The 120174-nt window shown below is 35.1% G+C and overlaps 7 protein-coding genes across 7 annotated transcripts; 6 read left to right on the top strand and 1 right to left on the bottom strand.

Moving 5' to 3' along the window:
* Positions 1 to 5563: 5563 nt before the first annotated feature.
* On the top strand, positions 5564 to 7199 carry LOC117982559 (larval cuticle protein LCP-22-like). The gene is made up of 4 exons (XM_034968924.2): positions 5564 to 5657; positions 5774 to 6258; positions 6372 to 6543; positions 6928 to 7199. Exons 1-4 carry the CDS (start codon positions 5646 to 5648, stop codon positions 7039 to 7041), a joined length of 783 nt encoding a protein of 260 aa, XP_034824815.1. The 5' UTR covers positions 5564 to 5645; the 3' UTR covers positions 7042 to 7199.
* A 22136-nt stretch (positions 7200 to 29335) lies between these two features.
* On the top strand, positions 29336 to 40088 carry LOC117982175 (endocuticle structural glycoprotein ABD-4-like). Its single transcript, XM_034968474.2, has 4 exons — positions 29336 to 29481; positions 37311 to 37435; positions 38240 to 38414; positions 39663 to 40088. The coding sequence occupies exons 1-4, from the start codon at positions 29479 to 29481 to the stop codon at positions 39759 to 39761; spliced, it is 402 nt and encodes a 133-aa protein (XP_034824365.1). The 5' UTR covers positions 29336 to 29478; the 3' UTR covers positions 39762 to 40088.
* A 4773-nt stretch (positions 40089 to 44861) lies between these two features.
* LOC117982105 (endocuticle structural glycoprotein SgAbd-1-like) lies at positions 44862 to 48081 on the bottom strand. Its single transcript, XM_034968397.2, has 3 exons — positions 47291 to 48081; positions 46804 to 46906; positions 44862 to 45535 (listed from the first exon to the last, which is right to left on the bottom strand). The coding sequence occupies exons 1-3, from the start codon at positions 47956 to 47958 to the stop codon at positions 45356 to 45358; spliced, it is 951 nt and encodes a 316-aa protein (XP_034824288.1). The 5' UTR covers positions 47959 to 48081; the 3' UTR covers positions 44862 to 45355.
* A 1771-nt stretch (positions 48082 to 49852) lies between these two features.
* Positions 49853 to 53828, top strand: LOC117982104 (uncharacterized). Its single transcript, XM_034968396.2, has 3 exons — positions 49853 to 50031; positions 52175 to 52354; positions 52826 to 53828. The coding sequence occupies exons 1-3, from the start codon at positions 49877 to 49879 to the stop codon at positions 53670 to 53672; spliced, it is 1182 nt and encodes a 393-aa protein (XP_034824287.1). The 5' UTR covers positions 49853 to 49876; the 3' UTR covers positions 53673 to 53828.
* A 5985-nt stretch (positions 53829 to 59813) lies between these two features.
* LOC117982097 (endocuticle structural glycoprotein SgAbd-8-like) lies at positions 59814 to 68574 on the top strand. Its single transcript, XM_034968384.2, has 4 exons — positions 59814 to 59869; positions 64701 to 64936; positions 66792 to 67053; positions 67852 to 68574. The coding sequence occupies exons 1-4, from the start codon at positions 59858 to 59860 to the stop codon at positions 67948 to 67950; spliced, it is 609 nt and encodes a 202-aa protein (XP_034824275.1). The 5' UTR covers positions 59814 to 59857; the 3' UTR covers positions 67951 to 68574.
* Positions 68575 to 74739: 6165 nt separating this feature from the next.
* LOC117982558 (endocuticle structural glycoprotein ABD-4-like) lies at positions 74740 to 84749 on the top strand. Its single transcript, XM_034968922.2, has 4 exons — positions 74740 to 74786; positions 77813 to 77952; positions 78268 to 78439; positions 84142 to 84749. The coding sequence occupies exons 1-4, from the start codon at positions 74784 to 74786 to the stop codon at positions 84265 to 84267; spliced, it is 441 nt and encodes a 146-aa protein (XP_034824813.2). The 5' UTR covers positions 74740 to 74783; the 3' UTR covers positions 84268 to 84749.
* Positions 84750 to 102478: 17729 nt separating this feature from the next.
* LOC117982102 (endocuticle structural glycoprotein SgAbd-2-like) lies at positions 102479 to 107311 on the top strand. The gene is made up of 4 exons (XM_034968389.2): positions 102479 to 102559; positions 103472 to 103614; positions 105742 to 105896; positions 106773 to 107311. Exons 1-4 carry the CDS (start codon positions 102551 to 102553, stop codon positions 106901 to 106903), a joined length of 438 nt encoding a protein of 145 aa, XP_034824280.1. The 5' UTR covers positions 102479 to 102550; the 3' UTR covers positions 106904 to 107311.
* Positions 107312 to 120174: the final 12863 nt, after the last annotated feature.

Below are 120174 nucleotides of genomic sequence, written 5' to 3'. Positions count from 1 at the left end.
CAATAACTGACCTTCAGTTTTAAATCCAAAATGTATTTTCATGTAGGACAACTAAGTTGTCTCATCTAGGATTCTACCACCGGTTCAGAAAGTAGATTTTATTGAGGAGAGCCGACAAGAAACACTGCAGTTAGGAACTCTTTTAAAATCATTAAATGTATATACGAACTTTTCGATTTTTTGGAATAAAAAGTAGCCTACGTTCATCTTCCGAATAAAAGCACACAAATTCCGTCAAAATCAGTTAAACGGGTGGGCTTTTAAAATCCCGCGGGAACTCTTTGATTTTATGGGATGAAAAGTAGCATAGCCCCGAACCAAGTTTCGTCAAAATGGTCAAACAGATGGCCCGTGAAAAGCTAGCAGAAAGATACGCTTTCACATGTTTTAATATTACCTACTATGGATATGGATGAGGTTCTCCTTATTATGGCATAAATAATAATAAACTTATTATAGCTGACCAGCTTCGTTAAGTTATAATTTCTGTAAATTTTATTTTAGTAGCGGTGTGTTGCAGAAAAAACCTACATGAAAAATCTCAAGTTTCTAGACAGTGCAGTGGTTTTAGCTGTACGTTGATATATCAGTCAATCAGTTAATCTTTTTTATAGATTGCGACGTTTTTATTAGACCTACCTATAGATAGATAGATAGATAGATAGAAATACTTTATTGCACACAAAAAATATTACATAACTATTACAAAAAACTAAAACTAAAAAATAATTGTATGCAAAGGCCTACCTATATGTGTAACGTAGCAAAAAGCTTGTCAATTCTATTTTCATAGCTTTCGGTTAGGTAACCCTAAAAAACAAGAAAAAAATGGTTTCCGTGTTAAAATATTATAAGAAGCTATAATGGTGGTTAATATTTTATTATTCATTCATTTTAATACCAAACAAGGATACAATTTGAATGATACAGTTTAAAACGTGTGTTTTGTTTGATATATTGGAGCATATTTTAAATTCCAATGTTATAAATATAAGACTATTCTTTTGATTTATTTTTTTATTAGGGTTGTTAATTTACTGCCACAATTTAAAAATTGTCGAATTTAGTATCTAAAATGTAGCCTTAGATTTTTTTTTTTTTCTAAATACACGAGATTCATCGCAACGCAACGCAACTCAACCCCGATGTGATGCGTAGCGATCTACGCATTGCATCGCACCGTATCGCATCGCCTCGCAACGCAACGCAATGCAATCCATCGCATCACAACGCAACTACGCATCGCATCGCATCACTACGCATCTCATCACGGTGCATCGCATCGCATCCGTACGCAACGCAAGGTGGATAAAAGTAATTAGTTAAAAATCACGCCAGTAATTTATGAAACTGCTACTTAAGAAACAAAAAGTGAAATTTACAAATGTCTGAGTAAAGATAGAACTTTGTTCAAAATGCTATGAAAACATAAATTTTGATACACCTGCTAACCCTATTTCTATTACAAACAATAAAATGACGCATGAAACGAACATTCTTACTCGAATATTTATGCAAAACAATAAAATATTTATAGAATGCCTAATTCTTAATGACCTATTACGAATTAGGTTAAACTAATAATTGATTGAGAAGTTTACGCCATTGAAATTATAATCCATCCTACTAATACTATAAATGCGAAAGTATGTTTGTTTGTTCGTTTGTTGGTTTGTCCTTCAATCACGTCGCAACGGAGTAAAATGGACGTGATTTTTGGTATGGATGTCGTTAAAGCCAGACAAATATGCATAAGGATACTTTTAATCCCAGAAAATCAAAGCAACTCCTTATTTTGTTCTTAGATGGCATTTTCTTCCACAGTTACAAGTTTTCCGCTGCCGCACCAAACCCGTGCTTTCGTGATTCCTTTCGTCAAAGGTTAGGTACCTGGAAGAGATCGCTTTAGCGATAAGGCCGCCTTTGCATGCTACGGCTATGAGATTAAGATCCTTGTATGTTTTTAACATGTTTACTTGTGTTGTTCTTGTGTGCAATAAAATATAAATAAAAAATCAAATAAGTTTTTATTGTAAAAAAAATGTTTTTGTTTTTTAGTAGAAATGAAGTATTGAGAAACCGAAATCTTTTACTTATAAAAGAAACCAAATCTTTTATATCTAGTGTTAAAAATAACATTTAAAGAGTCAATTCTTTCAATGATTTGAACAATTTTCAGGATATCTCATATATTGAGAAAATACAAATGTACACAGTTATTGTTACCTATAAAATACAGATTATTCTGTATTAAAAAGTTTCTCTTGGAGTCAAAATGGCATGCTGAAAAAATTAAATTACCTATAAATCCCGCAATTTGCTAATGTGCGTGGCCGCTATTTTAGTGACGTCAGCACTAGACTGAAGATTTTTTACACATTTATTGCCTGTTATCTCCCAAAGCCACCATGAGCCAAAGTTCATAGTCACTGATCAACAATGAGGGACGATGGGACAATGAGCAGAGAAACTTTAATCTTTTATAAAATAACGAAGGTATGGTAGGCACGTGCTGGCTCTTAAGTCCGTTACTTTTTTCCTAAATAAACTATAGAATAGAATAAATCTTTATTGCGTTAACTGTGTATATGTTCAGGTGTTATACTAAGTTTTAATAGTCCTAACAGATTGCGACTTTGTGGCGTGCAATACTACAAAAAAGATGACATTTTTAAAATATTTTAAACGTTATATTGTGATGTGATAATAATTTATAAAGCCAAATTGTTTTAATTAAATAATTCTAATAATTAAATCTATATACCTACATTATACACAAACCAACGTTCCTCCCATGCAATATGCCCTTTTATAAAATATCGAAGGTCTTGCTTGCGCGGGCTCTTAGCCCATTATGCACTTTCTGCATTCTTTAATTTGGCTATCTTTTTTATCCATATTATATTCAGGAATGTTGTTTTCTTTGTTTCAAATAAATATTATAAAAGCAAAAAATTAAAATGTTGACAGGTTATTGGTATTTTACTGGCAATACAAATTCACCTCATACTTTTATACGCTTAGTCATCATTTCGGAATAAATTACCGGGAATCGAACTAAATTATGTTACAAAATAAATTAATACAATGTATTTTGTAACATGTACGTTTTTGCGTTGAACTTTCTTTGAAAAGTTAATTTTACTTTAGATTTAATAAAAAATCGCACATCGGCATTTAACTCCCTAAATAACTCAATTGAGAAAAAATTACATATCTGTGTGTGAAATAAGGCGTTTTGAAAATCAAGCTCTTGGAATATAATAATATACATACCTACTCAGAAAATGAGGGATACTCTCTATACTACAGAATTACAGTACGACACTGAATTTTATAAATAAATGGATTGACACGCAAGGATTCTTCATGACCATATTTGACTAGAAAATATTTTTACAGGGAACTGTCACTTCTGTCTTGTTTTTGAAAATAATATCAAAGGTAGTCAAAAGTAAGAAGCAAGTGAACATTATTTGCATGCAACATGGGGCAAACAAAGTTACGTCTGTGGAAAATTGAACTCCGAACTCATGGGACGTGACGTCAGTTCGGGGCGAACCACTCGTAGATCTAACATTATACAACAGCTAATTACGTCCGTTTATAGAATAATACCTATTTTAAAGCTTAATGCTGACCTTCGCCACTATTGAAGGACAAACAACTAAGCTTTTAGTTAATGATAAGATGTAAACGGAACTAAATAGTTACTTATTAACATATTTCAATGCATAAATTTAATTAATACATTTTAAAAACTAGAGACAGCCCGTTGCTTCGGTCGGCGAAAATGTAAATCCTGTTTATTTCCTATCTCGTGGGAGTTTCAGATAACTCCGCCTTTGTTTAGATTGCGAAGGGACTTTCTGTGCGAAATTTCAGTTTCCTAGGTCCAAGGGTATTAGGCTGGGCGAAGATGAGTCGGTCAGTTAGGTAGGACATTTCTATTTGCGATCTTTTTCAGGCAACCTTAGAGGAATATAATAAAACTTAAAGAAAGCGGAATGTAAGCAGAGATAGCTTGCATTCCGGAGATTGACTTACCCCTACTATTGAGTCTCCCCGGGATTTTTTAAAACCTAAAACCACGCGGACGATATAGCGGGCATCGTCTAGTAATAATAACATAATTAATATGTTTAATTATTATGTACGCAATGTCACGGAAAATAGCTAGTAAATATCTTTAAATAATATCCACTACTAATTTGCGAATAAATTTTAAAAGCCTTTGTATAGTGTTTTATTGTGTACATTTTGTATAAGATTTACAGCTCACACCCAGATCCGTCTGTTTTGTTTCGAGATATTATTGACTTTTATAGTATACCTACAGCCTTTTTAAATTGTCAATATCCTCTTTCTTTCAAATACTTCTTTTTAGTTTAGAAATCTATATTTATATTTTTTATAGTCTGTAGGAAAACGAGGAGAGCTTCTAGTTTCGTCTATTCATTCTGTCTGTCTGTTCGTTTTACAAACATTTGAAAACTAAGTATTAGTTTTAAAGTAAATTTTTTGTATAGTTATAGTTTGTTACCGCTACAGAATAGACATACCTACTACATATAAGACACAATGTCTTTTTTGGCATACTCCTTCGAGTGGGACCTTATATTAAAAAGTAACAAGTGTAGGGTTCCGTAGTCAAAAGTTTGCTGGGTCAGCTAGTATAACAATAAATCAATCTAAACTAAATGAAACGAATAGGATTACGATCAATCACTAAATATACTATACAATAGATACAATACAATTATAACATACATTAATATGCAACTCATAATATCTACGTACAATAATTAACCTCGAAAAACATTTATAGCTCCTTAACCTGTGAACCCTACTTACCCATGATAGTTTTCCTTTAATATTAATTATATATACTACTGCTGTGAATTTTTTCACCTTCCTGTATACTACCATTTGGCTGATACAGGGGGGGGGGGGGGGGGGGGGGGGGGGGGCACTTGACTCTTATAAAAATTAGCACTTTAAAACATCATATTTTACAAACGGATCTAAGGGTTCCTTGTTTACTACAGAACCCAAACCCACAAAATACGACTATTTATTAACAGAATAATGTGTTTAAAAAATAGATTTAGTGATATTAAGTTAGTAAGCAAGTGGTTAATAAATCAATTTTCAATGAACAAAGTACAAAAATAGAAACAAGCAACACACAAAATCAAACAATGCACTACAAACAATAGTATTAAGCTATTATACTTTGAATTATTATAGAAATCTCGTTTGAGTTTTATTATTCCAATAAAAATAAATTAGTCTACTAATTAACTTATAATGTTTCATGTCCTCACTTAAATAATAAATGAACTAAGATATGAATATGATAGAAGGAAATGATATTACTTCAAGTAATTGTGGTAAAATTATTGTTTAAACAAAAGCTATGAACACTTTGACTCCAAAATGACCTTATGATTTAATGCCTAATATGGATAGACCAAGTGTTATTTTATTAAAAACAATTCTTCACTCTCATAGCAAATTATTTAAATGTTATTGCAATTCGTTGTCCAAAGTGGGTGGTTCTATCGTTGATATAAAAGCGTGCGCGGATTTTTTATCCGCATTCAAACTAGTTCAACGAAGCTAGGCAATCTTAAAAAATTAAAATGAGATTCGCCGTAAGTAGTTTGAAATAAAATCGATTACTTGATTAAAATAAAATCGTGGATACTGATATTAAATGCGATGTGTTAAAATTTTTGGTGATACTAATATGGGTATTTTGTGAATTCAGGTGGTCGTATTGGCATGCGTGGTGGCGGTCGCCCACGCTCAACTCATCCCTAACACGGGAAGATACAACCCTGACAGCGGACGGTACCAGGCCAACAGATACAACCCCAACCAGTACAACAAATACAACAAAAACCAGTACAATCGCTACAATACTAACCAGTACAACCCTTTTAACAACCAGTACAACCGCAACCAGCAGAACCAGTACACCCCCTTCAAGCCTTTCGTCACTTCCACTCCTTTCCCCCGCCCCTCAGTCACAGTGACCCCAGCCCCATCAGTAGCTCCTAAACTAACCCCTGCACCAGTCATCACCCCCGTGGTCACTCCTACTCCTTTCGTCCCCGTCGCGCCTGTCGCCCCCATTGCCCCCGTTCCTTTCGTCCCTGGCGTTACCGCCGCCAGGGTGGCTGCTGACGCCCGTTCCGCTGAGACTGTGAAATACGGAAATGAAATCAACCCAGATGGTTCCTACAGTTACTTGTGAGTATAGTATAAACATAATAAACTTTTGTTATAAGAATAAATTCTTTAAACTCTATTAAATTATTATATATTCTCTAAATTCTCTTCTAACTATGTGTCTTAATTTATAGCTACGAAACCAACAACGGTATTGCCGCTCAGGCCGAGGGTGTACCCCGTAACTTCGGTGGCAACCCACCGGTAATTCCTGACGTCGCTCAAGGTTCCTTCTCCTGGTACGCCCCCGAGGGTCAGGTCATTGCTATCAACTGGGTTGCTGACGAGAACGGTTACCGGGCTACTGTAAGTTTTCTATAAGATTAATCGATATCAGTAAAAGCAATATGACCAATAAATTAAAAATAATAACAACAAGTACACTTTTCATTTATCTGTTATACTAAACTTGTTCATATAATTGACTCTTTTACTGTAAATTTCTATACTATATATATTTAAAATTAGGACAGATAATATAGATTACTTATTCAGAATCAGTGTAATAAACACATTCAGGATCATCAAAGACATCTTATGCAACCGAAACATTGTAAGCACAGAACATAATTATTGCTGTAAGTGTAATACTTAGGCATTTTGCCAAAACAGCAAATAGGGCTGAAAATGTTTATAAACGGTAAATTGCATCTAGATAACTTTGCTAATTCATTATTTTTTGCATTCCAGGGTGACGCTATTCCCCAACCACCACCAGTGCCCGACCAGATCGCTCGCGCCCTCGCCTACGTCGCCAGATCCGCTCCAGTCCCTGCCGTCCTCAACGCCAACTATAATAATTAATTTTATTTATTATTTAACGAATAAAACCACCACGACCTTAAATTCCAAACTACTTAGAAATAATTTAATAAATGTACAAAATACATAAAATAATGTGATAATTATTGTTATTATAATTTGAAATACGAATTGATGCATTTTGAGTGTGAATTATGAAAATTTTAATAAAAGGAAATAGTTGAAAATTTTACTAAATATATCATTCTTCCTAAAAACGAATTCCTACTTTTTCGAATTCCTAATCAAATCATACTAAAAGAATAAATAATAATTAAAAACAATTACTGTTGTAACAACAAAGGTTACAATATTTTGAACTTTGGTATGGTTTTTATTAAAATAGACATTTAAAGTGTGTTTTAATGCAAACATTAGTATATTAGGTGGTTTTTGATCCAGTTAGGCAAGAATCACAAGATGCGATGTGGCTTGAAAATCGATACTAGAGGAAGATCAATAAAATCAGGTTTAAAAGGTGATCTAATATTATAATATAATTTTAGATCACCTTTTAAACCTGATGAAAATTAGTTCAAAGTTTATTTCATTAATATTAATTAGGAAGAATAAATAATAATTAATGGGACGACTATCTGTCAAATTAAAAATACATATAAGTTAAAGTTCATACATGATCGTTAAAAATTTGTATTTTGGATTATGGACCTTGCAGTATTACTAGGAATGGTTAATTAGTCGTCAGGAAAGAGTGAAAAATTTAATTTTTACTTTCACCTCGTATTAATAATAATTACTAAATGATAGCATTTGTCCGGGTAGGTTTCGATTTTACAAAAATCCTGTGGGAACTCTTTAAACTATGTCTATTTCTCGTATGCAAGCTGCTATGTCCCTTAAGATCGGTACAAGGCAATAAAAAAACATAAACGGAGAAATTCACACTATTTATTATTTTTCATTGATCTGTATTCCAGAGTATTCAAGCAATACCGTTGAAAAGAAAAATCTCATTTCAGGGTTGTATTTGATAAGATAAGACTCGTTTTTACATCTCAGAGCTGCACACCTAAAAATTTTGTCCACGCATTTACCTACTCGTCTTATCTCTATGAATATGAACATGAGAAAATGGGCAAACAAAAATTTCTCGTGGGTCACATGTTAGGCCCTCTGGCCGTGTTTGGAACCCTCGTAGCTTTAGTTTTAAGTTTATGTTACTAATTATCGCCATTAGGTACATCAATTATCTTACAAATCAAATAATTGCCAATCAAAAAGTGTTCAATGGTACCTATTTTGATCAAATGATTTGGCTTTGACCTTGAAATGAAAATCTTCCAAAATCCGAACTAAAAGTTTGCTAAATAGTTATGACTATTTAGCAAACTGTTTCTGAACTGTTTCATAACTATTTCTGAAACTCAGTTCTTTCTGGGTGCTGTCGCGGATTGCCTTCAATTTCCCCACCACTTTTTCATTCTTAAATAAAAAGTCAGATAAATAAATAATTACCGGTTTCTGTCAATAATAAAGCTGCTGATGCTGGAAAAATCTCTCCAATAATGATGAATGGTCCTTTGTGCACGTCTTTTTTAAAATTGGTAGTTATATAATTAACTAGCTTATTGCCGAAACTTCGTCCGCGTGAACTACTCAAATTTCAAACCCCAATTTTACCCTATTAGGGATTGCATTTTCGAAAATTATTTCTTAGCGGATCAAGCGGGTATCTACGTCGTAATAGCTATCTGCATGCCAAATGCGATCCTTCCAGTAGTTTGAGCTGTGCGTTGATAAATCAGTCAGTCAGTCACCTTAGAAAATATAACATAGATTAAATAAATAATTATTTATTTAATCTTATTACAATAGTCTTTCGGTAGTCGTATGACTCCACTCTCTGCACCATTTCTTTTGTTTCTGTCCTGGTTTTTTCCCATACTTAGATGTAGCCGCCGTCCACTATACGTGAAACCACTGGTGCAGCTCCCAACCGGATCACTCCAGCCAGCCGAGCTCAGTCCAGAATCTAAGCAGGCCAAATAGATCAGCGAGGAAGTGTTGCTGGGGAGCCAATGAAGGCTTCTCGTTGGGCAGATACATCACTGTTTTATGTTACATATATACATACATGTTGCTGGGTACTGAAAAAATAAGAATCATGATTTTATATTGAACAGGGAACGGATATTTTCTAACTAGTGCCAGCTTATTTAAATCTTATAATAGTAGGTACGAGTTTTAATCGAAACAATCGACATTTGACCTCAGACCAGTGTAGCAAGTTTAAGAACAGCTTTTTTTAAGCCGTCTAGGTTCATTTACCTTACCCGAATTAAGTACCTGTGAATTCATATTAATTTTTATCACGATTAGGTGTTGAACACCGGGAGTATATAGTATAGTATACCGGGGTAAGTATCCGTGATTGAACCAGCATTGCGTTATACGTGATACAATATTGGTGTATTGTTATTATTGAAAGTACAACAATAACATCATTCTAGTCGATTTTTCGAGATAAAAAGTAGCCTGTGTTAATCCAGAGAATAGCCTATCTCCATTCGAAATTTCAGCCAAATCCGTCCAGTAGTTTTTGCGTGAAAGAGTAACAAACACACATATGTTTGTGTGTCATCATCATCATCATCATCAACCGATAGACGTCCATTGCTGGATATAGGTCTCTTGTAGGGACTTCCACATGTCACGGTCTTGCGCAGCCTGAATCCAGCGGCTCCCTGTGACTTGTCTGGTGTCGTCCGTTCACCTAGTGGGGGTTTTCCAACACTGCGTCTTCCGGTGCGATGTTGCCATTCCAGCACCTTGGGACCCCAACGTCTATCGGTTTTACGAACTATGTGCCGTGCCCATTGCCACTTCAGCTTCGCAGCCCGTTGAGCTATATCGGTTACTCTAGTTCTCCTACGGATCTCCTCATTTCTGATTTGATCACGTAGAGAAACTCCAAGCATAATATAGCTCTCTCCATCGTCCGCTGAGTGACTCTGAGCTTTCTTATGAGGCCCATAGTTAGCGACCATGTCTCGGATCTATAATGTCATCACTGGCAACACGCACTGTTCGAAGGCTTTGGTCTTCAAGCACTGATGAATTTTGAACAAAAAGACATCTCAAAGCTTCCTGAACGCTGCCCAACTGTTTGTGTGTTTTCACACACATAAACTTTCGCCTTTATAATATTATAGTGTGATGAGCAGCTTTGTTAGTCAACTAGTTTATGCCCGCGACTTCGTCCGCGTGGACTACACAAATTTCAAACCCCTATTTTACTCCCTTAGGGGTTGCATTATCAAAAATCCTTTTTTAGCGGATGTCTACGTCATAATACCTAGCTATCTGCATGCCAAATTTCAGCCCGATCAGTCCAGTACTTTGAGCTGTACGTTGATAGATCAGTCAGTCAGTCTCGTTTTCGTTTTATATACCTACTCATAGTGTAGAGATTTTATACAACGGGATATTTTTACTAAGTATTTCTACTTATCCGATGGTCTTAAAATTTCCTTAATAAATCTGATATCACAGTAATAATATGGCTACCTTGACCTGCCGCTGAGTACCTACATGCCTACAGGACATTGTGCAGACTACTCAACTCCTCGATGACTTACAACAGACGTTATGTGTTTGCGTTCAATCTGTTAGTTTCAATAAATAATTAAAGTGATAAAGCTGTGATAGCCAAGCGGTTAGGACGTCAGCCTTGTAATCGGAGGTCGGGGATCGATCCCAGGCACGCAACTCTAACTTTTCGGAGTTATGTGCGTTTTAAATAATTAAATATCACTTGCTTTAACGGTGAAGGAAAAGATCGCGAGGAGACCTGCCTGCCTGAGAGTTCTCCAAAATGTTCTCAAAGGTGTGTGAAGTCTACCAATCCGCAAGTGCCAGCGTGGTAGACTATAGCCAAAACCGTTCTCACTCTAAGAGGAGACCCGTGATCTGCAGTGAGCCGGCGATAGGTTGATCATGATCATGATGATGATGTGATGATGAAACAGGAAATTAGCCTTATCAATTCGTGGACTAACCGAATTGGGACTCGTTAATTTGATCCCGATGGGTGGTCAAGCGAGTCGCAGGGAGCCGCATGGATTCGAGCGGATTATGGCACTGGAAGTCCCTACAAGAGACTTCTATCCAGCAGTCGTCTATCAGTTGATATGGTGATGATGATCGGTAAACAGATACCAGATCAAGGTCTGACGATGAAACACGAAGTTTGTCGCTGAATATAATAGGTATATGTACCCATGGCCATCAATTCTATACAAGGCGTTGTCCCTGTTGATTTTATTGAAGTTATTTTACTTGTTTTGTATTATGTCGGTTTTTTAACTGGTTTATGGTAATAATATTCATGAATCCAGATACTGCAGATGGTGTAGATATTTCTATTTAAAGTAACTAAGAGATATCAATATATAGATACTATGAAACTACTTATTTAATTATTACATAAAAACAGCATGACCAGGTCAATGACTCTATTAAAAAAGTTCGAACTTCATACTCTGTTGGGGTTCAAATTGTAAAAGATATGCGTAAATAAAATACTTAAGTACCTATATGATTTTACTGTAATCATACAGTAAAATCCCCGCCCGCGACTTTGTCCGTGTAAGTTTCGGGTTCTTCCGTGGGAACTCTTTGATTTTCAGGAGAAAAAGTAACCAATATCCGTCTCTGGGATGCAAGATAGCTTTGTCTCAAATAGATGATGCCGTCGACTTCATCAGCGTGGATGTAGGTTTTTGAAAATCCCATTAAAGCTCTCTGATATTCACAACAAAACGTAGCCTATACCTATCCTTACCCGAGATATGCGCGTACCTAAGCTATCTCTCTACCAAATTTCGTAAAAACGGGTTAGTGTATGGGCCGTGAAAAACTAGCAGATAGACAGTCATACTTTCGCATATGTATATAATATTAGTATGGGTTATGTTATTCAGATATCTTGAGATCTATTTTATTCCATAAGCGACAAATATCACAAAAAAAAAATAGAATTAATTTTAAAACCATCAAAGAGTAGGTGTATAATACAGCTATAGTAGCTGTTAATTAAATTGATTTTATGGCCATATAAAGGTGCGTCACAGTTAGAGGCCTAATTAGCACCTAGTAATAGACACAAGCCTAAACGTTTAAAAATAAATTTTATATTTACCTACCTACTTAGTTCCAGTATGCCGCATAGTTAAAAATACCGTGGGAAATCTTTGAATTCTGTAGTAAAAAGTTTGTCTATATCCATTTCCAGCTTTTTCTTTTATCAATATCGGTTCAGCGGTGAAAGTCGTGAAAAGTTTAAAAACAAAAATTCGCTAGGTCTCTGAGTCTACTTCAGCGAAATCGCACTTGTCCGTCCGTCCGCCCGTCTGTCACAGCCTTATAACTTCTGAATTACTGAACGTAATTATTTATTTAAACAAGATGTAAACTGATGTACTTCAGCCGAATATTGCATAAAAAATATAAAAGGCTTTATTTCCGGAGGTTCCATATAAAATGGGGGGCTTTAAAGTGGAGATTGAATTCGACGCTATGAGTCAAAATGGGCTACATAATATTAGAAACTGAAACTACTTACTAATTTCAGTTGTATCCTTAACAACAAATACTAAAATTAGATTTACATTAGATTAGACGGAATTATTTCATTTTTAATGGGTTCCAGTATTTATAACATAACTTCATAATGATATTAATAGATGGCGCTGTAACATTATGAAACTATCGGGAATTATGAGATACCGCGAGGTATAAGTTAGGGGCGAACCACAAGTGATATAAGAAAGTATCTATGGAGAATGAATTTTGATGCTACATAAGAGACGAAATCTTCAATGATGCTATAATCGGTTAAACTTCATTCTGTACTCTTGTATTACTGTTGTAGGTACCTATAGTCCGCGACCGCCCACCCACGCAGCCCTCGCTCTAACCCATGCCAACCGGTGCGGGCGAGCGCGGGTGACGTGCGGGTATACGGGGTGTCCCCCCGCCTCATCCCCCGATCGCTATCTCGACCTATCGCGTACTATTTCTACAGATACACACCTGTAATCTTGTATTGGGGCTGTATATCTGTATTCTGTACTACTGTATTACGCCTTTTAAAAGTGAAGCACATCGATGTGGTAGGTACTGCGTATGTAATTCTAACCTCCCTGGCGCAGATGTGAGTACTGCACTGTGTTCTTATAAGCGGGAAGTCTTGGATTCGATTCCTGGCAGGCGCATTTTGAGAATTTATTATTTCTTAATTAACTTTGGTCTGGTCTAGTGGGAGGCTTCAGCCGTGTCTAGTTACCACCCTACCAGCGAAACCGTGATGCCAAGCGATTCAGCCTTCCGCTACGATGCCCCGTAGAAACCGATAAACAGTATGGCTTTAATAAAACTGCTAAATAAGTTACTACCCGTGCGCGATAACTTGAGACTCGCCTGGAATGCAACCCTCCGCCCGCTTGCCCTGTAACTTCCCCTCAAGCTCCCGTGTTGTACTGTAGACAACGCCATTTTTTTAGCATCTTAGTCTCGTACTTGCTTACGTCACGCAACGACGACGCGCTTCGATTTTTGTCTACAGTACAACCACGCGTCTGTGGCGTCACCGCCCCCCAGGTCTCAACTTATTGCGCACGAGTAGTATATATCTTCCAAACTAATCCGCTTCCATCTTAGACACTACACATCTTATGATACACATCACTCACCACTTGAGATCGCAGTCAAAGGCTTACCTACTTGTAACGGAATAAAAAAGAATAATTACCACTACCAAAAATATTTTGTCGCTTGGTTCATATTTTAATGTTTTAATTTTTTAATGAAAATCTATAAAAATATAAAAATAATGTAAAAATAAGCAAAAAATAAAGAAATCTTAATTATTAATGAGTTCAATAATATAGCGATAGTCCTCATATTTGAAACGCATTGCTTACTTCTGTACTTATCCCTAACGTAAAATACTTACCCTAGATTTGTAAAGTCAGGAAATGAAAAGAATAATATCGTAAAGTATTATATTTTTTAGGCATTATTATAAAGGTGTATCTCGCAATAATATGAAATGAGAAGCATAAATAATAAGTGGCTAGAGTTTGACTTTGATAAATTAATAACTGCTGATTTGTATCTTCGCACATTTACTCATATTGTTATCTTAAAATATGGCCTATTCATTAATCACTTGCTTATCGTAAAAGCATCAAAAATTATACCTAATCATTTTGTAGTTGAAAAAGATTTAGGTTATTTTTCATAACTTTTCAGTTCTAATTCGGCGCCTCTTTATGCTCTGCGCCCCTGGGCGGGTTGCCCAACTGCAATTGTACCCTAATGCCTTAATTTACCTAGTGCAGAGTATTATAAAGTTACCATAAAAATCTTACATCAAAGTATAAAGTCTTTTTTTAAAATATTTTCTTCGGAATAGTATTTTAGAAGTCACGTCATGCATTGCCGGACACTTATGTGTATTGGCAACTCCCTGCTAGACACAATTAAGTTTTTAAAGTTTAAGGTGTCAATATAATATGTAAGGTAGCAATAATTTATGTTGAATTTTGACATAGTTGCCAACATCGTAAACCATGGTTAAAGTACCTAAGTGTATAGTATGCAACAGTTCTAGATGGCAATCGGGGTGGGGACGCCGCGCACACCCGCTCAGCTCCCGCACAAACCCGGTGTAGAATAGCGCGGGTGACGTGTGGGTGTGCGGGACGTTCCCCCGCCTCATACCCCGATTGCCATCTTGACTTGTCGCGTACTATAGTTTGTCTGCGAAATCTGCTTTTGGTAGATTGATCCGCAACCCACACCACAGCCCCATGGTATGGTAGCCTTCCATCCGGTTTAAAGGAAGATGGTTCGGATTTGAAAAAAAACACCTCTGCTCATCGATATAAATAGTAATATAATAAGTCTATGCCCCTGCTGCTTTTTTTTAGAGAAAGGAAAAACATTTATTTACAGACAGGATCTGAAGGAGGAACCTGTCACAATCGCATTTATTAAACACTAGCTTATGCTCGCGACTTCGTCCGCGTGGACTACAAAATTTCAAAACCCTATTTCACCCCCTTAGGAGTTGAATTTTCAAAAATCCTTTCTTAGCGGATGCCTACGTCATAATAGCTATCTGCATGCCAAATTTTAGCCCGATCCGTCCAGTAGTTTGAGCTGTGCGTTGATAGATCAGTCAGTCAGTCAGTCATTCAGTCAGTCAGTCAGTCAGTCACCTTTTCCTTTTATATATATAGATGTCTCTCGTAAAACAGTTATGGGGTCATACTCAGAAGAGGGCTGCCACCCGCATCCTTATGGTGTCCTTGAATTTTGTAGGTGTCCACAGTGGTTCAAGGCAGAAGGCATCTGAACCCACGCACGCGGCTAGCCTGTGCTCATCAACATTCGAAGATTACGCAATCATACAGAAATTTAATATAACTGGTTTTTAAGAAGATTTATCTCTGCAGCGACCTTATAAATCGTACAAAATCAAAATTAATAATGAACCTCGTCGCTATAGTTCGGATGAGAGATGACATTGAATAGTTGATACGATTATGCTTTTAGAATGATCTGTATTTCCATACTCGATAGAATTGTGTATAATTTTTGTTATTTTTTAAATTTAGAATCTAATCTACAGAATGCATACAGAATCATAAAAATCGTTACCATGGGTTTCGCTCGGCTATGTCAAAATTATTTGTGATAAAATAGGTATATAATTATTTAATTGGTTGTGACATGGTTGTGACCCATGAATCTCCGACAATAGAAGCTACTGTTCATGTAGGTCTTGTGCCACTTAACGTCAACCGGTAATTCGTAACGTACTTGCAGAAAACTTAAATTCTACCTAACTAGGTACCTGGAAAAGCATGGTGAAAATGTATAAATATCTATCTAGTTAGTGTGACAAAAAAGACTTTTGCTGGTGTGTTTTAAGCCAAAAATAGATAATATTTGTAGGTAAGTAAAAAGTCGATTTTTGATAACAATAATTCGAAGGTAAGGTTCAAAGCAAGTGATGTAGTAGTTAATGCAAATAGGTATTACTTATTCGACAGGCGTTAAATAAGTGTAGCTTTTTATTAATGTTTATTAATATCAATTTCATTGTCTTTTATCTTATTCAAAATATTTATTCATATCTTTATATGATAATTTGAGTTTGTCCTTGATATAATTAATATATATTCCTTAATATCCCTACACCGTTCTAATTAACTAGAACTAAGTAGGTGGGTATTGCCTTATAGTTTTCCTTTGAAATTGAAATTATACATTAATTTTATGTAATTACTAGCTGCCCCGGCGAACTTGAACTTGAACGCCTAAAAGTCGATTCAAGTTTTTTAAATTTTCTTTCCGTAAGAACCATCCTCATACTTCAAGGAATATTAAGTATAAAAAAGAATTAGCGAAATCGGTTCAGCTGTTCTTGAGATTTGTGATCAAAGGGATTTGCGAAACACATTTAGCGATGTATTTTTATATATATATAGAGATTATTTTAATGATTTATTGAACAAGACTAACTAATTTCAACTTAAGTACTGTTAAATTAAATCAACCAATAATAACTTCCGCGTATCGGCATAATATTATATTAAAACCGGTCAAGTGCGAGTCAGGCATCGCACCGAGGGTTCCGTACTACAGTCGTATTTTATCATCATTTTGCACGATAAATCAAAATCTATTATGCATGAAAAAAAATCTGTTTTAGAATGAAGGTACAGGTAAAGCCCTTTCATATGATACCCCACTTGATATAGTAATCTTACTTTATAAGTTGAAAATACTAATTATTTGTTTTTGTCGTTACTTTTTTTTGTGATGTGATACAAATTAATCGTTTTCAGATTTTCCCCCTAATGTCTTCTATAAGACCTACCTCCCTGCCAAATTTTATGATTCTAGGTCAACGGCAAATACCCTGTAGGTTTCTTGACAGACAGACAGACAGATAGACAGACAGACAACAAAGTGATCCTATAAGGGTTCCGTTTATTCTTTTGAGGTACGGAACCTTAATAATAAATTCTGCTAATACGGGTAATATTACCTAATTTGTGACTGGTCAATATCTATCAACAGGTACCTATCTGCCTATAATATTATGGAACTTGTGATTGTAAATTGATCGTCCTCCAATTTATTGATCGATATCATCTCTGCAATTACCTTGCCGGTTTGATGGTTATAAATCTATAACTAGTCTTATGATACAGATTTTTCTAAAAAGAACGCTAAAATAATATTAAAATACCGTTATTTAAATTGCATTTATTTGGGTCTGTAAAGTGATAGCGCTACACTAAGCATACATTTTTATAAAAAAAAAGTATATTAAAAAAGTTGCAAGGGTATAGTTAAAGACCTGGAGAGTGACATATTCTACTTTTTATCCCGGAAAATCAAAGAATTCCCACAGGACTTTAAAAACATAAATCCACGCAGACGAAGTCGCGGGCATCAGTTAGTAATTAATAAGGCAGCATTTTTCGAATTCACCTGGGATGTAGTGGATTTTTATTTTCACCGAGGAAAGTCATGGGCGGTCGTTAATACTTATTTACTAGCTACCGTCAAAAGTATTTACGTACTTATTTGGCAACCCATGGTTTACTATTGTAATAAGAAAATTATTTTTCACATTTTTTTTTTAGTTAAAAACATTTTTTTTTAAATTTATTTATTTGTTTTAATTGTACAGGTTTCATACATTTCTATCTCGCCAAACTGGTGGGCCAGTTTGTTGGCTTTAAAAACACCATGTCGGTTTTGAAGGCACTCCTAGATTGCGACTGAAGTAGCACTAACTAGTATCTATTTATTATTATAAGCTTACTAGAAGGACATAATAATTTTATTACCGGCAACAATAAACACAAATCAATGTACTTATTTTTTTATTTTTTTGTAAAATAATACTGCTGCTTTAAATTTTAAAAGATTTTATTTAATTTTCCTTTCCACAAGTAACATAAGTCAATATTTTTTTTGGATTTATGACAACTTTTTGCGATGCTATGCCAGCATTCACACCAAAAAGAAGATAAGTAATAATTAGTTGCAGCACGTCGTTGAATGCTATGTGCAAATTCCTTTCTATAAGAAGGTGTAAATCATTTCATCTTAATTAATAAATTCCGTTTGTCTTTTCAATGAAGTTAATAGAATTCTTACTTCCATAAAGGTAAAACAAAGGTGTAATTGCTGCGGCGGATGCGATCTTCATCACGAGCAGAATCTATCGTGATGCTATGCGGTCGTCTTTCGCGACCTTAGCATTTTAGATGCGTTGCCGCTACATTTATTACATTGTACACTCACTTATATATTCTCCTGGTACTTTATCTGGAGAAGTCAATCGTAAAGATGAGAAAAAAAACCATAACTTATAAATATAGCTCCAAAAATATGATCCTCGAAATATAATTTGCAGGTATTCTCCACATGACATGTGATTCAAAATATCCAGTCACAAATTTTCAACATAATTGTTCTTTTCAAATACCGTGAGATTTGTTGGATTTTCCGGGAAAAAAGGAGCCTATGTCATTTGCCAGGTTTTTAAACAACATTCATGTAAAAATCACATCAACCGTTACTCCGTTGCTGCGTGATTGAAGGATAAATAAAGACACCAACAAATAAACATACCTCGCATTTGTAATATTATGGGCAGGATTGGGATTTTCACTGTTTCTTATAATATTAAGAAAAGTGCCCACTTATTTTAAGTATGAGTGATAACCCACTAGTAAAAAGATTGTGTTTTTTATTTTATTTCATTACAAGTTAGCCCTTGACTGCGATCTCACTTGGGGGTAAGTGATAATGCAGTTTGAGTTGGTAGCGGGCTAACTTGGAATGGGTATGGCAGTTTTGTTAAACCCATACCATAGTTATATAGGTTTTTACAGGGCATCGAACTGAAGCGCTAAATCGCTTGGCAGCACGACTTTGCCGACAGGGTGATACCTATACACAGCTGTATCCTCCTACCAGACCAGACCAGTGAGAATTCTAGAAATTTTAAATTCCGAAAGTGCCCCTGCCGGGAATCGAACCCGGGACCTCCCGCTTATAAGACCACAGCGCTTTACACTTCCTCAAGGAGGTCGTTAAATAAAAAGATTTGTAAAACTAAAAAGTTACTGTTATAATAGTAGGTATTACGACCAATATTAATCATTATAAAAATGTTTAATTAATTATACACTTCATAACCATAAAATGAGAATTTACTGCCCCTATCACTGGAAAATCTTGTTGGTGAGCTTTCATAGCTAAATACGAATATAAATTAATTTAAAAGCTCGTTTATAACATTGTGTGCGAGTTCGTCTTAGTCATACTTAATTTTAAATACTTAGGATGCATTTTATGTAATTTAGCTGGTTGAAATATGTTTATTTGTCACGAGATTTATTTAGTTTGTGTTTATCTTAATAAAATAACTAAAAAAATATTCAAGTTGTACAGATCTTTGGCTTTTTGCTATTACTTTTTGTGCCTTACACTAGTTGCTAAATGAACCCATAATAATTAATTTTTATTTCATCATACTCATGATCAACCCATCGCTGGTTTACTATTAATCACTGGTCTCCTCTCAAAATGAGAAGGGTTTGGCCATAGTCACTCACGATGGCCAAGTGGGGATTGACAGACTTCTCACACCTTTGAGAACATTATGGACAACTCTCAGGCATACAGGTAACCTCACGATGTTTTCTTTCATCGTTAATACTGCAGTTAGTGATAGTTAAAATAGGCATAACTCTGAAAAGTTAGAAGTGGATTCCCGGATCGAACTCCCAACCTCCCGAATAGGAGGCGGATGTATTAAAAACTAGGCTATCATGGCTCACTTTTTATATATGTATAAGGAAATTTTATGTAATATAAGGAATTTCACAATTTTTATAACAATAATAATATTACAATAAAAAGAGAAGCAGTATTCTGAGGAATTCTCAGATGAAGCAAAAAAAAAATATGTCGCAATTTACGAGTATATTATATTAGTGTTATACATTAAATATACGATGTTATAACTCATGAATGACATTCTATAGGTATCCGGGTTACATCAACGTTTAATGGGTTCACGCCAGCTATAAATGGCCCAATGTTAGTCATCGCTTAAATAAATAATTCACATCACAGGATAAGATAGCTATATCCTGATAAACCTGTTCTTAATAAGACGATCCAACGGCTAAAATTTTATTAAAACTCCTTATAAGGTTTGATACTATGCAAAATACAGTCATGCAAGCTTAATTTTAAGCAAACTTATTGCCTTTGATATTATGATATCAGGTGATGATAAGTGATGCATTCAATAATTTATGAAACGCGCTACAGTTATTACAATGGCGGTTGTCTGATCTTGTTGAAATGTTTTTAATAGATTGTAGGTTATAATGCTACTCTTGTCTATACTACCGCGAGAAACATTAGCTAAGTATATAGAGCGTTAAATTGTCTCCATCAAAGCAGAGTGAACTAGAGTGAGGAAAATCTCGGTTTGATCCTAATAATATGTCAAATATTAGGCTAAAGTGACGTAAATTAAAAAAAATAGGGCTACTTTAGGGGTACTTACGTCAAATGTACCTACTTACTGACATTTGACGCCTGCCAGTGACGTCGAAGCCTCAACGTTTTGTTAGAAGGCCCCTAACTGGCCTAAACTGTGACCAAACCAACTGCTTACCTTACCTTACCTTTCCTTACCTCAACTCAACTTTTTCATGAATATGTTATGAGTATTACCCGTGAGTATTACATACTTACAATAATTATTACCTTGATATTATCTGCATCCGATCGCATTAATTAATAAGTAGTATTCTTCATAGACCTATTCATATGAATACCTAATTTTACATAGTATAATTAATTCAATTCAATTATTTATTTTCATAATATACATAACTAGCTTATGCTCGCGACTTCGTCCGCGTGGACTACACAAATTTCAAACCCCTATTTCACCCCCTTAGGGGTTGAATTTTCCAAAATCCTTTCTTAGCGGACGCCTACGTCATAATAGCTATCTGCATGCCAAATTTCAGCCCAATCCGTCCAGTAGTTTGAGCTGTGCGTTGATAGATCATTCAGTCAGTCAGTCAGTCAGTCAGTCAGTCAGTCAGTCAGTCAGTCAGTCAGTCAGTCAGTCAGTCAGTCACCTTTTCCTTTTATATATTTAAGATAAAAGCCGTACAAAAAATACCAATTAAAAAAAATATGTCGATCCGTGTAGAAGTAGGTACCTATACAAATTAACATTATTAATTATTAATCATCGTTAAGCATTTACAATACTAGGTCCATTATTTAAAAACATGCCACATATTTGAATCTTATAAGTGCGACACACACACAGACACACAATTCGACTCCGCAGTTGTAACAACCTCAATAGCTTAACCGGTAAAGGAGTGGACTGAAAACCGAAAGGTCGACGGTTCAAACCCCGCCCGTTGCACTATTGTCGTACCTACTCCTAGCACAAGCTTGACGCTTAGTTGGAGAGGAAAGGGGAATATTAGTCATTTAGGATGGCTAATATTCTTTAAAAAAAAAAAAGAAGTTATAATTAGGAAGTTTGAACATCTTTTACATAAAAATACTTGTGCTGTGAGGGTGGAAACTTGAAATATTGACAATAGGCTCTGTTTATAACATTAGCTCATTTAAGAAAATAAGAAATGTTTTTGGGAATTTTACTCCTGACGGGGTTGAAAGTTTGTATGAAATTCTGTCATGAATCAAGTTATTTAGATCTTAGATGTAAGTAGGTATTTGGGTATTTCGGTTAAAAATAAAGAAATAATTTTCAGAAATTTAATTTTTAAGGGGTTTAAATAGGGGATGAAAGTTTGTATAAAGTCCGTCATTTTTCAAGTTAAGTATATTATCTATAAAATTTGGTATTTGGGTTTTTTAAAAAAAAAAAACGTAAGTACTTATTTCAGAATTTTTGGAATTACTCTGCTCACCCGAGTGAAGTTGGGATGGGTCAGCTTATTTATACATACTTAGATATTTTATGGTACAGGTAAGTATATGATATTTTTTGCTGTCTAAGAGGTACTTTCCCTACAATTAAATGAGCTTGTGCTAGGACTTAGGAGTACCTAGAAGCGGTGGGATGAAACTTCGTGAGGTTTTTAGTCGGTTGGAGTCTGACATAATCAATGTGCTCCCCGCTGCCGGTTGGATCCATGATGAATTTTACTTAGTAAAAAAAAGATTATGTCAAATGTTAAGTTATCCAAAATACTAAAACCAACTTGAGATTGGGCTTCAAAGTATTTTTGATCTTAATTTCGTATTTGATGGTAACACTTGGGAGGGCTTGAAAAATTGGATTAGCTAACCACTACTGAACATGACTATACATAATCATAATCACTTTGATATTTTCCCAATAATACCCGTCAGAAATTTGAGATGTCTAAATTCTTGAGCTTGAAAATAAGCAAATAATCATAGAAGCTACGCAATATCCGATGTCAAAGTGCAGAGTTCATTTAGTATTCTTTAGTTATACCTATGCACCTACTCATTTAATATGCGCAAAATGCATCTACCTGTTTTTCTTGATAACGACTTAAATATTTAATATCGACAATTACTTAAAGGACGATTGGAAGCGTTAAGCGGTTTTATGAGGTACCTATACATATACGAATAACTATGAATATTGGTATGTGAATAGCATGCCAGTATGCCACAATAATGTGACTTTGTAATCGTCAGATGGTAGTCGAAATGTCAGCGTTTTGCTAAATAACTTACGTATATCGAATAGGAAGATTCATTGGTGTTCTTGACGGCGTATCCGTTAAAGCTGGTTTCATTAATAATATCAATTTTATAACATACATCAATTTAATTAGTTCGAACCCGGTTCGAGGTCCGATATTTCGTTTTATTAAAAAAACCGATCAAGTGCGAGTCGGCCTCGCACACGAAGGGTTACGTAGGTACCATCGTTCATGATGATATGAAACTATGTTATGTACTTTTTAAACCTTTTAAATTAGCATGGCGGTCATTTTGAAATTCACCATCTTGCTTTTTATTATTTGTTGTTATAATGGCAGTAAAAATATACCTACTCTCTGTGAAAATTTCAACTCTCTGCCTGTTACGGTTCATAATCTACTGACAGATAGACGGACGGACAGACGGAAGGGCAGCGGGCTTTGTGATAGGGTCCTGTTAGTATCCTCCGGGTACAGAACCCTGAAAAGAACTCGACTTCTGATATTTTGATAAATGTATTGGAATAGATAGATGGATTCTAAAAACTCAACTTTTTAAAGAATGTTTTTAATGCACTAATGATACACCATAAACCACCTCAGTTTAAGCTCGTATTATATGACGTAAACATCCGCTAAGAAAGGATTTTGAAAATTCAGGGGGTTAAATATCCACGCGGACGAAGTCACGGGCTAGTCATCAATATATATATTTTTTTTAATAGATATAGCGAGCAAACGAGCAGGCGGGTCACCTGATGTTAAGTGATTACCGCCGCCCATGAACATTTGCAGCACCAGAGGAGCCGCCGATGCGTTGCCGGCCTTTTAGGAATTTGTTGGTCCGCCCCTTGAATAACCCCATGTTCCAACTCCCATCGGCGGTGTTCCCACTAGATTATATCTAGTGGGAACACCGCCGATGGGAGTTGGTTCCACAGTTTGCACGTGCGTGGAAAGAAGGATCTCGCGTAGCAAACGGTCGAAGTGCACCAGACACCCAGTACCCGTAGTACTATACTTTGACCTTATTTTTATTTTGTACTAATCTTGCTTTATAATAAATTCTAGTCAACATTCTCATAATATAATAATATATAAGCATGCAAATGAATAATATTTAATATCTAGTAATGATAATTTTAATAATTTTAATCCTATTCGTATTGTATCTTTAATATTTACCATTTTATTGTACCTAAAATTGTATTTGCAATACCCTGACAGGGTCTCATGTATTTAGCTTTTAGCTTTAAGCACCCACCATCAATAAATGTAAATGTACATGAAAGCAAATAAATAAATCTGAATCTGAATCTGAATCTACAAGATATTACGTCTCACCAAACCAAACCAAATTCGAGAGTCGAAATACTTCCGCGTTACAGTAAAATGGACCTAAACAGCCTTGAATTGAAGTCAAATATTCAATGCCACTGATTTTGATTTCGCAATGTTTCCGCTTGGAGCGCTGGCTGTAGAAGTGTAGACAAACTTGAGCTTTAAAACAAGGCTTTTAAGATTCAGTTTACTGTAACGCGGAAGTATTTCGACTCTCGAATTTGGTTTGGTTTGGTGAGACGTAAAATCCTGTACTACGGGTACAGATGGTGAGTGAGGGTGAAATTCCTTACGGTGGCGTGCGGTGCGGTTGTAGAAAAAAGAGGGTGGAATGAGGTCAAAAAGCTCTTCAGAGCACTCCCCATTATACAGGCGATAGAACACGCATAGAGAGCTAACGTCTCTGCGGTGCTCCAGGCTTTCCAACGAGCCGGTTAGTTTGGGATCGTCCACAAGTCGAACAGCCCGCCTTTGGATCCGCTCAAATGGAAGGAGTTGGTACTGGGGTGCTCCAGCCCAAAGGTGGGAGTAGTACTCCATGTGAGGGCGGACTTGCGCCTTATAGTGTAGGAGCCTATGCTCGGGCGAGAAGTACCGCTTTGTTCTGTTGAGCACCCAAGCTTTTTGGAGGCTAATTTATTTTTATTTTTATTTTTCATGTACCAAAATTGTAGTTACAAAGTAATAATAAATTAAGTTACATTGGAAATGCTTATCTCTAAACAGAGATTTCTTTCAGCTTCCCATTCAAGATTGTGAGTAAGGCGTATTGATATAACTATAACTATAACTATTAAATTCATGAACTTAATACAATTTAAATAAGAGTAGATACTACGGCGATTTTGTAGTTTTCTTGTCGGTATATAAGTAGTTACATTTTGAACTTACTAAGGTTTACTATGCTATATGAATATAATGATGTATCTACTTCTAGTAGTTTTTTTATGTGTTAGTGAATGGATTATATGCAATGCGCATCCTTCTCATTAACTTGAGGTTGAAGCGACAACTATGATCATGTTTTTTGTTGCAAATACTTGATGCCCTTTGCTTTGATGTTGTATTTTAATGAAGCCTAGGTTGAATAAAATTATAGTCACTGCATGCTAATTTTAAACTAAAACTAAATTTAATTTGGCTTTAAACAACCATATAATTTAATATTTTCTATCTAATTATGGTTTTTTATAATTACATAATTTTTGTTATTATAATATATTACCTAATTTATGAACTTTCGTAGAATCCATCTTTTAAGTACATTTTTAGGTATTTTTACATTATTAATTTTATCCTTTATTATAAAATTAATACTTATATAGAACTGCTTCTGTAGGTAAAGTTATAAATTTGGAAATTTAAATTAATTGATTTCTTTAATTTTCATATTATCACGAAATATGAGGTTAAATAAATATTATTTACAAACATTAACATGTCAATTTCACACCTTGGTCAAGGCCTTGTGATAATAATATATTGATAGTAAGTATTTCAACAAATCAGCGTGCCAATATTATGAAATAGGCAATATCTTAACTTACCATTTTTAATAGACTTTTTGATATACAGTAATATCGCGTAACAATATAATATTACTATGCCTTCAGTGTGTCAGATATTTGTTTCTTTATTGTTGACACAGATGAAAGTAAAACTCCTCTCTCTCTCCGGTCGTTCCTTCATTGCTGAAGATCGTGGTCCTGGCAAACTGCCCTCGAATGGATTTTCTGTTTCCACCGGCTTCTGTTGGTGGCTATTTTCAAAATGTGATAAAATCCACACCTGCTGGACTCCTTTGGCTGGTCGGACCACTTAGTTGGTGAGCGGCCTTTCGCTCTTTTGCCCTCAGTGTTGCCCGTCACTATTAGCTTTTCTAAGCTGTCGTCCCCCCGTATGATGTGGCAGAAATATGAGAGCAATCGTTGGTAACATATTATGCAGGAGAGTCGAGCAGTGATTCCGAGACTTGCGAAAGGATAGACACGTTTGTGCGCTTGGCAGTCCACGGAATCCGAAGCATCCGCCTCCAGCACCACATTTCGAACGCATCTATTCTTTGCCTTTCTCTTGCTTTGATAGTCCATGTCTCTACTCCATACATAAAAATTGGGAAGATTAAGAAAAAGTAAAATTAAAAGTAGGTAGCTAATTTGTCTGGTGGGAGGCTTGGGCCGTTGCTAGTTACCACCCTAAGCCATGCCGTCAAGCGATTTAACGTTCCGGTACGATGCCGTGTAGAAACCAAAGGGGCATGGGTTTAATGAAACTTCCATACCCCTTCCAGGTTAACCCGCTTCCATCTTAGATTGCATCATCACTTACCACCAGGCGAGATTGGAGTCAAGGGCTAACTTGTATCTCAGTGAAAAAAACCGGCCAAGTGCGAGTTAGGGTCGCGCAATGAGGGTTCCGTACTACAGTCGTGTTTTTTCGACATTTTGCACGATAATTAAAAAACTATGATGCATAAAAATAAATAAAAATCTGTTTTAGAATGTACAGGGGAAGACCTTACATATGATACCCCACTTGATATAGTCACTCACTTTTAAAGTTGAAAATACTAATTATTAGTTCATGACCACAATTTAATTTTTTTATGTGATCTAACTCTAAATTCACGGTTTTCAGATTTTTCCCCAAATTTCAGCTGTAAGATCTACCTACCTGCCAAATTTCATGATTCTAGGTCAACGGGAAGTACCCTGTAGGTTTCTTGACAGACAGACGGACAGACGGACAGACAGACAGACAGACAGACAGACAACAAAGTGATCCTATAAGGGTTCCGTTTTTCCTTTTGAGGTACGGAACCCTAAAAAGATATTACGTTGGTGCACAATATTTTCAAAAACATTTTCGCATAGAGTAACACCATTTTAGACATATCTAATAATGGAAATAAAGTTAATTCTAAGCCTTAATAGAAGATTTGTATTTTGTCTTGTTTAGTGTTTAGTAGGTAGGTAGGTACTTAATTTTTAAACTAGATGATCCCCGCGACTTCGTAAAAATCCCGCGAGAACTTTTTGATTTTTGTGTCTTGTCTTCGCTAAGTAATATAAGCTACAAAGTAAAATAAGCTAACTCGCTGTACCAAAATCGGAAAGTTTCATCAAAATCGGTCAAACGGATGGACCGTGAAAAGCTAGCAAGCCGACAGACAGACACTTTCGCATTTATAATATATATTATAGTACCTATGGAAGTATGGATTACGTTTGTCAGCAAGTTTAGATAAAGTAGAATGTTTTATTTTAATTATATTTTAATATTAACAATAGGTATATGTATATTACGCGACAGGTTGAAATGGCAGTCGGGGAGGGAGTGCCCCGCACACCCGCACAGCCCCCACGCTAACCCGGTGCGGGCGAGCGCGGGTGACGTGCGGGTGTGTGGGGCGCCCCCGCCTCATACTCCGATTGCCATCTCAAAAATTACTATTTGACTTTATCAAATACGGCTTTCAATACGGCTTTATCAAAGGGAAGGTACGACGTATGCTTGAAACAATCTCATACGCATGCTTCTTATCTCAAGAGTACGAACGAGTTTAGCCTCTACCGAGGAATTCGCATCAATGTTTAGCACAATTACCTTTTGTGCGCGAAAACAATACTTTAATAGGTTTATTGTTTAAAATTTTGGCCTGTTTAAAGTAACGAGATAACATCTTGGCACGCCGAGCCAACAATAACGGTATAGCGTAAATAGGTTTTTCAGAGATGAAGACACTTATAGGTATGAAAATTGAACAGCAAGCAGAACAATTGAATTTAGTCTGTAGTTGTACAAATCAGTACCCTTATTATAAATGCGAAAGTGTGTTTGTTTGTTGGCTTATCCTTTATAGGTTTGTCCTTCAATCACGTCGCAACGGTGAAACGGATTGACGTGATTGTTTTGTATGGGTATAGATAAAGACCTAGAGAGTGACATAGGCTACTTTTTATCTCGGAAAATCAAAGAGTTCCCACGGGTTTTTTAAACCCTTAACTATTAAAACCTTATTCCACGCGGACGAAGTCGCAGGCTAGTCATATGATAAGTAAAACAAACTTTGGTATTTTAATAAGGCCACGTAAGTTAAGACTTCATTTCTTCATGGAGGAAAAAATCACTACGGACTTTGCCTGCTTGCTGGGCATGTCCGTCTGACTCAAATTAAGGCCGAGTATTCATTGGCAAGGTTCTTTGTAGAAGTCACAATCTTTTTTTTAAAGATTATTAGCCTACTAATTTTATGACTAATATTCCCCCTTTCTCCTCCAATGAAGGGAAAGCTAGTGCTAGGAGTAGGTACAACAATAGTGCAACGGGTGGGGTTTGAAACGCCAACCTTTCAGAATTCGGTCCGCTCCTTAACCGTTGAGCTATTGAGGCTATATATTGTCATGTCAGTGTCAATTTCTGTAAGTTTACAATCTTGTTAGTTTACAATATCTGTAAGTTTACAATGTTGTAATTTTGTAAGTTCATAATTTCTGTAAGTTTACAATCTTGCATGCTGAAGTTGACTTGCTGCGTGTGGTTAGGTACACAGTGAAAAAATCTGACTTCTGCAAACAATTGCGCTAGCTACTTGTCTGTCGACACTTGGGTTATGATAGAATGCATTATTTAAACTTAAGTTCTGGAATAAAACCGCACCTAAATATTATAGGTACTAGTCTTTGCAAGCTATAGCTTGAAATTGTAATAAAAGTTAAAAGCATGAGTAAGCAGCATCTTCATTGCTGTCAAGGATAACTTCGTGTAACGTCGATGTACCTATCTATACCAAATAAGTAAATGTGTAAAACAATAGATAAACAAAAAATGGACGGTTCATTCACTGGACTATTTAGACGAACGATTATTTCATTGCAGTACCAGTCACTGTAAAAATAATAAATCATGGTGGCTTTGGGAGATAACAGGTAATAAAGGTGTAAAAAATCTTACGTGAAAGTATAGACTAATTTTTTTTTTCTTTGGAGTAGTATTAGAAATCCCGTCATGCATACCTATAGTGATTGAAAATGTATCGTTAGATTAATATTTTTTCTTTGTTGAAACACGTTAGCCGTCTAAAACAATGAGTTAAAATGAAGGCGCGTTCAAATGCGGCCCTGCATCTTGCAGTCGTTGCAGGCTCCCCCAGCTTGTATGCAATGGCTAGACAAACCTGCGTCTCTATAAAAGGGACAAGTGATTAGAAGCTAAGTACAATCTGGCGTACGCCGCGCCACCACATGGGATATACTTTGCGCATCCTTACACACGGATAATCACATTGAAAATGGTAAGTAGGCTTACGCCTCTGTATGTTATTTGAGGACTTTTTTTTCGATCTATCTATGTTGAACAGCGTTAATGAAGGGCCTAACCTTTAAAAATATATAGTGACAAAGTTTCTTTTAATTTTTTTTTCAATCTTTAAATTCCTAAAACAAAATTTCACAATTATGACATTAAAAATACCTGAATAAATCCATACTAATATTTTAAATGCGAAAGTGCGTCTGTCTGCCCTATCTGTTACCTTTTTATGGCCCATCCGCTTAGCTGATTTTTGATAAAATTTAGTACAGACATAGCTTAAAAAGTTTTTTTAAATCCTAATACCGGGCGAATGAGATCGCCAGTATCATCCAGCATAGTATATTAAAATATAATATATACCTAAATACGTTTTATAAACACAATTTCCTAATGTAAATAATATTATGTACTATAGATAATGCCCGCGACATTGTCTGTGTGGATTTAGGTTTTTAAAAATCCCGTGGGAACTCTATAATTTTCCGGGATAATTCCGCGTGGATTTAGATTTTTTTTGATTTGCCGGGACAAAAAGTAGCCTATGGTCTTCCCCGGGATGCAAGCTATCTCTATACCAAAATTGGTTAAACGGATGGGCGGTGAAAAGCTAGCAGACAGACAGACAGACAGACACACTTTTGCATTTATAATATTATTATGGATGGAAGTATGGATGTATAGCGTTACACTTAAATAAACTGTATATAGGTTATATAGGTATCTTCTTATATTGTGTGAAATGGTATTTTACATGACCTTTGCTCTCTTGTACTTAGTTTAATAATGTAATCAAAATAAATAGGCTACTTTTGATCCCGGAAAATTAAAGAGTTTCCATGGGATTTTTAAAAACCTAAATCCACGCGGATGAAGTCGCGGGCATCATCTAGTGTAATATAAATCAGTTCCCTGTCTTATTTTCTTCGTGACTGACAAAATTCTATAGAAGTATCTATAGAATTTATTGTGAACGCAGTCTCTAATTGTCACATAAAAATTATAAGATTAATCATGGATCATCAGTAACATATATAACTTTAACCATTACCTTGCTATATTGACCACACCAACCACAATAGATCAACAGTTCAAGAGCGTGCAGAAATAGCATTAGGTCAAATCTCACCCTGTGACTTCTGTGAGTACAGGTTTATTTTGCATACACATGTTCATGTTAATTATTTTGAAAAACAGAAAATCGCAATACAACTATTTTCTCAAGAAAATAAATTACCTTTTTTGTAGCTATTCAAGTTTTTATGATAATAAACTTCCTCAGTTGCACGGAAGTAAATAGAGTAAGTATCCACTAAGAAAGGATTTTTCGAAATTCTACCCCTAAGTGGGTTAAATAGGGAATGAAAGTTTTTATGAAAGTCCGTCATTTTTCAAGTTATTTGCATGAAAATTGGTATTTGGGTTTCCGGTCACTAATGAAGAAATACGTGTTCCAGGATTTTTGGAAATTCATCCCCCACCTCGATTTTCTAAATTCCACCCGAGCGAAGCCGGGGCGGGTCAGCTAGTTTAAGCATAAAGTTTCATGTTGTTACTTTCTCATTCTGAGAGGAGAAGTTCTCAGTAGTAGTCCGGCGACGGGTTGATCATGATTATGAAGATGACTTTCAATGGAGACCTTGTTTTTGTTTTCAATTTTCATAATGATAATATTTCAAACATCAAAATTAATATGTTGTTGGTATTTACTCTAAGGCTTTATATAAATCTGCGCATACGTTTATAATAATATAAATGTAAATGACATTGTCGTTTACATATTTTTCATATTCATACATAATAGGTATTACAGTAAAATAATATGTGTGGTTTACCTTAGGGTTGCTACACATTTTACATTTTATGTGAAGCAATAGGTACAGTCAGAGACTATAATACCTAATGTAATTATTGAGTCGGTACGAACAGCTTGGTCCCTATAATCTGAGGACTGTTATCATATCACGATGAATTAGTATAGTACGCAACAGGTCGAGATGGCAATCTGGGTGGGGACGCCCCACACACCCGCACAGCCCCCGCGCTAACCTGGTGCGGGACAGTGGCCGTGACGTGCGGGTGTGTGGGGCATCCCCCCACCTCATACTCCGATTGCCATCTCAATCTGTTGCGAACTATACTTATATATGTGTTTCTTTCGTAGTAGGTACATAGTTATTTTTTATAGAAAAAGTTCAAATTATCGCTTGTTAATTCTGTTGTACTTCGCTTACATAGATTTAGGGTATCGGAGGAAGCGTTTCTTTGTAGTTACTGAAAAATCCTAACTCGAATATGAGGCAATGTAAACAATTTGTAAAACTATCTTTTACTGGTAGAGGGAAATCTAGATGCGCTGGTGGTTGGTTTCAACTATACCTAACTTTTTAAATAAATAAACGAAAATGCTTGGATTATAGTAGAATTTTTACTTCAACAAAGCATTTTGACAGGAGCTTATGCCAAATTGTAAAATAATGATGCCATATTTAAATAAAAGATTGCCATTAATAAAAATTCAGTTTGCTTTATTTAATTCTAAATTCGAATATATGAATATAGTGTGTAGGCCGCCTTAGAAGATGCACTATTGCAGAGGGCGAGTGTTTTGTCGCGCGTGCCTTACGTAACGTGTTGTGCATTTACTGCATCCACAGCACTAACCTTTGCTAATCGTTTTGTTTGGATATTCTAGCCTTAGCGCAGAGAAATATTATGCTAAGTTCAAACCTTAACCAATACATCACAAGATACAACTATTTGTTGGTATGTTTTGCAAGCAAAGACTAATAGAATTTATTGAATACTAGATGATGCTCGCGACTTTATCCGGGTACCTAGATAAAATCCCTTTTTTTAGTTCCGTGGGCACTCTTTGGTTTTATGGGATAAAAAGCGGATGCAAGGTGTCTAAGTATGAACCAAACGTTAAATTCGTTGACAACAGACAGACATACAGACAGATTTATAATACTTACTAAGTTATATGGATAGAATATGGATTTTACACACAAAATTAAATAACGCGAAAAGAAAACTGAATCAGACATTTAATGAAAAGAAAACGCTCATTTTATATTTAACAACATCATCATCACCATCAAGCTCTAATTCCGTCCCTGTATTTTCTGAAGGCGTGCGAGCGCTTAATTAGTCGTTTATACCTTTTGTTTTAGCATGTTGGACATTGTCTTGTCGAGGCGACTCTCAAATTCTGTGTCATTTTCCCACAACTCATTATTGCGAAACTCAGTTATTTTATTATGCAGACATAGTGCGCGACAGGTCAAGATGGCAATAGTTAGGTATGAGGCGGGGGGATGCCTCGCGCACCCGCACGTCATCCGCGTTCGCCCGCACCGGGTTAGCACGGAGGCTGTGCGGGTGAGCGCGGCGTCTCCACCCCGATTGCCACCTCGACCTGTCTCGAGCTATACATTAGTATACCGAGAAACGAATTTATGATTTTCCAATTATAAAATACTTCGAATTTTATACTTCCTAGATAACATCGTGATCAATCGATATGCTGCACACAATATGTCACCCAAAAAAGACCTAAAGGTTCCTAAGGCCCGGTTTCGACCTAAGCGGAGCGGAGAGGAGATGTGTTCAGTCGACCAATCAGATTCTTAATAGATGATGTGAGAAAATGATTACGTCATCTTTTAAAAATCTGATTGGTCGTCTGAACACATCTCTCCGCTCCGCTTCGGTCGAAACCGGGCCTTATACAGTTTTGCTGTAGGAGTAGGTATGGTACCTATTGCTGTAAAGTATGGTTTTGGATTGCAACCAATTCAGTGGCGCACTGGTGAGCGCTGTGGTCTTATTAGCGGGAAGTCCCGGGTTCGATTCCCGGCAGTAAATTTTCTCTGGTCTGGTCTGGTGGGAGGTGAAGCCTAAAAAAATTTACTGCCGTGGCTAGTTACCACCCTACCGAATATGACGTGCCGCCAAGCGATTTGGCATTCCAGTACGATGCCGTATAAAAACCAAAGGGGTACCTAAGTTAGTAAAAACTGCCATACCTACCCCTTCCAGGTTAGCACGTTTCCATCTTCACTTCATCATCACTTACCACCAGGTGAGAATATTACAGTCAAGGGCTAAGTTTGTATCTTAATGAAATAAAAATAAAATCCCCATACTGTCCCAATTAAAAAACACACGCGTAGGTATTTTGTTATAGGCGATTTATACTTTACCTCAGATTATGCATGTAAAGTAGATATAAAATCACAAGGCGTTAAATATCATGGCTGTCATCTTAGATAAGTAAAACATCTAATTTGTAATTTAATTCGAAGCTTGTATAATTATGTAGAATTATAGATATAAAAAAAAATTACAATTTACATAGGCACGTAAAATTATGGAAAATCGGGCACACATAAGATGATTCGGAAAAAATAAAAGCTTACTTATCTGATATCTATATGGTTAGAGTAACTGAAATTAGAATGAAAGTAGAGACAAGACTCGTAGATAGAGAAGAGATAGTTTGAATAGGAACGCTCACCATAGATACTTTTAAGCACTGAACTGATCAAAGTAGAAACAATAAGAGTCGAAAAGTGAACCTTGGTTATATTGTAAAACATAATACTTTCAATTTTCAATTTCAATCTGAGAAAGGACACGCCATATTTGCTTTGCATGTACAAAAGTATGGTTTAGGTACCGTACTAAATAAGTTGATACATAATCGAATCCTTTCTCAGATTGTACGCATAATGTTTTTTTTTTTTTGAAAAGAATATTAGCCATGTTAAATGACTAATATTCCCCTTTCCTCTCCAACTAGGCGTCAAGCTTAAGCTAGGAGTAGGTACGACAATAGTGCAACGGGCGGGGTTTGAACCGTCGACCTTTCGGTTTTCAGTCCACTCCTTTACCGGTTGAGCTATTGAGGCTCTGAATTTAAATTGTATAAAGTTTTCCAAGTAGCTCCATCTAACGTAAATGAGTTGAACGCTTTTAACAAATCCTAATACCGAGTTGGTACAAGGTAAGCTTCGACGCTGGTGATATTTCGTATGAAAAGTTCGTAAAATATCGTGCAGAGTGGGACACGATCAATCAATAAAACAAGTCCAAATTCAAATAATTTATTTCAAAATGGGTACATAGTCACCAAAAACTAAACTAAATTCACCGATCTAAATGTATATATCGCACAAAAAGGATGGTACGGTTGTGCCTTTGTGCTTTTGTTTGCTCGACTTGGCGGGGGCACTACCGTGCCCCCAGATATGTATTGCTATGCTTTTCATAATGCTCCCTGCAGAAAAAGCTACTAATTTTAGAACTGTCAATTTAGAGATTACTAGCTTATGCCCGCGACTTCATCCGCGTGGACTACATAAATTTTGAACCCCTGTTTTACCCCCTTTGGGGTTGAATTTACAAAAATCCTTTCTTAGCGGATGTTTACATCATAATAGCTATCTGCATGCCAAATTTAATTATTATATATTTAATTTGCCAAAGATTTATTTGTGCCAAAACATTTATCACCGAAAATGAAAGATTTTCCGCGGGATTATCAAAAAATCTAAATACACGCGGACGAAGTCGCGGGCATCATCTAGTTAATATAAATGTAGGTTAACAAAAAATTTAAGTAAGTATAGGACGAACATCATCAAGTAGTTAATATTCAACCTCCAAAGTAGAAGTCATTTTAAATACCGCAGTATGGTAGTTCTTGCATTTCACGAGGGCGAGTCTCTCATGCTTGTGTGTAAGTAATAAGTACATGTGTGCGTTTGCGAGCGCCTGCTCGCGACTGATTTGTCCGACGGTGCTGGCACACTTACACAATGTCCATGTATACGACGTAACCACAAGTAAGATTCACTCGCCTTCGTGAATTGCATGAACTGTATCCGCATAATGGCTTCACAGTTGCTCACAAAAACTTGTATGATTTCAATGTGAACAAAAAGTCTTGTCAGAAATCAATTCTGATTTATATCCATAAATACATGTTTACTAATGAACTCGTTTTATATTATAGTTATCCTGCAATCAAAATAGATTAACGCTTTATATTGAGAACTGTTTTTTTAATCATTAACTTTTTTCCCCCCTGTGAGATTTTGACTATAATTTTCTTGTCTAGCCAAAATTCGATAAATATTATTATGATACTATAGTTTATAGTATCATTGATAAGTGAAGATGGCGTGTATTATTGACATGTGAAGGTTAATCGCTATTAAACAGACATTGTTTTGTTTAAAGGTGACAATAATTAGCGATCAGTGGTTATAAAGACCTTTGTACAACGACTATAAATGTAACATTTTGTGACCAATCATTAATAATTAGGGTACTGATAACAATAACTAGGTACCTATAAATGGAAAACTATGACGATAGCTTGAAGAAAACATATTTTTGAAAAGTATTAGCAGACAAGCTACCTACTTAGTACCTACCTTTAGATATAATTCGAGGCGTTCACTTCCTCGGCGTAATATTAAATTGCTATTAAAAATTATATAGGAATATTGAGGAATATAATATTATGAGAAGTGAAGCAGCAAACATCATAAGATTCTGATTTCTCTAAGAAATATTCATCCCATTTTTTTCATTATGTAGAGTGGTATACATTAATGTTAGAGAAATAAAAAAAATACATTGAACCGCGTTGTTGCACCCGATAATTATTTCGTATTTTTATTTTACTAATTGATTTTGGGTACTCATCATAATATTTATTATTAACAATGACCTTAACATGTTGAGAATAAGTAATTATATTTTTCGGCATTACTGCAGATTTTAATCCTGCCAGCTAATGTGAGCAAATAGTTTGGTCACTGCTGCATAATGTTGATAAATAATTAATTTATTATAAGGCGTTTTGTGTTAGTGTAAATTTGTTTGTTTCTAATCTTTCATTAATTAAAATGATATTTTAACAGCTTATTATAGCAAAATATACTATTTTCATCAGCAACATCATATGGGTACCCACTCTACCCGGAGTTTAGTTTGCAATACTTACCTACCTAGTTATTTTATTTCGTTAGGTACCTACCAGTAGGTATGGCTGAATACTGAAGTTGAATACTGAAGAATGTTTTAGAGTTTACGAACCTCATTTATTTATACTGAGGGCCTGTTTTACAACCGCACGATAATCTTTATCTCACGGATAAGTTTGACATTTTGACAGATTCCCAAATCCTTATACAAAAACTGTCATAACATCTTTATTCGTTAGATAAAGATTATCTGGAGATTGTGAAATGGTCCTTAGTACCTATAACAATTTATTGAAAACTTTCTGTACCTATAGAATAAAAAAAGTTAGGTATTTAGTTTTGTATAGGCTCTTCAAAAGTTTCAGAATTCGGGCATTACTCATTTAATTTACTATAAGTCCATAGATACCTTTACTTTAACTCTGTGCTACACCTCACCTACCATAATATATTATATCTATAGAAAATTATATTTGAATAAAACTTAGTTCTTGCTTAATCTGGCAACGTTTCACGTGGCTCAGTCTGACATTAATTTACTATTATTAGGGAAGTAAATAATTCTTGTTCCCGTCGTAACTTCGAGATGAAATGTATATCTAAAAACATTCTTATGTAAAAATCTAAGATTGTGTAAAATATTCAATTCGTCGACTACTTTTGAGTTTTGCGGACACAAATATACGGAAGCCGAATTTTAAATTCACACATAGAGATTATTTATATAATATCAGTTCTAGATTAAAACAACGTTTAAGATTAAGACAAATACTTACATACTTATGTACCATATAATTCTGAACATTTTCAGAGGATCTTAATTCTCCTTGCGGTGGTAGCGATAGCGGCTTCAGCACCACAAAAGCCTGCAGATCAAGTTATTGCAATCCTCAAACAAGAATTTGATCAGCAAGCCGATGGATCTTATGTCTACAGGTAGGTACTTATACCTAAGTGTGAACTTCATAGGTCCAACACGAAATAATTGATCTAGAAACTGTTTCTTTCATGATAAGAAAGCTTCTTAATCCAAACTAAGTGGCTATAATATATAATGTGAATATTCCACCTGAACGAAGCCGGGCGGATCAGCAGTGTTAAATATTTTAGTAGGCAAACAAACTGTTCATATTATATGTATGAACGAAACGGAAATCAAATATACAATTAATATGATGGTGTTAATGATTTCATTAGGTATTTTTGTCAATCTGTATTTATGTTTGTATGCAATTAGGTATGTTAATTAAAACTGTCAACTATAAATATTTTACGGAAATTGAAAATGTAAGACAAACGTTCATTTGTGTTGTTTCGGATTGACTATGCTGCGTAGGCCCTACTGGCCGCTACAGCGTCGATTATTTGTATACACATTATGATTTATGACTGAATTCAGCTTTTAATGACGGAAGAAAGGCGAAGAAAGTATATTTACTAATATTAAATTTCTTCTAGTGCTTATTTCAGCCATTGTCTCGTCGTATAAACACCTTTTATAAAAAAAATCTTTAAGTTTATTCTTTATTCTAATATGATAAGACATAATACCATAGAAATGTTCATGTTACATAGTGTACCTGTAAAATTCGTACTCGCGTGATTAGTAAGACAGAAAATAGAAAACGCACGAGAGTAGAAAAGATAGCGGTTTGTAACTCATGTGAGATACGTATGTAATGTATCTACTGCTTTTAAAATATTTAATAATATCATTAATAAATAAATCTGTTGTTTTAGCTATGAAACAGAAAATGGCATCAAAGCAGATGAAACCGGCACCCTGAAGAAAGCCAGTAGCCCAGACAGCAATGACGTAATAGTAGCCCAGGGTGCATTCAGTTACACGGCGCCAGATGGTACTGTCATCAGTCTCAACTACGTCGCAGATGATGAAAATGGATTCAGACCTGAGGTAATAATAATATTACCTACAAGTTGATGCTCGAGACTTCATCGTAGTTTTTCGGTATAAAAAGTCCATCTCCAGGTTGCTATTCTAACCAATTTTGTTAGGGTCAGTGGTAAAGGGTGAAAAAAGACACACCTTTTCATTTAGGTATATAGTACTTCATACTGGTATAGAAGTAAGGATCTAGGAATTTTATGTAGGCGAAGCCGATAGGTAATCTTAGCAATACTACATAAATGAAAAAGTATTTGTGTAGATGTGCTAATATTACATGTTATTTATACGTAATTACTTGCATTTAAATATGTTTATTAACGAGTTTTAGCTATGTAATTCACAATTTACTATCGCCAAAATTAAAGGCGGCTAATATACATTGATGATTTAGTATTTGTCAATATTGAATAGGCTGTCAATGTAAATTACGACCTCGAAAGTGAGCTTAACATAATTATATAAAGGTGCAGTTGCACTATAGCTTGTTAAATGTGTTTAAAGTATATCTGTCCTTTTCTTGTTAACCGAAGAATAAACTTGTCAAAATGTATGTATGTATGTTGTATCTTGGTTCTTAATTTTTAGTTTATTTTATTTATACCTAGTTAAGTTACATTTTTTTTTATTTCTATTTTTCCGTAGTCAGGTTTTTAGTAACTTTTTCTGTAATGATATATAATTTTTAATTATTATTAAATAAGTGGGCCTTAATATTGAAAATTCACTTTTATAATGAGGCTCCTCCCTGCTTCTCCTTTTTTTAAATGCCAAGACCGCCTCGGTTGACTAAACTAATATTTTTGGTAACTAAACACCGCTACCTACCTCAAGACTATGAACAATTGAATATTATTCTTTTTGGCTTGGATCTGTTTATCCCGGTTAAATACTTAGTAGATTATTTAATAGACCCGACCAAAAATCAAACCTTTATCTCAAAGTGCCCATTTATGCAATTTTAGTAATGCTATCATCATCATCATCATCAACCCTTCGCCAGAGAACACTACCGAGAACGGCTCTCCTTTCAGAATAAAAAGGGTTTGGTTAGGTTATAGTCCCTACTCTGGCCAAGTGCTGATTCACACACCTTTGAGAATAATATTATGAACAACTCTCAGGCATGCAGGTTTCTTCATAATATTTTCCTTCACCATTAAAGCAAGCAAAATGAACTGATGCAATGTTATGGAAGTCTTTAATAGGTACATTCGGAATACTTAGAAAAGGTATATATATATTGTTTTATTTCAGGGTGCACATTTACCTACACCGCCACCAATACCGCCGGAAATTCAAAAGGCACTTGACTATCTCGCGACTCTGCCTCCTCCACCACCTTCAAGAAGTTAGACAAGAAGCACTCTTCAATATATTATATGACCACCTGTATATGTACGATGACGCACGCTTGTACCACTTTGAAAACACGCTTTTTTGGAGTTTTTAATTGTACATAATATATTGTTTCAAAAGCAGATCTCTGCTTTTTATCTAACAAAAGCTTGTTTACAAAACGGTACTCGATAATTTTATACTCAAAGCATAATAAAAAATGTATAAAAATAAATGCTCAACAATTGAACTGTGATAGTTAAGATTTGCATGGAAAAAAATGATCATGATATTTATTATTTATTTAATAAACGCAAATTCAGTGCCAAAGATGCATTGCAGATACGTTTCTGTTTTATTATTAAACTAGCTTATGCTCGCGACTTCATCCGCGTGGACTACACAAATTTCAAACCCCTATTTTAACCCCTTAGGGATTGAATTTTCAAAAATCCTTTCTTAGCGGATGCCTACGTCATAATAGCTATCTGCATGCAAAATTTCAGCCCGATCCGTTCAGTAGTTTGAGCTGTGCGTTGATAGATCAGTCAGTCAGTCAGTCAGTCAGTCACCTTTTCCTTTTATATTTTTATATATTTAGATATAATATACCAAAAGGTGTGCAGACACCTCGCCCTCTACGAGTGCGAGAGCTTTGACTAACTGGAGTTTTTTAATATCTTTCCCCGTGGTTTACATTTCCTTGTCTTTATGGTCAGGAGTTTTTAATCGATTACAAGTTAGCCCTTAACTGCATTCTCACCTGGTGGTAAGGGGTGTTGAAGTTTGTAATGGAAACGGGCTAAGTTAGAAGAGGTATGGCAGTATGGGTAAACCCGTACCTACTGCCTACCTACTCCTTATCGCTTTCTATACGGCATTATCGTCTAGAATGTTAAATCATTTGGCGGCACGGCTTTGCCGTTAGGCTGATAATAATAAGCCACAGCCCAGACCAAACCAGAAAGAATTAAGAAATTGTACCTAAATTCCGAAATCGCTCCTGTCCTTAAATGAAACCCTGGACCACCTTTAAGACCACCACGCACCACTGAGCCAGGGTGTCGTCAAAATGTTAAAGACCACCTCAGATGACTTGAAAAAAGCCAAAAATCGAAATAGACAATGTATTGGCTCAAAACGGTATACAATTTTAACATAATATCCTATTGCATAGTTCTTGGACTTCTTGAAGTGACGTAAACAATTAATTAGCATTGGAGTTGACAAAACCGCTATAGTACCGCTGTAGAGGTGTTAATTGTTGAGGTCATTTCCTACTAAGTTTTACAAGTAGGAAAACAATGCCTAAACTGACACGAGAATTAAAGATAGATTTATGATCCCATCGATTGTAAAATCAATCATCCTTACCAATAAAACCTATCAGCAGGTATGTCATAGTCTTCAATTAGACCCTGAAACGCTAGATAACCCTAGATCTACGAATAACCACGCTAGATGCTTAGATAAAGAATATTCAACATTTTTTCAATTTTAAAGAATATTAACCACATTTCCCTTTTAATATTTTATGCCAATTTTCGTGATAAATCTCGAATAATCTTAATATGTAGGCATCATAAATTTATGACTTCCAAAAAGAGTAGGTACCTACAATAGTAGGTAGGTACCTACTTTGAATAAATGATTTAATTATTTTTCTTTTTAAATGAATGAATGAATGAATATACTTTTATTGTACACCACAAAATTACGTAGGTGTACTTAAATACCTAGAAGTTTCATAAAAATTTAAACGATAGACAATAATTCCACTAAAAGATATTATTTAACGATATTTTGCCTACGACTTCGTCCACGATAAAATGGTAAATTACTCGGGCATAATGTAGCTGTCTATCAGTGAAAGAGTTTTTGATAACAGATGAGTAGTTTCGGAGATCCTACATACAAATTTACTTTTATTTATTACTTTATAAATTAGTGTAGATACCATAAGATACTGCCTATCTATCGTTTAAATAATATATTTCATGTAATATTTTCGCTAACATTAATAAAGCTACGTTTTAGTGGGTCACTGTAAAATACAATGACGAGACTACATCATTTTCCAAGAAACCAAACACAAGTGCAAGTGGAAAGCAAAAGCGGTCTTCGACACGCAAGCTTTAGAGCGTTATAAGGGCTCGTTTGCAAAGGAGTACGATTTCATCGACATATTTCTAGAAGTGTGAATATACTTAATTGTTCCTAGAAACTAGCGACACGTGCGTAACTCATGCGCCGCAGGGGACGCGACAGCGGAAGCTGCGACCTACGATAATATATCAAGCAAAACGCACGTAAAATACGCTTCCACATGAACATACTCATTATATATTAGCATACGTTTGATTTTACCACGCGATCTGTACCCGTAGTAGTTTTACGTCTCACCAAACGTCGCTAGAATTCGAGAGTCGAAACACAATAACATCAAAGTAAAATGGACCTAAACAGCCTTGAATTGAAGTAAAAAATTCAATGCCACTGATTTTAATTTCGCAATGTTTCCGCTTGGAGCGCTGGCTGTAGATGTGTAGACAAACTTGAGCTTTAAAACAAGGCAGTTAAGATCCAGTTTACTATAACGCGGAAGTATTTCGATTCTCGAATTCTAGCAACGTTTGGTGAGACGTAAAATCTTATACTACGGGTACCGATGCTGGACGCACCGCGCATTAACGATGGGTGATTCTTTCGAATAACAACAGAATTATTCGATTATTTATTGTTATTATTCGATAGCAATCAAATAACAATTTAACAACTGAAACACTATTCGCTACTGATTACTCAATTGTTACTTAGCGCGCGGGACAAAGAAACGAAAATCGAATGTAATAGTGTACTTATTTGGTTTAATTTTTTATTTAGCTATTCTTTCAAGACGGTGCGCTTTACATTCACAGACTTAACAATCGAATAAATCTAACAATTTGAACAATGAATTGTCGATTTTTACTTATGCAATTATTTTTTGTGAAGACGAATAAATCAACAATCGATCGTTCAAATGTTCGATTCATTTGATTATTTTTTTGCAATAATATCATCGCTACCACGCAACGCCTCGCGTCTCCCTGAAAGAGCCCTAAGCATTCCGTGTAACTTGTTTGGAGTGAGCGTCAATACAAGGTCATTGATGAGAACATAAACGGATATCGTCTTTAACAATGTGCTTACATGTTTACATATTGTTACAATTCATTTATTAGAATAGACGATAATGAATAGGTGTGATTGTACAAGAAAAAATAAATACGTATTAACCTACCTACATGCTACTGCAACTTTTAAAAACTTATGTTTTTCAGTTAGGCATATTTTTGATTATCTATTAGCGGTTCTATTGATATAGATACTCAGTGTGATAGGAATCTAAATATAGGAAAAGCTGATCGACTGATCTATCAACGCACATCTCAAACTACTAGGCGGATCAGGCTAAAATTTGACATCATCATCATCATGATCAACCCATCGCCGGCTCACTACAGAGCACGGGTCTCCTCTCAGAGTGAGAAGGGTTTTGGCCATAGTCTACCACGCTGGCCAAGTGCAGATTGGCAGGCCTCACACACCTTTGAGAACATTATGGAGAACTCTCAGGCAAGCAGGTTTCCTCACGATGTTTTCCTTCACCGTTAAAGCAAGTGATATTTTAATTACTTAAAAACGCACATAGCTCCGAAAAGTTAGAGGTGCGTACCCGGTATCGAACCCCCGACCTCCGATTGGAAGGCGGACGTCCTAACCACTAGGCTACCACAGTTATATATAAATTTTACATGCAGATAGCTATTATGACGTAGGCATCCATTAAGAAAGTATTTTCATAAATTCAACCCCTAAGGGGTAAAATAGGGATTCGAACTTTGCGTAGTCCACGCGAACGAAGACCCAGTCATAAGTTAGTTCATTATAATTTGACTAAATTGCTAACGCAGCAAAGTAGTTACCTACCCTGTAACTACAAAGTATTTGCGTCAGGCAAGGCTGCTGAATTCAGGAATGGTTTAAAAGGGTGAATTTAGAGAACTTATTTTACTATAGGTGAATTTATTTTCGGCTACTGTACGGGCGAAATCATGCAGTCAACTTAGCGATCCGTTAAAATTATAAATGATTTGAGTCACTATATTATATGGCTGAACCTATTTTGACGGGACCTTCACAGAAAAGTAGAGGATTAACCAGGAAGTAACATAGGCTACTTTTTAGACCGTCTTTCAAAAAAGGAAGAGCTGTGTTTTCTACCTATGCACACCGAAATCTCCGAGATTACTGAACCGATTTGCGTAGTTTCTTTTTTATTCGATAAAGAAACTTCGCAACATTGTTCAATAAAAAAATTGGATTCCAACTCCTCAATTCTGATGCTGCAGGAGACCTGATCACCTGAACTGATGGAATTTAGAAACTGTCGGGTATAAATTTATATTGGAGGTACCTACCAAGTGAAGACTATCGTTGAACTCGAGGACCCAACTCTTTATCCCTGATGCTGTAAGGAATCGCATATTTAAATCGTGGTGATGCCACGGGATTTTTAAAGAATCATGCCTTTAAATGTTATTATGAAATTTGGTACTGAGATATCTTGCATCTCGGGGATGGGCTAGTTTTTGTCGTGGAAAATCAAAAGTTCCCACGGGATTTTTAAGAACCTAAATTTTTATATAATAAGAAAAAAAAACCACTCCTAAACATGCAGGATAAGCAAGCAATACCGTAGTACTATTATTTATTATTATATTCTGTGGCAATACGCACCACCACCACCACCACGTTACACCACACAGACTCGAGAATGTTTTGGAGGATCTAAATCTTTTAAGAGCACTTACTTGATGCGTTTTTATTACAAGTATGAATAAAAATATAGAGGTAAGTATTGTTTCTTAGTATAGTATGAGGTAAATTATTTAATATTCTAACAAAAATTTAAATGAAATGATTTTGTAAGTTATGCAAACTAAGAAATCGTTATTCTAAATTTAATCCAATGAATAACAATAATAAAATTTGTCATACCTAATAATAAAATTATGGAAAATTTTATTCAACGTGACAATAATAAAATCTTGAACTTGTTTTGTTTATTTTAAACTTTAAAGAATAACATTACTCAACATAACTTTATATATGTATTTTGATAACAGTAGAATTAATAAGTTCTCATCATACAAACGACTACAAAACTAAACTTACCTAACACAATAAAAGAAACAATTATAAATCTAGGAGTGAGGGTTATTGAAAACATATCTATTTTATATTGGCAGTAGAGTTTCTACAAAAATTACTCATGTAGTTAATCGATTATAATATCGATAGCAAAAGTGCTTTTAGTATAAATAGTTCAAATTTCAGTTCTAGATACCTACTATAATAATAATTATTATCTTTATTTATAGCAAGACTATCTGAAACGAATAGCAAAAAGCTATCTTCGATACTAATGAATAATACAACTACTACTTATCACTTATACATAGAAATCTGATAGAAATTAAATCAAAAACTGCGGCTGATATTATCGATAGAGTTTATGAATGACGCTGGGTGAACACTATCGATTTATCGAGAGTTGATTTTTTGTTCTACTCGTATTTTTTGGTAGGCTTTGTAACAGGCTCCGGTGTTGTGGCCGTGGCAAGATATTTGAGGGCTCGAGCTATTGCTGGCGGAATTGGGGGTGGAGTTGGGAGATGGGCGCCGTGAGGCCTATATCCGTGTTCATCTGCAGTGTAAGAAAGATTGACGTCATTTCCCTCGTCATCCTGAAAATACACAAGATTTATTAGTTACTAGTTGCCCCTCCTGTAGTAGGCTTTCCTGTCCAGAGACAGGTTATATCAATTCATAATAGAAACGTGATGAATCATAAAACGTTCCGTTCGATCCTGATCCCCAATCCACGCGGAGGAAGTCACGGGAATAAGTTAGTGCTAGTTACCAATTTTTTATTATGTAGGTAAGTACATATTATGTATTATGTATGCATGTATATTTTTTATTGCACCACAAAACACAAATGGCAGGTTACAAAAAAAGAGATCTTAAAATGTAGGTACAAAAAGGCGGTAATATCTAAAATCTACATATTAAAATTATTCTAGACTACAAAATAATGTTGGGATGGCCTGAGCTCAGTTTTATAGTTCAAGGTGCCACCTTTTAACCTTTATAATGGTAATCTGATAGATGATCATAGCTTCTTATATGTATTTCAATAAGCAAACATTTAATCAAGCATAATAATATATGCAGATTTGTAGCTTTTACATATTTTTATATTAAGTATGACATAAATACTTAGTCCATTAGAAAAAATTGTTGGTGCAAATTTTACTTCGCCGAATCAGTTGTAACTGAGAATCACAGACAGGGTTATTGTTACTTTTATTAATTACTAGATAATGCCCGTGACTTCCTCCGCGTGGATTTAGGGTTTTAAAAATCCCGTGAGAACTGTTTGATTTTCCGTGATAAAAAGTAGCCTATGTCCATCCCCGGGATGCAAGCTATCTCTGTAGCTATTTAGTTAAAATCGGTTGAACGGATGGGCCGTGAAAAGCTAGCAGACAGACAAACAGACACACTTTCGCATTTATAATATTAGTATGGTTAATACACTTTATTTGCACCACCACTAGAAGGAAAATTTCAATACAAGAACAGAAAACACAGACAAAAGTAGGATACAAAATGCAGCCTTATCGCTCATTAGCGATCTCTACCAGACAACCTTAGGATAAGGGTTAGGTTTTTTAAGAAATTATGAAGTCGACGAAGGTAAAGCTTATGTCTCTAAAAGCAATAATTTCTTCCAGCATACCTTTTTCAAACTCTCTTATTTTCTTTGATATACCTATGGTTGAAATAAATAAGTATAAAAGAAAAAACACGGAAAATAATCCAAACGAAAGTGGTGCATGTCCGCAGACGCTACGGCTCAGCGTCACTCCACTTTGCTGTTGTGCCTTACTCCTAAGGATCCCTATTTTAACATTTTGCTACAGAACCTTTAAATTAAATAGGTACTTACTTTATAGAAGACACTACCAACAACTGCTTCTCCAGTTGTGTTGTTGTCAAAGGACTTCAGTTCGCCTTGACTCGACACTTTTGTACCATCTCCACCTTCAAAACTGTAATAAAATAATAATATAATAATTGTAAGTAGGCAAGTTAAGTTAGTAGGTATATTTTTAGTAACGTTTAATTTTTATTTGATGACAAATTCATGCTGATAAGTGGCGATGCATAAGATTGCAGTACGCTAACTCGCGAAGGGTTGAGTCACTGCTGCAATTTGATAAACTTCTGTGCGGCCTAGCCAGACCTTTACCAATTATTAAAACTTTTAAGCCTTATAGGTAAAGGTACTTCGCTAGATTCAACTCCACGAACGTCCACTGAAACCTGTATCACTGTGCCAGGAAGGTTGAATAAAATTTGCACAAATTAATGAACATTTTTTACTTTGATGCTCATTTAAACGTTTTTAGTTAATGGAGAAAAAAACGACTTACCTGTAGTGAAAGTTCCCGCTGTGTGAGAAAACAAAATTTGTCTCTTCTACTATTTTAACCGCAGGATCACGTTGTCCACCCTTTTTGAAAACAGGGTTGTCTTCAGGTGGTCTTTTAGTAAATGTTTTTGGCACAATAGTTCTTGGAGATGGTGATGTACTTGGAATTTTTTCTGTTACTACTTCAGTAACTTCGGGTATAACTTTCTTTTCGACAGGGATCACTTCAGGCTTCTTTTCATTATTTAAAGGCCGTGGATTTTTTGGTTGCTTACGCCTCTTTGGTTTTACAACAGCGCTATTTGATTTATTGTTGTCACGCTGTGAAATAGGTTCTTGATCATATATTACCACAACAGGTATTTTTTCAGGAAGTGAGCTTTTCACATAAGTCCCACTTCTTATGTTATTGCCTCTATCGTTGTTGGGTTGTAATGGGTTATTTGTTACAGGGTTATCAGAATTTTCTGTAGTATCACGTACTTTTCTGACTTCTATTTCTTCCGGATCAGTGTCGTCCAAAGCAAATAGAGGAGGGTGATTATAATTTAGGAAGGATCTGCTCATTTCTGGTGAGTTATTTCCGGTGTCAATCCAGCCATTTTGCTGTTCACTTATCGTCCCTGTAACTGAAAATATCAAAAGTATAAGCTGTCCTATAACTTGCATTTTAAATAGTTACTTATTTGTTTATTTAATACACTACAACATATCAGTAACACGTTTGGAAGCGTAATGAAGGTGAATCAGAATACAATCTTAGATATTTCTTCCTATTAATATTATTTAGACAGTAGAATCACTAGTCAAACAACATAAAGAAGAATAAAAAACTTATATAAACACTTCGTGCTTTATAAAATCTGTTTTAACTATGACATCAACCTCAAAATACAGTTAAAATGCGGAAGTAGTTTAAATTCGATTTTAACATAATATTATTGAATAATTATTACAATGCCTTTATAAGCTCGGCAATTAAGTGTCAGGTTATGAACTTAGGGGGTAAAGTAATATTTTAAATACTAAAAGCTTATACCAAACTTAACTTCCAGCGATACGTAAATCCAATTCGTATACAAGCGATTTGTACGTATTCCAGCAATAATACGTAATAACAGTTAGGAAACCATTAATTATTTTAAACAAAAATCTAATCAAAATCCATATCCATACTAATATAACAACTGCGAGTGCTACCTTTTCAAAGCCTATCAGCTTAACAAATTTTGACCTTTGGTTAGAGGACCTAATAACTTGCATCCTAGAGACAGACATAAGCTACTTTTTATCCCGGAAATCAAAGAATTCTACGGATACCTACATCCACGTGGTCGTAGGGCATCACTAATATTATAAAGAGGTAAAGTTTGAAAGTTTATAAGTTTAGATGAAGGAGGTACCCTAATCCATGAACGAAACTAACTAATCCGATTTCAAAAATTCTTTTACCATTTGAAAGGTATGAACATTATACCAGATGTACATAGGCTAATATTAAGTATATTTACTAATTTTATACCCATACTGATCACATTAATAAATAATGAAGTGTTTATTAAAGTCAGTGGAGATACTTAGTAAAATTAATTATTGAAAGAACTCTTTAGGCAATATAATGTTATGTCTCTCTGCTAATATTATATATAGGTAAAAGTTGTTAGTTTATTATATTTTGCTTGTAAAAAAAAAAAAAATATATATATATATATATATAAAGGGGGTAATCTCCCGAAAGAATCATCTGTTTCTGTAAATACTTTTACTGATACCATGGGGCCGATTCTCTTGTACACGATCCCTAAACTAAACTAAATTAATAGGTCTAAATCTAGTGCTATCCATTTCCGCAAGCAACAACAGGATAGCAATAAATTCAAACGTGCCATTTTAGTTTAGTTGAGAGATGGTGTACAACGGAATTAGCCACATCTCCGACTGCTAAAAATTAGATCAAGCAGACGAAATCGCGGGTAAGTCATTGATAAAGTGTTTTTGACTATACTATTATGTATAAAGCCATACACAGATTCCGTACGTATAAATAAATTTTAAAACTAACTATTCAGTTACGATGCACCTGTGCTTTCTGAACTGCACTATTAAAAACAAATTAGCTTAATTTGGCCGAGCAATAAAAAAAGTTAGACTTGAATCACACGTAGCGTAGGTACACAATTATTACATCACTTTATATCGTTCACTATTTAGATATGATATTCCAAGTACATCATGCCACTTGAAATTTAAAAAAAAATGTTTACCTTATTGCGTTTGTTATGAATGCACCACTGAAAACTCAATGGGCCGCAGTTTTCAGATTGCTGCTGTAGACCTTGCTTGGAGTGTCTAGCAGTTTAGTCGCGTTTGATCGTCACCCTTCGTGTCACATTATTGACACCTCAATGATTGTGCAATTCTCCGAAGAACACCTCAGTCAACAGCTAAGGTTGAAGTATTTAGCGTACGCTAAGGCTCCAACGGAAGGCGGGGGGAGGATAGTGTAAATAGATGAGTCTTACATATAAGTGGTCATGAAGTCTGGAGTGTCATTCATTAGTAATTTTTGGGAGTGAAGAGAATTAAAATGTTTTCGAAAACTATCCTAGTGGTATTGGGTTGCATTATTGCAGGAATACTTGCCGCGCCAGCCGATGTACCTCCGGAAAAGTTGCAACCCACTGTTATCCCGATAGTGGCACAATCTGAGGAGTTAGAACCCAATGGAACTTATAAATTCAGGTAAATTAGATTATAATATTCTTGTGTTAGTAAATCGTCATATAGTGGTTAAGACGTCCGCCTCCTATTCGGGAGGTTGAAGGTTCGATCTTGGACACGAACATTTCAGAGTTTTGTGCGTTTTAAGTAATTAAATATCACTTGCTTTAACGGTAAAGGAAAACATCGTGAGGAAACCTGCAAGCCTGAGAGTCCTTCATAATGTTCTCAAAGGTGTGTGAAACCTGCCAATCTGCGATTGGCTACCGTGGCGGACTATGACCTAAACCCTTATAATTCCAATAGCAGACCTGTTCTCAGTAGTGAGCCGGCGATGAGTTGATGATGATGATAATGACACTTGTTAGTATAGATTGTTTATTCAGATAATAATAGAAAAATTGTAATAATGACCACAGCTACCAAATTACATAGTACGATAAGAACATTAAATTAATTATTTTGGTTAAGTAAGAACATTGTTACTTAATCTAGATCATTGTTCTTTCAATAGAACAACGTAATCTTCATTTTTCCCTTCAATGTAAGAAGAAGGCAACTATTATATGGAATCGGCTATTACGTTTATACCCTACAATATAAATACCCTAACAAAAAAAAAAGTCCTGCCTCACTGACTGACTCGTCAACGCCCAGCCCAAAATCTTGGACCGAAAAAACTGGAATTTTGCACAGAGATTTCCATCATAATGTAGACAAGAATAAGATATTTTTCGAAATCCCCACGTGGTCGCTAGCACAATACAAGATCAATAAGTTTAATTAAAACATGCTAATTTTATTACAACCAATTTCACCTTTGTTTCCGGAAGCAGAGAATGATTAAAATACATTTTATGGTTGACTTAATTTTATAAGTATATTTTTATTTCCATTATTTGCTATGACTTTCTTTTTCGTTAGTTTATGTTTGAATTTTTTTTGTGATTATATTCCAAGCTTTTTCCTTTTTTAATTTAAAATATACTTCTAAAGTTACACAGCATCAAAGATTTGTATGAACATTTTTGAGCTTGAGTAACTTGAAAACTTTTTTACGGAAATCTCACAACTATAGACACAATAGAATAGAATAGAATAGAATGTTTTTTTATTCATGTAAACTTTTTACAAGTGTTTATGAATAGTCAGGTAGTTTTAATTTACCACAACAACACATAAATATTAATTTGGAAAAAGTTTTCATAAAATATATAGATCGTGTCTCAATTTATTTACTTGTTCAACAATTAAAATAAAACTTATATATTTTTTTAAGGAAAGCTTTTTTGTTTAGCATCGAGAATTATTTTTCAGAAATTTCAAAAATACTGTGTTTCGTTCCGAAAGGTTGAAAGTTATCAAAAATCCCATAAATAGTTTTTTTCCTTACGTCAAAATAATATAAGACTTGACCTTCACCACTGCTTTCCAAATTTCTTAATCTTTACAGCGGCAACGTGAGTCAGTCGATATAAGGATATTCCCCTTATGTTATTTAATATGTAATATTAGGTATATTGCACAGACTAGTATTAAAAGCACGTTTTTAGGAATAAAGATATATTTTTATGTTATCAAAGGACACTTATTTTCAATATACATAATTTTAATAACATCTACTTGTAAATCTATATCAATACTTATAATAAATTTATTATATAAAAGGAAAAGCTGATTGACTGACTGATACGGACGGATTGGGTTGAAATTTGTCATGCTATTATGACGTAGGCATCCGTTAAGAAAGCTTGCAAAGCTCTCGTAGCTTTAGTTTTAAGTTTGCGTAATAATTATCACCACTAAATCTTACAAATCTAACACCATACCAGACCATCAATAAGAGTAATTTATTACATATTTTGAATAAATCATTTGACTTGACTTGACTTGAAAGGATTTTTGAAAATTCCACCCCTGGGTGGGTAAAATACTCCTATTTTATATTTGTGTAGTCCACGCGGATGAAGTCGCGAGCATACGCTTGTATATTATAAGTAATTAAGTTTTATCTTCCTTACTTGTATCAAGTTGTTAATCAATTTAATGTATTTGATTTTCCCGGGAAACTTTATTATCTACTTATAAAAAAAATATTTTTCGTTTTTGCAGCTAACAATTTATAAATCAGACGGAAATAAAAAATATTGTTAATATTTTCTAGCTATGAAACTGGCAATGGGATTGTTCGGGAGGAGACAGCGTATGAAAAAATATTACCCAGGGCACGTGACGCAAGCAGTAGTGAAGGGGGTGAAGATGACGACGGTGACAACAATGAGATTCATGTACAGCGCGGATCTTACTCCTACACAGCCCCCGATGGAACTCTAATTAGTGTGAGGTATGTACTTATCTAACAGTTTAATATTGACTTACCTAAGGTAGAATTAGTAGAAAAGTTAGTTGAGTGAGTTTATTTTTAACTGAACTCGAAAGAACATAGAGGTATTTAGTTTGAAGTAAACATATAAAGATCTGTATATCACACAAGCTAATTCCCGGTATGCGTTGCAACTTGCGCCACCTATTTTCCATAGTACTTACTATGTTAAAAACCTTCTCACAAGATCCATAAATAAGAAACTGTACAAAGTTTCAAGTAAATTATATGAACGAATAGCATATAGATGGACAAAAATTCATTTTTTAATTTATTTTTTGACATAAAACGAATATAAATTCGACTAGATGATGCCCGCTACTTTGCAAGCTACTTTTGTGTCCTGTGAGACAGGCAAACCTAGAAGTAGATAGTAGATACTATCACATTTATTATATTAGTATGGATAATAACATAGATTTGTTCTACTAGTTACATTGCGGATGAAAATGGATTCCAGCCAATTGGCGATCACCTTCCAAGATCTCCAGTTCTAGTTCCAGCTTCAAATTCAGTTGAAAAATCAGGTCGAGCCCTAAAAATAGCTGACAGTGCGGAATCTGCATCAGCTCCAGCTGAAGCTAAAGAGATACCTATTGAGTCTACTAAAAAAGAAACGAAACCAGAGGCTACTCCTGTTGCAATATCTGAAAAAGCGAAATCTGTATCAGTCGATGAAGCAAAACCCGAATCTGCACCAGTTCCAGTTGAAGAAGCTAAGACTGAAACTATTCCTGCGTCACCTATTGAAGATAATAAACTAGAGCCCGTTTCTACTCCTGCCATAGAACAAAATGAGATTACCTCTTCACCCGCCGCAGTTAACCAGGAAGGTAAGTCTGATACGGATGTGTCAACCACTGAACAAGCTGTAGAAGTTAAATCAACGGTGACTGAGGCTGGACTGCAAACAACAGAAGCCACATCTACCATTGCAGAAGTTAGTTCAACTGAACTTAGTGAAGCAACGTCAACGACTGTAGAAGTGAGTACTGAAGCAGCTTCAACAGCGGCATCTGCTCAGTCAACAACTGAATCTGAGCAGACGTCCACCGCTTCAGCAGATCAGGCTCCTATTTCTATACCACAATCAACCACTTCTAATGAACAGCTATCTTCTACTTCAGCTCCTGAGTCAGCGAATTCAGGTGAAGTCGTCGGATCGTCAATATCTACGGATGCTGTTAATCAATCTTCTACGGAAGAGGCTAGGCAATCTTCATTAAATGCCCCTGAATCTACTCCGACTGAACAGTCAAGCTCTGCAACCACAGCTTAACACACTGTTTAAAAAACCTACTAGTAAGCAATTTAATCATTGTTTAAATTATGGTTGTTTTATTTTGTGCAAATTATCATTATTATAATACTATGCTGAAAGGTATAGACGTGTACATTTGTGAGCTTTATTAATAAAGATGTGATACTCATGCAATACGGATACAATCTATATACTATGACAAATTGACTAAGTCTTAGGTAAGTTAAATGTATTATTCGTAAATAAAATAAATAATTTATGACGAAATGTTTTATTATTTTAAATTAAAATACGTGACAGCGGAAATTACCTCGTATAGTTTTATTTTTTACCCACGACGCATCGCAAACGGTACAGTACGCGGCAGAAAATAATGTACCTTTAGAATGTGATTTCGGCTTTGTAGATCTGATCCAGCTCTGACCAATTATATTATCAATTAGATAATATGCTTGCGACTTTGTCCACGTGGATAAAGGTTTTTAAAAATCTCATGCGAGCTCTTTTTTCTGGGATAAAAAGTAGACTACGTCCGTCTCCAGGACATATCTCTGTATCAAAAAGATGATGGCCGCGAATTCACCCAAGCGGATATGTGTTTTGAAACCTTTTTAAAAATTCCGTGAACGGGAATGAATTCTCTTTGATCTTCCGGGACAAAAAGTCAAGCCTATGTCCGTCCCTGTGAAAAAAGCTCCACGTGCATAAAGGTTTTAAAAATCTCATGCGAGCTCTTTTTTCTAGGGTAAAAAGTAGACTACGTCCGTCTCCAGGACATATCTCTGTATCAAAAAGATGATGGCCGCGAATTCACCCAAGCGGATATGTGTTTTGAAACCTTTTTAAAAATTCCGGGAACGGGAATGAATTCTCATTGATCTTCCGGGACATAAAGTCAAGCCTATGTCCGTCCCTGTGAAAAAAGCTATCTCATTACCAAATTATGTCAAAATCGGTTTAACAGATGGGCCGTGAAAAAACACATATTCACATTTGGAAGTATGGATTAAGTAAGTATGGATGTGTATACTGAATGGAGCTATTTAGCTTGTTGTCTAACTTTTTAATCATTAACAACTTGCGATGTTTGGGAAACCGGTAAATTTTTGAACAAAAAGAAAATATTAAATTTTCCTGAAAACCTCTTAGCTGATATGAGTTCTATGTGATTTTTGCATTACACAGATATCCCCTCAGGTTCTTATATTTTAAAGTGCTTTTTCTGATCAGAAAACGCTCAATAATAAAATAACTGAATCCACATTACTTTTTACTGATTCCATGATTAATTGGTTATAGACCTAGTAAAAGCTAAAGTCGATGTTTGTAATAAACACACAATGCAATTATTATTTACATTAAAAACATTTTTATTTTATTGGTAGCGCATTAAAACGTACGTATCTGAATATTCAATTGGAATGTGTTTTAGGGCTAAGGATAAGTTGTAGGCGTAGAGAAGGTAATTAATTCATACCTCGAAGATTCTATAGTAAGTAGGTACTTTTATTCGTTATCTTAAAACTTTTATATTAAATCTAGAAAATACCTATAGAAGTTTACATACTCGTAGGTACAGTGGTTTATAATATTTTGCCAAACGGATAAATCACATATGTAGATCGATCGATACAGCATCCTACTGTGCTACTATCGATATTAGTTTTTTTAGAAAGAATATTAGCTAAGTGAATTGCTGACTAATATCTCCCTTTCCCCTCCCATTAAGTGTAACGCTTGTGCTAGGAGTAGGTATGACAACATTGCAACGGGTGGGATTTGAACCGGCGACCTTTCGGTTTTCAGTCCGCTCCATTAACCGTTGAGCTATCGAGACTGCAGCATTTTTGCCTTTTTGTGTATGAATCGATTACTTTTTAGTATATCGTATGATATTATAGTGATATTTAAGGCAGAAAACATAATAAAACAATGATATGTAGGGCACAATTCACGAATTTATTAAATTCACGAATTCATTCGAATTAACAGCAACAAAAAAGTAATCAGTAAAAGTTACAAAAATAAAAAATAATATCCCGTAAAAAATAATATAATATAATATATTATATCTTTAAATAATCAAAAAATAACTCCTTAATTATTAACCGGGGTGGCGACGCTCCGCACAGCCCCCGCGCTAACCCGGTGCGGGATATCGTGGTTGTGCGGAGTGTCCTCCCTCCTCATACCCCGATTGCCAAGTCGACCTGTCGCGTACTATACCTATAGAAGCATGATTGAGTTGTTGCACGATCAAGTGGGCTGCCCCAGTACAGGTATAACTGACATTGAAATAAGTAACTAAGTAACTAACTGAGCCTCTTCTCAGGTTTTTACCATAGTCCTCCACGCAGGCCAAGTGCGGATTGACAGACTTCACACCTTTGAGAACATTATGGAAAACTCTCAGGCATGCATGTTTTCTCACGATATTTTCCTTCACCGTAAAAGCAATTGGTGTAAAATTTCTTAAAATGCATTTACCTAACTCCGAAAGTTAGAGATGCGTGCACGGAATCGAACCCCGGACTCTCCGAATAGAACGCCAATGTCTTAACCACTAGGCTATCACCGCTATATTAAGTTTCAAGTCGTTTACATGTACAGGGAAATCGATAATCTAGCATCACAATACGTAGGTACGAGCGAGCATTTCCTTTAGGTTAATGGGGCGAAACAACGCAGGCTGGCCGTCTCGCCACGCGCTATGTCGGTAACCTTACGGGTGTATTATATAACCGGCCCATCTCTTGCCTCAGCGGTGAACGCACCTATTGAACTATATTCATACGATTCTATTGATATTTAGCTGTTATTTTCAAAATTGATCGTTTGTCATTCGTCTGAGTAGTTACATAAGTCTTTTGAATAGTCTAGTACAGTTCGGATAGCATATAAGTAGTTTTTTTAGGGTAGCTCCCCTACATGTAAAGTAGGGATGATTTTTTTTTCTCGTCTACGCCATAGTGTTGGATATCGTTGAATAGGTCGTTCAAAAATACTGTGGGTGTGGGAAAACACAAAATTTTTCGATTTTTAGATCCGTTTGTTAAATATGATGTTTTTAAGTGCTAATTTTTATTAGAGTCAAGTGCCCCCCCCCCTCTATCAGCCAAATGGTAGTATAGAGGAACGTGAAAAAATTCACAGCAGTAGTATACATAATCAATTTTAAAGGAAAACTATCATGGCTAAGTAGGGTTCACAGGTTAAGGAGTTCTACGGAACCCTACACTGCGCGTGGCCCGCCACGCACTTGGCCGTTTTTTTTTTGTTTAAATTATTAATAATAATTAATAAGTAGTATGTTTTGTGAAAAACTAATCAAGTGCTAAAAATCCATACTAATATTATAAATGCGAAAGTGTGTTGTGTCTGTCTGTCTGTAAAATATCCCGAAAAATCAAAGAGTTCCCACGGGATATTTAAAACCTCAATCCACGTGGACGAAGTCGTGGGCATCATCTAGTCATCTATTAATCCATAAAGAGGCAAAGCTCCCATAAACGGTGACCTAACATTGTCATTGGTATGTGCGTACATCCGTGTGAAGTATGAATGCATCTTTCCTCTTGAATTGCTCATAACACCTTCAAAGTGAATGATTTTACTACTACATTGCTACACAATGTTATGGTTGAAGTTTGTGTATGAGTATATATTTTTGGAAAATTTGATATGTTACGACCCATTAAACTATATACTTTTTGTATTCCATTACAAATACAAATAGCCCTTGACTGCGATCTCACCTACTGGTAAGTAATAATGCAGTCCAAGATGGAAGCGGGCTAACTTGGAAGCGGTATCGCAGTTTTCGCAGTCACTGTACTCGAATGCTAAGTCGCATGGATGGCGGCTCGTCTTTGTCGGTAGGTGATAACTTGCCACGGCCTAAGCCTCCTAACAGCGTTGACCAAACACAATTTGGGAATACTAAATTACCAAATTGCTCCTGCCGGGAAGCGAACACGGGATCTCCCACATATTGTATGACCACGTCGCTCACCACTACGCCAGGGAGGTCCTTAAATTAAAGATTTCTTATTGTAGTGGTATCACAAGTAGTACTTGTAGTTCTTAAATCCATATTAAAACAAGAGAAGAAGAAAAACATTGAAAAAACGTGGTCTATAGTTTATTAAGATGCAAGTTATACTAATTGTCACCTTGACTTTATTGGAGATTATTAAAACCACTTCGTAAAACAAAACGTCGACTAAATATAGCGGGAGCCAGCGCGTGCCAGACCTTCGTTATTTTATAAAAGCTGAAAGTTTCTCTGCGTATTTATTCCCAACACAGGGAGGGACGTTTTATTTATTTATTTTATTAAAAATCACGCCATGTCCTACTAGACACCCTTTGGAAGGGGGTTGCCATGACACTAAGTGTCTGGTAATGCATGATGTAATTTTTAATACTATTCTAGAAAAATATAAAAAAATTAGACGTTATACTTTAACGTAAGATTTTTTACACCTTTATTACCTGTTATCTCCCAAAACCACCATAATCCAAACAAACATCTAAAGAAACGTCCTCCCAGTGTTGCGGACAATGCGCAGATAAACTTTTATAAAATAACGAATGTCTGGTACGCGCTGGCTCTAAGTCCGAAAGAACTGTACGTATGTATTTAAAATAACAAGTTTGGTTCATGTTTTTTTTTTATTAAAGTGCGTTTTAATTGGAATATAACATTATACCATAAGCCACGTTATTACATTATGTACTATCGTTTGTCTGTCACCCCTTCTGATAATTTTATTAACTTCGATCTGAAGCGTTGTTTAATTAGAAGACCATAGTTATGAAGTATACAGAAAACCGTAATGATTTGATGCAACATTTAAACATTTTATCTTCTATCAACAGATGAGGCTATTAACTGGCTCACTTTTTGTGCAAAGGATCAGCCTGGCTGTCCAGTGCAGAGATGCAGCTAGCAGTTGAAAATCTGTTTTAGAATTTACAGGGAAAGCCCTTTAATATGATACTCTACTTGGTATAGTTATTTTACTTTGAAAATTGAAAATAGTAATTATTTGTTCATGAACACATTTTTTGTGATGTAACCATAAATGTTAGATTTTTTCTTATAGTTGTACTATAAAACCTACCTACTTACCTGCCAGATTTCATGATTCTAGGTCAACGAAAAGTAGCCTATAGGTTTTCTTGATAGACAGACAGATAGACAGACAGACAACGAAGTGATTCATAATGGTTCCTTTTTTTTGAGATACGGAACCCTAAAAAGAGAATAGGTATAACTAATAGATGACATCAGCATTACCAATATTCAGTATGGAATAACGCAATGCCTGTCTCTTGCGGCTCTTCTTGCCTGCTGTGGGCCTTTTAGTCATCTCCTCATCATCATCATCATTATCATGATCAACCCATTGCCGGCTCACTACTGAACACGGGTCTCCTCTCAGAATGAGAAAGAAAACACAATAATTACCATACAAATATTGCAAATGTGACAGTGTATCTTACTATCTGTTTCCTTTCAATCTGTTCAGCTGATTTTCATGAAATTTCGTATGCAGAGATAGCTTGCATACCGTTGAAGGACATAAACGCTAGTTTTTATTTATTTTAAAGTGTGCCACGGGATTTTATAAACCTCAATCCACGCCGACAAGCATCATCTAGTACCGACTATAATATTATAGATACTTATAAAGATACCTACATTTTGGTTGGTTAGCTCATAATACTTAATTACTAAATTACTACAATCTTGTCATTCATAAACCATGGATAACTAAGAAATTTCTTTGATAATGAAATATCATCCCCAATATTAAGAGTTAAAAATTTTGATCCAATCACATATCTTAAAAAATAATTAGAATAGGTATACTTAGGTATCCTGTGCACGTTTTATGTTGGTCATCGTTATGTAGGTAGATTAGGGTATTGTTTGAAAATTGAGCGTTATTTTTACCTTTGACCATGTACTACGTAAGTAAAGGAAGAAATTCAATTAAAATCCTAAAATTCCGACCTGATATAGCAGATTCAGCATATGGCGACGACAAATCGGGTATGAAAGTGTGATGGCTCAGGGCAGAGCGCGAGTAAGTGGCAGGGGTGAAGTATATAAGAGAGCGCACTACTACCACTCTGACATAGTTCAGAGGAGACCACGTTCCTCGCTGTCGCACAAAAAAACCACAAAAACAACAATGAAAGTACTGGTAAGTTCAAAGTTCATTAAAGTAACTCATCTTCAATTCATTGATAAGAATCACTCACAGATCGGAGTTTTCTTTCACTCGTCTTGAGACATATTTTTTTTCTTTTAGAAATAGGTCAGTGTGGCTTTTAATGAAATATTGCTTTTATGTTTGTGAATTTCCGCAATCATCTGTTGCGAGATGCGGCACCTAATAGGGTCGGTAGACGAGTCGGTTGTTGAACTTTGACATAATGTTGGAATGCCTGCACCTAATTGTGGCATTCGGTACCTACATTCGTACTTACTTGGATATATTTTTATATTAACATTTTTAATTAGTGTTTTCTTTACTAATTATTATTTGAGTTATTCCTTTTTTTGATTAAATTGTGAACTTTAATTATAACCTTCATTACTACATACCTACATTACTAATTATTAATAACTTATTGAATCATATTAAACCGAAAAACAAATTGAACTATTTTCTAGATCATGTCAGAAACCAACAAGTTCAAACCAGAATTGTTCAAAGTTTCTTTGTAATTAGGAACGCTTATGGGACAAACAAACATAGTACACTATTTTTTATAAGTTTATTTCTGTAATTTGTACTTATTTCAAAATAGTTGTAAAGCCTCCAAGAAATTACGATTAACTTAAGTATTAGATACTTAAATTGCTATTCGAGTTCTTATTTAGGGCTTTAAGTATTTTAATTATAATTATAATTCATACTTATCATAAATTTCATAGATTGAGTTTAACATTAATTAGAGTTTTTTTTAATTAAATATAGTTTCTACCATCTATAGATATCAATTTGTAATGAGTTGTTGGTTCAGTTAATTAATTCGATTCTAATTTAATCTAGATTAGCCTGTAGGTATAGTTTTTTTTCAAAACTGCACAAAGCCCTCCCTCTGATTTTTCTATAACTCCGTTCTAGTTCCTTTTTTTTATTCGATTGCAAGTAAGCCCTTAACTTATCTGGTGGTAAGTGATGATGCAGTCTAAGATGTTTTTCGGGCCACCTATCTGTAAATTTAACAAATAGTAACAAATTCTATACCTATTTGTGTATGACTGAAGCTATTACAAAAGTTTAATGTAATCGATTCGTGTTTATGCAACAACCATGATTAATCTTACTACCATTATAAAACTCCAGTAATGAAACTGAACGTAATAATTACATCGAACAAATCATTACTGTTCATTACAGTGAATTACGCGTGCGAAAAAACACGTAATTAAAATGGGAAGTAACATAAGCCTCTTCATATTATTTTTGTAATTAATCGTTTCTAAGCGCCGGCATTTCTTTTGTTATACTTGTTTACTACTGCATACATAACCTCGTTTATGAGACGTTATGTTATACAAACGTCTTTTTAAGTTGTTTATCGAGTCAAATTGCATAATATTGCTTTCTGGGTTGTAATAATTTTGCTCTATGAGAAATATATTGCCGTTATTAAATGATGAACTATTAAGAGGGGTTTATTCGTAGCTAGTTAGTGTGCTCGAAACAATTGTAGTTGTTCTGTCATTTGATTATTCACCAATCAAACTTAATGAAATTTTGTAGATACCTTCTAGGAACTAATATCTATGTCAATGCTTTTCCAGATTTCCGTTAAAATGGTCAGTATCAAAAACGTTGGGCTCAAGTATTGCCATAAAAAAACTTTAAGCCCGTGTAACTTTAAAACTAGATAAAATTTTTAAAGCTACACATTAGTTCCTAGAAGGTATCAACAAAATTTCACTCCAGTTAGATTGGTTAGCCAGAATTTCGTAAAATAACGGGAATCTGGCAAACCACAGATAAAGATCTATAGTTTCTAAAACGTGTCAACCAAATTTCATGGTTGCTTAATATTCAAATGAGGATGAAACTACGTTTGTATGGAATAAGTGACAGAGAGTCCTCTGTTAATTGTTTTTGAGATATATTTTTTACCGGCTATTCAATATTTGCGGTGATAATATATTCTGACTAAATCTGTGACACTAAATTATTCATATATGCTTACCAATATTTAATATACAAATTGGATTAATGAGGATCATGGCCTTGACATATCGAACCCTTTTTCGTATTCATTCATTATAATGTAGAGACGATAAACATTCTTATAACGGGCTTGAGGAATATATTCGCTCTTTATTTAGTTTAACGTGATCTTACTGTGTAAATAAGATGTAAGATGACTATAATTAGATAATTTGTGATAAAAGGATGTTGACGATTAATACTTCGCAATTTCATAGAGTAGCATTGCCTCTTATCCTTATTTAACCATTTACAAACATTTAACCCTAGTAACATTTAACCTTAGCATTTAGAAGTGCGTGTTATACATTTAAGTTGTTGACTTGCTGGAAAAGATAGATTTCTTACGAAGGCCATATTATTATTTAAACCATTTGTCCAATATAAACATTTCACATACGTAATCCTTGTAAGAGTAGGTTTTTATGTCACAAGGTATTATATGACTAAAAACTTGCATAGTAGACATACTTCCTCTGGAATTTAATTTCAAACTACACATTATCTAATATTTTTTAAAATATTAAATAAACAAAATGTGTTATTCAAATTTAATTTGACGCTTCGTTTCGTTGACGCAAAATTTTGCGCTTCGTATTATAACTGTATCTATACGCATATATGTACCTACTTAGATCGAAACTTTTCTAAATAATTTAAACATACGCTTTTTCAGTTTCAAAATATGTAAGTACTAGCTGATGCCCGCGACTTTATCCGCTTGGATTTAGGTTTATAAAAATCCCGTGGGAACTCTTTCATTTTCCAGGATAAAAAATAGCCTATGTCTTTCTCCAGGTCTGGCAAAAAATTACGTTAATCCTTTGCTCCAATTAACCAATAAACCAACAAACAAACACACTTTCGCATTTATAATAAGGGTAGTGATAGATGCCGAATAATGTGACCGTCAGTAGATATTGCCATACCTAGTGGGTTGTAAAAGAAAGAAAGATCGAATGGAAGACCTTGAAGCACACTGTCATTTTGTTTCTATATTTTGTTCTGTGGGATAGGCTAAGGTTACAACCTAGCCTGTGATTTTACTTGTGCGGGCGCATCACAGTACCTCAAGTTTGCTTTGTACATACTTACCTACTACAAATTAGAATGTTTGAAAACCCTCAATGACATTGATCACATTATTGTTTTTATGTAGGGGTCAAATCATATTATCACTACGTATATTACAAAAATGCGAAAGAGTTTGTTTGCTGGTTTATTGGTTTATTGGTTTATTGGTATATTGGTTAGTAGGTACTTTAATCACATCACAACGGAGCAACGGATCGACGTGTTTTTGCATGGTTATAGTTAAAGACTTTGAGAGTGACACAGGCTACTTTTTACTCCGGAAAATTAAAGAGTTTCCACGGGATTTTTCAAAACGTAAACCCATGTGCACAAAGTCACAGGCATTAGCTAGTCCTAAATAAACATAACGATCTTTACGAGCTTAGACCATACAGGTGATTCGACATGTTTCATGAAATTTTGTTTTGTTAATTTCTTAACCTATCAACAAAAACTATGGCAAATACCTATATTTAATTTTTTTAATAATACTTTGAGGCAACTTCTTGGACGGATTAGCTGCCATTCAATAAAAACTACGCAAATAACCATATTTGATTTTTTAAAATGATAATATCAAGGCAAGTTAGGTCATAATAGTCACGATATTGTTACATTCGGAACGAGCATCATTGTGTAATAGCAAAATACCCGTTACGATGTTCAATGCTAAAGCGTTACAGTAAGTTAAGCGTCTCAATGAAAACAATGCCATAAGTGTGGATGTGTAAACTGTAAAGTCAATACATGTTTTACCGGGACCTGCTTTCGCCCAAAGGCGTGACGAACAAACCGAGTGTCGCAATCCCTCGTACCTATTGTATCTGCTGCTCAGATAAGCTATCTTACGACATCGCGAATATTATTAAGCTCTTCTCCGGCTGACACAATTTCAGCTCATTATTTTTTACAATAACGCAGCAATCATACATCATTTCCATTTGTATTCGATTTAACCTCATCATTAGCTGTTGTATATGGATCTTAAATGAATTGCTAGACTTATGACTTATTAAAGTTTTCTAGAACATATACATACATAAAGGTCAGTTATATTTGCGTCGAAATGGTTTAAAATAAATTAATATTGGAGGTTTCTTCGAATAAATTGACTCGACTAAGGGCCAGTTGCATATTAGGCGGTTAGCTACGTGATGATTACCCTTAAACTTTGACCATCAATAAAAATCAAGTGGGTTGCACAAGCCAGTATTCAAATCTCTATGATTAAGTTCAAGGGATCTCGAGCACTAGTAGTCCAAGTCCAAGACCATTGGGCGCATGCAAGACGTTAGCGCGCTTAGGTTAAAATGACCAAGTGCGCAACATAATTTATAGTTTCATGGAACATCTGGTCTAATACAGACAGTAGTTTTGGACTTGGACTAGTTGTGCACGAGATCCTTAAAAGTACAATTTCGGTCCAATATTAACAGACTAGAACTTGTGCAACTCATTTTGTGCAATTAATAATGATGTGCAAATAATAATGGGAACCACATGTGACGTAACATCAACTGCCTGGTATGCGACTGACCCTAAAAGTAAAATATGATTCCACTCTTTAGTAAACGGTTATTATCAGACGAGTGTGAGTAACCCGCCTACGTGTCGACTTGAAAATCGAAAATTTGCACTGTAGCATCTAGGCCCATACCATCTTCATATATATTATCGTTTAAATATAAATTAAGCAATGATTATTTTGCATTTCCAGGTTGTGCTATCAGCTGCCCTGGCGCTTACAGCGGCCGTTCCGCAAAGAAGGCTATCCTTAAATCCTGAAGGCGGGGACCAGCAGGCCGCCGAACAGAACTACAACAACTACCAACAACAACAACCAGAACAAAATATAAAGGACTTCAGGCCCAGAGTACAAATTGAGACCACTACATACATCCCCATTATTCATTTTGACAAAGAACAAGCCAACGATGGCAGCTACAAAACTTCGTAAGTAACTGCTGTATTTTCTTAATGTTGTTAAATACTGTCAAAAAAAATGCTAGTCAAATACTGTACAGTAACTTCTAATCATTTCAAAGCCTTATTTATAAGTACCGATTAAGTATTAGGTACCTACTTTAAATTAGGTGAATAATTCTCGAGGAATATTTATTTGACCTCATATCCATTGTCTATGTCTATGTGGCAGGCCACTATCAATATGTTACATTCTTCTCAGTGACAAATCTAGTAAAATATCGCTAGATTTAAATTGCTGTTTTGATATGGTAGAATACAAATATTGTATCAAAATTGCACTCAAAATTAAATTACTTTTTGCTGCCATTTTGCTCATACTGATTTTTTTCTCTATTCTTCTTTCGTAGTCACTTACTTTTTAAATGATATGTCAATCTAACAAAAAATATAATTTTATGTTTCGTCATTTTATTTTAAGCGGAAGTTTTAGAGAACCGGTTTTCAGACCAGACAGACAAAAAAATTGCTAACGTTTTATACTTATCTACTTCTCATATTATAACTGTAAATTATATAAAGGTAATTGGTCACATAAAAATATTTTCAAAGTTGTTAAAAATAGGCTTGCACACGAATAGTCTACCTAATTAAAATATTATTTTTTCTAGTATGCACAGACACATTAGAAAAATTTATACTTATCTAAATTTACAAAAAATATACACAAGGGATTATTCATGGACAGGGATCCAAAACAGTTGCGTTGTCTTTCTAAATTGCTAAGCTAAGCTCGTGGGCTAAATAAGCGCCAGCTATTGCGTCACCTGAAGTATGGACTGGACCAACTTCTGGGACACCACATTAATAAAATATTCTATATCCGATGTCTCAAAGTTGCAAATACAAACGCTCTAGTTCATCAATGACTGACTACCAATTTATAGCACTTGAGCGCGTGAGCAAATTCGGCAGCCGCACCTGGCTTTTGTGTCATATGCATCAAGTGAGGTCGTCAACGCAGGTCGTATCCTACACTAGTGTACGCTCCACCAGTCGCTGTACTATGTAGTCATTTTGTTCAGTTTATTGTCGTTGTCCTGGATAAACTAGAAGGTTAGAATTATGCAAGGATAGAGGCAGTGGCCAAAGCGGACTATAATATTGTTGATAGAACCGTGGCGATACGAGTAACTTCCACTTCAAACGTAAAGGCACATGGTGGTTGAAGTGACTATCGCAAAGTTAGTTAGACAGTTAGATATGAGGCAGTAGAGCTTAGTATCCAAAGTACAAGCATATAGTCACACGAAACGTTGTCCGGTTAACTATAGACCCCAAGCTATGTGATGGCAGAGAGTGTAACCGGTGATCCATTTATTTTTGAATACCACCATAATCCGCGCATTATTCGATATCGAGGTACAATAGGCTGAGCCATGACACCCGCATATGAAATTTACTCGCAGTTTATCCAATAGAGTCTGACATTCTGACAAAGATAACTCTCACCAGAAGAAGATACCTTCCATTCCAACCTTGCTTCCGCAAGTCTCTCTGCTTGACAGATTAAGGATGTAGTGCAGTAGAATGATAAAGCCAGAAAATAAACGATAGGAAAGCTGGAGCTCTATGCATATGCCTAAGCCCTTCGTATTTAAAAGCCAGGCTAACTTGAGTCCAGGTGCGGTCATCGAACTGAAAAATTTAGAATTTTGCAAAAAATGTCTTTAAAAATATATACCTACATTCTGGAGCATAAGAACATAAACACAAAATATATATGGCCATGTTTGGCTTTTTATCTAAAAGGCGCTGCTTAAATCTATTAAAATTATCTTATCTGATATTAATAAATTACAAATTATATTTTTTTCGATTTCAGATACGAAACTGGCAACAACATCCAAGCTCAAGAGGAAGGTTACTTAAGGAATGTTGGTACTGGTGACGACATTGTTCCAGCTCTGGTCCAGCAAGGATCTTACTCTTACACCGCTCCTGATGGCCAAGTAATCACTGTAGAGTACACTGCCGATGAATTCGGATTCAGTGTCAAGGGTGACCACATTCCCACCCCACCACCAGTATCTCCAGAAATCCAGAAAGGCCTTGATCTCATCTACGCCGGAATTAGAGCTAACGCGGTAAATATCAAATAAAATTTACCAATACCCCATATTCCATCAAATAAGCGTAAAATTTATGCTAAGAATAGATACGACCATAAATAGTGGGAGGCCTCGGGTTTAATTCCCGGTATGGGAAATTTGGAATTTTGTAATTTCTACGTTGTCTCTGGTCTGGTCTGGAGTGAGGCTTCGGTTGTGGTTAGTTACCACCCTACTGGCAAAGCCGTGCTGCCAAGCGATTTACCGTTCTGGTATGATGCCGTGTAGAAACAAAATAACAACAACTGAATTAGTCTTAAATCATTAGGTACGGAAAAAGTCTGCGGGATGAGATTTGAAACTAGGACCCTATGAATAATTTAAATCCAACTTGTAATTCGTGTACAAGGCTTTTAATACTTCAATATTAATTATTTTGCTAATTCACTCTTGGCTAGCGTGGCGGACTATATGGTCAAACCCCTCTAATTCTGAGAAGAGTGCTCAGTAGTTAGCTGGCGACGGGTTGTTGATAATGATGATGATGATTTATTATTCAAAGCATTGATGAAATCATGTAAGCCTTAGAGGTAGGACATATTACCAAGGCGTTTGTCGTCGTCTTAACGACGGCATTTTATGGTGAAATATAAAGGAGCGTAATATTTAAGGACCGCACCATCACACATCACGTAACACGCATTGCCACCACAAATGCTTTGCCACCACAAATTGCGGTCTACAACCACAAATGCTTTATCAACCTAGATTGATAAGGAATGTAGATTATTAATTGCCTATACTATTATTAACTTTTTTTAAATTTAATTCCAGGAACGTAATGCCCTTGAGCTTAAGAACAACCCTGAAGCCGCCAGATTACAAGAAGACAAGGCAGCTCTTGACTACAAAGGCTTTTATCACCAAAAGTAGATCGATCTGAACATTATCTATCAGTGAAATTAAATCAGTGACTTTATATTTTAACAAATCAATAGTACCTAGGATCACAAACTAACGTGTGATTAGCAACCGAGTGCTCTGTGAGCATAAACAAAGTCAGTTTAGAAATAATTAATTAGTACGTAATGAAAACCATCGCGCACCTTAGATTCACTAGGGCCATACAATACGTGCATTTGGAGATGTCGAGACTTCAATCTACTAACTGACAACAGATATTTTACAACAATGTTTTAGCGTGTTTTCTATTTTCGTTGCCATTTGATCTGAGATTTAGAAAATTGATGAGAATTAAGCTGAATAGTGTAGAAGTTTATTGCATATAGGTACATCATGACGTGGTAATATGTTTTAAGTTACAATAACTATAAAATATTTACATTGCAGTACCAGAAGCGGACAAAAAAGATGACTGTTATTAATTTTGTTATTAAATAAATATACTCATTCTCTGTGCTATAAGCTAGTGGACTCGTTGTTGGTTTTTGTTGAATTGTGATAGTGAATAGCAAAAACCAGTAGTTTTACTGTATGTTTGTAACTTTCATACTTTTGTACATATCTTTATGTAACTTATCATTAATTTCTATAAAATAAAATGTTAAAGATTGACTACCCTTATTTTATTAATAGACGAAATACTTAAGAAGTAGCCTTAGAATAGTTACTATGAATATTCACGTAAATTTTCTCTTGTCTCTACAAAACTATAGAATGTTTACAACAAAGGGATTCTATAAAATAATAATGTTCTAGCAAAATAGTACTGGATCTTCGAATATTCATTCGCCTCTTGAAAGCTTTTGATTTCCAAAGTTTCCAAAGTTCTTTACAAACAAAAATCGTAAATGGTTACTAACTAACGGTAAAGGTTAACTTTTCGAATAGGATTTTTGATAAAAATGCTATTTAAATGATTCAGATTTTCAGCATCCTGATTGTGTAAGGCTTACGTACCACTTCATAATCAGTATCATGTTGTCATCTCAAACAAGATTACCTTGTTCACATCTGCTAAATTGGGCAGTTTTTGTTTGTCAAAAACCTTACAGGACCACTTTGATAATTCGACATTGCATTTTCGATCCTAAAATATTGCCTTTTGTACCTAAATTAATTTACATTCTCCGTGCGAGCCCAATTTGGAAATTTCCTGGACTACTCGATAACATGGATGGCCACCCTTAAAAGTACACTAGAACAAATTCTAAATTTAACTTTTGATGAGCACTTCTGGAACCAAGCTACTTTACCGGTCAAGTACGGTGGCATCGGCGTGAGGAAAATTTCCAGTGTAGCTCTTCCGGCTTTTCTGTCCTCTGTACATAATATAAAATAGCTTAGTTCTCAAATTCTCAAATCCAATTCATCATTAACCTATGCCACAGAGGCCCTAGAGAGTTGGAAGGTCAGATGTCCCAATGTCGACATCCCGAAGGAACGTACTACACAAAAACTTTGGGATTTGCCATTGGTTCAGCTGACACATACGAATTTGGTTCAAAATCTTACAAGTGACAGAGATCGTGCCAGGCTTCTAGCATTATCCGAAAAGGAATCTGGGTATTGGCTGCATACCTTGCCATCAAAAAATCTCGGCACACTTTTAGATAACGAAAGTTTCCGTGTGGCTCTAGGTCTCAGATTGGGAACACCACTGTGCCATCAGCACAGATGTCCGTGTGGTAAAGAGGTTGATAAATTAGGAATCCACGGACTCTCTTGCCAAAGGAGCTCTGGTAGGCTGTTTAGGCATGGCTCTCTTAACGATACGATTAAAACAGCTCTTGCCACCATAGATATTCCTGCGCTCATTGAGCCGGCAGGGATTAGTCGGGATGATGGCAAGAGACCTGATGGATTAACGCTGGTTCCCTGGGAACGGGGACGGGCGCTAATGTGGGACGCAACTTGCGTTGACACATTGGCCCCGTGTCAGGAAGACAGCATCAAGACCGGGAGCCGCAGCAGAAACAGCTGAAAACGGCAAGCGGCGCAATTATGCCTCTATTATAGAGAGTTACATTTTTGTGCAGTTTGCCGTGGAGACCCTGCGGCCATGGAGTCTTAGTGCAAAAAAATTTTTACGAGACATTTCACCGCGATTAATAGCCTCATCTGGTAACAGAAGGGCTGGCTCATTTTTTGCGCAACGGATCAGCCTGGCTGTCCAGCGCGGAAATGCAGCCAGTATTCTTGGCACCATTCCACGCGGGCATGATTTATATAGTAATTAGATAAGGCTAGCTTTAAGTTTTATTGTAATATGTTCCATTAAAAAAAATCGTGTACTTACCTAAAAAAAAAATACAATGCGGGTGTAGAGCTCAAAATTTTATGGAATCCAAGATTTCCTCTTGTGGGTATGTAGTGATGTAAACTGTAAATCTCATACCAATTACCCTGAGTAAGCCATAGTGGCAATCATCCAGTTTAAACATAATCCAGTTTATACTAATATTATAAATGCTTTCTGTCTGTCTGTCTGTCTGTCTGCTAGCTTTTCACTGCCGAACAGTTAAACTGATTTTGATGAAATTTGGTACAGTTACTTACATTCGGGGAACATAGGCTACTTTTTATCCCTGAAAATCAAAGAGTTCCCACGGGATTTTTAACAAACCTAATTCAACGCGGGCGAAGTCGCCGGCATCACTTAAAACCTTTACGCATACAATTCGACAAACAGAACGAGATTTCGACTCTTAGGAAAACCTAAGAACTGTAAAAACAGTTACTATCAAATGTTCGTGATAATAACTACGACCAACTATTAATCAACTCAATTAATACTAAGAACTATAAATTTCTCCATCCTGAGTGTAATTTTTAAAAGTTAAAACATAACACCATAGTTATATTTATACACTAATGTTTCTATGAATAATATTATGCTGCCTGTTTAGACTAAATGAGTTTACATCTACGCAAATGCCACGTTAATTTAAAAAGTTACAGATCTCTGAACTGAGGTATGTTCCAAAAATATCAAAACACACCTAATACAGTACTAATTGCTGCCAACCACCATCATGTATGAAGATAATTATGACCATGCACAGGCAGCAAAATATCGGCCAAATAAAGAGGCTAACGCTGAAGTCCTTACTGATCTCATAATCAGAAGGAAGACAAAAATACTGTCTCATTGTCATTGAATTCGTAAGTTTTAAAACTATATACACAATATTATTTTTCTTTGCTTGATAAGAAGTTGAAGCTGTTAAACCATCTTTACCTAATATTAAAATTAAAACATAAGTTGGTTAACTAATAAATCTTTATAATTTATCTCATATCAACTGTATGAATTTTATTAGGGCCATTAAATACCACATGCCTAACAGGATTTCCAGAGGCCTGTTATAGACATTTAAACAAATTATTATAATTTCGTAATATGTTTCTGCCCTTTATGGACTCGACGTCCAAAACACGGTTAGACGTGTGCTATACTTTAAACTTTAATTATGGGTAGGTATGAACTGAGTGTGTAGCTAATTATTCTGTCTTTGGGCGTCAGGTTCACTGTATCCTAACTGATCACTTTGAATTACTATCATACGCTTAAAATATAGTACCTTAATTTTTGCAAAGCCAATGTATTAAAAGTTAAAAAAGGTAAACACCTAAACTGTGTAAGCCCTTTTTCATACATATTATTTTGTAATTTGAGAATTTAACCGAAAACTACTTTTTACCCGACAATATTAAGTTTGTAGGTTACATATTGTTAATTAATACTACCATGAAAATATAAATTAATATTAAGTAAGTAGTAGGTTATGGTTATTTTTTATACTGATCTTGACTTATTTGACTTGTGGTTAGTATTAGATGCAAATAAATAATTAAAAGTAATGTGAATTTAAGTGGATAATACAAAAAATATATAATAAACATAGATTAATTCGCTATGTATGATTATAAAGTCCGCGCATGTGTATATAGCAGTCGAGAATATTGTTGTGGCTTTCTATCAGTGAAATAATTTTTAGAATTGGATTATTGGTTCTAGAGATTACCCGCTCTTTGCAAACGAATATACCTCTTTATTATATTAAGTAGGTACTAGCTGATAACCGAGAATAAGTTTGCGTGGATTTAGGTTTTTAAAAATCCCGTGGGATCTCTTTGATTTTTCAGGGATAAAAAGTAGCCTATTTTACTCTCCTGCTCATACCTGTGCAAAAAATCACGTCGATCCGAAGCTCCGTTGCGACGTGATTGTAGAACAAACCAATAAACCAACAAACAAACACTTTCGCATTTATAATATGGGTAGTGATATAGATGTAAAATTTTTGGTATCAGAGAATATCAACTTGGTATTGGAAAAATATTGTAAATTAAAGAAATTTATTTACAAATATTTTAATGCAAACAATACACCAGAGTGAAAAATATAACCAAAAGAAACTTTATTCACTATAATAACTTTTTATCGAGAGTTAGGTAACCGTGTTGTGTGTGAAAATCCGCAACTCGTTTATTATAATATTTGGTTTTTCTCTAATCTCCATAGACCTTTACAGCAGCCTGTAATAACCACAAGAGAGGATTCAAGTGTTGCAGCTATGTCGCAAGTCGCAAACATAGTTTACACTTAGTCCAAGAGCATGACAATAGAAAGTAAATCTGAATAGACTAACGGCCGAAATTGAAAATCAATCCTATAAGTAATCTGTCGATAATTATTTACGGACTTGGGTAAACATGGCATAACGACTCCTCTATGACAAGATTTTCAAAAATTTCACAAAAGCGAAAAAAGGTGTGTCAGCTAGTTTATTTTTAATGAAAATTAAGATAATATTTTTGACAAATAACTGTTGAAGCAGCGGGCTCAAGTCCAACATAATAATTTAAAATAAAATAAAAATGGCGAGCAAAAGAGCAGGCGGGTCACTTGATGTTAAGTGATTACCACCGCCCATGAACATTTGCAGTACCAGAGGAACCACCAATGAGTTGGCCGGCCTTTCAGAAATTTGTTGGTCCAATATTTTACAAGAAATATCTTTAATCTTTAGATGTTTAATTACTTAAATTAAAACACACATAACTCCGAAAACTTAGAGGTGCGTGCGAAGTCAGTCAGTCTGCATTTGGCCAGCATGACAGACTATGGCCAAACCCCTTCTTATTTTGAGAGGAGACTCTTGCTCTGTAGTGAGCCGGTCATGGGTTGAACATGTTGATCATGATGATGATGATGATGATGATGATCTTTATTTTATATTTGGCAGCCAAATCTTTGTCTCTATCTCTTAGTAGGTACATCTTACATCGATGGTGCCCGTTAGCATATTAAAACAGAATATTTACGAAAGTAAGAAGCACTTGTAACTTAAAGCATTTATTATATCTTACCTTGTAATTAATTGAAGATTGAAATTCAAATTAAGTATACTATTTAAATTACTATTTAAATAATAGGTATATCAACTTGTTGGTATGACTTTTGAATCAGATATTATCAGTGAGTAGTGACGGGTAATATTTCTGGGATCTAGCGAAAATGATCGTTTCGTCCATTTCGTCAGTCAATCGAACGAACGAAGTGCTATTTAGACTAACTCCTATGAAGTAGATGTAGAAAAGAATCTTACTTTTTAAAACTATCTAAATCAATCAATTAGCCTGTTTGCGTTAGCTGCTGAACATAAGCATTCTCGTGAGCATCGTAAGTCCAGTGGGCTGGTATTGGATTAACTAAATTACTCATGATAGACTTGCTGTACCCCTGCAGAGATACCAACTCCTTATACCTAACTCTAGAGTGCACGGTGCAACCTTGCATGATGATTTATACAATGGCTCGCACGGGAAGCACCGTGCCGAGGTCGGGCAATTGTCAATACATTTAAATTAATTGATAATTAATTGTCAAAAGCGCACAGGCATGGCTCAATGAAGCATGGATTACTTCCGACATAATTCTGTGAACTGGGCATGTGCGGTGCAAGATAAATCCACACTTACGCTGTGACTAAATGAATTTATCAAATTAGGCAATTAGGCCGAAAGATTTTACTTAAATTTTTGTGCAACATCAACCACTCACTTGTTATTAATGTTTTACACGAAGGATCTCATTTTCCGTAACTTTTAAATAAATTTTCTCAATAATAATATTTGAAGTCAATAAATAATCATTTCCTTAGGATAGTGTCTCAATAGTTACAAATCATTTACCAAATTTTAGCTTTAGTTTTTTAATGTTATACAGATCTGTAGGAGGAAATCATTGCTACTGTAGAAGCAGCGAGCAAATACAGTAGAGTACCAAATACAGTAGAGTTTCAATAATTGCTGTAAAACATTCAAAAGTCGTATATCAACAACACAGAATAATAACATTATTCAACATCCAACAAAAAAGATAATAAAAATATTAAGTAAATAAAAAGAAGTTTTTCTGAGTAATTATGATATTATTATCTGGTAAAACACTAGAAGTTAGCTCAGATCCCATATTATAGCGTCAAAAAACCGTTAGCATAAAGGTTATGTCGTTCCTATGGAGACTCCTTTGTTTCCAATAAAACTGCAATTATTTATAATGGGCAGCCATTATCAAGTTATTGTTTAAAATGCATTCGTTATGTGTGCGTTCAGTAAATTTATTCATGCATATGTACTTATGTGCGTTCAGAGATGAATCGCCGGGATGCGCTCAGGTCGCGCGAAGTTCATAGGTAAAGATGATGGTATATAAACCTAAGGCTGTGTCACTGTTCACACACTTGTGTTGCTTCTTAGTGCATCAGGACCTGGAACTCCTTGTTCATAAGTTAATCATGGTGAGAGGACATAGAAACATTATATTAACACGAAGTATTTACGTTTCATGGGACACAGCTTTTTTAAATTTCAACTTTTCCTCTTCATCCTCTTTTGTACAATGTGATTCGAAATACCATGTAAATCATATAATTCAATTTTACCTTAACCCTTAAACCTTTATGAAATTATAATAAAAAAGAACTAAGAACCTACCTATGTTTTGAAACTAATAAGTACCTCCGTCAGTAAGGTAAGGTAAAGCTTTTATAGTCTCAGTAAACAAAAGCTTTGTACACGATCGAAAAGGAAGAGAGCAATGGACCAGCAGTATCACCAATACACAATTTCAGTCATATTATATTATTATTTCTTTACTATTGCTTTAAATGACTATACAATGTCAATTATTATTATAGTAAATTTTACTTTCTTTGGCAACCGATTACCTACGTCTGTTGATCTGATTTTTCACAATACAAGATTATTGTGAAGTACGGGTTCTCAACTCCTCAACCATCGGGGTTAGGTGATAGGGATAGTGGCCATTTGAAACACAAAGTGTGTGGATTTGCCACACGTCACGTGTGCAAGCTAATTATTGGTATAGTAATAATAATTAACAAGCTTGTGAATAAACTTCGTGTTCCGACTTTTCAATCTCGATGCATCGGGGTTAATAATATAAACCGAAAAAGAGAAAATCGGATGATTAGAATAAGTAAATATTTATATATATATACATAACAATTATATTTATATATAACAATTAATTGAAAATAAATCTAATTGTCATGAAATATTTTAAGCAGTAATTAAGTGATACCCGCGCTTTCGCCTCCAATAGCTTAGATTTTAAAAAATCCGAAAGAGACTTCAATTTTCCGGATGAGTAAAAAAAAGTAGTCTGTATTATATACAGAATGCAAGCTATCTCTTTACTAAATAGATGATGACCGTGACTTCATCTACGTGGATTTAGGTTTGCCAAAATCCCGTGAGAACATTTTGATTTTCCGGGACAAAATGTAGCCTGTATAATATGTTCATCCCCGGGATGCAAGCGATCGATATACCAAATTTCGTCAAAAAAGTTAAATGGGGGGGGGGGGGGGGGAAAAAGCTGGCAGACAGACAGACCGATAAACGTACACTTTCGCATTTATAATTATTAATATTACTACATTAAGTATGGATTTCTCTACTTGTTTTGTAGCAGTAACTTTATTGAAAGTGAAGAAGAGAGAAGATATATAAGATGGGAATTAAGTCACGAAACCTTTTCTTTCCTCATGTCGGTATTAACACTATTATAATATTCGCGTCACGTTCTGCCAGCGACGAGCTTTTAACTTGACGTTTATTTATAGATACCTTTCATAAAGCTGCGGCGTGAATCCTTTGACTCTTGAACTGTGTTATTATTATTTAATACAAAAGGTGCAAGAAAGTCTTTATGCAAGTTTGTGAATAGGAATTATAATAATCTGTTTATATTCATACTCCATACTAATATTATAAGTGCAAAAGTGTATCTTAATCGATTTTGACGAAATTTGTTGCTTGCATGCGGGAAACGGAATACTATACTACTTTAAAAAAATTCACGTAGATAAAACGAGCGCAACTTAGCATTTACTCAAAGTCTCAGAAATTATAACGTCTACAAAGTTAAAAGTTGGCAGGTTGATTCCCTTTTTACATCCAATTCAGATCCAAAAATCTTTCTTAGCGGATGTCTACGCGCTTCCTCTAGAACGTCCGCTGAGAAAGGATTTGACCAAAAATCACCCCTGTGTAGTGTGTAAGGGTAAATAAGTTAATAAATGTCCCATAATCGATATGGGACATTTATTAACTTTTTGAAACACTTGAAAATATCTTAATCAAACGAGAAAAAAGTTATTCAACCCCAACGTCAACCATCAAAACCATCCCGCAAATAACAGAAATCGGCTATAGTGCATATACTGTGCTTAGTTAGAGCTCATAAGAAAACTATGAAATAACCAGATGCTGGTCAGTACCTAGATATATGAAAACTAATTGAATTGACAAATGAAACCGTTTAGTAACTGAATCGTATACTCGTTTATGATAATATCACAAATTCTTTTTTGTATAGTAAATTGTTTAACAACAATATTGCTCGTAAGATTTGTCAGGTAAAATAACAAATTGGTATGTTATTATAAGCATGTATTGTACTTTTAAATATGCAGATGTACTTGTACCTATGTATGTTTTTGATCAATAAATTATTAAATACCATTATTATTATTATTTATTAAATACCTACTATCCTACATCAATGGGTAAAATATCAATGGGTAAAATTTTCGTGCACTTCATGAGTATCGGTTTTTAATACTTGATTAATTAATTAGTAGTATAAGTTTTATCTATCAGGTAGGTAGGCATGTTAATAACCATTTTTTTAAACTTTACATTCTACAAGATTTTGTGGAATCAACTTCAAGCGTTGTCAAATTGTGTCTCAGCAATTTTATAGGTATTACATTACATTCACGCCTGCTACAAAAGCCCAAGTTTACTCAGTAATTAAATTCTAAAGCCTGTGTAATTTTTGAGTTAACAGCTAAGGTACTGTTGACGAGGACGTAGGACGTAAATTTGTCATTTAGAGCCATCGTCCAGGCAACTTTTTGTAAAGATACTGCAGCAACATACATAACAGCAAAAACTTCAAGTCGCGTCGTTGGCCTCTGTAGGGTATTTTCCTGGTATTTTGAACACGCGGCTGTATCGCTACTATAATTTGCCGTGGGTGATATCCCTTGCTATTTAAGGGCAAACTAGACTTCACGACTTAACTTCTCAAGGCTTAACTTAACAAAGGCAGATTAACTTATATCAAGCGTAACTTACTTTACCAAGAAAACTTGCACTCATGGTTCTAAAATAAAACAGCGCTATCTTGGTCAAGTTACTCGTAATTTAATAGTTAAGTATACCTACTTCATCAAATCACCGTTTAACTATGTTCATAGAATGTATAAATCCCTTTATGTGTTTCTCTTTACAGATCTCCATACTAATTGTAAGTTTAGTGGCGACCACTTGCATTGAATTCACATCCGCACAGGCGCAGAGGCCGGGCGATCCGATTCCTATAATTAAATATGAATCAGAGGGGCCTAATCCAGATGGATCTTACAAATGGTTGTATGTATACCTATTGTACAGTTCGATTTTCAATATACTTACTACTTTAAAGACATTAAGCGGTTATGCTATAAGCCACATTTTTAAAGTATACTCATAACACTTGCATAGGCTATTGAGCATAATCATAATAGTTAAAAAACTATTGCAAAGTATTCTTTTTAAATGGTGTTGCGCTTTACGACAATTCAACCCCTTAAGGGATAAAATAGGGATTTGAAATTTGTGTAGTCTAGGCTGACGAAGTTGCAGACATAAGCTGATTTAGTACTTATATATTTTTGAATAAAAATCATGGTCAATATTTCATTTCAGATATCAAACAGGGAATGAGATCAACGCAGAAGAGTCGGGGTACGTAAAGAACTTTGGCAAGGGCGAAGGACAAGAAGTTCAAGTCGCTGAAGGCAAGTTCAGTTACAAGGCGCCGGATGGTTCGCCTATCGCGCTTCAATATATTGCTGATGAAAACGGATTCCAGCCACAAGTAAGAAAATTATCGTTCTGACATTATAAATAACAAAGAGGAGTTTCTCTCGAGCACTTTCGCATACAAGTATAGTTCGATTCTTCTTTGTTTGTATGGAGTGTGCTCCGAAGACATTCCTGCGTCTAGAAGATAGAAGCGGACTAACGTGGAACCTTATTAAAACCATACTCTTAATTAGTTTTTACGCTATATACCTAGTAGCGGAACGCTTATCACTCGGTCTTTACGGTAGGGTCTATGTAATTAGCCGCATCAGAAGTTTTCCACTATAACAAAATTATGCCAGATAATAATTTCTTAGATTGCACCTGTCGGAAATCGAACCTCTGACCCCCGACTTATTAAGACTACTTGTACAAGTACAAACTCTCATTGATGAAAAACGTGAAGGTCATGAAAACAATGGATAAATATAAGTAATAAAATAAGTACTTACTTATTATTTTTATGATCTTAGAATTATGAGTTGAAACATTATATTATTTTCCTAATCATCTAAAATGTCATCCAGCCCGGCCCTACATCTGCATTATTTCAGACCTTGACACCTTTACCACAGTTCCTTTACGTTGGTATGTAATACAATCCTGAGATATGTCGGTGAGTCTGACATAATAAGGGTGACCACAAACTGTAGATAATCATATAGATTGCTTGATTATTTAATAAGATTTAAACAGTTAGTTGTATAGTTTTTGGTACTTACTTACTGTTGTTACCTACTGTTGTATACGAAAAACATTACGCAGACCAGTGTTTCAACTGATCCAACTTTTACTGATTACTTTGCGCTTTCTGAAAACAACTTGCTTTTATACTAAAGTAATGCCAGTGCAAAACAAATAATATGATATGTATTTATTATTATTCTGTAGTGTAAATGTTAAAATATCCGTGACTTGAAAAATTTAACGTTGCCTCTGAACGTGAACGATAAATTTTTATCAGTTTTGCAAACATAAAATTTTAATATAATAATCCCTATTTGGCTTTTATAGTAAATGCAGTCATTGTCTTTAAATAACTTTGAACAGAACATCATTCCATATCTACAAAAAATATTCATTATTGTAATCAGCATTGACCTACTGAGAATTAAGAAATTGACAGCTGCTTATTTATAACGCATTTAAGTAAGCCACTATAATAAACCATCAGTATTGAATGAACAGTAAAGCATTATGGCTCAAGAGCTCGTAGGGTCTTTATACAAGTGCTTGAAAAATTGTGAAAATTTGTAAAACGGTTCTTTAGCGCTACATGTGGACAAGATCAGGCCGTGGTGATTCCGCAAATCGCAACCGTTATTAGTTATTAGATTTCTAAATTATTATTTATGTATTACTAACATGGTTAAAGTTGAAAATATATCTCAGACTAGAATATAATACCAAATAGCTGGCACTTATAAGCAGCATGTTTAAAGTTTTTTTCGGGAAAATACTAGAGAGTTAGTTTGTAAAATAACAGCACCTGTTTTATATCATGAATAGGCCGAATGCCGATGAAAAATGCCGATTTTTTTTCTTATATACATCAAATACTAAACCAACCACGGATCAGCTAGCAGCTGTAATTTGCTATAATATACAGGCAACTCAGAAGAACCATCATACAGTGGCGTAGCTAGGTAACCAAGGGCCCTGAGGCAAATCAAAAATGGGGCCCCACTGCTATCTAAACTGGTTAGGTTTTATCAAGTAAAAATATTAAATATACAAATACTTACATTCACAGAAAGAATTTAGGGGAATCCTCTAGTAACTTTCAAGCTATAATACTTATTTATTTTGAAAATGGGAGAAATTTTCAAAACTTTAGTTCGATCGAGAATTTCTGGTAAGGATTTGAGGGACCCCCTGAGCTTTAGGGCCCCGGGGCACTGCCCCGCCTAGCCCCTAGGTAGCTACGCCACTGCCACCATACGAACTTTCAGATTTTATCAAACTACTTACTCTTCAAAATTGCCTACAGACTCTCGTTAAATAAACCTGTTACTGGTAGTTCACTCTGCTGGTTATTTATAAACTATGTTCTGAGTGGGTTCGTGCGTTTGACATTAATTTGTCTTTGTTTCGCACATAGTAAATTTATTATATAATCTGGCATTTTGCGTATGTCTGATGACGAATCTATAAATTATTATTATGTTTTTGTCCTCAATCAGACGTATATTTTTGCATTAGTATGACAAGGCTAAACTTTCTTTGCATAAACATGTTTCTCGAATTAACTTCCATTCAGCCATAAAGATTCGATAAAGAAGAATACCTAAATCTTTTTTAAGACTTATTGCGTTATACATTAAAAAAAAGCATATTTGTGTTTATCATAATTAATTTTAGTTTGTCATTATCTCAGACACAAAAGTAAATTTTTCTTGCGATTTTTGACTGCAACTAAGTTTTTCATACTTAATTTAATTCATCATGATCATTATATCACTATTCGGCACGGGTCTCCTATCAGGATAAGTAGGGTTTTGGCCATAAAACGATATTATGGAGAACTCTCAGGCATGTCGGATTTCTCACGATGATTTCCTTCACCGATAATGAAAGTGATATTTATTTTAATTGCTTAAAACGCACATTGCTCCGAACAGCAAGAGATGAGTGACCAAGGTCGAATCCCCGACCTCCTGAATAGAAGACTAATATCTTAACCACTACACTACCACATATTTTAACTAATTAGTGTTTGCGTAATCTTCGGTCAAAGAGTCTTTACATTGTTACATGTATCGAAATAGTCACTTGTCCTGGCACTTAACACATATTAGTCAGAAAGTACGCATATTACGAACCTGAATCATCAAATTGCGTAAGGAGTTTGGAAGAAGTCTGAGAGATGCAGGCACGGGTGTGAGTCGAAGTTGGCCAATGTATGAGCAAATGTCACTTCAAAATATCAAACACCGACCCATGACCTGTTCTTGGGAAATGGGAAGCGTTTTCGAAGTCAGATTAACCTACGATACTGGTCTCAATGTTTAAGATGCGTCGTAATCATCAAGGCCATTACCAATCGAACACCTTTCGTAGTTTACGATGACTACGCAATTTCATCCGGTAATGCCTATAACAGTTACCAAAATTGGATATCGCTCGAATTTAAATATTTATGCAATAAATAGCACGTTAGCTACTGACAATGTCAGCTGGTATTATTATTATTTAAAATTTGGAAATCCAGTTCGAAAATAGTCAGTAACTTAAGCAATCCTTGTTTCATATCAGTAGTTTATATACAAGATTTCGATATAGATATATATATATATATAATAAGAATTCATGATAATTTCTTCAATCTTCCTGTCCCATGATCCACCAAGAAGACTACTTATATCACATTTTGTTTAAATTTCTATGTAAAATATTCCTAAATTTGTGGTGTAACTCATTGAATCTCTTTCATAATATGATATTTAAGTCATTCTGTTGAAATTTAGTAGGTATTTAATTTTACTAAAAAATCTACTAACAGAGGTCCTCTACCAACCTCTTATTTAACTTTTCAGCGTTATGGCTGTTTAAATTAAATATCAATTGCTTCAATGTAAAGGAATACATCATGAGAAAAGCTGAACCCCTGAGAGTTTTCCAAAATGTTCTCAAAGGTGTGTGAAGTTAGCCAATCCGCACTTGGCCAGCGTGGTGAACTATGACCCAAACTCTTCTCATTCTAAGAAGAGACTCGTGCCCAACAATGGGTCAGCGATAGGTTGATGATGATGTAAGCACCTATTTTATAGGTATAAGCTATAAAACACTGTAATTAACAGTCAAAGTTCATTCCTTTTTAACCGACTTCAAAAAAAGGAGGAGGTTCTCAATTCGTCGGAATCTTTTTTTTTTTTCTTTTTAGTGTATGTTCCCCAATTACTCGAAGACGCCTGGACCGATTTTGAAAATTCTTTTTTTGTTTGAAAGGGTATACTTCAAAGTTGGTCCCATTTAAATTTGGTAAAGATCTGATGAACATCTTCGAAGATAGATACTGGAACTCCTCAAGGGATAAGAGTAAATTGCTCGCGATCAGTGTGATAGCTTAGTAAACAGTAGATTTTTAACCAGTCATAGCATAATTCCATGGGACCACTAAAAATTGTGAAATAAATTTTTTTTACAAAAAAAATAAAAACCGACTTCGATACACAAACACTAAAAATTGAAAAATAATTTAATTTATTACCGAATATATTATGTATACAAGAGTTAATATAGTTCCATAATAATATTTTTTGGGGTCGGTGCCAATGAGGTGCCATTGTGGAGTCTCATAAAAATATGAAGTCTAGACGATTCGCGCAGCTAAAGCTAATTGGCACCGGCACCAAAAAATATTATTATGGAACTATATTAACTCTTGTATACATAATATATTCGGTAATAAATTAAATTCTTTTTAAATTTTTAGTGTTTGTGTATCGAAGTCGGTTTTTATTTTTTTTGTAAAAAAAATTTAAGTTACACATATACTTTTTACAATATCGGTGGCTTTAATTAGTCACTACTTTGGTGTATTCCAAAAGGTATATTGTGAATAGATTTATAAGAACTTTAATGATGCCTTGTTAAAGCATTTTGTCCAGAATAGTAAGTCCGTCTTCAGCGCAATACACATTGAGCCCACTGGGCCGCCGACATATGTCGGCAACTTTTTGTCGGCGGTCTAGTTGGCGGCTTCACTTAATAAGTCGGAAAATTTGGTCGGCGGCTTGAGATGAGAAATTTATTTGGCAGTCAGTGATTGCCGCGTGTCGATGCCGGGCAACTAAACGCAGGCGTACCCAAGCCGCCAACATGTCGGCGGGTAACATGTGCGGGCGCATGTTGCCGACATGATTCTTTTCATACAGGCCACCGGGTTGTGTCGCCGGGCTTTGTCGGCGGCCCGGCGGGCTCAATGTGTATTGCGCTTTCCTTTTACATGTAAAAATAAGCTCATTACTATGCACGGAGCGACATCTGAAACATCTTATATGACTATTTTAGAAACAAGAACGATTATTTGCATAATATTACCATATCCTTTGCGAAAATATAACCACATGTAGAACTTATAGTGCCTTAACTGCATTATCTTGAGATTGTATGAAGATATGTGTAATTCTGTCGCATTATTGCACATAATATTTTATGCTAAGTACAGTGTGAGCTACAATAATGTCAATATTAGCAGGAAACAATAACTGCGTAACTATTAATTGTGTTAGGAAAAACTGTCTTACAGACCTGCATTTGAGTTATATTCAAAGTGGTGTTTGGAAAAACCATTTATAGTCATTAAAACACGATATGAAAGAAATGTGTGTCAACCAGTGACCCTAAGGTCTTGGTCATCAAACTAAATAAAATCTCATTCAACGAGCTGTTTCAAAATGAATTATATTAGAATAATAAAATAATTTTGTTATATATCAATATGAATGCACATTTGCTACATTATATTGTTATAGGGAGAGAGCCTGGCCGCCACTTCGTTATTTTATAAAAGCTGAAAGTTGTTCTGCGTATTGTCTCCAACACAGTGAGAAGCGATCAGCGACTATGAAGTTTGGATCTTGGCTTGGATCTTTGAAGTTGAACTTTCAGCTTTTATAAAACAATGAAAGTCTGGCACGCACTGGCTCTTATGTAGTCCATTATGTATGAACTGTAGTGCACTGTTAATGGTAACCATGTTTCTTGTTTCAGGGAACTCATCTGCCAACTCCGCCGCCGATTCCTCCTGCAATCCAAAGAGCGTTGGACTATTTGAAGACTCTCCCTCCCACCGCTGCCACAGCACCAAGCGGATCACGCCAACGGCCATTCTTCTAACCAAAACCAGTCAATCATACGTTCATAAAAATAATCGACTCTACATGTACTACAGAGATGATATTTTAGATGATCTATTATAAGAACTTGGCCTTGACAATAATTGAGATAAGTAGGTACGTGCATGCATAACCAAATATGAAATTGGAGTCAGTTTGAAAAAATATTATAATCGTATAATTTAGAGGTTTTTTTTGTAACGATAAAGTTAATCGCACACATATATTTTACTATTTCCATTATAATGTCATACTTGTATATTTAAATAGCCATAATTGCCAAGAATTTCGACTTGATCACTGTCATATAATTTCTCGTAAATTATGTCACACAACCCTATCTAGATTCTATACTTAATATTTTAAGCTACATCATTTAAAGTTACGAAATTTATATATTATCTCCTATTAAGTCATTATTTACTATCTACAACTACCATTGTTATTATTGCGAGAATACTCGCTAAAATAAGCTCATAATAAAACAGATTTTTAATTAAGTTTCATATATTTTGTATAATAAAGTTTGTGAATTGAATAGTTCGTTGTATTATTTAAAAATATTAGCTTATCAAATAAAATATGTTATTATTATTAAATAACTAGCTTTACCATGTCTTCGTACTCAATTTAGTTTTTCTTTTAATTCCACTAAGAAATGATATACTTAAATCAATTTATTCTTATGTTTTGAGAAAATCTTAAAATCTAAATCTAAGTCGCGGAAAAAAAACACTTTACTATAAATAATATGGTACAGTACCTATGGTAACAAAAGCTAGTATATTATAGTATTATATTCTGTAATAAATTAGTTTTTTATGACCATAAAGATTATTTTCCTAACGAATCCCAACGAATGTTGGGAACGCCAATATTGTTTGTTTGTTTGTTTTTTTTGAATAATATAATTTATATATTATAATGAATAATGAATATTGACCGGACTATAATATAATTTATATCCCGTTGTGTGAAATAAGCTTGATAAACCATCGAAATACCATGATATTCTGATAAAAATGGTAATCAATTTTTTTTGTTATCTATTGTACTTCAATTGATTGCCCTTACGATCATGTTAGTCTAACCAACCTTAACATAAGGTCAGACACAAATGTAAGGTTTAACAGTTTACGGATATATAATAATAATTACAGATATAATATGTATAAATAAGCATAAACTAGTTATTAGACAATAATTGACCCACCGAAATATAATTGACGTTTAAGTGTGATGATGAGTATAGGTAAGAAGCTTGAAAAATCATGATCACGTAAATCAATTAAGTAGCACCTACAAAATATCGATTTACCTAAATCCCCAATTAAAGTTTATTTAATAGAATTGTGTTATTATTATTTTATAGTAAAAAACGAAATACGTATTAATAATATTGAGAAACTACTTATTCTGCAATCCCCAATATTTATCATCATCATCATCATCATCAGCCTGTGGACGTCCACTGTTGGACATAGGCCTTCCCTAAAGAGCGCCACCACACCCGGTCCTCAGCCTTCCTCATCCAGCCACTTCCCGCCAGCCTCTTTATATCGTCGGTCCATCGTGCTGGAGGGCGTCCCACACTACGCTTGCTTAAACGCGGTCTCCACTCAAGGACTTTCCGGCTCCAACGGCCATCGCCTCTACGACAGGCATGACCTGCCCACTGCCAATATTTATATATAATACTATATTATGCACGCGAGTTCATCCGCGTGCATTTAGGTTTTCTTAAAAATGTATGCCTGTTTTAGGAATGCAAGCTATCTTGTAAATATTGTCAAAATCGGCTAAGCAGATGTCTGTCATATAGATAGGTACACTTTCGTATAAATCATGTTAGTGAGTCAAAGTCAATGTCAAAGTCAAATGATTTATTCAAAATAGGTAATAAATTACTCTTATTGATGGTCTGGTATGGTGTATAAATTTACGTTTCAAAAAATATTTTTTTGCAAACGTTACTAAAATCAAAAATATTTATCGGTGTTAAAAAAATCTACTCACATCGCTGTTGTCTAAATTTGAAACATTAAAATATGTTGAATGGAAGATTTGAATTGATAAAAAGCGCAGTGTAGAATGACCTTCATTCTGCTAGACCGAAAGTGCCGGGAGCGGGTGGATGAAAAAGGTGGAATACTGTGATTGGTGGCGCGCTCATGAAAAGGAGTGTCCAGCAGTGGACGCATATCTACAAGCTAATGGATTGCATTCGATTGTTTTCTATAATAATAACAAGCTTATCCCCGCGACTTCATCCGCGTGGACTACACAAAGTTCAAACCCCGATTCCACCCTTTAGGTGTTGAATTTTCAAAAATCGTTTCTTAGTGGATGTCTACCGCATAATAGCTATCTACATGCCCGTCTAGTAGTTTGAACTGTGCGTTGATAGATCAGTCGGTCAGTCAGCTTTTGCTTTTATTAGGTAAATATAGATGATCAATATTTTGATAAGGTCAATACCGATATTATGAGACATGTATAGGTCCACGTGTGTCTGCGTCTAAGAGTAATGATCTCAAATTCTGTCTTGACAATATTTTAATCTATTATTATTATTTATTATATTGTTCTTGTGCACAAACTACATTTATAATATCTTCTTCCAACCTTTAAAATTGTAACCTATAAAACGGAGTTACAAAATATGCAATAGCTATCTATGGCACCTTAGATTCTAATATTGACCTTGTCTTAGATTTAAAAGGTTTAATTTTATATCTAGACAAGCTGACTCACTCCAACTTCACACGGTGGGTTTACCTACATTCTACAGATTAAAATGTGAATATATATAAAAACTAGCTTATGCTCGCGACTTTGTCCGCGTGGACTACACAAATTTCAAACCCCTATTTTACCCCCTTAGGGGTTGAATTTTCAAATATCCTTTCTTAGCGGATGCCTACGTCATAATAGTATGTGCATGCTAAATTTCAGCCTGATCCGTCCAGTACAAAAACATACATACAAAAATTGTTAAAATTATAAATTTTCACAAAAGTGCAAAATCTGACCCATGAGGTCAGCCCATTTGTCAGCAAATATGTCACAGCGAGGGGACTCCTTCAGCAGCGCGTTGAGCGCAGCCAAAGTGCGCGGTATGGGTGACCTGGAGCGCGCTACCGTGCGACTAAACGGACTTACGAAAAATTTGGAGCGGTGGCGGAGATAGCTGTAATTAGAGGATGCATAAACGCAGCAGAGCTTGTTGTGTAGTTCAGAGCAGTCGATCACACCCCTTAGAATCTTGAAAATTGTACCAATTTGGTCGCAGTCTCTTCTGGTTTTGAGCGAGTGGAAACCCAAGTGCCCTTGGAGAAATTTTGTGGGATACATAAATGGGTAATACCCGTGCAATTTTTTATATAAATACCTTAGAAAGGCTTTTTGAACCTTTTCAAGTAGCAAGGTGTAAGTGCTTTCATATGGATTCCAAATAAAAGCGCTGGTTTCTAGCTTGGCACGAACCAAAGCGTCAAATAGCAGTTTTATCGTGTAACAATTTTGAAAATCTCGAGTATTACGCAAAACAAACCCCAACCGCTGGAATGATTCGGAGGCGAGTGTAGAAATATGGTCATGGAATGTCAGTTTATGGTCAAATATTACTCCCAAGTCTTTTACATTAGTTTGTCTGGGCAATTGAACTCCGCTCATTTTATACGGGAAGAAAACTGGACACCTTCCGCGTCCAAAAGTCATGACCGAACATTTATTGGTGTTGAACTCCATTCTGTTTTCGTCACTCCATTTGATGACAGCATCGATATCATCCTGGAGTTCAACACATTCGGCCTCAGATTTTATTTCCATAAACAATTTCAGGTCGTCAGCGTATAGTAAACACTTGGCCCTTTCCAGCACTAATGGCAGGTCATTGACCATAATATTTATATATTTAGATGAATCGCTGAATGTGTTGCTGATCGCAAATCTCGAGAACAGCTGAACTGATTTCGCTAATTCTTTTTTCATAATATTCCTTGAAGTACGGGGATGGTTCTTACGGAGAAAAAAAATTAAAAAAAAATCCTGAAAAAGAATATCATAAATTCAGCCAATCACAACTATTGCGATTGTAATAATGATTGATGCAGGTTTTACAAACTCGAGCTACTGGTGAGATTGCAGTCAAGGGGTAACTTGTATCTGAATAATAAAAAAAGTCACACACTGCGCAGGTTTAGTAATGTTATTGCTGACATCAACTTTAAGGTACTAAGCGAAATATTAATTAAAGCGGTTTAGATAAAAAAATCTGAACATCAAAATTTTTGTTACATAGATCTATGTTCTCCAGCTATGATCGCCTTGATTCATCTTTCAATAACTAATATTTTACGATAATGCATTATAGCACTAAGTGGAAACGTCGGGTTATGAGCCTGCATACTTTGCTATATTCATCACGTTCAGGTATTTCATGTAATGCATGTACCTAAGTGTCAGCAGTTCATGACATTTAATATCAGAATCTTATTAAATATATTTTTTCTTATTTTATACTTTTTCAATCTAGGCAATAGTTTCACTTATTTTTTGTTGAATATTACCTAATAGATAATAATTTAACAATGCAATGAGAATTTCATAGTTATTAGTTACAATATGTTATGGACAGCTCAATGTTGGCAGACCCCCACTACGGACATCTTCAAGCGAGTCGCAGCCCGCAGGTAGCCCCTGGATTCCGACCTGAGTTCCTACCAGAGAGAGATCTATGTCCAGCAGTGGACATCTATCGATTGATGATTATTATTTGTCACCAGCTTTGCCATCTAAACAGCTAATTACTAGTGACTTGCATCACTGAATACTAATGGGGTCAATTATTGTAAGTCAATTATAGGAAGACGTTCGATCGCTCCGTGTAGATAATTCAAGAAACTCATCAATCTTAGCCCGATTCTTGCACGTATATATTTTGACATTCGATATTGCACGTAAATGTCATAATATGTGTCTGCGCCATTCTGTGCGAAATATTTGTGTATAGTTCACAAATTGTTTATTATCTTGATGCCTTTCTTTAAGACTTTATTGAATCAAGACTACAAGGTGACCTTTTTGACAACCCATCTGATGGACCAGTGCGATTGTTCGCAATGGAGACGACTTCGTTTTGTAATATTAAGGTGTTTGTTTGCTTTTCTATTCAGCCTGCTTCTATAGCAACAAAGAGTTACCAACTGCAAAACAATATATACATATTTGAGTAATTTCCAATACATAACAATAACCAACAACATTATCACATAAATACCATATAGATACCATGAAATCAACATTATTTAGAATTTCGAAGCTACTACTGTCTATTTAACCTGTCATTTCTACGATACTCCAAAGATTTTTAAATAGAAATTGAAATATCATTAGATTTCTATGGATTAACTCATACGATAGGCTTATAAATTATTCCATTGATGTTATGTTTGATTGAGAGATCCGCAATAAGTAGGAATGTAAATGAGACAAATGTCAATGGTTAGTTGGATTGAAAGATGAATGAATCAATGGGCAATTAATTACTTCAGTTTATATTTTCGCTGTTTTGAAAACATGTTGTACGATGGTGTCGCCCTTTTTCAATAGAATAAGATTATTAGGTATATACCTATGGGCTTATAGACCTTGATATAGCTTAAAAGAAAAAGAGTACAATTGTTTCATTTAAAATATTATTTTTATGTAAAGTATTTTTTTTTGCAAGAATTATTTCTATTTTAAAGTAACTTTGTAGATTTTTTGAAGACTTTTTTATTAAACACGAGCAACCACGTATAACTCGTAATTTTTTTGTATAGACTCGTACAACAAAGTAGGTACACCGTGTAACTGTAGGTACTCTACAAAAGGTTACAGTTATAATCAAAACATACATAAGAATAAGAAATACAACCCTACCGTAAAGTATCCGTTTACAAATAAGCTACTGGTTTACTGCATGTCCCTCGTAAATGTCAGAGATTATAAATTAATTACAAATTGTGGATATCCATGATCCTGTATTTATTAGTAATGCATCGTAAGTTTCCTTGTTTTTACCTGACTAAGGCAAAGCCAAAAGGAAGGTTTATGATTTTAGCAGTATATATGTATTTCTGTCTGTATCAGATTTTATGTGTGTCCCACCGTATAGCTTGTAATAAATATTACGGTTACAAAAACTATTAAAATCTAAATAAATATATTTGAAAAAAAGACTCACTCACTCACTAATATTTTCTTAATTTTTTTTTTTCTTAATTAGGATTTCATTATAATGTAAACAAAAAATTAGACCGAATTTTGCCAAATTAGGTGTTTTTACCAAAAAAATATCAGTAGCAGCCCGGAGTTTTGAAGTTGGCTGTGTTACACCCCTGTATCTCGGAGAGTAAGTAAAGTCAGTCTTATACCTAATCCATCTTCAGTCATGAATAGAATAGAATAGAAGAATAGAATGTTTTTTATTCATGTAAACTTTTTAAAAGTGCTTATGAATAGTCAGGTAGTTTTAATTTACCACTGGTTCGGAATGCCGTTCCTACCGAGAAGAACCAGCAAGAAACTCGCCGGTTGCTCTTTTTAATCATGTCGGATTGCCATCCCATCGGAAAGTAAGCAGCATGCTATGTCAAGGCTGCCTATCCATAAATGTTATGTCACAAAGGTTACGTAGACATCCAATTTTCAATTTTAAAATAAGTAAGTACGTAATATTCGTGAAGTATGATTCGTATTCGTGATCGTAAATCACTGTCATATCTGAAAATGATTGTCTATGACAAAAATTTACTCTTTAGTCTAGTTCCTTACTCGGCCACCTTTAGTTAGTACCTTATTCGGCTGCTATCATGAGTTTTACCAGAGTTATAGCCGGGTCAAAAAGTTATTCAGTTTTTTTTTAAAGAAATTTTAAGTAACAAGAGAGCTTTAGCATCTTTATGTGGTTGGCATGCAATTCGCATTGCGTTCAACATTTTGGATACGAATTACGAACCACTAAAAGGAACGCTCTTCCAGTGTTCGTGTTTCCTACCAGTACAGTTAGTACAAGATTTCATAGTTTTAAAAATACCAAAGTCGAAATCGACTGTTTCCATACATCTACAGGCAGCGACACAGCGGAAATATTGCGAACTAAAGATGATCGAGTGTTTGCGAGTATAGCTTTCAACTTTACGATACCAATTACCACATAACTACGTCACCATCGAGAATGGTTTGCGTTTACCTACACCAATACCAATATCGAGTAATTTGGCAGTACGAGTCCTAAGTTTGACGTCCTAAAACTAGTAAATGACGTCATTTTCGCTTATGAATACGAGTCGATAGTCGAATTGTAACTCACCAAAAAATACTCGGTGAGAGAAGCGTGAAAGCTTATTGATAATTAAACAAAATGATGAAATTTAATAAGTGAAGTGCCTTAATTTGCCCACGGAGGCAAGGAGAATGTTTAGGAAGGCAGTCAAAGCTAACCGTCGTGATTGTGTAACTTAAATTTGGTTCAGCGGCGTAATTTGTGATGTGCGCAGTGTATCGGTCAAAGAAACAGGTTCTCACATAGCCCAAACCCTCCAGCAAGTTGAAGTGACAGTGAACAATCCATGCATGTCGTACTGGGTTGAGCATCCGTCAAAGAAACAGGTTCTCACATAGCCCAAACCCCCCCGTAAGTTGAAGTGGCAGTGAACAATCCTTGCCTGTCGTACTGGGTTGAGCATCCGTCAAAGAAACAGGTTCTCATAGCCCAAACCCCCCCGTAAGTTGAAGTGGCAGTGAACAATCCTTGCCTGTCGTACTGGGTTGAGCATCCGTCAAAGAAACAGGTTCTCACATAGTCGAAACCCCCCAGCAAGTTGAAGTGGCAGTGAACAATCCATGCCTGTCGTACTTGGTTGAGCATCCGTCAAAGAAACAGGTTCTCACATAGTCGAAACCCCCCAGCAAGTTGAAGTGGCAGTGAACAATCCATGCCTGTCGTACTTGGTTGAGCATCCGTCAAAGAAACAGGTTCTCACATAGTCGAAACCACCCAGCAAGTTGAAGTGGCAGTGAACAATCCATGCCTGCGTTCCTACTGAGTTGAGATTTGGTACCACAGCATACCTACAAGTACCTAGTGGGGTACCGACCGATGGACCGTTCATATTATAGAGTAGGTACCTAACGTGAAGTGGCTGAATGAGGATGCCTCAAGACTGGATGTAGAAGACAGACATCCACAGGCTAAAATGATAGATAATGATAATAGTGCATCTCGGATGAATCATTTTGTGCAGCGATGACTGGATGTAAAAGACAGACATCCACAGGCTAAAATGATAGATAATGATAATAGTGCATCTCGGATGAATCATTTTGTGCAGCGATGACTGGATGTAGAAGACAGACATCCTCAGGCTAAAATGATAGATAATGATAATAGTGCATCTCGGATGAATCATTTTGTGCAGCGATGACTGGATGTAGAAGACAGACATCCACAGGCTAAAATGATAGATAATGATAATAGTGCATCTCGGATGAATCATTTTGTGCAGCGATAGCCATTCATACATATAGCTCGCAGAATGCATTTACTTGTAGCGTTGTAAGATCGATCACAAAGAGTATGTCACACCTTGATCATTGAGGCAAAGGTAAGATATGCACAATTTATTACCTACCTATACCTAGGTACCTAATACCTACATAATATTATTCTAAGCCTTATGGGTAGGTACATCAAACGTGTGGCTCAAATTTCCTACTAAGTAGGTGCCTACTTACATTAATTTATGATTCAATTATACATATAAGTTGGTACCTACATCTGATAAAATCAACCCATTTTTTCACCAGAATAGAAACCTAGGTAGGTACCTACCTACCAGGTATATTAAGAAACATACATACAATAACAGAAAATACCTACCTACTACCTACCATTACTTGCATCCATTCACAAACAAGAAAGTAGGTACTTAATTTATCTATATATAAAAAAGGAAAAGCTGACTGACTGATCTATCTAATTGAAATTTGTGTAGTCCTCGCGGACAAAATCGCGGGCACAATCTAGTATAGAAGGGTATAAGTTAGTAAAATTTTGTATGAAATGGACCTACCTACCAAATTTAGCTAGCTTATTATATTAAGTATTTTTCTAAAATAAATTATTATTTTCAGGTTGCAGATCATCTATGGTACCTAACCTATACTTACCAGATTATGTTGCCTATCTTCCAGCTACCTAAGCTAGGGCCACTAGAACCTAACTTAATTCAAGAGTCAAGACTGCAACTAACCTGGGGGTCATCAGACTTGTAGAATACCTATATAAATTGAACTGTTTATGATGTACCTACTTAAATACACCTTATGAATTTTACAGCTGATGTAAAATACTTATACGCATACCTACCTACTTATAGTATCTAATTTAAATTTAAACAAAAGAATTTAATTTGTTTTATTTCATCCTAAAAAAAGTAAGTTTTCAGATGATACTAATAATAGTTAAAAAGTATCCTGGAATTTGCCTGCCTGGATATTTCCGGGAATCTATGATCAAAACTAAATTAAAATGACAGGTTTATGTGTATTGCTGTTCCTTTCATAAGCTCCCTGCACTGCAGAAAAGGATAGCAATAGATTTAGACCTCGTCTAACAGAATTAGCCACACTGTCCCCAACTGTTTGTGCACCAAGTCTCATCAAAATCGGTTCAACACCTCAAAGATTAGCTCACAATTTTTTTAATTATGAGCTTATTGAGAACGTAACAGGCAATTTTCAATTTTGTTTATTTGTATGAACATTTTGAAACGTGCAGCCTTGATGGGGGTAGCTGAGGTAAAAGGGAGGGGAGGGAAATCATTCCCTTGGAAGGAGTGATTTTCCGCCGGGGATGTATACTTTTTTAAATGATTTTTAATTTTGATAAAATTGTCATTGACTTAAAACGGCCTCGGTAGGGGGCGGCGGGGTAAGTCAACCCCTTCACTCCTTCAGCCAGAGACTCACTCACGTTTTGTATGGATGAATCCAGAGACTCCGGAACGTCCCTATCTCCTCTTCTTTTCTCCATCAAGGCGGCAAGTCTCAAAAGCTAGCCCGTTGTATGTAGGTATGAATTAAAATGCCTATAAAAGAATCTTATGGCATGACTAGCTATAAAAACACTATGTTCATAATAGAAAAGCAGAGACAAAAAACATTTTATTTACTATTAAATTTTTATATTGTTATAAAACTGTAGTTTGTTGCGCAGTGTTACTGCACTTAGATGACTTATGAGGATTCTTGATGCAGCAAAATCAACTTGCATTCTTCTAACAAAGTGGATTAGGCAGGTGGTGTGGTCATTCACAGGCTGTTAACATAACGTAACTAACTGGTCCACAGTTATCACTGAAAAAATAGAAATTATTGATCTTTAATTTTTTAAATTGCTAATTAGACAAGAACTATTCTTCTTATTTTACTATCTATCTTAATGAGGTCTAAGTTTTATTTATAATATTAATTAATAAGTAGATGATGCCCGTGACTTTATCCGCGCTGATTTAACGGGTAAAAGTAGCCTATCTCCTTCTCCAGCATGTAACAAAGCTCCACACTAAATAATTTATACTCGCAACTTCATTTATCTTGTGGGAACTGTTCGATTTTCAGAGCCTAGTTTATTTAAAAATAGGCTATATCCATCCCCAGGATGAAAGATCTTTGTACCTTTTGTCAAAATTGGTTGAACGGATGAGCTGTAAAAAGCCAGCAGATAGATAGACAGATAACCTTTATACATACACTAAAATACAGCTCAAACTCAAGGTCCCGAACTTAATTACATGTCTTAAACAAAGAAAACTGAATTGATTATTAAAGAGTTGCCTTTCTGTAATAGATTACCTAGATGTTTTATTGCAACTTTAACTTCAGTGTACCACAAGATTATGTCTAAAATGTGTTGTCATTTATCAAGCGGTCAGTAGTCAAAACTGTTCTAACAAATATAATTATTAATGATGGCTCAGCCCTTTTTGAACTCATTTAATGCTAGGTACCTAGTAGACAGTAATTATTTAAGTAGGTAGGTACATATGAAGTTATGTTATGATTTAACTATACTCTTCAAACCTGGCCACTTGTCTATGTGTCAGAATTCAGATCAAGAGATTTGTATTACCTAGTAATTAGTACATTATGTGAGCGTGATCCGAAGAGAGAGAGTAAACTTACTTAAGGTCGTCAGTCCAGCGGGTTGGAGGTCGTCCCACACTGCGCTTGCTGATACGCGGTCTCCACTTCAGAACACGTCTGCCCCATCGGTTCTGCGGCAGACGTGGCCTGCCCACTGCCAGTACAGATTTCTAATTCGTTGGGCTATGTCAGTCACTCTGGTCATCCAACGGATTTCGTTGTTACGGAGTTTGTCCCTCAGAGTTACCCAACATAGCCCGCTGAGCGACTTTGAACTTGTGGACAAGGCCAACTGTCAGTGTCCACGTTTCAGCACCATACGTCATCACAGGTAGGACACATTCATTAAAGACTTTCGTCTTTAGGCTTTGGGGTATCGACGAATTGAAGACTTGACGCAATTTTCCAAATGCTGCCCAGCCCAGCTTATTTTTCTGTCAGCTTCCTTGTCGAAGTTGTTTCTACAAAGTTGTATTACGTACAATAATATATACCTAATAATCAGTAAAACTTCAGTTTTCTAGTTAAAACTAAAGCGATTGTTCCGTTTGTTTCAGTCTCAACTCTCAGTTTCAGTTATGATAAAAGGTTATGTTGGTTTCGTTGGTTTGTTTTGATTTATTTTTTACTGACAATGACAGAGTAACAGACTAGAAAGCGGTAACTTTTTTTTTAATGTGATGAAAATTTGGCTCTGGACACAAGTTTCTTGAGGTTTTTAGTGATCTTAGACAAATTACCATAGACACACACACCATAGACTAAGTGGTGGACTGTCACTTGTTTGTCATTGTCACGCTGTCAATCTGTCATTGTCAATCTGTCAAAAACGTCAATAAACGAAATAATAAATGCCAAACTCAACAAAATGGCAGCGTATATCTGTCCCCCTTTTTTTGCGAACGTGTAAGAGAGACAAATTGTGGCAAGAGTTGGACCATCACGTTTACTATTTCTTTTACTCGATGAGTCCAATACTGACTGTTATGGCCAACTCATACTGCCGGACAATACGTAAACATTGACCGTGAGGAGTAAACGAAACGATAAACGATAAATGCATTGTTCAATCTTGTACTAACTGTACAGATAATATAACTTAAGTACCTACCTTCTAGGCAACAATGAATAAGTATCTTCTAGGCAAGCGCGCTCCAACTTAAACATCAGGCATGATTATTATCGTCAATACTTACTTACTAACGCGACAGGTTGAAATGGCAATCAGGGCGGGGAAGTCCCCCACACCTGCACAGCCCCTGCGCTAACCCGGTACGGCTGAGCGTGGGTGACGTGCGAGTGTGCGGGTGTCCTCCCACCTCATACCCCGATTGCCATCCCAACCTGTCGCGAACCAATGTGTTTCTGAAATCATAATAACCTGAATTTAGTTGAAGTCTTGAACTACTTTCCCTTTACATGGATTCGAAACCTCTCCGCTCTTCGGCTATGGCTAGTACCACCCTACCAACAAAGTTGTGCGGTTTAGCGCTCCGGTACGATGCCGTATAGATAGAAATATTTTATAATGCATTATCACTTACCAACAGGTGAGGTTGGAGTCCACGGGAAAACTTATCATCAAATTCATGCAGCTAAAGCAATTTTGTTTCAAGACAGATAAAGCAACAACCCAAAGACAATATTTAAATGAAATCGTATAAAAGGATTTTAATGGCAAGCCACAAGCGCGTTGAAGTCTTTTATTAAGCAATTGATATCGCGAGCATATTTTTTGAATAATTAGTTATAGTGATTCATATTATAGCATATTTTTATACCTACATCTACGTGACCTAGAGAGCTGGATGATGATGAACAGAAAAATAGCTACTTAAAATTTTTGGATCTGATTCCACCAACTGTCAAAAATCACTTTATTTAGTGAATTAGCATCAGTGACTTTTTGCTACTCAGAACATTAAAAATTTAATTAATTCGTTCAATCACTGCCGACAGCAAAATAATTAATATAATAATTATCAATATGGTTTTGTCTCATCATCAACTAACTATTATTATTATCATTTTAATATTTTCTGCAGGTAATTGATTTCAGTCAAAACAAAAGAGCCGAATACACTAATTGAAGTTATTATTAGAATATAATGATTTCATAGTTATTGTATTTTTGTTTTATAAAACTGATGTGGAATTCAATACTTGAGGCATACAAATTATAATATCACAATTATTTTTGTGCGGTATTGTTTCCGTTAAAAATACTGATTGTTTATTAAATTTGAACTAATGGAATGGAATGGAATTAAAACTAAAGCTGAGGTTCTAAATGTGCCCTGGTCTGAGAAGAAGCCCATAACAAACTCAACCGGCTAATTTTTTTATAATCATATTTTATATTATGCATTCATAATACTTTTGTAAAAACCCACAAACACGAGTCAACAAATAGCAGAATATACGTTAGGTATATAAACTAACCAATTTTAAAACTTTTCATAGTCAGAAATAATTCAACTCTCAATAGTACAAATAGCTCTCTAGTGTACACGGTGATTATCTTTAGACAGAGACACATATTTTCCTGATTGTATCCATAATGCTAGTGGCTAGTGACAAAGTCAAGGTATTGACTTATTACAAAAAAATTACACACTTTATTCATACTAATATTAAAAATAAGAAACTGTAAGTATCTGGCTGTCTGTCTTCTACATTTGCAGGTACATTCATTTATCCAATTTTGACGAAAGATATACATATAGCTTGCATCCAGGAAAATGACTTAAGCTATTTTTTCATTCCAGAAAATCGAAGAGTTCGCACAGGATTTTTCATAACCGAAACTCACGTGGATGAAATCGTGGTTTTCATTTAATGTGTCAATTAATAAATAATTGGTCTGGTCGTTAATTTATTCTGCATCGTATTTTGCAAATAAATCTAATAATCGATTGTTATTTTTGTCTATAAAACGTTTAGTCTGGCCTGTTTTTTATGTTTGTACCTAGCATCCGTTTTTTTTTAGAAAATTTACATTTTATTATCAGTATAATTTAAATACAAAGAAACTTAGTTTTATTCAATTATTAATAATTGAATAAAACTATATTTCTTTGTTTCTATAATTCAACCTTGAATGCAGTCTTTTCTAATAATATGTGTAGCTACCTGCAGAATACAGCAAGTTGAAGATTGAAGAAACAAGTAGCAGAAAACCAGGATGACGATAGTTATTTGTGTTGACACGGAGCCAAAGTGATATTTTGTTCCTCGAAGGCGTTAGTTTGAATTCATGAAGTCAACGATTCTAAAGTAGAATCCTGAGCGTAGCGAATATGACGACGTCGCACCTGAAATTTTGGTAAGTATAATTAAATTTAGACCTTAGATAGGAAAATTATATAGAGTAAAATATTATACTAAAGTGGTATTAAATTTAATTTATTTGGCGATAGTAACACCAAATACTTTAATACTTTGAGATTTGGCCTTTACAAATTAATGATCAAAAATACCATGTTGCAGTGTAATGGGAGTTATTGAAATCAGCTCGTTGTGAAGGCTTGCAAATGATTATATTAACCGCCAGAGGGCACGCGTCGCAGTGATGGGTTATACAATAAAATATTATTGTTTGCGCTATTAATGATATTTTGATTCCACGGCGTTTCATTAGAGCGGTTTCAGATTTGCGTTTTTTTTTTGCGCGTATTAGTTCGATTTTGTACTCGCACTTTTTGTGACATCCGCATCTCTTCAAAGCGTAGATGCGCTTATAAGTATTCACGTGAGCCACGAAAAACGTCAATCTATAACGCTACTGACTGATTTATTTATTTATTTTTTATTCATTATACAATCACACCTGATGGAAAGTGATGATGTGGCCTAAGATGGGACGCGTTTACCTAGAAGATGCCTATTCACTCTTGTTTTAAAGATACCCGGGTTGTAATTGGTAGGAAATACATATTGTGGAAGAGTATTCCAAACCTTAGCCATGCGTATGAGGAATTATGATTCACTTGATCGAGCGAACGCAACGGAATGAGCGCATGCATTCGTATTTTTTTATTGAAGCGCAAAATGTAGCGCACATTTAAGTGCGTATACTAACCCCCAAGCCCCAAACAGATTTCTCTATCGTCTGGAAGCAAGAGGACTTCACTATGTTTGAGCGTAAAATGCGTACAGAAAACGATAGCCTGTAACCCCCCTTAAATGGTAGGGATTGCTATCCGTTTTGGTAAATTCACTGCTGTTTGCTGTGATGAACGGATAAACTATCGTCTAATGTACTGTATGAAAAATATTTACATCATCAATCATCATTGAATTGGTTGATGCAAAACATTTCGTTTAATTGTACATTTACGGCCAAGATTAATTTATTGATGATTAGAATAATACAGTCTTTCTATAATTTGTCGTTAAGTTACTTAGTCCATTTATCGGCTGTTTTTTTACAAACAACGACGTTGCTATAATCATGATCGAACCATTTCCGGACCACTACAGAGCACGGCTTTTCTTTAAGAATGAGACCGATTTAGGGCATAGTCCACTACGCTGGCTTAGTGCGAATTAGCTGGTTACAGCTAGATTGATTGATTATTATGCAATACAAATGCATCTACTTATTATACCTTATTGATTAGTGAAAACTGGATTTATCTATTTACTATTATTTTATAACTGGACGATCAATCCATGTTGGTCTGAATTAAAAGAATAAGTAGAGGTACTTTTACAAAATAAAACAAAAATAATTTAAATAGCAATTTAAAATGAGGTTTTACTAAATAGGTACATTATTTAACTGGTTCATAATACAAACAAACTGCATGCTTAGCTTTATTTATTTCAAATCTCTATGTAAATCTATTACTTGTTGGAATCTAGCCGAGCGTCCATATTATTGACTTATTTGACGTTAACGTTAATTAAATAACTAATATAAGTATTATATAGCTATTAAAACATCTTAACGATCTATACTTTGACAACAAGTTATGATTAAAACATTTTTTTTACTGTGGTTGGTATGGGTTTATTTTTATGCATTTCAAATTAAAGGATACGCATGCCCTGTATTTATGGCCCAAGATTCTACTACATAATTTCTTCATTCATGTGTTATTCATTGAAATGCGATAATTCTTATAAAGAAATAATTACTTACCTTTTAATAATAATATGTGGATAAAGGGTTACCTGTTGTCTTAGAATATTTTGCCACAAGTGATTTTAGTTTTTTAATCTTCGAAGTTGCTAAAAAAGTAATTAGTTTACTTGTAAGAAAATTTTATTTCCTTAATAGCTATCATCATTAAAATCCTTTTTGGTTGAGAGGACTAATCTCCATATGAAAGTTACAGAACTAAACAACCCATAAAAATAATCACCATTTTTAGTATTACGCACGCCCACCTTAGAAGGAAGAAGGAAGTTATTGAAGGATTAATTGAATTTATTTTGGTTTTAAGTAGGTACTTATAATTAAAGCTGTATCTCGTTTGGATAATATACAATTGTGTATTATACGCTTATGCTTAAAAATTGTATGAATAGATGTTGTATTATAATGCTAATTGGATATTCGAAGCCTTATTAGGAGTGTGCCATTACCATTTTATGTTCTTACACAACTATTAATTTTGAAAGGGTATTTATAATCAGGGGATAAGATCCGAATTGAGGAGATCCGCAGGAAAACCTAGGTCACTGACATAGCCCAAACTATTAGCAAGCTGAAGTGGCAGTGGACAGGTCATGCCTGTCGTAGAGGCGATTGCCGTTGGAGCCAGAAAGTCCTTGAGTGGAGACCGCGTTTAAGCAAGCGTAGTGTGGGATGCCCTCCAGCACGATGGACCGACGATATAAAGAGGCTGGCGGGAAGTGGCTGGATAAGGAAGGCTGAGGACCGGATGTGGTGGCGCTCTTTAGGGAATGCCTATGTCCAACAGTGGAAGTCCACAGGCTGATGATGATGATTAATAATTATTAACGAACCTTTATTTTTTTTAAAAGAATATTAGCCATGTTAAATGACTAATATTCCCCTTTCCTCTCCAACTAAGCGTCAGGCTTGTGCTAGGAATAGGTACGACAATAGTGCAACGGGCGGGGTTTGAACCGTTTCGTCGCGTCGGCCTTTCGGTTTTCAGTTCACTCCTTTACCTGTTGAGCTATTGGGGCTCTAACCTCAAGCAAGCTATTGACCTTTAGTTGAAAAATACATTATATTTTAATAAGGTACGTACTTATTTAAAAAAATTCTCATTTCTTTCAAAAAAACATTACCTGTACATAACAAATTTTACATTTTGTTTTCTTTTTCATTTAAAAATACACATCAAAATACAAAAATTAAACATAAAAAAAAACCTGTGAAAAAAGACTTTTGTCCTTTAAAAAAAAAGCTTAAGTAGATAAAAAGTATTCAAGCAAAACTGACACATATATATTACACATACATCAGATGCATATAATTATATATATATATAAGATGATTACTAAACTACTATATTTATTTATAAATATATATATTTAAAAAATAAAAATGGCGAGCAAACGTGCTGGGGCGGGCTTTTCCTTTTATAGACTGATTGATCTATCAACGTACAGCCCAAACTACTGAACGGATCGGGCTGAAATTTGGCATGCAGATAGCTATTATGACGTAAACGTCCGCTAAGAAAGGATTTTTGAAAAGTAAACCCTTAAAGCGGTAAAGTAGAGGTTCGAAATTTGTGTAGTCCACGCGCACGAAGTCGCCGTCATAAGCTAGTTTATAATAAATCGCATATGTTGTAAATAAATTTATTGTAAAAAATTAAAACATATTTTATAATAACTTGAACACACGTTCATGGTATTATAAAAAAAATGTAGGAATAAAATATGAACATGATCGTTATGATGCAGACCGGCGGTAATTCTTTGATGTACTACGTTCGCGCCTGCGCCTTCGAAGCTTGATACTCCAATTTCACGCAGTGCAAACGCCGATTCGTATAAAAGCAGCTGCGAAGATCTGAAAAATCATTCCAGTCTTACACATCCACCGAGGATCATCACACATACATCTCATAAATTAAATTATTTATATTTTAAAAATTAAAACGATGAAATCGGTGAGTTAACGATCACAGAAAGTATTTAAATGTATAAAAATTTAAAAAATATCTAATTACCAAAATAATTAACATTAATAATGCCAATTTTAAAAAAATACACATTATTTTTTAGGGTTCCGTAGGAAATTGATGAACCCTTTTTTTCCAGAAATTAGACTCAATAAATAAAAACTTGCGGGCATTTGTTTCCACAAATGATATCAAAAAATTATAGAATTCATTATCCTTTATGTTTAGTGTCTAGTGTTCCATTTACTATTGACATTTTTTAATCTATTCATAGCATGTCATATTTTTTCTACAAAAAATCAAACAGGATCAAGGTGGATTTATACTATACCGTGAACATGCCCGGAATGGACAACTATCAAATATAGTTTAGTATAAACACTAATTCATGTTTAGCCATAATTCCACGCCTGGGCATAAAACTATTTACAAATCCCGTTTGCGGTAGGTTTTATCACCTGTGAATGGTGTAACGTATAAAATCCATTCTGGTGAGTAGAACAGAAAATACAAAACGCACTAGATTAGAAGAAATAGGTACCCACCAATGTGACACAAATAACATATTTAGTTCTTTTTTATACAAATTAAATATAATGTCACTGGGTGAATCGCATAAAAAATTAAATCGCTCTAGATTATATCATAAAAAATGTAACCCGATGTTGAAAATCAGATTATTACTGTCCTCTTTACGACTAAAGTTAGAAAATACATTTTTGTCATAATTTTCTTTGACTTTTCCTCCTGTCCTGCAGAAAGAGTTACAAGTTAACCCTCTAAGAAAAAACTGTTTTATTATCACGATTATTGAGCAGTTCTAAATTCTAAGTTTCGTTGCAATTACATAGGTTTATATCAATGGGAAACCTACTACAACATTAATTTTATTGTTTCCAGCTCATCGTACTCTCCGCCCTCGTGGCCTTAAGTTACGCCGCCCCACAATTCCAGCCACAGTACCAGACCCAGCCACAGTACCAGGTCATTCCCATCATCAGACAGAACCAGGAAATTAATCCTGATGGTTCCTACCAGTGGAGGTAATTTTTTTTACTAAAGGCACTTGCCCACGATCACGCCTGATGAGAATTGATGATATATGGAAAGGAAAATGGAACGCGTTTTCCTAAAACATGCCTATTCAGTTTTGTTCAGTTGCAGACTTCATTTTCTAGAAAGTATTTGTACAAAAATTTGATATTTCGCATAGGAACGAATTAATTGCTCTAGTATGTATACCAGATAATATTAGTAATATTTCTCACGAGTACTAATTAATTGAAAGAATTAGTGACTAACCCATAATTTCGCTAATTTAACTATGGTAATATAATCATACATCGTTTTCTGTTAGTCTCTACAGAATGGTACTCGTAGTAGAAATAAATAGTTCAAGTGCTATTAGTGCGTGTAGCGCAGTGAAAACTTCATCAGATAAGGGTTTCACAACAAAAATATCACATGATTTCGGAATTATTTAAACAGTTCCATATTTTGAAAAATGTGTGTATGATTTTGTTTATAATGAGCTGTTATATTTTTAACAATGACAGTTATAGTTCATACTATGAATTTCGAAACTATTTTCTATTATAGCACAAAATAATGATCTCAACACCCAGGTTGGATGCGTATACCAGTTTCTTTTATGTGAATGTATAGGTAACTAAATTTAATGTGCGTGTTGGATTGGGTTTGCATAACTTCTTCCAAATTCATCTCGCCCTTGACATGATATACTATTTTTATAATGTATTAATATTTGATACGCGTAGGTTTACTTTTGTTTATTTTTAGTTGTGTTATAAATTATCTAGGTTCAAAGTTGAAAACAAAGCCAACGCATTAATAGAATCTACAAAAATGATTCTACCTATTATACAACCCACTTGAGTAAACGCAAGAAACGACCTAAGACTTGCAGCATCATAAATTCGACATAGAGAAACACCCATTAATTAATATTGCTGTGAAATATTTCCCCCAGCTCAAATTTAGTGATGCGAGTTCATTGTGAAATATAAACTCTACGGATCATAAATGGGCATTCCTTTAATGTCAAGCATATTAAACCTTAAATTGTGGGAGTCATCTTTAAGATAGTGTTCTCAGCCAAGCCCTGATTACGTAATACTGCTGGCTCCGTATCATTTCATATGTTAATACATGTATATTGCGAAGCTTACGACAGTTACATAATATTTATTCAGATAGGTAAATAAACACATCAATGTGTTAAAACTAGAACAAAGAAAATAAATTAACACACTAAAAAGATTAACACATTAAGTAGCTATTTATGTAGCAACTAATCAATCACACTGTATTTAGTTATTAATCTTTGTATGATTTCTATGCCCGTTGGTTTGGAGCAAAATCGATGCGTCTTAGACATCAAAATACAGCATCACGTGAATATGAATAAGTAAAAAACGCTATTTTATCTATAGGTATGCAGTGTAACTAACTATGCTACAACTGCCATATTTGGCATGTTTTATATTTTTTGTGATAGTTATCCGTCTTCTTACTATATATGGTTAAACAACGATTGCTATCAATTCCAGAAACTTAAAGAGCGTCTGCAAAACCTGTACACTGATTGTCTTTTTGAGTTTTAAATTTTCCCAGAAAAAGATACAATCTGACACTTATATTGCAATTGCAATTTTTTAATGCTTTAAAGAAATTTTTAGAAAGATATCTAGGTACCTTAAGTAAAATACTGTTTAAAATTATCTAAATATATGTAAGGAAAAGGTGACTGACTGACTGACTAACTGATCTATCAGCGCACAGCTCAAACTACTGGACGAATCGGGCTGAAATTTGGCATGCAGATAGTTATTACGACGTAGGCATCTGCTAAGAGATCATTTTTGAAAATTCAACCCTTAAGGGGGTGAAATAGGGGTTTGAAATTTGTGTAGTCCACGCAGACGCGTGGTCGAAGTCGCGAGCATAAGCTAGTCACAAATAAAATTCGTACTAAAAGGAACGGAAAATGTTGACTTACTAGAAGTTCCTTTTAATGTGTACGTATTAAGATATCTACGATTAATTTCCTTCAAGACTATTAATAAGCTTTACGATGCGCGATAGTTACAACGTCCAATCTATGCTAGTTTTGCATGATATAAACAAAATCACAATTACTTGCATTGCAGCTATGAGACCGGAAACGGCATCAACGCCCAAGAACAGGGATACCTCAAGAACGCTGGAATCAAGGACGCTGAAGCGCAGGTCGCCCAAGGCTCCTACAGCTACACTAGCCCTGAGGGTATCCCCATCACTGTGACCTACATCGCTGACGAGAACGGTAAATTTTGACCTTGCCATGTTTTGAATAGAGTCAAATCAGCAACTTTTTATCAAATATCAAAACGCTCGCATAGTAAGGGAGCTTGTGTGAAATACATAGATGTGACGTCATACACATTTGACGTAATTTGACGTACTTTTTAGTTAAATCGATAAGTTAAAATAGTTAACACACTTAAAACTAGCAGCGAATGTGGATTTTACGAATTTTGGCACCCTTTTTGACATAGGCATCATCCCCATTATTTAATCAGGGTCTGCTTATTATTATTCTTAAGCCTGAAACAATGAAATTATTTTGTAAATATTTCTCAGATGTTAGTGATATGTACCTATAGGAACCTACTGAGACGATATTTTATGCAATTATTTTATACCTAATCTGCATATTATCATTTTACTCTCAGTCTCAATTGCTAAATCGATCTTGATAAAATAGCTTAAACACAAAACACAATCTATTTTAATTCCGGGAAAACAAAGAGATTTTTGAAAACCCAAAATCCAAACCCAAAGTTACGAGCATGTTTTTTTATCTGATGAGAAGTTAACTCGTCATTGCAACCTCACCTGTTAGTAAGTGACGACTATAGCGAACAAACCGTGAAGAGGTATGGCAGTTTAAACGTATCCATACTAATCGGTATCTAAGCGGCATTGTACGGGAAACGTCTATTCCAGTACTGTGATAAAATCAGATATTTAGAAATTATAAATATCCAAATTAATTGTACTTGCTAGGAACTGATCTCAAGAACTCTCATTTTAACATCATATCGCTTACTGCTGCACCAGGGAGGTCGAAGTGTTTTTATAACAGGTGTACACTTGTACAGGCAACACAAAGTTATGCAACATTTTTTTTGGTTTACAGGATTCCGTGCTGAGGGTGATCATATTCCTCGTCCCCCACCCATTCCTGATGCCATCGCTCGCTCAATCCAATACAACGCAGCCAACCCACAGTCTGAACAAAACCAGTACCAGCAAGGATTCCGCGGTTAACTCCAATACTCCTAACGACTCGCGGAAACTTCAGATCCCTGAGTGTAACTTTTGAAGTTAAAAAAGTGTAGACTTACGTTAACTAGCCACGACCATAGCCTCCCGTCTAAACAGAGACATTTTAAAAATAATAAATTCCCAAATTTACCCAGTCGAGAATCTAACCCGGGACCTCTCACTTATAAGAGAGGAGATATTTGAAACGTTGGCAGTCTATTCTCAAACGTGTCATGTTTTTTAACTAGATAAGTTACACTGGGACCTTAGATCGATATACGTACCCAATCATGTATGACATGTGAAAATCGATTGACTCAATAATGCTTAGTTATAAGTATAATCCTACTGTGATTTATTTTATTATATAAGTAATTACGAGATTAATAAAGATAATTTTTATAACACTTTTATTACTTTTAGTTCGTTTCTTATAAGTTCTTTGATATGCGGTTGGATTTGTCGGACGGAACGCTTTGCAGAGGTCGTCAAATCCTACAATCTATGTGCAATGTGCCTAAAATTTATATATTTTTGGAGGTTTTTCAAGTCCCCAAGTACCTACTGAAAATCATTTTTAAAATTAAGGTAGTCTTACTATTTTATTCGTTATGTTTATTTCATCCATATAAGGAAAGCAGAGTGAACTAGTGACGAAACTACGAGTAAATAACTGCCTGACAGAACACGTATATAAGATTTCGTAGCCATGGTAGTTGCTAAAACTTTGGCGGTCATTATTTCTTAAACGGTATTTTTTTCCAGAATGTATCTAAGAAAACTAATAATGATTTTGAAATAAGTCCCTATTTAACAAGATATCACTCGAGGGTGTAAACAACTCTTTTAGACTCTCACTTTTCATGTTCATAAGAGTGAAGACCCTGACAAAGTTTTTTTTAATGAGTTCGTTGAAGTTTTTGAAATTGCCACGGGAGCGAGGCTTCAGGTAGTCGCTATTCTATTTTCATCGTTAAACCTAAAACCCCGTACATTTACATACATATTAAATCATATTATCATGCATGTATTTTTATAAACAACGCCATCTTCTGCAGACAAGCAAAAGTTATTCATTAAAAACAATGAACATGAAAGAAGCCTTCGCCTCGATAAGCTAACAGTTATTAAGTATTTGGCATAAAAGTATGCCAATAATACGTCAGGTGGCCCAAAAATATAATAAACTAGCTAATAAAACTTGTTTAATTAGTTATTTATGCAACTGCTGTATAAAAAGGGGCATTAAAACACGAAAGTCGGTTTATAAATAGTATGACTTGAGTGTTTTAATACCTAATTATCAACAGTTGCATACAAGACTTTATCTACACCCATGCTTTAAATCCTCTATAAAAGATTCTGAAACAGTTAGCTTATTGCCAACATTAAAACACCCAATATCTTAATAACCATTAAAGCATCCAAACATAACATACCGAGATAGATTTATGCCAGCAGTATAGCGTTGTCTCTTTTTCACAGGAGTGTTATAATGAAATTCAGTACAACATTATAACACTCGTTTGGATGCTTTAATGGTTATTAAGATATTGGGTGTTTTAATGTTGGCAATAAGCTAACTGTTTCAGAATCTTTTATAGAGGATTTAAAGCATCGTTGTAGATAAAATTATATTATGTTACTAATGATAACTCTTCAAAAAGTACCAAACTGTCTCGTAAGTACATAATGAGCTCTATATTAATTGTATTGTAATGTTTAGTCATTTCTAGTGAGTTAAGATTTCTCAGTCCATAAAAATCCCAGTTACGCATAAGATCAATATTTTTATTTTAACGTGATAACCTTAATACCACTAATTGCATTGATGCTATTTCGCACCAATTCGTTCTCCTTTTGGCCAATAGGTGGTATTTTCATCGTTAACATTAAAGGCCTGTTATGCAAGACATATTATAACCTTGGGGGTTCAGTGAACTCGTTAGCTCACCTATGATACAATGTCATAATATGTCACAGAAGTATTAAGAAACTTTGATCGGAAATTTCAAAAAAAGACAAAGTAGTAATCGTTGTTGTATTATTAGACTAAGAGCTCGTGAGGGCCAGACCTTCATTATTTTATAAAAGTTGAAACTTTCTATTGCACATTGTCCCCAACACAGGGAGGAAAGATCAGTGACTACGAGGTTTGGATCATGGTGGCTTTGGCAGGTAACAAGTATCAAAGACGTATAAAATCTTTCGTCAAAGTATAAAGTCTATTTTTTTATATTTTCTTGATGCTGCTGTTGTAAAACAAATACGTCATTATGTTTAGATTATAATATAATATATAGACATTAGGATTAAAAGTCTAATTGTTACTTATTTTTGCATGTATCAATGGCAAAACAATGCTATGTTATAGACACTGTCACTTGTTATTATTATAAATTAAAGTCTCTAACCGCACTGAGTTCGGGTTTTTTCAGACTTATCTCAGAAACTACTCTACGGATTTTCATTTGTTATACGAAAATAATATACCTATGATGGAACAGGACTGTTTTTTTTATAATGCCACCTTCCCCCGCCCTATCTAACAAGCCGTCTTAGTGAAACGGACGGATTTCCAATTCAATGCAATTTTCATCACTTTTCACATAGTACGTTGATGGCAATATATAGAAAATCCCGTGCCCATGAAATCATACTTTTTGAGCACTAGTAATTTCCAGATTTATCTTCGAACTAAAGGAACATCCTTTGGTTCGAAGATAAATCTGGACAACATTAATTTTTTGATAGTCTGCCGCAACAGGTTTGCAAACATGAGACTAGACAAGCTAATTAAAATATTTATTAAAGTTTTGATAGCGAAATTTTTTATTTTTAATATTAAAGTTTTTATTTTCCAAAGTAGTCTACAAAATAACAGGATATAGCCTTGTCTTACTAAGTAACGGTTATGGTAAGAAATGTTTGTATATAAACAACCTAAAAATCATGAGATCACCATCCACAACACAACCCCCCAACGATTTAGATGTCTATAGGTATACTACAAGGTGGTCTCGCATTTTTTGAACATCAAAATGTTGGTGGGTAGATATCAATTCCTCAATTTCCTAAAATTGATGCTTTATTGTCACAGGCTGGTTTAGCACGGAATTTCCTTCCGAAATATTCTAGAGAGTCCTAATTTGTATGAAGTGACAATACTGTTACACTAGTGTTCCGCTTTGTGTAGCATTATAACTTCATACCAATAAGCGCCGTTTGGAATATTCCGGCCGGAAATTCCGGTGAGAGTATTATACTGCTTACCGGGAAACATACTTTGTGTCACGCATTTGATTTGTATGGTTCGTACCTGAGAAATATTTAGTTTAATATATTATTTGTCTTATTTTAGGTGCATTGTTTATTACTTCTTTGTTTTATAGTGTTGAACACAAATGCTGCATCCATAAAAAACTCTATAGCAAAAGAGAGTGAAGCACAGACATTGTTCAACGAGTATACAATTAATGAAGACGGAAATTACAGCTTTAGGTAATATATTTTGTCTAACTTGTCTTGTCATTAAACTTGAACAATGTTCTGCGGAGATTATTAGATAAATTTATTAGAACGTAACGGTTCCTAAAAACTTGATCATCATATTATTTTTTGAAGATTTTCATGCTCTCGAAAGATGTGAAAAGTCCAGCGTGATTCAGGATACAACTAGCGCCATCTAGTAATTTATGAATGTAATTTTCAGTTTTGAAACCTCAAATGGGATAACAAGATCAGAAACGGGTACAGTAATAGATAAAGGTCAACCCAATGAACATCTTGTAGTAGAAGGTCGATATACTTATTTTAATACAGACGGGGAAGAAAAATTAGTTCAGTACATTGCTGACGAGAACGGATACAGACTTTTGATGCCAGTACAAATTGTAGTAAGTATAACATTTTAATTTTTCGGTGCCTTCAATTTCGCTTACCTCTGGTAAATCAAAGTCAAAGTCAAAACGTTTATTCAAAGTAGGTAAAAAAACTACGCTTTTTGAAAGTCGGTTTGCATTTGTAAGATGATGGACGATGGTATAGTGGTGATAATTTTTACGCGAACTTAAAACTAAAGCTACGAGGGTTCCAAACGCACCCAGGTCTGAGAAGAGCCCAAAACAAACTCAGCCGGGTATTCTTTTTATTATCACCACTGTACAAAATCACTTTAACTTATTAGAAAATAAAAATAAAGAAAATTTTTAAGTTAGCTAACTTGACGAATGCTTTGGTCACATAACACACAAACATAATATTTGTTGTGACATAAATCTGTGGCCGCAAAACGTTATGATAAATATGATATTTGCACATTTTGAAACGCGGGGGTAGAAAAACAAACAAAAAAAACTTACACCAAATAGAAGCATCAGGATGGTGTACAAATTTGTTTGTGTTGACTTTTATACAATTTTATACAAAAACGCTATTTCATAAAAATCTACTACAATAAAATTAATAATAATGGTGTGTGGTTTGTTTTAGGAGCAATCATTACCTACGAGTGTTGTCGCATCGCTGCTCGGCTGATCCATCCACTGTAAAGATAATAATAATAATAATTAGTAAAGTAGTAATATAATTTAAACTGGTATCAATGGTGGTTTCAATAAGGAATGCTTAGTAAACAATTTTTATAATATGGCTAATTGTATTTTATTCGTGACATTAATTTGATAATTATATCATTTACTAGCTTATGCTCGCGACTTCGTCCGCGTGGACTACACAAATTTCAAACCCCTATTTCACCCCCTTAGGGGTTGAATTTTCAAAAATGCTTTCTTAGCGGATGCTTGCGTCATAATAGCTATCTGCATGCCAAATTTCAGCCCAATCCGTCCAGTAGTTTGAGCTGTGCGTAGTCAGTCAGTCAGTCAGTCACCTTTTCCTTTTATATATTTATATTATATTATTTTCTCTAAAAGAATATACTTACTTGCATTTTTCATTTAAATATAATACTTGTTTTTTTTTAAATACAATAAGCGGTGATAGCCTAGTGGTTAGTATGTCCGCCTTCTTTTCTGTAGGTTAACGCTTCGATCCTGGGCACGCACCACTGGGGGTGCCAGCCAGGTAACCTCCCAGTGTGCCTGGGTGCTGCTGGTCCCTTTTGGATGCATCGGGCATCCGAGGGGAAGAGTAGTATTCGGGCCGGTGCACCCCGGTAACATGGCTAATGATCTCTCTTCGGGGATATTGTTAGCCATGGCTAATGACCTGGCAGGGGAAGGTTTCTCCGCGTGTCCCTCTGACTAGCAAAGGGCACAGCGGACGAGGCGGAGGATGGGACGCGGGCGACGTGCGCGGAGTATGCAGTTGTCGCCCCGTCCCCGGGTCGGGAGGTGCACGCACTTGGTCAGTGCGCCTTGGATGTGCGGTGTGGGGACCTCGTGAGCGGTGGAGGGTCCGCCCCGGCGGATGTCGCTGACTGGCTCGCGGTGGTTTGCTTCGGTGTTCCCGTGACCCACTCACCAGGCGACGCGCAGGAGCGCCGCTGGGTTTTAGTGGGTATTGCGGTCGCCTCTCGGCTGTCAAGCCCCACATACCTGCCCGCCAGTTGGTTGGCTGGCTTCCAGGAGGGAGAAATGCGTAAGCACATTTCCCAGCGGTAAAAAAAAGGGCACGCACCACTAACTTTTCGGAGTTACATGCGTTTTTTTAAACAATTAAATATCACTTGCTTTAACGGTGAAGGAAAACATCGTGAGGAAACCTGCATGCCTGAGAGTTCTTTTTCTCAAAGCTGTGTGAAGTGAAGTGAAGCGTGGCAGACTATAGCCTGCCCTAAACCCTTCTCACTATGAGAGGAGAGCCGTGCGCAGTAGTGGGCCGGTAATGGGTTGATCATGATGATGATGATAACTTGTCTATTTTCTAAAAAGTATACTTACTATTATAATTAGGTATCTATATTAAAACTTGTCCTGACTGACAGACTGATCTACTTATGCCTAAAGATCTCTGAGCCTGATGATGATCTGAGCCTAAGTCGCTGGGGTTAAAAACGTGAAATTTAAGGTTCGTTTTATAACGTAACTAAAAAAGAGTTTTTGGAAATTTAACCCCTAAAGTGGTCAGGTATATGACGCAAAAGTCCTACTTGTTCTCTAATAGTTCTCTTATTGCAGTCTTTTGCATGCATGAATTTGGTTCAACGACTTTACGAGTACAATTTTACTTCGAGTCAACTGGTTTATTAATGAAAAATATTTTCTGTATCATAGACTCAAGTAGTTTGTAATATTTATCAATGTATATTTAAAGATTAAGGAATGTTTAGTCGTTGTTATTACATTTCTGTAGATTTTTTTGATCAGCCTACCTGGTTATATCAGGTAACAGAGCTTTTATAAAAATGTTTGTATAATCCAAACCTTCGAGCAGTGTAGAGGTCTGCGTGTCTTATATCTATCTCAGTTTAAAGATAATTATTATCTCAACAAAATGTTCAAGGTAATGTGCTTAAGCTAGGCCGTTAATCAAGTTTTATACAAATTTTATTTATATTTTTGTTCATGTTTTAGGTGCGATGTTTGTTAGCTGTTTGTTTTTTAATCGTATTGGCGAATGCTGCCCCTTTAGATAAGGACAGTGAGGCGAAAATATTAAATAATGAATATACAATTGATGAAAAGGGAAATTACAAATTTAGGTACGTACCTACAGTTGTGAAGATTTCTTTAGATAGCTCAAATGCAGACGATCTCATCCTCGTTATCTATTTACACAGTTTTTACTAACTCATCATGATGATCAACCCATTGCTGCATCGTTAACACACTACTGAGCACGGGTCTTCTCTCAGAATGAGGAGGGTTTGGCCATAGTCCACCAAGCTAGCCGATTGAAAAGGCAGACCTCACATCTTTGAGAACATTATGGAGAACTCTCATGGCATGCAGGTTTCCAAACGATGTTTCCCTTCACCATAAAGCAAATGATATTTAAATTGTTAAATTGTACTTAACTCTGAAAATTTAATGGTGCGTTTCCGGGATCGAACCCTTGACCTCTTAAATCGGAGCCACTATATCATTACTGCTTTTTGCGAATTATTCTAATTTAATTTGCAGTTTCGAGACCTCAAACGGAATAACGAGAGAAGAAACAGGATCGGTTTTTAATGTTGGCCAACCAGATGCGTATATTTTCGTAATTGGTAGTTACTCTTACTTTGATACCGAAGGGCAAAAACAATTAGTCGAATACATAGCTGCAGATAATGGATATAATGTTTCGCCACTAAAGGTCAATGTAAGTATTCATTATAATTCTCTGATATTAACGAATAGATGATGCCTGGGAATTCATCCGCGTGAATTTCGGTTTTGTAAAAATCCCAATAGCGCAAACGCAAACCGACAGTGGTGATAGCCTAGTGGTTAAAACATCCGCCTTCTTTTCGGGAAGTTGGGGGTTCGATCCCGGGCACGCACCACTAACTTGTCGGAGTTATGTGCGTTTTCTTGCTTTAACGGTGAAGGAAAACATCGTGAGGAAACCTGCATGCCTGAGGGTTCTCCATGTTCTCAAAGGTGTGTGAAGTATGCTCATTGGGCCAGCGTGGCAGACTATGACCTTCCCTTCTCACTCTAAGAGGAGACCCGTGCTCCGTAATGAGCCGGCTATGTGTTGATTATGATGATGATGCTAGGCACTAGCTGACAGATAAACAGACACACTTCCGCATTTTTAACTGTCATCGAGTATGGATCTACTTAATTGATGCCATAACAATAAACATGAAACACTTTATAATAGCTAAAGACTTCGACATGTTACATCTAACGATCACAATGTCACTATTAATTATTATTTATAAATTATTTTTAACAATTGTCTTTCTTTTTAGATTAAAATGTCTGAGTATGGTCTACCTGCGAGCGCTGTAGCAACGCTACTTGGAAAATAAGGAAGCAATGTATTTCAACGTTTCCTTTGGATATCAATTTTGACATGCTTAACATTTTTTTAATAAGGAAATAATAATATTATGCTGTCTACCAAGAGCATAATTGAATAATGATAAAATTAAAATGAAGAAGATAGAAATTAATTCACAAATTATAATAATCTTTGTAATTTAGTTAGACCAGCAAAAAGCTAAAGATACATTTGGATTATTTCCGCTTCTCATAAAGTTTGTAAGCTGTAGTTATAGTCACGCAAATTGCTATTACGCTGGAACCATGTCTCATTAACATTGAAATGGCGTCATTTTGACGTCAGCCGAAATCAAAATATACCATCAGCTCGAAACTTCAGTCTAGTGCTGACGTCACTAACGCTGGCGGCCACGCGCTTTAGCAATTTTCGGGACTTATATCGGCCTTTATGGTAGGTATGAGTAAACGGCACTGGCCAAAACAAGATCAGGCAAATATGTATCTACGAATTATGTCAATTACATAAGTTAATTGGGATAAATTACAGATACTATAAGACCTATCAAGTAACCAAATATCTCATAGAAATAAATAACTTAAAATAAACTGAATTGTATTTTCAACCGAAGTTGATTTTCCACATCTCTATATGGAAAACTCTTTCTACGTATCTATTTTACATGGGAAGTTTGGAAAAAAGTTCCTTAAAAAAATTGAGGTTTGATATGAGATGCCTAAAATAAATCCGATTACTTCAGGCTACACAGTTCATTTATCAAAGTATCAAATTGATGAGGATTATAGGAGGATGTGTGGTCAAATAACTGTGACGGGGCATATCAGTAGATTGTAGGTACTGTTCAGTAACGTTGACCAAAGTCGAAAATGTTGGTGGGTAGCCGACTTCATAGTTTCTACTTTGGCATTTTCTCCGTGCCTTGGAGAACATAATATTAATCTGTGATCACGGTTATTGTCAAAATCCCTTACCTACTCTTAGTCGAGTTTGTGTGTGGCAGAATCTGGGAAACCACCGTAGTATTATCCCAAGAAACGCCATACCATTGTGTAATTAATAGAAAGGGGTTACGACCCTGACCATCGAAAATGATAACGACCATTGAACTATTATGAGCTCATGTACATTACGACGTAAGAGAGATTATAATCAATCGCAGACACAGAAAACGTTGCTTTCTATTGTGATGTTCATGACGCAACCGAAACAGATATACATAAATCAATACAACATAAATCATTGTTAAAAAAAATATTCATGTAATTTTATAAACAACGCCATCTGCTGTAGACAAACAAAAGTTCTTCATTAAAATCATTGTACACGAAAGGAGCCTCAGCCTCAATGGTCTAATAGTTTTCTAGGTATAAAACTACGACAATTATACGTCAGGTGGCGCAAAACTTTGTAATTTTACTTTCCCGCTACCAACTTATTCATCAGAGATGGTATCAACCTTTCAGTGTCAATAATAATGGCGGCATACGAGGTTGTAAAAACTACCAACAGAACGTCTACTGTCTACGTTATCAACTGTCCGTCATTTAAAAATCTCATTTTCCAGTAGAAAGCAAAATAGTATTTGTCATTGAACTTTGGGATACAAGGTCTAAATTCTGATGCTGCAGGGCTAATCACTACATTAACCATTAAGATATGTTGATTATGGTTTTGATATAAGATATGGGTAGAATAAAACTGTTCAGCAATTAAAGCTTATGTAATAACGATATTACTAATGACAAATCTTTGCAATGTAGCCAACCAAACCGTCTAGAGAGTATATAGGCACAACCCAAACACAGAATCTGTTTGGGTTGTGCCTCTTCTTATTGTTCCTTTTTCCTCTCAAAACTACAAATTAGTAAAGGAAGTACTTAGGTAGTAGGCAGGTACTTATTTACGTAATTAGCAATGAATAACAAATTCCTTGACCGGGAATAAAAGCCTCGACCTTTTACGGAAATACGAGCGCTATATGTACCTACTCCTTGAAACGTACCTACGTGGCACATGCAATAGAAGTTCAATGCGTGTTTTAAACTTTTAAAATTATAGATACTACCTTTTTTCCGCGACTTCATCCACGCGTAGGTATACGCCTCGATTTACGGTTTTTAAAGATCTAAATATTTGGAATTTCTTCACATGGTTCTTTTGTAGTACCTACTACGTTAGAGATAGAACCTACCACGTGAAAAATCTCAAGTTTAAAGAGATGTAGGCTCGTTGAATAAATATAAAAATCAATCACTTTTGCCTTTTATTTTAAGTAGGTACTTGAGTAGAATATTATTTACCTATATCATAAAGATTAAATTGTGAAGATTTTTTCGTGAAAGAAATCGTGTTGATTGATTTCGCATTTAGTGCATAAGTAAATAGGTTGCCTTTCGCTGGTTTTTGGATTCCACTTTACCTGAACTTGTAATTACCCTTTATGCCATTATTATACTAAGTGTATTCGTTACAGAATCATTGTCCTCCTCCATGGAATCAGCTTAGTCATATTTTTTTTACAAAAATGCGTAGAAACGCGTAGCGTATAAACGCAAACGTGTTAGGTTCTAATAAATCATTATTTTGAAGGTTTCTTACTGACATAGTTTCTTACACATTAAAATAATATTAAATCTAAAATATGGTCATTTTATTGCGTATTAGAGGCAGACCAATAATACGATAACCGAATACTAATGTATGGTATTTAAATAGGTTCTACTACCTAGTAGATTTTCGATTCATGCCTTTTTGAATTTACATAAATAATTTATCTGCAACGGGCTTACAATATGCATTTATTGCAACTTTTATCTCCTGTCTCCTACTTCGAATATACGGAGAGAGCGAGCACTACTCTACATTACTAGGAACTCTGTGTTTTAAATTTACCTATGTACCTACATCCTTTTTGCGAATTCAACATTTTGGAGGAAGTAGTAGACGAATTTATTTAAAATTAAATACTTGACAATATTATTTTTTGAGAGCTAGTCTACCACAATAGGTTTGCATTCGAGAGTCTTCAAGCTATTTTTTTTAACTTATAGACTTGATATAGCGCTTGACTGCAATCAGACGTGGCATGTAATATTGCGGTCTAAACTCTAATGTGAAGTACCGTAGGTAGTTGTCTAAAATATACCTATTAAAGTCTTAAATTAAGTTTAATTTTATTTTAATATTTTTTTTTTAATCATTTGGAATTTGACATACATAAGCGTGGATATTAAGTAACGATAAAAATTAAGTGGTGCTAAACGAGTGACGAACTAGGCTAGGCGCGATGGCGTATCAATAAGCGTGTTTTCGTTAGTTATTTTCACATAGCAGTTGACAAAGTTTAACATTTTTTAATTCCAAAAATAGTCTACAAAAATAACAGAATAAAGCCTTGTTTTCTAGGTTACGGATATGGTAAAAATCTCTGTATATAAACAATCTAATAATCATGAGATCATCATCCACAACACAAATCTTCAATGATTTAGAAGTCTTACTTATATTAAACTATTAGTTTGTTTTTACATTTTTAATATCAACAAAATGATCAAGGTATTAAGCATTCCTTAATTTTCTAAACTGATACTTTTTCCTGTCATAAACTTACAGACATGGAGTTAGGAAGTACTTATATACTCCATGATTATAGGGAAACATGGGAAATATACATTTCTGTCATGCGTTTGTAGTTATGTTACCTACCTAAGTTATGTTTTAGCAGTCTTTTTTTAAATCAAAGTTTGATAAATAGAGATTGTTTTAAATAATATTCTTTGTTTCATTCTAGTTGCAGTGTTTATTACTTCTTTGTATTATAGTGTTAATGACAAGTGCTGCATCTTTAAAAAACTCTACAGTAAAAGAGAGTGATGCACAAATATTATCCAACGAGTACACAATCTATGAAGATGGAAATTACAGATTTAGGTAATATTTATAATTCTTACTACAGGAGGTATCTGCCTACAATTTAAGGACTAGATCATTTTCAAACAAATAACTAAAATGATGGTACCGGCAAGATTGAAAACTTGCGTCTCTCTGAGTATTGCGTCCGGAGCTAGACTGAGTAGAGACTTAACTGAAATTTTGGCTCTGAAGGATAGAGGAGCCGTTAGCCTAGCGGTAGCGGTCAAAGGCCGCTTTGGTTGCAATACTCAGACTAGGTAATATATTTTATCCAAGTAACTTGGCTTTCATTAAACTTGAAAATGAATGACGAATTTAACCTGCAGAAATTATGCAAATATTATTTTCAGTTTTAAAACATCAAATGGGATAACAAGATCAGAAACAGGAATAATAATAAATAAAGGGCAGCCCAATGAGCATGTTAAAGTAAAAGGCCAATATACTTACTTTAATACCAACGGAAAAGAAGAATTGGTTCTTTACACTGCTGACGAAAATGGCTACAGACTTCGGTTACCAGTACGTATTCTAGTAAATACCTATACTTATTTTAATTTCTTTTCTAGACGTTTTTCATATTTCGTACCAGTGTCAAAATTTTCATAGGTTCCTGACCTGAGGTTGGTAACCTGAAATTTTCACAGCATGTGTAATATTCTGTAAAAAATTCAGGTCTACGATGGAATGATGGATGGATGGATGGAAGAACCCTTTCTGTGCGAGTCCTACTCGTATTTATACTGTGATAAGACTGATTTATATGTGTGTCATAAGTGCACCATATCACGTAACTGTACGGCGCGGTGAGGTCTACGCGTCATACACTTCTTCAAGCTTCACGCCTAAGTTTAAGTATCTACTTATAGAATCTTGATGCACGCTATCTAAAAACTATAGAAAGTTTATGATTTTTTGAATTTTTAGATTTTTAAAACCAAACAATATACGAGACAGTGCTGGTATTTAATCCATCGATTTCAAAAAACCTTGTGTTTGTTTCTTTTAGGAGAAATCATTCCCTGGTAAGAAAAAAATCAATAATAGATTACTTTCAAGTGCTGTTGCATCACTGCTTGGTTGATAAATTCACTGAAAAGATGAAAAGAGGAGACACAACTCGTATGGTGGATCTATACATAATCAGAAGGTAAATATAATTACATTATATATAAATTATAATTCAACAAAAAAATATTGTTATTGTGTAATTTTAGCTATAATATTATATACCTATCAAAAATATCCTTGAATTTAAGGTAAGTAAATACCTACTGATAGAGAAAGAACCCGCGAGGGCCAGACCTTCGATATTTTATAAGAGCTGAAAGTTTATCTGCGTATTGTCCCCAACAGGAAGGAACGATCGATCGACTTCTATGAAGTTTGCATCATGGTGGCTTTGGTAGATAACAGTAAAAAAGACGTCTAAAATCTTACGTCTA

The sequence above is a fragment of the Maniola hyperantus genome, chromosome 5, assembly GCF_902806685.2.
Source record: "Maniola hyperantus chromosome 5, iAphHyp1.2, whole genome shotgun sequence".
NCBI classification, from domain to species: Eukaryota; Metazoa; Arthropoda; class Insecta; order Lepidoptera; family Nymphalidae; genus Maniola; species Maniola hyperantus.
The sequence above is the reverse complement of the archived record's forward strand: the minus strand, read 5'-3'. Positions and strand labels throughout refer to the sequence as shown.

Excerpts from the sequence above, each read along its gene's own strand:
- LOC117982558 (XM_034968922.2), top strand. Across the intron at positions 77,953-78,267 it reads GATGGATCTTACAAATGGTT|ATATCAAACAGGGAATGAGA; the intron begins GTATGTATACCT and ends ATTTCATTTCAG. Across the intron at positions 78,440-84,141 it reads AAAACGGATTCCAGCCACAA|GGAACTCATCTGCCAACTCC; the intron begins GTAAGAAAATTA and ends TTCTTGTTTCAG.
- LOC117982102 (XM_034968389.2), top strand. Across the intron at positions 103,615-105,741 it reads GATGGTTCCTACCAGTGGAG|CTATGAGACCGGAAACGGCA; the intron begins GTAATTTTTTTT and ends CTTGCATTGCAG. Across the intron at positions 105,897-106,772 it reads CTACATCGCTGACGAGAACG|GATTCCGTGCTGAGGGTGAT; the intron begins GTAAATTTTGAC and ends TTTGGTTTACAG.
- LOC117982105 (XM_034968397.2), bottom strand. The coding sequence starts at position 47,958 with ATGCAAGTTATAGGACAGCTTATACTTTTGATATTTTCAGTTACAGGG. Across the intron at positions 46,907-47,290 it reads AGCGGGAACTTTCACTACAG|TTTTGAAGGTGGAGATGGTA; the intron begins GTAAGTCGTTTT and ends ATTTTATTACAG. Across the intron at positions 45,536-46,803 it reads TTGGTAGTGTCTTCTATAAA|GATGACGAGGGAAATGACGT; the intron begins GTAAGTACCTAT and ends GTGTATTTTCAG.
- LOC117982559 (XM_034968924.2), top strand. Across the intron at positions 6,259-6,371 it reads GATGGTTCCTACAGTTACTT|CTACGAAACCAACAACGGTA; the intron begins GTGAGTATAGTA and ends CTTAATTTATAG. Across the intron at positions 6,544-6,927 it reads AGAACGGTTACCGGGCTACT|GGTGACGCTATTCCCCAACC; the intron begins GTAAGTTTTCTA and ends TTTGCATTCCAG.
- LOC117982097 (XM_034968384.2), top strand. Across the intron at positions 64,937-66,791 it reads GATGGCAGCTACAAAACTTC|ATACGAAACTGGCAACAACA; the intron begins GTAAGTAACTGC and ends TTTCGATTTCAG. Across the intron at positions 67,054-67,851 it reads CCGGAATTAGAGCTAACGCG|GAACGTAATGCCCTTGAGCT; the intron begins GTAAATATCAAA and ends ATTTAATTCCAG.
- LOC117982104 (XM_034968396.2), top strand. The coding sequence starts at position 49,877 with ATGTTTTCGAAAACTATCCTAGTGGTATTGGGTTGCATTATTGCAGGA. Across the intron at positions 50,032-52,174 it reads AATGGAACTTATAAATTCAG|CTATGAAACTGGCAATGGGA; the intron begins GTAAATTAGATT and ends AATATTTTCTAG. Across the intron at positions 52,355-52,825 it reads GGAACTCTAATTAGTGTGAG|TTACATTGCGGATGAAAATG; the intron begins GTATGTACTTAT and ends TTGTTCTACTAG.
- LOC117982175 (XM_034968474.2), top strand. Across the intron at positions 37,436-38,239 it reads GATGGATCTTATGTCTACAG|CTATGAAACAGAAAATGGCA; the intron begins GTAGGTACTTAT and ends CTGTTGTTTTAG. Across the intron at positions 38,415-39,662 it reads AAAATGGATTCAGACCTGAG|GGTGCACATTTACCTACACC; the intron begins GTAATAATAATA and ends GTTTTATTTCAG.